This window comes from Phodopus roborovskii, unplaced genomic scaffold, assembly GCF_943737965.1.
Source record: "Phodopus roborovskii unplaced genomic scaffold, PHOROB, whole genome shotgun sequence".
Classification (NCBI taxonomy): Eukaryota; Metazoa; Chordata; class Mammalia; order Rodentia; family Cricetidae; genus Phodopus; species Phodopus roborovskii.
In genome coordinates, this window is record NW_026125059.1 from 19,370,997 (window position 1) to 19,499,258 (window position 128,262).

A 128,262-nucleotide genomic window follows, 5' to 3' on the forward strand; every position below is an offset into this window, starting at 1 on the left:
AGGCTCAGGAAACTTCACATAAGAGAGGGTGGGGAGATTATAAGAAGCAGAGTACCAGGACATTGCCCCAAGACTGTCTTCTACATATGACAAGGAAGCTACACCTATGAAATCTCAACAATACAGCTGCCCAAAATGACATCACCAGTTGACATGTCAGTGTGGATAGGGAAAATCTCACAAGGTCTCACTGCTAGATGAAAAGTTACAGGTGATTTATGACTGCTGACAGAGGAAGGGTCGGTCTTCCTTAGGAATGAGCTCCCCAGTTGGTTGTCCAATCCCTGCCTTGAAGACATACACATATGAGCAACACCAACTAGAATAAGCCAGTTGTATTTCTATATTTATATTTATGTATTTGCTTTGAGGGGTTGTGATACTCACTGGTTATGGGGGAGGTATATTTCCTGGAGGTCTGGCTGCTGACCATGATGGCTATACTTGGTATCAACTTGACTATATCTAGGATGAACTATAATCCAGAAACAGAGAGCACATCTTTGAGCTGGGACTTGAGGCCGAAAGACAAAATGCCTTGGATCTGGATCTTGAGGCAGGAATGACACATACGTTTAGTTCAGATCTTGAGGTAAGAAGACACATGCCATTAACACAGACCTTGAGGTTGTAAGGCATACCTTTAATCTGGCCACACCGTCTGCTGGAAGCTTATATAAGGGCAATGGGAGAAGGAAGAGTTTGTTCTTTGCCTGCTTGCCCTCACATTGTCAGGACATCCATCCCCTCACTGGAACACACCCCTTTGGGATTCCAGCATAGACAGAAGAGCAACCGAGATACCCAGCCTTGTGAAACTAAGCAAATACTAGATCCTTGGACTTTCCATTCACAGCTAGTCATTGTTGGATTAGTTGGACTGCAACCTGTAAGTCATTTCAATAGCTTCCCTTTCTATAGAGATAGAGACAGAGATGTATCCCATTAGTTCTGTGACTTTAGAGACCCCTAACTAAAACACTGACACAAAACACTTCATCTACAGCTTCAGAGATGTGTCTAAAGCACACACCTAAAGTTCCAAATCTGAAGGACAGAGAAATGCTAAAGATGGTTGATGCTAGGTGGGTTCCCCACACTAGGCCCCCCCAGAAGTGAGTTCTGAGGGAAAAATTAGAATCCATGTTGTTAACTTGGGAGAGGATCCCAGGAATCAGCAGTTAGAGTGGAAAGTGGGCAGAGAAAGAGAAGGTGCTGGTGTGGAATTGTTGAATGGGCTGCTAAGCCCATGATACTGGCTCCTGGGGTTTTTAACATGCCATCACTATCTTGAAACAGAACAGTGCTGACTGCCCACATGAGGCTCTCTGAGAACCTATTAACAGCAAGGGGCTCACAAGCCCCTCCTCCACCAGTTACATAAAAAAGGTAAATGGTTGGCTGGGACTCCGTAAAGCAGCTGCTTATGAGTCACTTATGATTGTGTAAAAAATCATGAAAAACCATTGGTTTATAAAGATGGACATGGATAGAATCCTTTTTTGGGGTGTGGCAACCTTTCTACCTAAGGTGATGTCTCCCCAGGAAAAGTCACACATCAGGGATGAACGGGGAAACCGGTAGTGTTTCTTCTGGAGTCGATTTTTAAATTGTACTCTAGCTACTTTTGACCTGGGCTGGACAAAGCTTCCTTCCAGAAAAGGACATTGCAGCCATGATTAAAGGATTTTCCCACACGAAGATCATCCTAAGTTATTCAGCTAGAACCTCAAGTTCCCTCTCACACATATCTTTGTCAGAAGAAATGTTGATATAAACAGAAGGAAGAAGGCATTGTGATCATGGAGGCAGGGATCAGAGAGACATAGCTTCAAGTCAAATAACACAGGCAGCCACAGGGCACTGAAAGAGACAACCCACAAGTAGCTCCATCGGGTCTCTGGGTGGAGCCCCGGTGATATTGACTTTGGACTTCCATCCTTCAGTACCATCTTAAGTCTGTAGCATTTTGTTATAGCAGCCACTGGATGCTGATACAGTCAGCAAGTGCTGGAGAGGGCCTCTCTCCGAGGTGTAAATCTGAAACAAGCAGCAGAAACTCTCTCTGGCAGAGTCTCACTGCGGGATGTCTGTTAGCTCCTTCCACATGACTGTCTATGGGTCATGGCATGCCAGAGGCAGCATCGGCCTCACTGGGTGTGGCCTTGCTTGGGCTCCATCACTGCACCAACCCCTGGGGCTGAAAGCAAGGCCTCTGGGTGCTTATCTGGGTGGCTCCGAGGTCAAGCCTTACTTTTCTTTACAAAGGAATGGCATAAGGTTCACAGAGAGTAGAAGATAGAGCCCAGGGGAGCCCAGTGTTGGAGCACCCTGGAGGTAACAAAGGAAGGAGACACCTGCACCCAGGAAATAGCCTTCCTAACTTGCCAGGCATGTACCCAGGAACCATAAGCTGTGGCCCTGAATTCAGGCTTTGAAGCAAATTCCAAGCTACTTCTATATCCTGACTCCCTGGTTATTAATAAGTGCTATGCCAAAATATGCTTTGCTCAAATAAATTTAGGTAAAAAGAAGGAAAGCAAATTTAAACTGATTTATTTCTCAAAATAAAGATGATTATACAACTTTCTCAGTTCTTTAATTTTAGGCTGTTTGATTTATTTATTTTTTTTCATCTCTCAGGATTTGTTTCTCAAAAACATGCCTGGTAGAGATGATCAGGTCAGACACAGTAGGTCCCCCCAGGAAGGAGGATCTACCCAAAGGCCACAGGCCAGGGTAGGAGGTGTTTACAACTGTGGTAACCTGGCCTGGGTACTGTTAGCTCATCATCCACACCCCATAAAGAAGTCATTATAATCAGTCCTGTTTTGGGTGACTGGGACTGGGCAGGGACTCTAGAAAACAGGTCACTAGGAACATTTGAGGATAACCAGGGAGGAAGGTAGGCGGGGCTCAGTCAACCAGCCTGGCTCTGGGCTTCCCAAGGCGGACTCGTGCCTAGGAACCAAACACAAGCATAAGTCTGACATGGTAAGAAAGGGCAGACAGCCAGGGCTTGGGTCCCGGGTACATGTGTTCCTTCATCCCGAGATAGTGAGTCCACAGTTAGAGGGGGAATGTCCAGACTGGGGAACTCCCTGCCCTGGTTTCTGCTGGACTGGTCTAACCTCTGCTACATCATTCAGTGAGAGTGAAGAGAGCCACTGGGTACCATACAGAAAGGCTCACACTGACAAATGCCATTTGGCCTTCCAAGTTCCAGCTCTATAGAGAATCCCAAACTATGGAGCGCCTGCAGAAGACACTTTATTGAACCCCAGACTTTGGCAGCCTACCTAAGGTCTACAGACATTTTGATGACCCTGAACTTGTTGTTCCTCCACCAGGCCGTGCACTTAAGCATCTTCCTACCCCAACAGTGGGCTTTGTTAAAGATGTGGTGGCTAGGTAAAAGGTAGCTTTTGAAGCAGTCAGTGAAGGCACAAACTCTCCAAGCCTGGTCTGAAAAGCATGAGCAAGCATGCTGTGTTGGACCGAGGGAGCTGGGAATAATCAAATCTGTATGCTGTCATTAGCTGGACTGGTAGGAAAGCATCACCAGCAAGAGCTTCACACAAGAGCCCCAGAGGAGGGTTTGTAACTGCAGCTGTGGCAGCTGCCCCAGCTTCTACTGTACTAAGCATACTCCCTGGACCATGCACTTCACCCGGGGACTTGTTGCCTGCTGCTGATGAATACAGCTCTTCCAGAACCTACTGACAGAGAATTCTGCATCCTAGCAAGATCCCCCAGGACACCTGGGCATGCCCTCAAGTTTAAGATGCTCAATGTGAAATTCTCTTTCACAGGATATGGGGACAAAAGGGGTGACAGGAAGGAATTAGCTCCCTGTGCTCACAGACTTCTAAAGCTGACAGATAATCACCAACCCTTCCTCCAACCCTTCCTCCAGAGAAGCCACTGCTCAGGCCACGGAGGAAGGAGTCCCTTTTACCATCAAACTGCAGGAGGGTCCCTGCCTAAGACAGTGTGGGTGGGAAAAGGCAGTCACTCATGACCAGCTCTGATCTGTACCAGCCCCATCAGGCTGGGGGCTTCTCAGCCCCCTGCCTCTGTCTGGCATGAGCATGGGGGTAATCCCTCCACCCCCAAACTTTTGTGTCTTTGTAGAATGTTTAGTGAAAAACTGCCGACTATGTAAATCAGAGATCATTAGAGGTTGGGTTTTTCCTCAAAGAATGGATTCAGCAAAACGCTGTTTTCTCCCCGGCTCTGGGTCTCTATTTAGGGGATTGGAGCTCTGTTTGTTTATTTATTTATTTATTCATTAGCTGGGCCCACAGTCAAGGAGAAGGGAGCAGGGCCATTAATCTTTCCTGTCATCCGTTCACAGATGTGGAGCTCACACGGCAGCAAGTGTGAAGTCAGCAGTACACAACCACAAGGTGGAAATTTCAAGAGAAATAAGCTTAGAGGAATGAGGAAAGAAAATAAAGAAAAATAAAAGGGCAGTGGGGGTGGGGTGGGGAAGAAAGAGACGCAAGGATGGGGCACATCTAAAATATAGTCTGTCCCTCTCTGGGTGCGTTGTGTGCTCAGATGAATCTTGTTCTCAGCATGAAGAAGCCATTGATATGTTAATAATAATGTTCTTTTCTCTTCATCCCAAAGAAAAGAAGTTTACAAACTGATCCCAATGAAGTGGGGGGGGTGTGTGTGAGTGTGTGCTGTTTGTAGAGTGACTACGGCATGCACACACACACAACACACACACACACACACACACACACACTCATTCTCTATTTATGGCATCTATTTAGTAAGTTCTAGAAATCTGCATGGAAGGGCAAGCTCTCTCAGGCATGAGGTATCCCTTTTGGGAATAGTGTGACTGCTGCCTTTGCGTAGAGATAACTCTCTGGCTGGGCTGAAGGACTAAGCTGTTTTCCAAGAGAACAAACCTGCCACATGAAGTAACACCCATGCCTAGTCCTGACCGGGGACCTGGCTAGCACCAGTTGGTGTGAGGTAGCTCAGAAAACTCAGCCACAGCTGGTGTCTTTTCAAAGCCTAGTGAATCCCAGAAGTCCTAATTTATCCATACCACCTTACTAGAGTCAGGTACTACTGCCTCAGTTTCCCTCTTTGCTTTGAGGACTGAGGCTCTGAGAGTTTAACTCTTTGCCAGACAGATTTTTTTCCTCAACTATTTCTAGAGACCATTGGTGATCAGAGTCCCAAAATTCACTGCCCTATCTGAACACTCCAGAGACTCACTCGCAGCACCCAGAGTGGGTGGCAGACACACCCCAAAGCATGCTTGTGAAACCTGTGTTCTCATAGTTCTGTCCTAAAATTACGAGGCTCTATAACAGACCAGCAACCCTCTTCAGTAAAGAACCAATCGTAAACAGTTTAGGCATCACAGGTTTCGTGGAACAGAGCTGAGCTGTTCTAGTTTTCTCAGTTACTGTGATAAAAAAAAAAAAAAAAAAAAAAAAACACTCTAACCAAAGGCAACACAGGTGAGGGGAGGTCACAGTCACAGTCCATCCCCGAGGGCAGGAATTTAAGCAGGAGCTTGAAACGGAAAGTACGGAGGAGGATGCTTGCTGCTTCACTCTCTGGATTATGCTCAGCTAGCTTTCCTATACAACCCAGTTGCCTAGAGATGGTGATGCCCAAAATGGGCTGGGTTCCCCTACATCAATTAACGATCAAGACAACCCCCCAAGGACATGTTCCCAGGCCAATTTGATCTGGGAAAACTACCAACTGAGACTCCCTTCTAAGCTTTGTCAAGTTGACAGTTAAAGCTGGCAAAAGCATGGACCTAGTTCATTTCCTGGAGTCAGGCATGGCCCAGCCAAGGTCAGCTGAGCCTCTAGCCACCCCTAGACACAGAAGGAAAGAAACATGATGTCTAGCCATTGACCATGGCTTTGTAGTGCTTTGCTGTGTAGTATATTTTAACTATAATCAAAATAAACTTTCTCTAAACCTCCAAGCTGAGCGGCCGGGAGCTGACTTACCATCTCAGAAGGCTGCTTGCATGCCTACCTCCCATGCTCCTCCAACAGCAGCTCTGTCTGTTTGGATCTCTGTCTACGCAGATGGAAGAGCTCTCAGCTGTGGACATCTTTAATTTGAAGTTGGCTTTAACTTTCTGAGCAGTTGTACAGACTGTGGAACTCAGTGGAGGCTCCTTGGCCATTATGGTTTTGAGGAAGAATCAGGCCAGGTCAAGACTGGACTCTTAAAAGTGACAGAAAAACCAAATGCATGATGGCTCCTAGTAACAGTACAGGGCTCTATGAGCAGAGCTAGCCTTGAGTCTTCTGTGTATGGCAAAGGGATAGGAACTTGAAGCCTGGTCCTCTAAGGCCCTTGTGTATAAGAATCATTTCTTTGAAGATATTCATGAATTTCTTGGGGGGGGGTGGATTTTCCAATGTGAAGTCGCTATGCTGAAGGCCTTGATTCTATAATCCTCAGAATAGCAGGTGTGAACCAGCACCTCTGAAACTCACAAATCAGGTGATCCCATCAGAGCAAATTCTAGATGAAGTTCATAAGGCTGTCTTTGAAAACTTGTTTGCAAAGTAACAATGATGATGATGACGATGGTGATGATGGTAAGTTGTAGTAGCTGTTGTTGTTGTTGTTGTTGTTGTTGTTTACCATGCCATATTCACTCCTTTGCAGACTTGCCCATGCCATGGTGAGATTTCCCCCACTTTCTCTGAGTCTGAGTTGTCCTCCAGGTACACTTTGACCAACAAAATCTGGAGGAAGTTGTGATGTTCCACTTCTGAGCAAGCATCAGCTCATTCTTCAGGAACCCTGCCCAGCATTCCTGTGAAAAAAACTGGGAAAGCCTATGGGAAGAGAGGTGACAGAAAATACCAATGAGCTATCCCCACTGGAGGAATCCCAGATAAGCCAACCCACAGCCAGCCTTAGACACCCGGAGTCTGGCCAAGGCCAGAACCACCCAGCTGATGATAAGCTAAGCAGATGGTAATTGTTTTGACCCAGAGCTTTTAGAATAGCTTTTATGTGGCAAAACTGATATTGTCTTTATTTAAAATTCATCAAGATCACCTCACATTCATGGATACTATCAAAAACTAAATAAATGTTGGCAGGGACATTTGTACAGCCCATGGAAAACAGGTTCTTCGAAAAATTAAAAATAGAATCATTATGTGATCCAGCAACTCTACTTCTAGGCATGCGTCCAACAGAATGGAAAGCAGGGTCTCAAAGATTCACCCACATTTGCTGCATCATTATTCCCAATAGCCAAAATACAGAAGCAATCTAAATGCCCATCAACAGACAAATGAATGGGCAAACCATGATATGTGCATGCCATGGAATATTACACAGCTTGTAAAGGAAACATCTTGCCTGCAAGATGTAGGACTCTCAGCTCTGGCACCCCATTTACCTGCATGCTGCCATGCTCCCCCCATCATGATCACAATGGACTGAACCTCTAAAACTGTAAGTGGTTTCAACAATGTAAGTGGTCTCAAATAATGTTTTTCTTTATAAGAGTTGTCATGGTCATGGTGTCTCTTCACAGCAATAGTAAGCCCTAACTAAGACATTGAGCCTTCAGAACATTGTGCTGCAGTTTAACACTATATGATTCCTCTTATGAGAGATGCTTACAGAGGTCAAGTCCACAGGCACAGGAAATAAAACAATGGTTGTGATAAGATGAAAGGTTCTGGAGAAGGGTGATGTGAATGGGCATCACTGAATCTCCTGAAAAGATGCATTCATATCCAAAGCATGGCCAGTTGTCACAGCTTAGGGTAGGACAGGGTGAGGCCAGTGAGAGCCCATCGCTCTCCAGCTCCCACAGGTACTGGTCCAGCTCTGAGAGCAAACTGATAGGGTTAGTAAGAAATACCCACACATGTGAATGTGCTGAACACTTGGTCCCTCGCTGATGGGCTGTGCTTGTCTCTTAGGACCCAAGACCTAATTGAAAGAAGCATGTGGCCCATAGTTGAACCACTTTGCTCTTTCTCTATTTCATGTTTATCATGAGCTAAGCAGCTTTCTCCAGAGCACACCCTTGCCACCATGATGTTCTGCAAAAGTACATGGGGCCAAGCAGCCTTGGACAGACACTTCTGAAACCATGAGTGAAGAAAAAAACCTTTATTTCTTTGGGTTGTTTGTACCATCATGACACAGCAACACCCAAGTAACCAGTGCAGAGCACTTCCTTACATGTCAGTCCTTGAACCTCTCATCAACCTAACCTTACCCTGGCTTGCCTACAGAATTCTTGGGTGAAATTCAGACTAGTGGAACCTGAATATCCACAAGTGAGTCTGGGATTTTTGAGGCAATCCTATTCCCAATACCTGCTCCGGGCTATCTGGGGACTGCCTTTTGAGGGTGGGGTTGGCTAGACACTAACATGGTAGGTTTCAGAGTACGAATGTGTGTTCATGTACCACATGATTCCTGCAGAGATAACCCCTGGGGCTTCCACATGGCTAGACAAGGGTCAAGTGAGATGCACAGTGCCTTCGCCACCACATACTTCAACTGTGTTTAAAATTTGTCCATGCTGGTTCATGAATGAAGACGCCACTTGATAGAAAGGTCTTCTTACTCATCTCATAAAAACCAGCCACACGAGAAGAGATTTGTGTCAGGGAATGTTTCGGCCAGTAAATGACACACCTGACCTCACCCCTCACTTCTCCACCCTTCCACACTCACACCTTTCTTTTTCCTCTCTGCCCCTGAAGAAGCCATGGTCTGGATCAGAGGGCTACCCCTACTTCACTAACTGATGAGTGGAAGGAACCAGATCCTAGCTTGGCCCTCTGTGTTATCTTCATCCTGTGTGTGATCCCTGGAGGGCGATTCAACCCAGCATCCTACAGCTAGTCTCCTCTGCTTCTCTTCAGGCTGGCCTGGGGGGGGGGAGAGTAATTTGCTTCACCTCTGCTTCCTCCCCCCAACCCCTGGCCAAAATACCTGATCTCCCCATTCCCAGGAGGGGTCTTGTTCCCACCACCCTGGTATATGCAGGAGGAGGAGGGGTCTAGAGACAGGATGCTCCCTTCACAGTCAGATGGGGCCCAACTCAGGCAACATCACCCTGCTGGTCTTTCTCCTCTGCCATTAAAGGCAGACCCATGGCTCAGAGGTCTAAGCTTGCCTTGCATAAACAAGGCATTAGGTTTGACCCTCCTGTGCTTCAAAGAAAAGACACCAAAAGCCAGGAAGCTCATTAAACATTTTGCCATATACACATATTGTAAAAATCATGTGCCTGATAAACAATGTACAATTTTTAAAAGACAAAAAAAATTGTAGGGGTTCCTCATAAGTTTGTAATAATTTCATAAATTCTCATAATGAATATTTGTGTTTGCTTTCTCAAAATTAGTATTCTCTAAACTTTCTTTCAAGTCATTGTTTTAAGATACAAGAATTTCAGGTGTTCAGCTCAGTGCTTAGCTATGAATCTCTGCTTCTGCTTCCACCAGCTACTGGATGAAGGCTCTAGGATGGCATTTAAGGTAGACATCAATCTCATTATAAGGGGAGGGCATTTAAGGTAGCCTCTCCACTATTGCTTAGATTCCTAGTTGGGGTCATCCTTGTGGATCTCTCCTGGAATCCAGTTATAAAGAGGGAGGAGTGATGTGCAAAGGGGTCAAGATCATGCTAAGAAAACTCACAGAAACAGCTGACCTGAGCAAGTGGGAACTCATGGACACCAGTCTGACAGCTGAGGAGACAGCATAGGACCAAACCAGGCCCCCTGATCGTGGGTGTCAGCTAGGAGGCCTGGACAGTCTGAGGGGCCTGTGGCAAAGGAACCAATATGTATCCACAGTGCACAAAAGGACTTTGAAAGCCTGTTCCCCATGGAGAGGTACTCTCTTAGTCTAGAAACACTGGAAAGGGCCTTGGCCCTGACCCAAATGACTTGACAGATTTTGATGATCCCTTATGGAAGCCTTCACCCTCCCTGGAGAGTGGATGGTGGATGGGATGGGGGGATCAATGGGGGACATGGGAGAATGGGAGGGAGAGCGAACTGGGATTGATATGTAAAATAAGATTGTTTCTAATTAAAATATTTTAAAAAAATAAGAAATAGGAAAAAAACAAGTTACAAGAATTTTGTCAATACCATTCCCAGTTGTGATAGGAAAAGACACCATTCCCAATTTCAATGCTACTGATTTTAGAGTTTAGATTCATTTCTGCAACTCAGTTCAACAACGTTGGAGACAAACATCCAAGGGTTCTGTAATGAGTGCTAGAATTAATGTTGTTTTATTTTTAAGAAATTAGCTTAGAGCTGGAGAGATGGTTCCATGGATAAAGTGTTTGTCCTGTCCTACAAGTGTGAGGACCTGAGTTCGGATCCTTAGAACCCACATTTAAAAAAAAAAAAAAAAAACCAGACAGGTGTGGCATCCCTGAGAAGGCAGAAACAGGATCTCTGGGGCAAGCTGCATAGTTCAAGAAGATACCAGTTATCCACTTCAGACCTACCCACACAGGCAAACATGCAGTCACATATGTATGCATGTACACTACACAGAAAGAAAGAGGAAGACATGGGTGGAGGGGAGAAAAGTAGGCAGGAAGGAGGAAAAATAATTTTAAACCAAAGTGACAATGGCAAAGTAGCCAACTCCTCCCCACAAACGACCACCATTGAGCAAATTCACCGCCATGCTGTTCCAGGCTGCAGTCAAGAAGTAGCAATCAATTGGGAAGAGCAGGAAGACAGACATCCTTCCAGCCAGTCTGAGCCCCTAACACTTGGATGGAATCTTATTGAATATTAAAACAAAAATAGATTATATCTCAGAAACATGAAAATGATTTGACACTGTGTATATAACTTAATTCAAAGCACAGACCCCCTAATCGACATTTAATTGACGCAATGATGTTTTCATGATGGTAAATAAACAAAATATATAAACAGAAACATCTTCCTTGATATTTAATGACTACTTAGCAGCTATTGGGGTCAGAGATACCACACTCTAATAAACAAATGCTTAATAATCAATTGGAAGTCATTTCCCTGGTTATTGCTTCATTAAATCAGGATCCGACGTCAGCTGCAGGACAATCCTTCCAACAGGAAAACAATGGTGAGAAATGGAATAGGCTGCAACAACGGCCCCAGAGTAGCCAGCCCATTAAGTTAACTGGAAAGGTTTTTCTCTCCAACTCTAAAATCAAATGTGCCTAGCTAGCTTGTGTGCTGGGCTTTGTTGCCTTTAAATACAGCCTGTCTCCAATCCTGGCTTGGTTTACACTGTAACACCCCCCCCCCACCTTCTCTATGAGGTAATCAAAGCAAGGTACAGAAGCTGAAGGTGCCCAGCACAGTGACTAGTTGGGTAAGGTGTTCCTCTTGCTATCTGCCACAACTGTTCTAATCCCAACTGGACACTGTTATTCTCTGAGCACTCCTGGAATTCACTCTGGTGACCTCACCCAGTCAGTGCCACCTTGAGCCATTCCCTCCTGGCCTGGCTGATGATCCCATGATCTTCTAAACCATGTTCATGAAAGTGGCACCACAGGCCATGCTAGTCAGTGGTCAGCGTCATGTCTGCCTAGAGCTCGTCAGGTCTGCCTGGAGCTCTGAGCTCTTGTTCCTTTTCAGGTGCCTGGAGGAAGCTAAGGCAACTTTTTCCTGTGCCAACTCTAGCCCTTGAGCTTCCAGAAGGAAAGATCTATAGGGGCCCTCATGTAGAAAATTGGGGTCCATCTGCTCGGGCAGATCAAGTGATACATCAGCTGCCCAGGTACATTAAGGAGTGGGAGAGCAGAGATGCGGAGGGAGGGGAAGGAGGAAAGGATAAAAATAGGGAAGCTCTCTAACTCCTTCCCCCAAGTCCCTCTGGGGTGTGGGGTGTAGGGGTGGTGTGTGTAACATGCTGTGTAGTACGTATGTATGTGTAATTGTATGTGTGTGATCTGTATGATAGATTATACATGTGGCTATATATCTGTATAGTCTATATGATTGTGTGATGCATATTTTGTAGCTATATGTGTGTGGTCTGTGTATGTATAGTCTGAAGTGTGTAGTCTGTGTGTGGTATATGAATACGTGGTTGCACCTGTATGTTCTGTATGTGGTGAGTGTATGTGTGTACATGTGGTTATGTATGTGTGGTGTGAACTTGTGGATGGTAATTAGGAGGGTGACAGTAACCAAACAAAGCAGAGAACTTTTGGTACCAAAGGATCATTTACGGTACAGAAATGCCACCAGGCTAAGCAGAGGCACCTTGGAGAGGCTGGCCATTGCTTGATGGTCCCATTGCGCCATCGTGTGGCCCGCTTACATGATGACCAAAGGCACCATCTCCACTATTACATAATTCTGGGCTCCTGGGGTCCTTGGTCCTTATTCAGGGAATAGAGTTGTGCCCAGGTGCCATCTAGAGCACAGTTCACCATCTTAAAGAAACAGGAATTGAGGCAAAGTGGAATGAAAGAAAGAAGAGAGAAGGAGCCTGCAGATTCTCCCAGAGCTCCTAGAACAAAGTACTTTAAGAAGTCAGTCCCCAGTGCGGAGAAAAAGACACAAAGAAGGAAGGCCAGGTGGCCTTGTGTAGAGCAGAGCCCCAATGCCTGGTGCTGGGGGCGCTGGGGTAAGGAGTCGGTGTCCAGATTTGGGGGGATGCACTTAGAGAATTTCCCTACCCCCTCAGTCCTGCCCCCCTCTGCTTCCCCCACCCCCCACCACCTATCTTCCTTCTTCTTTCTCCCTCCCCCTCTTCCCCCTCCTGTCTCTGCCTTTCTCCTCTTCCCTTCTTCTTCCCCTCTGTTCTTCTCCCTCCTCTTCTAGCTCCTCCCTCTGTACCTCCTCCCCCTTCTTCACTCCTCTGCCCTCCCTTAACCAGACAGTCTAGGGGGGTTCCCATATGGCTACCACCTCTATGAAGACTTCTCCCCTGCACTGAACCCCATGAGTGTGTGTCCAAATTTGCACAACCCGAGTTTTTCAGGGGGAAGTGCCAGCACTTCTGTTGCCCCAAGGTCACATGAGGATTTGAGAACAGCTGCAATGGGACTCTCAGACTGCCTATGCCTGAGGCCTGTGGACTCACTCTGCCCTTGGGAGAGTTGCTCAGCATCTCCACATGGCCCTTCCCAAATCACATCCCAGAGCTATATACGTCACAGTTCTGTTCCCAAAACTGGTACCCCAAGCACCATCATCTCTGAGGGCCAGAAATGCTGGATGGCTACAAGACTTCTGACACAGCAAGGGACAGAGACAAGGCCCCAGGTTCGTCCCTTCCCCATAGGACCAAGAGATCACAGAAGGCCAGCATCTCAGGCTGCCTTTGTCCTCCACTGAACTCCCTGTGACTGGCATGTCAGGGTGTTGTGTGACTTTTCCTGAGGGGACATTCATTCCCCATACAGTACCCTTGACAGACCATAGGAACAGTTCCAGCCTAGCTCAGTGAACCACTGGATTTAGGCTGCTTACAGGAGGGACATAAGTGCCTCTCAGGCAGCAACCTCATGGAAAAGCCCACCCCACATGAGTGACAGCTCAGCATCCCTCGTCCTCCTTCCACAACTTGCCTAAGGCCCACCCCTGTCTTCTCCGCCCACAAGTGCTTACCCCTGAGAGGAGCCCTGTGGACCTCATGATTTCCTGAGCTTCCTAAGCCTTGGAAATATCACCCCTTGGAGCCTTAGGAACTCCTCCTCTATTCTGGGAGGGCTGAATTCAGAGGAAGTAGCTACCACCACACTAGAGCTTAATGAGTATCTGTTGATTGATAAATCAGGTCAATGAGGAGTTCCCAAATACACCATGCCTGCAGGGCAAGGGCTGGGTGAGTGAATCCCAAAGCTTCTCTCTCTCTCTCTCTCTCTCTCTCTCTCTCTCTCTCTCTCTCTCTCTCTCTCTCTCTCTCTCTCTCCCTCCCTCCCTCCCTCCCTCCCTCCCTCCCTCCCTCAAAGCTTCTGTTAGGCCACTAAGTACTTTCCTGTCTTTTTACCTCTGTACTAGCTGGTTCTCTCCACCTTGGTCCTGGCAGGTTTCCTCTGCTCTTCCAGGGTTTTCTGCCCACTGTAGAAATAGCCAGGTTCCCAGTGAGACCCCACCCAGACAGAGGAATTACCTGGCAGAGTTGTCACAGTCCATCCACCTGGCTCCTACTAGATGTACAGCTGTCAGACAGCAGGGTCTTGCCTGTACCCCTGCAGCTTCCTCCAGCAGGGGTGAGGCTGCAGAGCCTGCAAGTCCTTCATGACAGTGAGAAGGGGGAAAGGAAAGAGAAGGAGAGATGAGGAGAAGCAGGGATGTGGGGGGGGATGGGAAGAGGGAAGCAAGGCCCTGCCTCTCAGTGACTTTAGGCCCCCCCCCCCCAGCATGGAGGCAGCCCTCCTGGCTCCAGCAAGCCTGACACCCTCACGCCTCCCACTGGCCTTCTCCCAACACTCCCTGTGCTTACCTAACTCTTGACTCTCTCTGTGTAGACACTTTCTTCCTAGAGCTGTGTGTGGCAGGCACAGTGCTGTCGTCTCGGGAGTTAACACACCTGCCACTCAGTGCTGACACACAGAAACAAAAAGAAACGAGACAGGAAAAGGAGCTTAAATGATGCTGGGGGTGGGGTGGAGGGAGGGAGGAGGGATGTAGTCCCCCAAGTGTTGATGGTGGCTTCAAGGGCCTCCACAGAAGACAGGAGAGTTATTGACCACTGGCCATCACCCACCCACACGCCACCTGCAGCCAAGATGGAATGCCTCCCGTGGGCATGGGTATTGGCTGGGCAAAGGTGCCCAGGAGAGGAGCCCTTCTCCTGTGTCAAGCCAGAAGGTCAGAGCAACCCTGCTTCCCCTCAGCTGTCCGGAGCGCCCCCCCCCAAACACTGCCAAGGAGACTATAAGCCAATCCCCAGCAGTTCCCAGCACTCTGACAAATAAAGCACCCCTTTGAGTAGCATTCATTTAGCCTGCTGGCCACTCAGCCCATGGTTTGTATGGGGTTTGACTACTATAAGAAAGTCAGGAGACCTGCACTCCCAGAATAGTTGAGGGAGAGCTGAATTGCAACCTGGGAGGGAGTCTCCCTTCAGCACCTGCAAAACCTAGCCCCACAGCCTGGCACAACTCAGAAGCCAGCAGCAGTTAGAGTACCACGTGAAGCATCCTCCCTTGGGGAGTGGCTGGACACCCCAGCCCCCCTGAGAACAGGGCTTTGCATTAGGCTGTTGCTGTCACTGTGATAAGCACCATGACTGAAAGCAACTTGGGGAGAAAAGGGGTTGTCAGCTTATAGCTTAGGGTCCATCACGATGGGCAGGCAGAATAGAAACTTGAGGTAGGAACAGCGGGGAAGTGCTGATCACAGGCCTGTTTCCCATGGCTTGTTCAGTCTCTTTTCATATTCAGTTCCAGACCACTAGCCCAAGGATGATGCCACGGCAGTGGACTAAGCCTTCCCTTTAATGCCAGCACTCGAAAAGCAGAAGCCAGCCTGGTCTACAGAGTGAGTTCCAAGACAACCAGGACTGTTTCAACCCAGTTGAAAGAAAGAAAGTGGGGGAAGAGGAAGGAAATAAGAAAGGAAGGAAGGAAGGAAGGAAGGGAGGGAGGGAGGGAGGAAGGAAGGAAGGAAGGAAGGAAGGAAGGAAGGAAGGAAGGAAGGAAGGAAGGAAATGCTTCACAGACTGGCCCAGAGACCAATCTGATGTAGGCCTTCCTCTTCCTTGGTGATTCCAGCTTGTGCCAAGTTTAAAAAAAAAAAAAAAAAAAAAAAACCAGCACAGGCCCCATCACCAATCTTCCCCCATCCTCCCTGTATAAAGGATGATTCAAGGAAGTCTGTGACCTGCCCAAGCTCACACTGAGGAAGGGTTGACTCAAGATGGAACCCCAAGCCTTGCCTTGCCCTGGTTGGGAATGATCCCTGCCCCCCACCGCCCTTGCTCTGGGAAATAGGCATTCAGTGGGAATGGCCAAAGGGTAAGGGGCTTGGCAGTAATTAGGAAGACTGTGGCAGACGCAGCTGCAAAAGGAAACGGGCTAATTCCACAGTAGGATAATCAAGGTCTGCTTTGCCTGTAAGTGATCCCTCTCCTTGCAGCCCGGCAGCCCCAAGATTCTCTGCCACTCTAGCCTGGTTGAAAACAATAGGTGGGTTCATTTGCCGAGAGAATAAACCCTTAAAGACAAAAAAGAGCCCTGAGTGGGGGGTGGGGGTTGATCCTGGTGACACCAGGGAAAGGGCAGCGCTCAGTGGAACCCATCTTAGCCACCCTTTAGCATGGATCAAGATTCACCAGACTAGGCTCAATATAGCTTACTATAATTTTATTCGGGGAGAAGGCACTTACACAAGGAACAGATGACTTCCTCAAGTTCTTGCTCCCAGGACCCACCCGGGCTGCTCTCAGCAACCGGACCTGACCCAGAACCAAGAGAGGCAGCATGGTCCAGATCCCAGACCTAATCCTACTCCACACCTGTGCTGGGGGGAAGGGGGCAGTGAATATCTCACTGCACTTTTGTGGCCCTCCCAAGAGTCAATAGCCACACCCTTCTCCCAAGATTTCAGCATCCTCTTGAGTGTCAGCAAGTACCAGCAGCCCCCAGAATGGACACTCCTCCATCCCTAGGGCACAACATGCCCACGGGCTGTGGATGAAGACAGCAATAATCCCATTTAAGTTGCATTCCCGTTGACCCTGTAACAGAAGTACATTTCACACGTCACCTCTGACTTCTGTGCTGACTGCTTGAAACGGGATAAAAAGGACCCAAGGAGCTGCTTCTGGGGCCTACTAGAATTTTTCCAGGGATGTGTTAGTGATGCTTACCAAAGAGGGGCCCAGGAGCTCCAAGTGTGCATGCTCCATTCACCATCTGACCAGAGGGGCCCACAGTGTGCAAGGATGAAGAGGAAGAGCATGAAGCAGTCTACCACTGTGGCTGCAGAGTCCTTCAGAGCCTGCATCTTCATGTCACCAACTTATCCAGTAGTTCCTTAATAAATCCCTTGGCTGCTCATATTAGTCAGAATCCATTTTTCCAGCCAAAAGCTAAATGAGAACACTAGGAACACTAATCTACACACTTCTTCTTTCTCCACACCTTCAAGTGACCATCAGTACAAAGCTCTTGTATTTAAGAGTCTTCTTAAAGCTTTATGGGAAGAACAATCATAGCACAGATAACAACCTCTCATGTCAGACTGGAAATGGTGTTTCCTGAGAGTGTGTTTGGCTGTCTTACCCTGGGGAATTTCTCATTATTCACACTGCCATGGGTCATGACTGCTTAGCAAAGTCTCTCCCTCTCCCCCCTTCTTCCTCTCACTCCCTCTATCTCTGCCTCTCCCTCTTCCTTTTCCTCTCCCCTTCTCTCTTCCTTGCCTCCTTCTTCCTCTCCTCCCTCTCCATCTCCCTTCCTGTATCTCTGTCTCTCCCTCTCTCCCTCCCTCCTCTTCTTTTCCTCAGTCTCTCTCTCCTCCCTCCTTCCACCCTCCTCTCCCTCCCATCTTTCTGCTCTTCAATATGGTATACCTGCATTCTCTCACAGTTTCCTGGGATTCTCATAATTCCACTCAAGTTGAGGAAAGGAACCATCAGCTTTTCCCACCCTCCCCAGTCCAGACTAAACCAGGGAGACCTTCACCTTCTCAACTATGAGGAGCCATTAGGTTGTTCTCTGCAGCCAAGGAGCCCCCTCCATTTTCTGTGGATGCAAAAGCAGAGCCAAACATCTTACTTCTAAGTAGCCTGTCACCTGTCATGATGACCCTGGAGCCCATAGAAGAGTGGCCTTGCTGGAACCACAGACCAGGAAGCTTCTCTCTGCACAGGAGTGGTGCCTGGTTTCATAGAGCTGCATGCTGGAATGTCCTGGACACTTGCACTGTACCCAGGGATGATGGTTTCATCAGTCAGGAAAGGGACCTGGCAGCTGTGATGCCCCATGCTATTGTTGGGCCCAAAGGAAGAGGCTCATAGCAAGAGCAGCATGTTTAGCAGACTCTACTACTGAGTGAAGAGAACCAGAGTGACTGCATTTCCCAGTCTACTTTGCAACTGGATGTAACCAGTAAGTGGGTCCTATAGAAAGGAATATGAGTGGAACTAACGTGGAAGACTGGCATAGCAAACATCTTACAGGAAACTCTCTACTCCACACTGTTTGTTCCATGAAAAGGAAGAACATCATGATCATAAGGGATGCTGGTGCTACAAGAGGGAAAGCACCTGGTCCATGCATCATGGTGTGGAGAGCTCCAGCCAGTACTGAAGATCAAGGCTTCTATGACATAAAGGACTGAGACTGGACAGTCCATCAATACTGGTGCTACAGTGTCCTCAACACTGATTTTCCTTCCTGGAATATGGCCTTGAAGTACTGGACTAGCACCTCTCTGGCTTGATGGGGGATATTAGGTAATCCTAGGGAAGTGTTCTGTAATTCCATACAAGTGTTAGCCATAATACTCTCCTAGGCTTCCCCTAGCTCTGCTGACCCCAAGTTCCTACCACTCTGCCCCCGTGGGAAGGACTCAATTAGAGACCTGTAGCCACCTGGAAAGAGGTTCCTCCAGGTGCTTCCTGAAGCTTTCTGAGCCTCAAATCACAGTAACTGTCCTGTAGTTCCTTGAACTCGAAATTCTTTCCTGCCCCGGAGCCTTTGCACTCACCACCCCTCCAGAACCCAGAATCATCTCGGTCTACATCTCTTGATGCCATTCAGATCAGCTGCCCTGGAAAGGGTGCCTCCTGAGGCCATGAAGGGACAGCCTATGTAACTACTATATGTGGCCACCCTTGTCAGGGCTAAATGGCTCAGACACATGAAACAAATGGATACTCCCAGACAAATCACCATGATGTTAAGTGGAAACTGCCCAGCCTTTCCCCAAGACAAATTCATGAATGCCAATACACAAAGGTGGTGATGCATCCCTCAAAGCAGGACTCAGCAAAACCTGCCCCAGGGGCTTCAGAGTCTCTAAGAATGAGAAAGGCAGGGCAGTCACACCCATGGGCAGAGTGGACTATGCAGCGTGGACACCTGCACACCACGGCAAGGAGGGGCTGTCAATACCACATGTCCTTACAGTGCTTTGGGTCTCTGCAGAGGTGGATGGCTCAGACATCATGAGGTGGCCTCACCTGCCCTGGGCACAAGACAGGAACCTAGACCACCACCAAACATTCCGCACCCAGCCCCCTCTTTCCCTCATCAGCCTGTGTCCACAGCTCCACAGGGCAAATGCCTGGATGCCATCAGCGTATCCAAGTTCACTCTACACGCCTTTCCCCCATGGGCCCTTGAAGAGACAGGTGAGACGTCATGGGAAGCTACCATGAATAAAGAGCGATGTCCCACAGGACCACAGAATATTAAATCCAATATTCTTTACTAAAACTCTCTCCCTCCTTACCTCTACTTCAGTGCTGAAATGGGTGAGGTTACACAAAGGACACTGACATGTAAACCCAGAGTCCGTGTACTTCTTCACACATCACGGGTCCTCCCTTGTCAACAGTTTCGAGCACTGGGTGACTTTTCTTCAGCCTGTCTTCCTGACTTTCATCACTTCCCCAATATACTTTTCCTTCTGTCCATTTCTTACAAGGTCACAGACTACCTAACTCTCTCAGTCCTCCAACCACGGGTCTGTCTTTTCTCATCTGTGGGTTTCCAGAACTCCCGCTTGCTCTTCCTGTGACCAGCATCAACCAAGCAGCGCTACCTGCTTCCAAAACCAAACTTTGTCCCAGAGAACATTGTGTGACCTTGAAGCATGCCCCACCCTCTGCGCACAGATGGGAGGATGGGAGACCTGTACCCTGTCCCTTCCTTGCCATGTCTGCATAGGAATAAAGTCCCCGTTGTCTGGGGTAATTTGAATTCTTGCTTTGCCATCTGCTCACCGAACAACTTCAGACAGGTTTTACGATTCTCTCAGAGATCCAAATATAATTGAATGAACAGATATGCCCATGCCCAAAGTCCTAGAACCCAGTTACTATATAGAGGAACAAGGGACTAACCCTATAACATGAGTGCTGAGGCAGAGGGAGGTTAGATACACTACTTAAAACTATACTCAACAAGAGGAAGAGCCAGGATTTGAACCCAGACCCAGAGAGTTTCACTATAAAACTGTATATCTCATACTAGCCAAGGAAGTTCCACACCTGGAGCCTTATAAGTGTGTCCATACTCACCTCCACACAGTCAGTAATAGCCTGAGCCCTGGGTGTTGTGGAAGTATAGGAAATATGTCTCTGCATTTGTCAGAGTTCTGCTTCAACAATGCTGTGCAACGAGCATCCCCCAAAAGCCCAGCAGTGTTCAGTCAACAGGGCTTCCCCTACTGTGGAATACAGGCTACTTTCTTCTGTTTCCTGTGGTTCATACTCTGGCACCAGAGACTACTAAAAGAATCCGGTTTCCATGGTAAGTGGAAGATGCACCAGAGAGTTGGCAAAAAAAATACATTTCCACAATCCATCCCAGCACCGTGTCTAGTCACCAAGGCTTCTCCCTCCTCTTGACCTCCCAAATTCCTCCTAAATGGGTTCAGTAAAGAGTTCTATGCCCAGATGGCTCCATCCTCTAATTCTTGAACTGAAACCTGATCTCAGGTGGCCTGGGAAGACACTGCCACAGGCTCTGCTCTGTGAACCTTCAGGTGACCGACGTGCAAAGAGTTTTCTCATTCCCAGAGCACTAGGGGACTTCTCAAACATAACCAAGCTGTAACAGAGAAGCAGCCCCACCCACACACCCTGGTCCTAGCTCCAAAAAGCCAGTGTGTCTCAGAACGAGCCTCAAGACTGCAGGGAGGAAGCCAAGAGCTGAAGAGCAACACTTGGGAATACATCAGGCTGAAGAGGTCTGGATTTGGGTATACCCGGGGAGGGCAGGGAGAGGCCAGGACCTACCCGTTTCTGTGCTCTTAATTTGAGGCTCCAAAGGGAGAAAATAATAACAATAACCATCCCCGCTGCCGCAGCAACATTTCCCACCCTCAAAGGCGTCCAGAAAATGCTGACAGGGACGGCTGACAAGCCGTGCGCATTGTAATTCACACCATAACAGCATCTTTGGACTCATGGATTTCTCATTGAAAAATTATGTGATGTCTTTTTGGAAACCCAATACTGAGTTATTGATATCGCGAAGCATGGGCGCCACTTCCAGCTTATTAGCTTCAGACTTTCTGAAGCCTTTTTCCCCTCCAATTTTCAGCTTGGTTTTTCCTTTTCTGTTTAAATTGGATCATGGTGCTTGATTGAATGTCTGGGAGTATGGAGCTGGGGGGAGGCATTCCATATACCTGGGGATGCCTTAGGTGTGTGTCCTCTGCTGTGGGGGTGTAAATACCCACCTGAATATGTAGTCATCACCATGTTTAATTGGGACAGAGGGAGGGAATGCTCAACTCTGCCTCCTTGTGTGCAAGTCTGTGTGCAAACCTGTGCATGTGTTCATCTGTGCATACTGTTCTGTCTAAACAGGCGTTTGTTGAAGTATCTGTGTGGTTACTCTGGCATGTGTGGAGGTGAGGGGTACAAAGGGGTATGGAGGCAAGTGGGAGGGTTTGGAAATGAATGGAGAGGTGTGTAGAGATGAGTAGGTAGGTCATGGGAGTGAGTAGGGTTGTGGAAATAAGTGGGGGTGTGGAGGTGAGTATAAAGATGGGTGTGGAGGTGAGTAAGGTACATGTGGATCTACACATACACCTGTATATGTGTATCAAGTATATGCATGGCTGTGAAAGCATGTGAACATGTGTAGATGTATTTATGTCAGAGGAGCCCTGTGTATGCTGTATGTGTGACACATATTTACTTCTATGCATGTGCCTCTGATTTTAGGTGTGTGCGCATGTGTACATCCAACTATCTCTATCTTCATGACGTGGGTCTTTATATATATATGCTCATAGAGGCAGAGGGGTCATGGTGTTGAACCTGAGGAAGCACTATCAGTTTTGGTTTCCTCCTGTGTAGGGAGCGACCCTGAGTGGTTTGTGGGACCTCTCTGGCCTGTGCAGAGTGAGGATGGGTGTAGTCTTGCTGAACGGAGCTGCTGAACGGGTGCAGTGGGCTCAAGCACGCAAACCTTCAGCATGGTGCCCACTGTGGGAGTTCCCCGGTATGTGTGTCTGAGGTTGTAGCCCAGCCCTGAAAAGAGAAAACTTTTGATTCTAGTTGGTGTCAGCTTGAGCCACAGGTGTGGTTTAAATTGTGCCTGGCGCCTCCTTGCAAGGCCTCTGCAACTTCCTCTGTGGAACTAATGCCCTCAATTCACTCTGAGCCACGGCGATAGGTGCTAGACTCCCACCCATCCTATGGTGGAGGGGCAGAGCTGACCAAACAAAACTCGGGATTATAAACCAAGAAAGGCAACAAAGAAATGCAGTTGGCATCACATGCTCTTCACCTTTTAACCCAACTCTAGATCCCCAGCTGGGCATCAGGGGCAGAAATGAACTCCACTGAGATCCTTGGGCCCAGGAGGAAAGGGGGGTTGTCTGACCCCTCAAAGTCCCCTCTATGACTTGGAGATGGGTAGGCTCAAGTGAGATTCATATTTCAGATGCCCATCAGCCATGGGAAGCTGGTGCCTAGTGTACAGGAGAGAGGCCTGTTTTCTAAGCAGCACCAAAATGCCAAATCTGAATATCTGAGGGTGAGGACCATGCAGGGACAGACACCTAAAGGATGGCATTCCTTTTAAGAAGGAGAAAAAAAAAACTACAGAGTGAGACCTGGGCTTGGATCAATGCAGACCTGCAGGGATGGGGTGGGAGGGCAGTAGAGGTGGAGGCAGAGAGCTACAGCCTGTACCAACCAGCAACAAGCTACCTGCAGAAATGATGTTTGAGGGAGAGGTGAAAGCCCCAGGGGCACCAGGCTCTGTTTAAGGTGCTCTTTCGAGGAGCATCCTATTTTACCTTTCCAGCATCCCGATATATCCACTGCTTCTAGCTGACGAAGGGTGTGCATACATCTATTGCCTCCAGCTAGGGAAGGGTGTATCGGAGCACCTGGGGACCTCACTGTGAGTGGAAGACACCAAGGAGTGGGAGTGGAGAAGTACCTGCCAGGCTAAGGAATGGATTGTTCTACTCACACCACCAGCGGTGCACCTGTTAAGACACAACTGAGGACCGGTCTCACATCACAGGTGGGAAATAGGCTCCATGCAGTACATGGAAGATGCTTAAATGAAAGAATGAAGGTAAGGCTGAGCCCCTGGGACAACTCTGCACTCATCCCGCTCCACCTCTCCAGAATCCTAGCATCCAGAGGGTAACTGGGTCTGTGTGTTGATTGGCCTCCTCTACCCTGATGGTCCTCATTTATCCCCAGCCCACAACCACAGCTGAACCTTCTTCCACAACTTTCTATTGAGGAGATGGGGACAGGGCAGTAAAGAAATTCTCAACATGAAATCAGAAAATCTGGGTTCAGGTCTTGACTCTTTGTTGGGTAACCCTAAAAAGGGTCATCCCTCCTGCCAGTCATGTTTCCATTCTTCCGTCAACCTATTCATTTTTCATTAATCCATCCATTTATTCCTTTAGTCATTCATTCTTCCACCCATCGAATATGCTGATATGGTTAAGAGCAAGTACTCAGAGGTGAGACAGGTGCCTGTTCTTCTCTGCATCGATGGACCTAAGCCAGCAAGCCCTCCTATGTAACAGAGTGATGGTAACGATAACTAGCTCCTCGCTGAACTGGGGCAAGGTTGAGATCAACGCTCAAGCAATGTGTTAGTCCAGAGCATATCAAGTCTACCAGTCAAATATGTTGCTGGGCTGCAACTCAGGGCAAGAGATTTGCCTGGTATGTACAGCCTGGGGTTCTATCCCCAGGATTGCAATAATGTAATTTTTAATTAGCTAGTGATTTTTAATTAGCCACACATTGTATGGCTGGAAGGACACCATGAAGACAGAATGTACCCCATCTCGGGAGCTTAGCTTCTGGTGCCACCAGCACAAACAACAAGCATCCCCCGTAGTCTGTCCCACACCAGGGTTGGGTTAGGGTCTGCCTACCTAGCCCTGCTTCTCAGTGTCTTCCTTCCCTGCTTCTCTGCCTGGGCCCTGCCTAGCCATAAGCTACCAATGAGAACAACAGCATATGGAAGTTAGGCACTTTGACATAAATATGAAAAGTGTTTGGAACCAGGAGGCCAATTGGGGTCCTGACCCCAGCAAGTATGGCTCCCTCCTTCAAATCAATACCAGACATGCCCTGCCAGACACTAACACTCCCACCCCCTCGCCCCACACCACCTGCCACCAAAGCCCAGGAGGGACCCACCCACATAGACCTCGAAGCCCAATTCTGATTCCCACCTCCAGGGTCTCATAACCCCACTCAGCAGGCTGGTATTGTCAACACTCTGGAATATTCCAGAAGCAGCTGCTGCTCCTGTACAGTGACATCAATATGGAGATTGGGATGTCCTTTTTATTAGAGTCCTGCTGATATGCCTGAAGAGAACCCACACAGTACACACACACACACACACACACACACACACACACACACACACACATGCACAAACTATTTTTCTGTTTTGTCTAACAGAGAAAAGCCCCAAGCACTCCATTCCAACCTCTATGCACAGACAAGGTGTTCCGCGCTGTGCCCCAGAAGGTCTCTGTGACTGAGTGCAAATGTGTTCTTTTTATTATTATTATTAGATGAATTGCATCATTAAATTACATTATAAAAGCCAAAAATGCACCATTAATTTTCAAAAAACAATAGTAAATACATCTCATTTCTAATACATGATTCTGCATTTAATTTTTGCCTGGGGCCCTTACAGTTTTTGTTTTTTTTTCCCCCTCAGCCTTACTGTCTCCCTTTATGCAGACTATATAAATGGATTTAAATTGCCAAAGAAATTTTTGCCAAATGTCTATAATGTGAAAATAAATGAATTTCTAATTGGCTGTTTCAAAAAGAAAAATTACTTTTTGATCTCAGCTCAGCCAAGCAAAAATCTACCTAGACTGAGTAATAAGATGGAGACTCGTGGCAGCCAATGTACAGAGAGACAAAGGCCCTAGAAAGTGAAGCTCCAGAATGAAATCCATCCTGTCCCCTGCAGCCTTCCACCCTGCCACAGAAGGTGACCTAAGCAAACTCAGAGGAGAAGCCATGCAGGGTAAGACCTCCATGAGAGTCAGCTCTCTGCCTTTGCAAAGACTAAGGATCTGACAGGAGCCTGGTCAGTAACCTAGAGGCCAAGGCTGTCTGTTCCTAGCCAGATCCACCAGCCCTAGTTTGACCTCTGCAGCCTTCCACGCTTCACCTGTAGGATGGCAGTCCTTCCTGACCTTTGTAGGGCTCTCAGGAAGGGTTAGAGGCTGACTCACACCCCAAAATTCCTGTGCTGAATCCCTAACCCTGGCCATCGCCACATATGACCTTATTTGGTTACAGAATCTTTACAGGGGTGTTATAATTAAAGAAAGTGGTTAGTCTGCACTTTCATCCACGATAGTCTACATCTTTATGGGAGAAGGACATGTGGACACAGATGTTCACACTGAGAGACTGAATTCCTGTTGCTGCTGTGAGAGCAACTCTGGCCAACAAAGAGCCCAAGTCTGAGGACCATGGCAGGCAGATATTAGCAATAGTATTATCTGCTGCCCCCATCTGTCATCACCCTAGCAGTGGCCAGGAACTGCCCTACAAGGAGTTAGAGCTTTAACCCAAACATCTTGCTTTGTCTTGTCCCAAGGATCACACTCTGCAAGACCAAAATGGCTCTCTTGGGACCTTCTGTTTTTCCCTTTTCCTTGCATTGGTTATATTCCTGGGTTAAGACCTCACCAGTAAGGTGTCAAAGGTCAGAGACACCCCTACTTTGCTTTCTTCTTGTCCCCAGGCAAATACATAGAGACCATCTCATGCCCACTGGAGCCAGGCAAAGAGAAAACAGGTGGCAGGGTACCAGCATCTCCTTCCTGTCACAGAACAGGAAACCAAGAGCAAGAGAGGCAAAGGATTTGGCCAGACCCACATGGATAGGATGAAGCAAGCTGAGCTCTAACCCGGGTCATTCTGGTCCACAGCCCAAGCTCCTGATCATATGACCACTGCTTTTCAAGGTGTGATGAGAGAGATCTTGTTGGGACAGAGTGCTTTCCTACTGCACAGGGCAATGGGGGCTAGAGACTTGGTTTGCCCAGGGCCTGCCTGCAGGATGAGAGAGGGAGACCAGGCAGGGCCAAAGGGCAGCTTATGTCGCTCCAAATTCCTTCCAGGGGGCTTCTACCTGAGTATGGCTTAGAGCGGAGGCTCTAGGCTGTGTCCCCAGGGAAGAGTAATGATCCTGGAGGCATAAGATGAACCCCCTGGATGGAATCTCTGAAGATTGAGCCAAAGTCTCATGCTGCTGTGCTGGAACTAGGGAAAGGGGCAGGCCATCCACACACAGGGGCAAAATGGTTGGCAGGGATGCCAAGGCACAAAGGGGTGGGCCATTTCCTGAATGCCTGCAGACCTCCTCTACTTAGGATGAGCTTGAGTGTGTGTCTAAAAAGGCTGAGCCCTTCCAGGACATCTCAGGAGAATTGTCCCTGCCTCCATCCCTTAATGGGGGTAAAACAGGGTGAGTGAGTTTACCCTTTGACCTCCTATTTAGGAGAATGTCAACTTCCTGTGGAGAGTGGAAAGGATGTGAGGATGGACGGGATGGGGGAGGGGAGGACAGTGGGGGGGAAGGGGAGGACAGCGAGGAGGATGAAGGGGTAGAGGGGAGGTGGCAGTGGCCAGGGGCTCCTGCCCTGAGGGCCTGGCCCATCCTGAGCCACAGGGCTCAGGCTCTCCCCTCAGTACTCACAGCCGTCTAGCTGCTGTCTCACATTTGTCACTTGTCACCAGTGACATCTGTCTAGCAGGCCATACCTGCAATTCACGAGTGCCCTGTTCACCCCTGGCCCTTACCCAGGCTCATCACTGTTCCAAGGGAATCATCCTCCCTGCAACTGCAACCTCCCACTCTAGACACTTCCAACCAGCTCCCGCCTCTGGGTCCTGACTCTGGCTGACCACTGACCTGACACCACAGACTGACTCCAAGACGAGTCAGGCAGTTCGTAAAAGCCACCTCCTTTCTCCCTTTCCTCTGTAGTTGTGCATTAACGACCCAGGAACAGGTGCACATACCAGGCCCTTTTTATTAGTATCTTTTGAGCCTCTGATGGCAGGTGCTGGGGATAAATCCTAGCCACGGGGGGGGGGGGGATTTACAACCCCAAATTTACACGGGCCTTGCTTAATCACAGCACTTTTGCCTCAGACAGACTTTCTGGAGAACAATTTGGCTCGAGATTTGTCAGCCAGGAAAATGGCCTCATATAAACGGTCTGAGGAAATAAATGTTAATCCAGAAATGGTCCTCCTCCTCCCCCTAATTGCCCAGGGAATTTAAAGGAGACAAACTTATTTACTCACAGCAGGAAGTAAGCTGTAATAAACCATCACCACTGTGGGCAGAAATGGGCCCCCGGTGACAAGCAGGGGGAGCGAGTGAGACAGGAATTATAGAGTAGCAAGGGCACTGGGTCCTCCCCTGCCCAGCCCAGGCACTCCTGCATTTTAAATCTGAGACCTCTTTGAGGCAAGTTACAAATGCCAGACTAATGTGTCTGCCCCTCCCATGCATCCCCCCCCCCCATGCTGCACAGGCAGCAGGAAGGATTCTAGGGAAGGAGGCAATTTAGGTCACCAAAACGACCCCAGAAGATAGGGGATGGGGGGCAGCTAAAAGCCAATTGGCAAATCTGGCTTTAAGAGGTTACTCATATCCTGAGCTACAGTCTAGGCCTTGCAGCCAGAATCCTTAGGCAAAGTGCCACCCCGCCCACATGTAGGTCTCAAGAACAGTGAGGCCTTGTCTACATTAGGTTAGCCTGTGGGTTATGTCTATGGGGCTTTTTCTTGATGTGGGAAGACTTAGCCCACTGTGGGTGGCACCAATCCCCAGGCATAAAGCCCTGAGTGGAATGAGAGTAGAGAAAGCTAGCTGAGCACTAAGCATGCATGCACTCACTTCTCTCTACTCTTGAATGTGGGTATGGTATGAGTGGCTGCTTCAAGCCTGGTCTGCCTCCACTTCCTGGAAAGAATGGTCTATGACCTGGAACTGTGTGCTAAACAAATGCTTTCTCCCTTAAGTTGCTTTTTATCGAGGTATTAAAGGGTAATTAAGCTAGGACATGGCCCTGGCCTCTGCTGTACTCTCTATGTCCTGTCAATCATGATGTGAACAGCTTTCCTATAGCACATCCCCACAGCCATGGTGTTCTGCCAAGCACACAGATCCAAGCTATTGCCTGAGCACCTCTGAGGCCATGAGCCAAAATCATCCTTTAAGTTGCTTGTGTTGGGTATTTTATCACAGTAACATAAAAATGACTGAATAGTCAACCAGGACTAAGTAACAAAATAGCTCAAACTAGTGACTCAGGAGACTATGTAAAGTCTAGAACAGGGTGTTCAAGCAACTTTGTGAAGTCCACATGTTAGGGTTCACTGACCGCAGCCTTCCTGACCTACTGATGGTTCATTTTCACTGTTCCCTAGCCATGACCTACCCTTCACTAGGAGTATACAAGAAGCACAGGGACATATGTCTGCACTGGAAACAGTTACAAATGAGTTCATAGTGAACATCACTTTCTACCCCCTTGCCCAACATGTAGGGATGGGAAAGACACAGCATCCCCTCAGGAGACACCTGTCCTGTCCAGAGGGCAGACATGAGCAGCACTAACCATCCCTACTTCTCAGCAACTCTGAAACAGCAGGCTCGGTGCTTGCCCTGTCTCTTCTCCCAGAGCAGAGAATGGGTACCCAGAGTGACTCCCCAGAGTTCCCCACAGTGAATTCGCTCATCAGATCTTGATTCTCCAGAGTGACTCCCCAGGGTTCCCCACAGCGACTTCTTTCCTCAGACCTTAATTCTCCCCTCCTAATCTTGTTCCTTTTCCTGCTGATGTCCATGGCTACATTGTTTCCCAACAGGAAGACCCAGAAGCCTGTCTTTAAGCTAAACAGATACAGGCAGTTTTAGTGCAAGCTTATAGACTTTTCATAGACACCGAGACTTCAACATTCCATGGGTCTCCTATGCATATGAGTGAGGGACATGCATTCCAATTAAAGCCCCCCCCTTCTTTCTGCTTACTCTGCCTCTGAGACTTATAATTCTTCAAAATCATTATTGTCTTGGAAGGGTGCTATTCCCATTCTAAATTTCTCAGAGTTGTTTTATTTTTAATTTTTATTTCATTTAATTAGTGTGTGTGTGTGTGTTATGTATATGAAAGTCAGAGGACAACTTGCCAAAGATCTTTCTGTCCATCTACCATGCAGTCCCAGGAATCAAACTCAGGTACTAGGGCTTGGCAGCTCACCTTTAAGAGCTTTAAGAAAGCCTTAGGGCAACACTTTTCATCTCATCTTTAACCCCAGCTCAACTTTCTTGATGGATAACTTCAATAAAAGACAGTTTTATATCCCAACCACAAGCCCCAGGCTTTCTCTGTCTCTCCAGAACTCAGCTGCTGGAGCCCTGTGCTCGTACACAAGCAGTGGAAAGCTCTCACAGGAGCTCTGGGAAGAACTGTCCTTTCTTCCTATGAGCAAAGATTCTTAGGCTGTGGGTATGATCTGATGCTATGATCCAAGACACATCAGAGCTAGAACTTGAATATGTTCATTACACACACAGCAAGTATTGAGGTCCCATAGCTAGTCTTACCTGGGAATGTGTCACAGATGGAAGAGTCAGTTCCCAAAGTCGTCACATCACTTTGTCTACAGTCTTGTTTAGCTAGTAAACAAGTGACACGAGAGATGGCAGCGTCTACAACAGGAAAGTGAGGACAGACTGTAGGAGACAGAGACAGGGAGGAGCAGGTGGACATGTGACACTGAGGAGCAGGTCCATGCAGATGCCCTGGCATTCCCAGTGGACCACGTGGTTGCAGCAAAGGCCCGAAGGGGCTGGAGGGAAAATAAGCCAAGCTAGAGCTGCTGAACAGCAGTAGAGCAGAGGTAAGGTCAGAGACACCATGGAGGAGCTAAGACCAATGGAAGAAGAGTTGGGGAAATCTTGCCAAGACTTATCAACACTCTGAATGAGAGTGAGGATGGGATATGGTCTGGGTTTCATTTCCTCTGCACAGCTGCTGAGAGCCTACCCGACCTTCACACCTTCTGGTCCAGGTCTGAGAGCTCCAACTCAGTCATGAATACGTCTTCTTGTCCATCCCCAGCTGGGACACTTCACCCTCACCTCTCCAGCCCTGCTGTGCTTTGCTGCTCCCCCTCCACCCTCCAGCTATCCATGCCCTCCCTTCTCCCACTCTTGAAGTCACTCACTTCCCAAGACAAACGGCATCTCCTTCCTGCCCATCCATCATAGCTTCCCAGCCCATCCATTAGCCAACGCTCCCCCGTCCTGCCCTGGCCCCATGTCCTTGCCGCGGGACGGGGTTCATTGATCAGAGACCCATCTGCCGCTTGTCACATCCTGGCGGCCCTGACAGCAGGAGACAGAGCTGTTGCTGGCCCAGGCCAAAGGAGAGAGGAAGAGCTTCCCCCACTTGACACTCCAAGGCTAGTCAAAGCAGTCTGAGAGAGGGGGTCTGCTGGGATTCCTCCAGGTCCCACAGGACAGACCCACAAAGGTTTCCAAGGGCCCTCCACACCCACCAGTTTAACCTGGGCAGGAAAGGATTGCAGGAGAAAGGAAGAGAACTCCATCAAACTGTAGAAGATCCACCGCCCTCCCCAGACTCTACTGGCCTCACATCACCGAGACCCACGCAGGCTCTGCAGGGCTCCCCCAACCTGGCTGGTCCAGGTTCTCACCTTGGCCAGTGACCCCTCCAGACCCACTCACCATCCTTCTACCCAGATAAGGGACCAAGGACGTTGTCCATAGGGACTGAAGCCCTGCTTTACTATCTAGATTCAGCCCATGGAAGGCACCCGAAAACCTAAAAGAAGGAAGGTGTCCAGTGCTCCACATTGGGAACTAAGGGAAATGGTAGGTCAGCTGCTTCCTCTACCCTAACACTTCACCTGCTAGGTGAAGCCACCTTCAGTAGCCAGCTCAGCCACTGGGCCATTTGTGGTGCCCTCACCCTACCTCTACATGCGCAAATGGTGCTTTCAGTAAAGTGCCCTCAACAGCCCCATTAAAAGGTGTGCCTGTGACTGCAACCCGAGTCCCAGGTTAGAGGCAAAATTATGTGGACAGAGACCCCAGACCTCAACTCTTCTACCGCTGTCCCTTTGAACCTTGATTAACACAGACTCAAAAATTAAAAATTATTGGGGATTTCAAGACAAAAATCTCAGGGAACTCCTGAGCAAATAGCCTATGCGACAGGACAAGTAACCACTATGAAGCCAGCTCTGCAATGGCCCTCTGTCTTCAGTTTGATCTCTAGTTCCCTAGATGCTCCCATTCTCCCGCTAGGCCACCCACCCATCACCCTGCTACCAAGGGTCTTACTTCTTCAATCCCAGTGACCTCCACTCCCTCCCGTGGCCATATCCCAACTAACCTGGCCAGGAATGCTGCTCATCAGATATCAGCTAATATCCAATCAACCTTGCGAAACCCTCTACTTATTCTTAGCCAAGCTCTCTGGGGATCCCCTAGAGGGGTTTGACTCTCTCAGACAGTAGCCCCTGTGGACTGTATCAGCTATTTTTCTATTGCTGTGATAAAATACTATGGCCAAAAGCAACTTACAGAAGAGTTTATTGGGACTTGTGGTTCCAGAGGGATAGTGTCTGTCATGGCGGGGAGACATGGAAGGAAGCCGCAGACCTGGCAGCAGGAGCAGGAAATGGAGAAATCACATCTTCAGCCACAAACACAAAGCGAAGGGAGTGGAATGAGACTAAGAACCCTCAAGCCCCCACCCCTTCCCCATATTCTTCCCTATCACGGCTGCACCAGCTTCGCACACAGCACCGCCAATCAGGAACCAAGCATTGAAATGACTGAGCCGGTGGGGGACATTCTTATTCAAACCATCACACGGGCCAGAGCAGGTCTGGCACTGCGGAGACACAGGCTGAAAAATGAACTCTTTAACATAGATGATGAGGGATGCCCTGGATGCTGGAAAAGGCAAGGCACAGGTTCTTCCTTAGCACCTCTAGCAGGAATAAGGTCCCACCCACATCTTGGATTCAGCCATGAAACCCATTTAGACTCTGGCTTCAAAGCTGTAGAGGACAGCCGACCATGGCAGGGCACACACCTTTAATCCCAGCACTTGGGAGACAGACACAGGCAGAGCTCTGTGAGTTTGAGGCCAACATCCATACTGTAGTGACAGTGCCTTGGGCAATTTTGAACTTTCAGGCAGATACATAGACTTACGTGGTTTTTGGTTCTTTGCATTTTGTTTCTTTTGTTTTAAACAGGGTCTCGCTCTGTAGCCCAGACTGGCCTGAAACTCACTACATAGCCCAGGCTAGCCCCAGACTCACAACTGTTGGGATTAAGGGTGTGAACCACCACACCCAGCTAAACTTGGAAATTTTTAGAGTCCCAAATGGTGTAAAGGCAGGTGAGCTACAGAACTATTGGTCCCTTAGTGTCTTTTAAAATGAATTTCAGGGCTGAAAGGTTGGCTCAATGGTTGGGAATGCTGGCTGCTCTTCCAAAGGGCTTAGGTTCAAGTCCCAGCACCCACATGGCAGCTCACAACTGTCTGTAACTCCTGTTCCAGGGGATCTGATACCCTCATGCAGATATACATGCAGGCAGGGCACCAATGTACATAAAATCCAAATTATAAAAAAAAATAAATTTTATTTTTCCCATGCAATTCACTATACAAAGGGAAGGACAGGAACAGGTGCCTTCCTTCACACTGGGCACCATAAACTCAGCACTGTTCCCACACCCCTTTTCTCCATGGGGAGGGCAGGAGGTGGCCTCTCATCTACTTGGTCCTCAAAGAAGAGTTTGCCCTTCTTCTACACCACTGTGACCCAGGCAAGTTTGTGGCAGAACTTTCTTCTGCAGTAAAAATGCAGTGTCCTTCCTAAAAGGGACACCAGTAGTCCCAATTATGTATAAAGCAAGATGCTGTGCCATCAGGGGTCCTCTGGGTGTGTGTGTGTGTGTGTGTGTGTGTGTGTGTGTGTGTGTGTGTGTGTGCTTGTGCATGTGTGTGCCTGATTCCCAGTAGTGTCAGCATCCCAGAGACCTGAGAACACCTAATCCCAGGGGGCCCTAACTTGGCAGCAGCTTCGGAATTTGCATCTTAGCAAGATCCCCAGGTGATCCCAGTAGATACTGGCACTCAAAAGCATCACCTAAGAACCAAAATAGTCTCTGCAGCCCCTCACCCCCCCCCCCAGATACCCAGCTACTGCTGATCCCTACCAGATTAAGCTTCCCACCTGCTGTCCTGCTTCATGGCCTCTACTAGAAACACCATGTCAGAGGAACCGAAGGGGTGGGGGCTTTTCACACACTGCAGCATTTTGCAATGATTTACCCCTGGAATGCCTTCTCACTCAGTTCTCAGTCACACTACAATGTGCTCTCAGAGGTGTGCTAGGGGCGAGGCAGACACCATGTACAGGGCAGGTGTGCCCTCCCAGAGCTTAGATGCTAATGGACAAGACACAGTAAGCAATCAGATCAGCATGTTAGAAATTGTAAATCGGGGTGGATAGTAGAAATGACACCAACAAAAGGTGGGACACACACAGCCTCCTTAGGGCAGTGTCCACCATGGAAGAAGCCAACGTCACACGGATGAAGCACCATGGCGGGGGCCACATTGCTATGGTGTGTGGTTTGTCCCAAAGGCTCACGCACTAGAAGCTGAGTCCCCTTTGTAATGAGTCTGAGAGGTGGTCCCTAGCAGGAGGTAATCAGATCATGAGACACTGATCACAGGGGTCTGGGTTGCTCTCTTCCAGTCTTTTTCAAGTGTGTCCTCGTTTGCACTCCCTACTCCCTACACTTACACATGATCCTGCCACATGATGCCATCTTGTTATGGTACAAATGTTTGACTGCCCTGAGCTTGGACTTGCCAGCCTCCAAAACTGCAATCCAAAAATAAACCAATTTCCTTTTTAAACTCCCTGGCTTCCAGCATTTTGTTATAGTGACAGGAAACAAACTAAGACACGTGGCTGGAGCAAAATTCCTAGCATTGAGCCAAAGCCTGACTATTCCAGAAATATAAATGAGGCCAATGTGGCTGAACCAAAGTGACACGTGAAGAGTGGAGGGACAGACGGAGCCAGACCAGGCCTGGCATGGCATCAGAAGCTTGCTTTCTGTGTAAACACAAGAACATGTGAAGGGTTCTAAGCCATGGGCAGTGATGAGGCTTCAATATCACAATGTTCCTTCTGGCAGCTGGGTAGGGAACAGGCCAGAAACAACCATGTCTGTGGCACAAATGTCAGATCTTGACACCAGGTGACCTGGGCTCAGACGGTCGGTCCTGTCCCTTCCTTATGTAACAGGTGTTGTGATTTGCATATTAACCGTAAGGTGAGGTAAGAGAGCAAGCAGTGTTGCTCAGGTTGGCAAGATGTGAACTGGATAGCATCACATGCTCCACTCACGATATTAAATCAAAAGCAGAAAGCCTGAGTCTCTAGAGCTGGATTTCCCTGCCTGAGGCAGCCAGCCAGGATCTAGCTGAGCCTGTGTCCTTTACCTTCCAACTGTGGGGCATGAAAGCTAGACAGCCCTCTTCCCTTCCCTCTCTGGGGAGTCATCTGCACCCTGTTTTCAGTCACATGCTCTTGAAATTACTGCAGAAGGGCTGCAGGCCCTGAGGATACTCATCAGGAGGCAGTGTTGTCCATCTAGGGCTACATGTATGCAAAGCTTTGTGAATGGCGCCCCCAGAAGGGTGGACAGAGGCAGAGTCACTTGACTGGATATGGAATAACCTAGGAGACACACGTCTAGGTTTGTCTGTGAGAGAGTTTCCAGAGAAGTTGAACTGATGAGGCTCAGCAACCCACCTGGAATGTGGTCAGAGTAAACTTCCTGACTGCTGTCTGTCCATCCTGCCTCCGTAGCTAGAGTTGCCCTCGTCATTGTGGCGTGATTGTACTCTGCCATCAGTTGTGAGGCAAAAAATAAGCCCTCCCTTCTTCAAAGGGCTTTAGTGGGGTATTTTGTCACAGCAATGAAAAAAACAACTACAATAACCACCCAAGCCAGGAGTGGGAGTCAGTGAGCAAAGGCTGGCAGGGAAACCAAATGCTAGCCAGGTGGGGAAAGACATATCTTGAAGGCACTGCTGTGAGAGGGACAAGAGAAGCTGGTGTTTGAGAGAGTTGTGGGAACAAGGAGTTTGTTCAAGTTAGGAAGGACTGTCAGCATGTTGGGGGTGGGTTCAAATATCAAGAGGTGTTCGGAAGAGAGCCATATCACAGGATTGGAGTGTGTCATTCTTTGATGACTCTTGCATTGGTCAGAGTCCCTGGATACACACACACACACACACACACACACACACACACACCGGGGAGGGGGGGGTCACCAAGCCCTAAGATCTGCAGTCAGCAAGCTATAGACCAAGGAGGTCAGATCCACTTTGATGCCAGAAGGCTCAAAACTCAGGAAGCAACTGGTTCTGTTAAGTTCACATCTAAAAGTAGGACAGAACCAAATGACATCCCATCCAGAGGAGTGCCCCTCTCTCATAGGAAACTCCTGCACATTTGGTCTAGTCATCTCTTCTACCCACTGGGTGAGGCCCACCCACACTGAGGCCATGTGTTTTGCTCACTTCACACACTCAGATGTTAGTCTCTCCCAGAAAACCCCTCCCACACTAAGACAATGTTGTTGATCACAACACATGTTGAGCACCTGCACACTGACACATAAAATTAACCATCGCAGCAAGGATGGTTGGAGATGGAGATGTTTGCAGTTATTGTGTTAGAGTTTTTCTGAGCCTGAGAGATGGCTCAGCAATTTAGAGCTCTGGCTGCTCTTCCAGAGGTCCCAGGTTCAATTCTCAGCACCCACATGCTCATAACCAGGATCAGGAAACACAATACCTTTTTCTTGCTTCTACAGGCACCAGGCATGCACATAGTGTACATACATAATACAAGCAAAAATATTTACTCATAAACATAAACTATTTTTTAAATAAAGGTTTGCCCTTTGCCTGTTCTAACAGCACTAATGATAGTCTTAATCAGCTACTAGAATACTTTTTGCTGTCACATGTATTTAAAAGAACTGTCCCTGTGATTTGGAGTCTTTCCTTAGAGAACTGAGATCAAGTATTATCTCCATATCTTTTACATTTATTTATTTATTCTGTGATTATGCAAGTGCATGTGCAGGCCATGATGCCCACAAGAAGGTGAGAGGAAAACCTGTGGAGTTGGCAGAACCTGCAGGTCCAACACAGGCGAGCAAGCTTAGCAGCAAGCGCTTTTATCCACCAAAGTGTCCTGAAGTGTCGATAGTTTTTAAGAGACCAAATCTATCTTTTAACTTAGCAGTCTATCCAAGGCTGTAGAGAAAAGCCCTCTTTATCCAGAGAGCAAATACTTCTCTTTTTATATTTTCTTCTAGCCTTTTATTAGTTTATCTTTTACTCCCACCTGTGTAGTTTTTAGTTTTTTAGACTCTAGACTAAAATAAAGATCTGAATTAACTTTTCCAAATAACCAGGTTTACAGATGGCATTTACTGGATAATCCATCCCTCTTCCACTGATGTGTGAGTCTGCACCTTCCATGGCCTGAGTTCTCATTCAGGATGATCTATCTCATTCCATTGATTTGTCCATCCAGCCTTATGCCTCAAACATACTGGTTTTATTATTGTAGCTTTATCACTCTTTTCAAGAAAGGCTCGGTGAGGCAAGCCTTTCTCTGAATCCACTCAGCTATCCTCATCTTAGGCTGGTTTTGTTGTTGTTGTTGTTTTAGCATGCATTTTAGACTCTCTGTGCTATCTTTTGACACTTTTTACCTCAAGTATGCGTTTTGTGGTGACATCCTGGGGATGCTGGGTTTCCATGGGACAGCCCTGACTCTGTCAGCCAGGTAGCTGGTGCTATAGGACACCTGGGTAAAACAGGCACAGTGGCCAAGGCAGAAAGCAAGAACTCTGCATTCTGCCCCCAGCTGCTGTAGTGTTTCTGCTAAATAAAAGTTCACTTTTACTCTTATAGGAGCTGAGCAGGGAGATGTTTTACACGAGGGTCTTCACCCATGGTGATCTATGTCCCTTTTACAAACTTATCTCTGGGTTTTGCTCAGTTTATAAGCTCGGGGCAATCTTTCTTCCCTAACGCTTCCTTCCACCCGAGTCTGAAGGAACCTTGAGATTTCCTGTGGATGATTTAAGGGGCTATAACACTCGCAGGCTAGATTTGTTTTAGTGTCCATAAAACTCAAAAATTTCATAAAACAATTGGTGAAAATAAAATTACCAAAAAATGATCTAATGCCAGCAGACTGCATAATAGTTAGGGGAGAAATGGAGACCATGATTCACTGGGGGATAAAAACGACAATGTATTTATTGCAGTGCGCTGGCAAGAAGCTAATCTGTCCCTTTTACTTTTGAGACAGGGCAAGAATTCTGATTTTTATCTTCTCGCTCTCACTCTGACAGGAGAACACAGAAGCAAAATGATGCTCATGCATGCACATATGCATGTGTGTGTGTGTATGTGTGTGGGGGGGGTGGGTTTATGTTTTTACATGCATGTGCATATGTGTCTGTATATGTATGCATGTGTGAGCGTATATGTGAATATGTTTGTGTGTGTGTGTTTGTGTGTGTGTGTGTGCATGTGTGTGTTGAATCTGGTCACTACCAGCAATGCTTAAAGGACCTAGATGGTAGAAAAATTAATGTTTTATTTGGGTGTTGACAGGGACACGATTTTAAAAAGTGCAACTTAAACAGATAAACTGAATCAGTGGTCACTAATTGTCGGGGGTGGGGGGGGAGGGAAGGGCCTGGCTAATGAGTGAAGGGAAACCTGAATGACATTCCTGGATCTGTATCTCATTGGGAGGGTATGACACACAAGCACACATTTGCCCTAAGTCATTATCCCATTAACCTAAAACGTATGAGCTTTATTTAACATAAATTATAATGCAGTAAAAGATTTGGGCTTTTTATCCCCTTAAAATCCTTAAGCTGAAGGCAAGAGGAGGCACAGAATGTGCCTTCTGACCTGAATTCTAGTGGCCAGACCCAGATTCTAAAACAATGTGCAGCCAGAGGGTGTGTCTTGAATGAATGAATGAATGAATGAATGAATGAATGAATGAATGAATGAGAAATCAAGTGAGTAAATCTTATTGTGAGGCAGAAGAAAACTGCATACAGTAGCCTCAGAGAAGACATCATTAGACCCACCTCTCAGGGGAGGCAGAGAAACCTCACCTTGCCTCACTGGCTCAGCTAATGCCCAAACTTTTCTAATGAAGGGGTAGGTTGGCACAGGGTCACCCCCTGGGCTGAGTGAGGCCCCTAGCATGCAGGCTGTGCAGCACTCCACACAGAGTCTCCGACGTTGCTCTGAAAACCACAACATGGATCCTGCAGGAAGTTGCTCTCAGCCTGACGCACTGTGGTTCTGAAGAGCCAGATCTCAGGGACCGGGGTGTGGCAGGACTGAGGACAGCAGCAGAATGAGGGGCACCCGGTGGGTGATTTGCACCAGTGAGAGCCTTGTGTTCTGCTGGGAGGGGTGGGGTGAGGAAGGGGCGTTGACACTGGAGTGAGACTGGAAGCCAGGGATGGGGACAGCCTACAGAGGAGTGGCCCCACTAGTTGCCCTCAGCACTCCCTTCACCCCAGTCCTCTGACCTGGCCTTCCAGAAGGTCGCAGATGACCTAGCTGGGGCCTGTGATAATCATTTTAAGATGTATCTATTTGGCCCAGCATAGTGGCATGGGCTTATAATTCTAGCACTCAGGAGGCAGAAGTAGGTAGACATGCTGGGTAGTCTTATGTCAACTTGACACAATAAAATACCTCTATGAGATCAGGCTGCAGGCAAGCCTGTACAGAATTTTCTTAATCAGAGATTGGTGGGAGGTACCCAGTACATTGTGGGTGGTGCTATCCCTGGGCTGGTAGTCAGGCTGAGCAAGCCAAGAGGAACAAGCCCGTTAGAAGCACCGCCCCCATGGCCTCTGCATCAGCTCCTGCCTCCAGGTTCCTGCCCTGTTAGAGTTGATGCCTTGACTTCCCTCTGTGAACTATGACTTGGGATATGTAAGCCAAATAAACCCTTCCCTCCCCAAGTTGTCTTGGTCATGGTGTTTCATCATAGCAATAGAAACCCTAACTAAGGCAATAGATCTCTATAAGTCCAAGGCCAGTCTAGTCTACAATAGTAAATTTCAGGACAACCAAGGCTACATAGTGTGAGTCTCTGTCTCACAAAAATTATGTTTTTATTTTGTGTGTATGTGTGTGTCCCTGGATACGTGTGTGTGTGTGTGTGTGTGTGTGTGTGTGTGTGTGTGTGCCATCAGTTCTCTATCTCTACTGGAAAACAGGACTCCAATCTTGGCCTGAGTTTACCCTGGGCAGTTCCGAGAGCAGCTCTCAGCGAGGAAGCTGAGCAAGCTCCCATGGGCAGCAAGTCACGCTGCAATGACTAGAGTCCCTGCAGCCCCATGGTCTCCACTCAATTACTAGAAGGTGTCAACATGAGCCTGGTCTGTGGGAGATGTCACACAGACTGAAATTGACCCTTACTCCAGCTTGTCTGCCCAACACATGCACACACACACACACACACACACACACACATACACAAACACACAAACACACATGCACACACATTCACATGCAGATGTGTACACACACCATACCTCTATAGGTTTTCAATCACTTCTATAATGCACAGAGCCCCAAGTCACTGTCACAGGACTCCAGGCTTGGACAAAAGAAAGACTTGAAATTTTGGCCAGGGAGAAGAAAAGAAATAGCTGGATGTTTTCCAACAAGGGAAGGGCCTATTCTTGAGAGAATCAGAACCAGAATGGGGGTACATCTCCCCAGCTCTAGTACCTAGGAGGGGCTCTTGGGACCTACCCCTCCATGGATCTTAGAGAGCTCAGTATCTAGTCCATGCTAAGTGGAATCTCCTCTCTGGGAAGCCAGATGTGTCAGCCAATCTTGGCTGTGAACTTGGCATGCCTGGGAAGAGGGAACTTCAATTGATATGGGCTGGCACAGCCCACTGTAGGCAGTGCCACTCCTAGGCAGCTGGGCATAAGAAAGGGCAGCAAGCCAGTAAGCAGCATATGTCTGTGGCCTCTCTTCCTGCCTCCAGGTTCCTGCCTTGGCTTCCTTCAGTGATGGGCTGTAACATGGAAAGACCAGTCAATGCTTTCCTCCCCAAGTTGCTTTTGGTAAATGTGTAATCAAAGCAACAGAAAGCACACTAGGACATCTAGAGTTCCTCCTCCTGCCCTTCCTCCTCAAGCTTCAGGGTTTGCTACCAGAACCTTAGTAGAGAAGCCAGGATAAAGGGCTCTGTGTACAGCATCAGTAAGAACCTCCTGCTTAGGCAAAGGAGACTTGGCTCCAGCATCAGGACCCAGAGAACAGAGCCCCTGGGTCTTCAGAGCCTTCAAGAACCTACTCTCTCACACCCATGTCTTCAAGCCAGGGTTTTCTAATGCAGTGGTTCTCAAACTTCCTAATTTCATGACCCTCTAATACAGTTCTTCATGTTATGGTGACCTACAACCATAAAATTATTTTCATTGCTACTTCATAACTGTAATTTTCTACTGTTATGAATTTCAATGTAAATATTTTATATGCAGATGATCACAGGCAACCCCTGTGAAAGGAGCACTTGACTCCCCACCCCCCCAAGGGGTCACGACCCATAGGTTGAGAACTACTGCTCTAAAGGAACAGAACTGATAAGATAAATATATGCAAATACATTATAAATGAATAATTCTTATATGTAAGATTTATTAGAGTGGCTCACAGGCTATGATTCAGGTAGTCCCACAATGGCTGTGTCCTGAGAGAGAAAGGTCAAGAGTCTCATAAATGTTCAGTCCATGAAGCTGGATATCTCAGTTGTGCCAATCTGGTGCTGAAGTCCAGAAGGGTCCCTAGAGAGGAGCTAGCCTTCAGTCTATGTCAGAATCTCAAAGAAATGGGTTCTAACCAGCAAAGGGATACTTCATCAATAGTATGGGTGAGGGTGAGAGCAAGAAAAGCCTTCTTCTTCCATGCCATCAGGAGCTGTGGCTCAGACTTAGGGTGTGTCTTCACATCTCAAATGATCCAATAACGAAAACCCCTCACCAAGTGTGGCCAACCGCCCGGTTTTTAGCTTGTTCCAGATGAGGTCAAGTTGTTGACCATGACTGGCAGTCACAGCCATGAGCAAAGCTGATCTTATACAGTCAGCCCCTTTGAGGAAGAGTACATGTGTGTTTTTATGCATGTGTGTACATATCTGTGTCTGTGTGTGTATGAGTAAGTGTGTGTATGTACCTGCACATATGTGTGTGTGTGTGTGTGTGTGTGTGTGTGTGTGTGTGTGTGTGTTAGGTGGCCTCTGAGACAGCCTTACTCCCGCAGATTCATACCTGGTGTACTCTCGTCCAAGTGTGGGCTGAATTAGTTTCTAGGTTTAGTCATTGTCCACCATGAATTATCATGATGATGCCACATGAAAATCAGTCTAGTGGGATAGGAGTCAGCTCAGCCAGAAAAGTACTGGCCACACAAGCCAAAGAACCCAAGTTTGACCACAGTACCTACATAAAAAGTGAGGCAGATGTGGTGGTACACACATGCTTTTAATCTCCACACTCGGGAGGAAGAAGCAGGTAGATCTCTGTGAGTTCAAGGACAGCCTGGTCTACCTGGTAATTCCTTGGTTAAGTAGAGGTACATAGTAAAACACTGTCTCTAAATAAGCAAACAAACAATTAAGATGGATATGGTAGCATGTATTTGTAACCCCAGTGCTAGGGAGGTAGACATAGGCAGAACCCTTGTAGTCACTGGCCAACCAGACTGTTGAATCTGCAAGTCCATATCCCAGGGGGAGACCTGTCTTAACAGACAAGGTGCACAGCTCCTGAGAAACAACCTGAGGAACAACACATACATATACAGAGAGAGAACACACACACACATACAACACACAGAAACACGCACAAATACACATACATACACACAGAAACATACATAGACATACACATATGCATACACACATTCACACACAGAATCATACACACATGCACACACACACACATACACACACACACATGCCCGCAAGCCAGTACTCAGAGATTCAGCAATAGTTACTCTTCACAGACTATGAGGCACTGACTGGCTCCTCCATGTGTCTGGTGAACTATTGGTCAGGTAGGGATGCTCACTGCTCTTGACTGCACTCTTGTGATGAGGCAGAAGTAGACCCACCTTCCATCAGGATAAAAGGCAAAGCCATGTTCAAAGGGCATGGATTCTGTAGGAACAAAGAGGGGAGAATATCTTTACAGGCTACCCAGCTACTAAGTCATGTGATGTACAAACTTTCAAGATGTCATCTGCTCTCTGTGTCTTCAACCCAGTGGTCTCTAGCTTAGGACATCACTCCAGTTTTAGGATCCATATTACAGTAACATACCAATGTGTTCAGAGGTCAGTTACAAACATGCACAGGTCCCCAGGCTTACAAGAACAAGCCAAGTGTCAGGACTTTGAGCAGAGACATATTGTAAGGAGTATGGGTTTTTCTGCCTGCCGCCTGGTCTTGTCCCGCCGCCGAGCCAGCCCCAAATAACACACAGAGACTCTGTATTTGATATTATACTGTTGGCCAGTTACTACTTTCTTATCAGCTAGCTCTGTCTTAAGAATTAACCCATTTGTGTTAATCTATGTATTTCCACGTGGTCTTCTTACCCGGAGACTGCTTACGCGTACTGCTCTCTCCAGACTCTCCATCTTTACTCTCCTTACTACTTCCTATTTCCTCCTTGTCTCCTAGCCCCTCCTATCTTGCTTTCCTATTGGCCAACAGTGCTTTATTCATTAACCAGTATGAGAAACATATACAGAATGACATCTCCCATCAACATATTATCTCACAAAGACAGACACACTGTCATTGCCATGTAGCCATCCTAAACACACACTCAGGGTTCCCTTGCATATACCATATCACAAGGCATGCAAGCAGACACACCTAGGCTAGAAATCTTTCATACAGAGATGTGTGGTAGGAACCACATGCAATGAGTACATATGACCACAGGTACTCACTCTGCATGTACTGTGTGTGCATACATTCTTGCTCCCTGTGTCCCACATGAACACACATTCCAGGTCAACACACTTCAGATCAGTGTGAGCATGCAAACAGATCCTTGTGGCAACTGCCAAATTTGTCTTCATTGAGGTTCTTGGGCTTCTAGAAAGATGAATGTCGTCCTTTCAAAGATGAGCTGCCCACCCCACAAATCAACACTCCTCATCCCTGCACCCTCCCACCCCCTGACCCTCCCCCATTACTCATCTGAAAGGAAATGCAAAGAGTAATAATAATTAGACAAGGACAAATCGCTGGGCTGGGTTAGGGATGGCTCCACTCAATAAAGAACTGTTTCCTAGGCAACCAGGGCAGGTGCTGGGGCCAGGGGAACTTGAAGGACCACAACAGAGGCTTGTCTCTCCACTAGGCCCAACAGGAATTTAAGAGACTGGGGCCATTCAGTCCCAGCCCCAGGCTACTTACTACCTGTGCCTCAGACACATGTGTAATGAATGAGTGGGAGACAAGTGAGCACCTATCATATCTTGTATTCTACATTAAGTGTTGCAAAGCTTAACATCCCCCCATAAAATTTATGATTTTCTTCCAAAGGGGTGGCATTTCTCAGACACCTGGGGAATTTAATTTCTAAATACAAGTGCTTGTTTGCACCTTTTGCAATGATGCAAAAAGATATAAATTGAAATGTGCAAGTCTTTCCTGTACACCTAAATTTACTCCCTTACAATAGTAGTACTGCTAGCTATTTCTAGAACTTTCCATAATGCATGCAAATATTGGCACACTGCTAGGTAAGGGTATACTTGACTCTCACATAGAACTCTGTGTCGGACACTGCTCTAAACACATATCCATTGCTTCATTTAAACTTGTGATGGTTTTAATACAAGATGTTACCCATAACTTAGTCTATTGTGGGTTGGCTTTCAGCTGATGGGTTTCAGTAAAGTGATCAAATCTTAAGGTCTGTGGCTTTATCAATGGATTAACACCTTGGTGGATCCTTAATTTGGTAGCATTTTGGGGAGGCAGTAAAAAGTGGAGGTGGGGATCTGTTGGCAGAAGTAAGTCATTGGGGACAAGTCCTGGCCCCTTTCTGTTTCCCTCCTTTTCCTGTCTTCCACAAGGTGGGGACTACCTTCCACACACCTTCCACACACAATCCCAAAGCTATCGTGTTCTGCCAAAGCTCACAGTACCAGTCAACCACTCACTGAACCTTCTGCAACCATGGTGAAAGTCACTGTCTTACATTGTTTCTATGGAGCAGTTTGTCACAACAATGAACCCCTAATTAATACATTCAATACACAATAGTGCTATGGGTTACATACTATCTGCCCAAGTTTTAGTTAATGTCCCACTAAAGGCCTGTGTGCTAAAGTCCCCAAGGGGGCAAGGCTTGGAGATGGTGAGACTTTAGAAGGTAGGGTCTAGTGGATGTCCCTGGGTCATGGGGAGCATGTCTGTTGTCCTAGTTAGTTTTCTATTGCTGTGGTCACTGCCTCTTAAGAGGTAGGGTTTACTTTAGTTTATAGGTCATAGTCTATTGTCTAGGGAAGCCAAGGAGGCAGCTCAATGCAGGAACCTAGAGGCAGGAACTGTAATAGGAACCATGGAGAAATGCTACTTCCTGGCCTATTCTTCCTGGCTTGCTCAGCTCACTTTTATATACAGCCCAGACACACTGGCTGAGGATGGTGTTGCCCAAAGTGGGCTAGGCCCTCCCATATCAGTCATCAATCAAAAAACAATTCTTCACAGACATGCTCACGGGCCAACTGATGAAGGCAGTTCTTCGGATGAGGTTTTCTCTTTCCAGGCAGCTCTAACTACTGTCAAGTTAATAAAAAAACAACCTGACAAAATATTCAAACCACAACAGGAATCAAAACACAGAATACATTCTAAGACCAGGGGAAGAGAAGGGATTAGAAGAAAGTGAGGAACTGACCAGACTCTCCCCGTAAGTGCCAGCTTGCCCAGGTATCGCACTAAATTTGGAATGGAGAAGTAGTATCTCAGATAATTTGGGGTATCAAAAAGTAAGGGTGACCTGAGTCTCCTTTCCTATCTGCAGTCCTGATGGAGATGACAGGGAGAGAGGGACAGCCTGAGGCAGCCCCAGAGTAACACTGAGAAGGAGTTGGATGGATCTATACACCAGAGAACGAGCTGAGAAATGGCATAGGACAGGGCCTCATTGAGAAAGCACCCAGACAAATTCAGTGCTGACCCACAGCCACCCTCACCAGCACCGTTATGCCACTGGGGGGTCATGAACAAGAAAAGACTTCCTACTTAGACACCTAACACTCTCAACTACAGCACCCACATCAAGAAGATAAAGGAGAGAGGAGATTTTACTTGACTGAGGACCCCCTCAGGGGCCAAGTCGATCTTGGGTTAGGTAGTTTCTGTTTTTCTTTTCTTTCTTTTTCTTTCTTACTTATTTATTTATTTGTTTATTTATTTATTTATTTATTGCCTTTCTGGTAGAAGCTGAGTGTGTCTTTGAGTGAGGAAAGAGATACTGAGACACAAATCAAACTCAATTACAGAAAAACAAAACCTTCAATGCCTTGTCCACCTGAGTTGTAAAAACCCTAAATGACCACACACATTGTGTATCTTGTGTAGATTCCAAATTGCTCTCCTTGAGGGTTATACCAATTTCTGCTTCCTTAATAAATACATAAGTGTGCCATTCCCCATACCCATACCAAGATTCATTGCCAATATGAAAGATATAGTTGGGGAGAACAAGTAAGTTCACTTTGTTCCAACCAGATAATCATTTACGGTCACCACACAGTTGTGTGATGGATTCAGTCCACACCAGCTCTTGGCACAGAAACTGGAAGCAAATATGAAACTGATTTGAACAAATTGGACCAGTGGGTTCTTGGCTGGGGGAACACTGTGGTTTACTGAGGGATGTTGTACCTTGGTGGGTGGTGAGCATCACGTCCAAGATAAAACAATGGAAAAGGCTCTATCAGAAGAATGCAGGAAGAGGATGCTGTGGGGTGGTCTTCAAAGTTCATCCAAGACAGAAATTCCAATGCTGTGGTCCCCACAGCCCAGGAGATGCCTGTGTTCCTCTGTCAGAGATAATTTCTCTCCTCCAGAGCCACTTCCTGCCGATAACTGACACTTTCTATCAGACTCTAGATAGCACCTCAGGTAATAACCCTAGGTCCTTGTCTTTCCAAACCTTTGTGCCGTTTATTTTACATTATTTGTATATGCGCACACATGTCCATGTGTAAGAGTGTTCTCAGAAGCCAGAAGAGAGTATCATATCCTCTGAAGCTGGAACTACAGGTACCTGGGAGTCATCTGTTATGGGTGCTTGGAGCCAAACATGGGTGTTCTGGAAGAGCAGCAAATGCTTTTAACTGCTGAGCCATCTCTCCTGCCCCTTCCAACTCTTCTTTGCACCCATGCCCAGATTTTTCAGAGCTGAAAGAAGGTTCACAAAGGTCTAAAGTTCAAGTACAGATGCTCACGGGGCTGCCTGGGAGCTGAGGTACCCTGAGGCAGTAACCAAGTCCAAACTTTAAAGTGCAGCTTCTGCTGCCTCTGTACAAAGTTGCACCATCTGAATTTGGATCCTGCTAGTCTAAAGGTCATTCATGTATAAACACTCCTATGGCCATAGCAGCGATGGTTGCTTGTTCCTTCCCATACAGCCCAGCCCACTCCCAATGCCCTGTTGGAGACTGTATTTCCTGTGCCCTACACTGCCCCAGGAAAGCTGGAGGAGTGAGCTCCCCTTGCATAACAACTCTTATTGTTTCAGGGACAGGCTCCTCCTCACCCACCCAATTTTGTTTTCCAGGGCTGCTATAATGAATTGCCACAAACGTGGTAGCTAAAAATAACACATCTTCCCATACAACCCAGTCCTAAATTAAGGTGCTAGCAGGAGGGAGTTCTTCTGAATCACCTAAGGAGCGACCAACTCTGCCCTCTCTCTGGTCCTCATGGTGCTGAGGCTTGTCACTGCATCACTCTGTTCTGTATCCATCTTTGCATCACCCCCTCCTCTGCATCTCCCCCACTCCCTGTGTCTTCATCGTTCTTCCAACAGATGCTCCACTGGATTTAGAGTCACTCTGATCACCACACAGCTCAGCCCGCACTCCTCAGTCTAACAACATTGCAAAGACCCGTTCTCCTAGTAAGGGTCATGGCCACAAGTTCTGCTGTGTGTGTGTGTGTGTGTGTGTGTGTGTGTACGTGTATGCATAAGTTCATGTATGTCCAAGTACAGGAATGTGCTGAAGTATGTAGAGATTAGAGGTTGACTTCATATGTCCTGTGGAACTGCCCACCTACTTTTGGAGAGACAGGAGTTCCCCTTGGCCTGGAACTCACCAAGTAGACTAGATTGGCTAGCCAATAAGTCACAGGGATCTACTAGTCTCTGACTACCCAGTGCTGGGATTGCAAACACATGTCCCCACATTTCCTTGGCACCATGCCCTACATGTTTTTAATATGGGTTCTGGGACTCAAAGTTCAGGGTTTCACACTTTCAAAGGAAGCACTTTATCAACTAAGCCATTTCCACGGTCCCACGATCACATGTTCTAAGTGGACTCATCTTTGGGGACACTGTCATTCAAGTCAACCCCCCCCCCCCCCCGTGTTTATGTTCTGGTAACAGAATAGCCTCAGGCCTCCATCCATTCTGTTCCCACAGTGCTGACCATGGCCTGCCTGATTGCTCCACACCAGTGGGCACTGCTCCAGCTTTTCTACAAAAATGGCATTTGGACACTTGCCAAATGCCAGCTGTAGATGTAAAGCACTCTTCCTTGAATCTTCCTGAGCTCCCAGCGCGGGACCTTGACAGAGACATGCTCAGAGTAGAGTTAAGCCCTCTCTGCTCTACCTTTGAATACAGGGAGGTTTTGAGCCATTCTGAGTACCCAGTTTCCTTGTCTTCAATGAGGATAACTGGCCAACTCGAACATGTTATAAGCTCTACCCAGTCTCTTCTCTTGGGCGGAGTCTTGCATACAGACTTCCTATTTCTTCCCCCACCCAATGCCTCTGCCCTTTTCAGGTCTTTTACTCTTTTCTGGGCCATAGCTGCTTTCATGCTTTAACTAAGCTGTTACCAATTGGGGGGAACAGATCCAAACAAGCTCACTCATAAACAGAGAAGCAGGTGTTAAAGCCAGCTAAAAAAGCACAGGGGCCACATAGTCCCAGCAACCACACCTGTGCCTCCCTGTCCTCTTCATAGTTGGTGTCCACAGAATGATAATGTCCCTAAGGCTCACTGGCTAAACAAACGGAGCTGTTCTCATTTGAAGGCTTCCCCCCTGGGCTGCCACTGTGCCAAGCCCACCGCCTTTTCAAGAGCAGAAGAGAGCCTCATCCCAGGACTTCTGGAGCCCATTTACAGTCCACTTTCTATACAAATGTCCTCTAGCTGCTGACCTCTGGGTCTGTTATTTAGTCCTCCAGAGTGGGGAAATGATTGGTCACGGGCCGCACAATAAGCTGACCAAACTCAGATCTGGTTGTCCCCCTCCTAAATGGATGCTCTCCAAACTGGCCCAGAGTGAGAATGGACCAAGGGAAATGTGGCTTCAGTGTGAATCTTCTGGCCCTCCTTGGTGCCTGATGTCTAAGGAGCCCCAAATGCACACTCTGGCAGAGCTGCTGGTTAACCAGCTGCATCTCAGAGGGCTGGTTGGACACCCCATGACAGTTTCACTGGTTCTCAAGGTAGAGAGAGATGTGGGGAGGGTCTGCCACATCCATGGGTGCATGACTTTTTGTTTTCACATCATATGCTACACTTAGGCACTGGTGGCAACCCTCAGCATGCATGTAGAAGGCACTGAACAATGTATAGCAGTGAACAAAACAGGCAAGCCTTGCACCCATAGATATGCTCTGCTAAGGGCCAAAAGGAACAAACAAAAACACACTGAAATGCATGGATTGTGTGGTCTGAGCATGGGTTATATTGTAATATTGTATATCATATTCATTTATCAAATATAATATGTAATCCAATAATATATATCTTTACTTGCATGCCTCTAGTTAGTAGCCAAGGATAACCTTGAACTTCTGATTCTCTCATCTCTATCTTCCAAATGCTGGGATCACAGAGAGCTACCTACCATCATGCCATTTTATGTAAGAAATAGAGCTCTTAATATAAATAACTATTATTCAATCTAAACAAATTCAATGTACCTGCAGTCCAGCACCAAAGTATAGTGGCACATTGGACAAAACCCAGACCAGCTAGCAGGAAATTCCCAGAAGTGATTCTGTCATGTACTGGATCCTTCCAAAGATGCCAAGTTCATTGCCCATAACACTTCTTAATCTCAGTACCCTACAGCTACCTATGCCTCTCCACCCTTCCTTCTCTATTTCCTCTCTCTTTGTTCTTTGCCCAAAGTGCACTCTTCTATCTCTCTCTCTCTCCCTCCCTCCCTTCCTCCTCTCCTCCCTGCGTGCGTGCGTGCGTGTGTGTGTGTGTGTGTGTGAGTGTGGCATGTGCATGTGCACACGCAAAAGCATTCTTTCACCCTATCACACAGGCCCCTCACTTCCTGTCCTCTCTCCTTCCCAATTCACATCATTTCTCTCTATAGAACAGCTTGGCCTTTCAGATATAGTTTCCAGGTCCCCACTTCTCCGTCCATCCTCCCAAGGCAGAACTATCTAAACTCTCAAATACATGTTGCATCCCTGGGACCATGGGGGGAAGTAGGGAGATCAGCTTGAAATCATGAAGAAACACCACCACCATCATCCCCAACCCTGGGCCAGAAACCAATGCTTCTTCCTCAAATGCAAATATGTGTGGGCACGTGACCAAAAGCACAGATACTGGGCACATTTGTACACTTGAGTGTGCTACAGCACATGAACAAATACCATCTTTACACACTCATAGTACCATGCGTTTGTACATGAAAGCACACATGCCATGTGTAAGTTCACATGCTTTATTCCTATGCCATTTGTGCTCCACGCCTTCCTTTCCGAGTCTGTGCCATACTGAGAGATGGAAGGCAAGCAGTGGCCAAACATACCCCTTTCCCCACCCCCACCAGCCCTCCCTCCCAATTGCCTCTAGAAACAAAGACAGTTTAGCAAGGAACTCCCCAGCTAAGCGGTTTTTTTTAAGACCTTCAGCCAGCAGCCGCTGGGCTGAACTAAATGTCTCACTTTATTAGTGAGTTTGGCCTTGGGTGTCTGGCTGTTTGATCAATCCTGCTGGGGGTCAGTGATATTTCCTCCCAGACCCCTCCTGCCCTGCCCTGCCTCCCCTCCGCACCTGATGAACAGCGTGCCCCTGGACCGCTGATCACCTATTGATTTTCCAGCCAGAGGCTGCCTCCACAGCCAGCTGCCATCTCCAGTCCTGTCACAGGGATCACTTGGTGACTAAGTGATTCCTGGGTCCCTCCTAAGTCCCCCACCCCTCACTACAGGCCCAGATTCCACAGCATTGCCCAGGCTTAGGCTTCTGTCTGAGTACTATTCTGCCCTCGCCAGGGCTCTGGACTGGGTTGTGGGAACCAATCAAGGCCTTTCCCAGTGACTATTCCCATTCTGACTTGGATGCCCAGCTTCATGACCTTGGACAAGTTACTTTAACTACTACTTTAGTTCCTCACATGTAAACCTGGGGCAATGTAAGAATTCACCCATCTTGGGCCAGTAAAATGACTCTTAGGGCAAAGGTACTCTCTTCCAAGCCTAATGACCTGAGTTCAATCCCCAGAATCCCCATGGTGGAACTTCAGAACCACTTACCGTTAACCTCCAAATGCACAGTTTTGCACATATCACCCCCCCCACCCCCAAAACAAATAAAAACATTGTAAAATCCAGGCATGGTAGCACACACCTTTAATTGAAACAGAGGCAAGGGGATCTCTGTGAGTTCCAGGCCAGCCTCGGCTACATGTTTAGAAAACACAACAAAACAAAAGGTACTGAAAAGATATTAAATAAAAGAATCTACCCAGCTTCTACATAAGGCAGAAACTCCTGAAACCTGCTCTGGGTGATTCTGGGGGTCCAGAGACCTTTCCAGACTCTCTTTCTCTCTCTTTCTCTCTCTCTCTCTCCCTCTCCCTCTCTCTCCTCCCTCCTTCTCCTCCTTCCCTCTCTCTCCCCCTCCTCTGTCTCTGAAAACAAAATGTTTGAACTCTCTGTGGGCTATCTCAGGAGCTTGTGAAAGCACCTAACTTCCGTTGCAGAAGCAGACATGAAAGCCCTGCTGTCTTCTGCATCCCTGTGATGCAGCCACACTTCCTCCTGCATTTGTGTGTCAGAAAATATAGGTGCATCATAAAAAATGTTATTTGTGCTCATGTACATTTATTATTGCTTTTAAATATATTAAAAATTAGAAGCATTAAACTTTCTGTCTTAATTCCTAAAATGGTAGCGAGAAAGAGAGAGAGAGAGAGAGAGAGAGAGAGAGAGAGAGAGAGAGAGAGCCTGCACTCAACAGAAGCCATTTGAGGTCCTGAGTAACCTCGGGGGATGTGGGGACACATGCAAACACACGTGTGAGCAGATGTCTGAGCTCACGGATGCATTCCAGTGTGGACGCCAGGGACCAAACTTGACTGTCATTCCACAGGAGCCATCTACCATGGCTTTTTAGACTGAGTCTCCTCTTAGGACCTAGGACTTGTCAACTGAGCTAGGCTGTCTGGTCAGGGAGTTCTCGGGATCTGTTTGTCCCTGCAGGGCTGGGATTACGAGCTGGCCCCACCATTCCCAGCTTTTTGTATAGGCGGTGGGACCCAAACACAGGTCATGCTCCGGTCTCAGGCAGAGTCTCTACTGCTATGAAAAATACCATGACCAAAGCAACTTGGAAAGGAAAGGGCTCTTTTAGCTTACAGCTTCACATGACAGTCCATCTCTGAAGGAAGCCTGGGTAGGAATTTAGAAGGAGGGGCTGGTGCAGAGGCCTTGGAGGAGTGGTACTTACCGAATCACACCCCATGACTTACTCAGCCTGTTTTCATATAACATCCATGAGCACCAGCCCAGGTGAACAGTGAACGCTCCCCTCCCACTTCAATCCTCAATCAAGAAAATGTACCACAGGCTTGCCCACAGGCCAATGTGATGGGAGCATTTTTTTTTTCAATCAAAGTTCCCTCTTCCCAAATGACTCTAGCATATGACAAGTTGACATAAAACTAGCCAGCACACCAACTAAGCTATTTCCTTGGCCCCCAGTGATGTCTATTCTCGGTCACCTACTTGACTACGTCTGGAATTAACTTAAATCCAAGCAGCTGTGTACACCTGCAAGGCTCTTTTTTCTTAAATAATTTGAAGTGAGAAGATACACCTTTAATCTGGGCCGCACCTTCTGCTGGTAGCCTGAGGAAGAAGGGAACTTGTTCTCTTTGCCTGCCTGCTCTTGCTCTCAATGGCAATCCCATTCCCTCACTGGCATTAGAGCCCACTTCTTCGTGACTCTGGTGTGTAGTGAAGACCGGCTGAGACATTCAGCCTCATGGACTGAAGAGGTCCTGGATTCTTGGACCTGCTGTTGGCAGATAGCCTGTAAGCCATTCTAATAAATCCCGTATGTATGTATGTATGTACATATGTATGTGTGTAGGTATGTACGATAGAATAAAGGATATATATCCTATCAGTTCTGTTCCTCTAGAGAACAGTGACTAATACACTTCCTCAATAATTTTAAGAGCATAAAAGAAGTTGAGAATTCTGCACAGGGCCCAACTCACAACAGTATAGTGGTAGACCCAGTTGTAACCACTCATGGGCATTGCCACCACTTGAACTAAGGGATTGTCAGAGGTTTGGAAGAAGTCCCAGATCAAAACCTATTCCCCGCAGGCAAAGGGCACAGAGACAGGGGTCCCCTTTCTTGGTTCTGAGCATCATTCCTGTGCCACTGCTGGCTATCCTCCACCTCTGGCTCTCCTCAGCTTGAGGTCAGGACTTTTCCCAGGGGAATGGTGGCACACCTGCTGCATACGGGCTGGGAGGAGCAACTGGGATCTCAGCTCCTCTTTGTTTAGCATGTACCACCCTCGGACACTGTGAAAAGCCCTTGGGTTTGAACACTTCATCACAGCAATCAATACAAAACACTGTTCAAATCAGTGTGGTGGCACATGTCTTTAATCCAAGCACTTGGGAGGCAGAGGCAGGTAGATCCTGTGAGTTCAAGGCCAGCCTGATCTACAGAGTGAGTTCCAGGATAGCCAAGGCTACACAGAGAAACCCTGTGGGGGAGGGGGGAGGAAGGAAGGAAGGAAGTTAGTTTTAAAAAATGCACAACGATGTTGTAACAAATAGGACAAGGCAACAGGTATGTTGACAGTTGGAGGGGGGGGGGAAAAAAAGAATGAGTGCCCTAAGATGTGGCTGTGACCTCATGGCCTCTGCACAGAGGGGAGGCCTGGGATCAGGCTGTAACTCTAATCTTACAGCTCTTTTTCTGCTGTTTTTTTAAATTGTGTGTAAGTATGTGCACATGAGTGCAGATACCCACAGAGGCCCCAGTCTAGAGCTAGAGTTACAGGCAGTTGGGACCACTTGATGTGGATACTAGGAATTTAAGTAGGGTCCTCTAGAAAAGCAATACACACTCTTAATCACTGATCCATCTCTCCAGTCTCCAATCACAGCTTTAATTAAGCAGGTTCCCCTGTCTCCTGTTACTCAGGCCACTCCCCAAATTCCCTGCTCCTCAAGGCTACAGGAATGTCTGTGGCAGACAGAAACACTAGCTAGACCTGGAACGGTCTCAGCATCCCATTGACCCTCAGATTTCCATATCCTACCTTGTACTGTGGCAGGCCCAGCTACTAACTTTGTAAATGCCTGCTGGAAGTCTTAGATTCCTGCCGCAATTACCACAAAACGGGGTGTAAAATGAAGGGAAGTATGCATTCCTCTTAGAGGTGCTGAAGATTAGGGACCAAAGTTCGTGGGCAATGAGATGTGCTAGGATTCCTCATTAGTGGAGGCATCTGGACCAGAGCAGGCATTAACTCTCGAGCAGTAAACCAAGTCTGGCTTCTAGGCTGTGCTGTTCCAGATGCACAAACACAGAGCGCCAGTGACCCCTGCTGGCCCCTTGGTGAAGCGCGTGCCCCGAGCATCTAGCTGCAAAGGCTTCTTGGGTCACTATTGCTGCTTCACACTGTACTGAAAAACTTGGAGGCACAAAACATTTTATCATAGTCATAGCTGGCCAGGAACTTAGACTTTGCTTCTGCCTGCTGAGGGTCAATCAAGCTGGATTTAGAAGGACTGGGATGGCAGAACCTACTTCCATAACGGCATTCTAGCTCCTAGGCAGGAAAGCATGGCTAAGGTTGGGATCTTCTAGGACTTATGCCCAGACCAGTCCATAGTCTTATTAACATTCTGGTATTCTACTACTGGCCTGCTCAGAGGCAGCTCAGTATCCCAGCAATGACTTTTTGTAGCCCAGCTGCAAGACAGCATCACTTCACATTCCTCCATGAATCAAAACAGACACAAGCCTGCATGACCTAAAGAAGGGTGATGGGCTGACTTCCTCTTCCAGGGAAGAGCCCTGGGGAGTCTGTAGCTGTTCTTCAAAACACAGCATGTACCTGGGTGGCCCTGGACACACCTTTAATCCCAGCACTTTGGAGGCAGGTGGATCTTGGAGTTTGAAGCCAGCCTGGTCTACAGAGTGAGTTCCAAGACAGACAGGACTACACAGAGAAACCCTGCCTCAAAAAACGAAAACAAATACAAAACAGCCAGCCCATCCCTCCATTCAGGACTTGTGGCCTGAAAAAGATGGCTCCTGAAACTTGTGCCCAGTTCCCACCTCCAAGCCCTGGTGCCCCATCCCAGAGCTCAGAATTAGTCTCTGTGTTTGGGGTGGGGGACAGTGTGACTGAGAAGAAACGCCCTGGCCAGATGTGACGGCGGAGAGCTGTGAATGTGGTGCAGCAGGGAGATGGGAGATAACTTCCCTAGGCCCCAGCTTCTTGCGTGTACGCCCACGTGTGGGTAAGTACACATGGAGGTCAGAGGGCAACCGTACGTGTTTTCCTCAGAAACCCACCTCTGCTGTGGAATAATAGTTCAAGATGTGTTGCATTCGTATATGCTGTGGAACATTTGCTTAAATGATGCAAAGATGTGTTGCATTCTTTTATGCTGCACTTGTTTAACTCTGTGAAGCTGTTACTTTGCCTGTGTAAAATACCTAATTTGTCTAATAAAGGGCTGAATGGCCAATAGGAAGGCAGGAGAGAGGAGAGGCAGGGCTGGCAGGCAGAGAGGATAAATAGGAGGGGAAAAAGCAAAGAAGGAAGAGGGAGAAGAGGAAGAGGGGCCAGCCAGCCACTCGGCAACACAGCCAGACACGGAATAAGAAGGAAAGGAAAATTATACAGAAAGAGAGAAAGACAAAATCCCAGAGGCAAAAGGTAGATAGGATAACTTATGTTTAAAGAAAAAAAAAAGCTGGCTAGAAATAAGCCAAGCTAAGGCTGGCCATTCATAAGTAAGAATAAGTCTCCATGTATTCATTTTGGAGGTGGGAGCAGGCCCCCAAAGAGTAAAGGATAAAAAACAAAAAAAAAAAACAACTACTCGCCTCCTTTGAGACAGTCAGTCCCTCATGAACCTGGAGCTAACCAATCAATTAAGCTAAATTGGCTGTCATTAGTGTTTCCCGGTATCTGGGATTTCAAGCCATGTGCCAGCACACCTAGAATTTTCACACAGGTTCTGGGAATGGACTCAGGTTCTCATGCTTATAAAGCCCCACTTTTAAATCCAAGTACTTACAGGCAAGAGAGGGTTGTCAAAGGCGTGAATGGAATATAGGGGGAAAGGTTCCATATCTGTTCTGCCAGAGTGCCAGAAAGTGACCAAAACATGTCAGCAGAAACATGGTGACTCTTATTGGTCAGCAGAGGGCAGCACAGTGCCATTCTGCAGCACCAGAAGCTGAGCCAGTGGACAGGACTGGATGGAAGTTGGAGTGTATCAGAACTTCCTCATCCCAGGTAAAATCAAGCCTAATCCAGCACGAATGCCATGGGGGCTGGGCTGTATCTCGTGTGTGTGTGTGTGTGTGTGTGTGTGTGTGTGTGTGTGTGCGTGCGCACGCGCACACGCGCACAAGGCACTTGGTGCACTAAATATCCACATGTCTGATCAGATAGGGTTTGAAGGCATCTATATGCCAGACTTGTTCCTGGGGTCTTAGAGTACTATGCATCTGTGAGAGGATCTGTTCTGAAGAGACCACTTGCCTGAGATGGCCATCAGCGCCATCACTTAGATGTGTCCCTCACAAAAAAATCTGGTGTCTTAATTGCCAGGACCAGAGGGTCCCATTCTGGACCCGAGACTCCCTCCAAACATAACCCCTCTCAGCCCTGGCTAGCTCTAGCTTCTGCCCATTTAGACGACCTATCATTGCATCTAATCCTTTCCTGGATGTCTTATCTCCATTGTTTTAAGTCCTTCTTGGAGGAAACCTATAGATCCTGGCACCAGGGAATCCTCGTTAAGTGATGGAGAAGGGGCATCGGCAGTTTTCGAGGACATAGTTGGACTCAGAGATGGCAGGAGTCTTGCCTACTGAACCACTTCAGGGCCAGGGTTTCTGAAACTCAATCCAGCATCAGTGAAAACAAAGAGGGAAGTTTATTCCAAGTCGTCATCCTTGCTTGACAAAGAAACTGTGGAGCCATGGTTCACAAAGTAACTGTCTGGGTGGGCCTTAAACCTTGAACTACTAAACATTGTCATTCTCCTTGTTGTGGTAAAATACCAAACAAAAGCAATGTAGGCAAAGGCTTGACTCACAGCCCATGGTGAAGGCATGCCAGTGGGAGCAACATGCATCCTGTCTGAAGTGGAGACAAACACTTGCACTTAGCATCCTTTCTCTTTATTCAGTCTGGAACCCCAGTCCATGGGATGGAGCCACCCTCATTCAGGGTGTGTCTTCCTTCCTCAGCTAAACTCTGCCTGAAATGCTCTTGCAGTCACACTAGGGCATGATGTCTCCTGTGACTCTCCATCTAGTCAAGCTGACCATGAAGATAACCAACCCAGGCATGGGACAGGGAATCTTAGGAAAAAATACAAATGCACAGGACCAAAAGCAGAAACAGGGCACCATGACCACAGAGGATTCCCAGGGAACATTTTAGGTGTCGATACTGTTAATCTGATTATGACCAGTAGCAGTGTATTTTGTCAAAACTCAGTGGCTACCCAATAAAGTGAGTGTTTACTATACGTAACTTATCCCTCATTAGAAGTTGGGGCTTGGAAGGGCTGGAGAGATGGCTCAGTGGTTAAGAGCACTGGCTGTTCTTCCAGAGGACCTGAGTTTAATTCCCAGCATCTACATGGCAGCTCACAACTTTCTAACTCCAGTCCCATGGAATTCAACACACAAAAAAAAATTTTTTAAAAAAAAAAAAAAAAAAAAAGCTGGGTGGTGGTGGTACACATCTTTAATCCCAGCACCTGGGAGGCAGAGGCAGGGGATCTCAGTGAGTTCGAAGCCAGTCTGGTCTATAAAGTGAGCTCCAGGACAGACAGGGCTCAGGACTGCCACACAGAGAAACCCTGTCTTGAAAACCCAGAAGGAAAAAGGCTGGAACTTGAAGCCAACAAGACAGAGGCTGTGTCTACACTGGGTGAACACATCACTTCTGTCTTGAAGACAGAGGCTGTGTGTCTACACTGGGTGAACACATCTTGAAGCTGCCTCCTATTTGGGGAATGCAGATGGAAAAGCCGGGTCTGCAGAAATTGCACAAGCTCCCACCAGGGTCAGCAATCTGCTTGCCATGAACATGGAAAGGATTTTTCTGTGAGCTCACTTCTACCTGGGGGAGGGGGGGGGTTAGTGCCAGCTGCTGTTGTTGGCTTTCCAATTGCAGTTGAAAATTAACTCCACCCTGGTAGTGCAGAGCAAGGAAATGAGGTACCCTATGCCTGGAAACACAGCCAGCTCTTCCATCCATGGAAGATGTGACTCCTGCCAATCCTATGATCCACAGGAGCCACCAATAAGCACATCTGAAAACTTGGATCAGAAGGACTGCGTGTCCCCAAAAGGCAATCAACTTCCAGATGAGCACAGGGGGGTGGAGGGCCCTTTTTGTCTGTACCTGTGTTTGTGGGTAAGTGTGTGTGTACGGGTGTGTGACCACATGTATAGCTGTATGCACACAGGCCACAGAAGGTAGCTCCACACAGCCAGTAAGTGCTAGCTATCCTCCTGTCTCCACGCCACACAGTACTGGGGTTAAGGCATATGCGCAGCCATGCCTAGCTTTTTATGTGGTGCTATGTTCTAAAGTCAGGTGCTTATCCAGTGAGCCAACTCTCCAGCCCCAAGAGACCCCTTCTTTCACACCCCTTCTTTGGTGTTAGCATTCCTATCATAGACTCGGTTCTCCCTGCTTTGTCCATGCTTCTACAACGTCAGTACCACCCTTGATGGGTGTGTGTTCTCCACTCTGTAAATGACAGTCACATCTGTTTCTCACTTTTTCCACTCTGCCGTTTCCAATGTCTGTTACTGTATGCGGTGTCAAAACGCTGCCCTCTGTAGCACACCTCGGTGGGTGTCATCCTCCACATTGCCCCTGCACACCCTCCCACAGCCACTCAACCTCCCTGGGGGAGCACCCTGCCACATACCTGCTGTGGACTTGGGGAAGATCCAGGAGGAAGGCATGAGAAGCAGAAATCTGGGCCGTGGATCACACACTTCTTGTGATGAGCTGATTGGCACTGGACTCCAGTGCAGTGGCCTCCACCCAGCCCACCTCCTACTACCCTCGGTCTGCGCATGGGCAACACAGAGGAACATGTAATTGACGTCCTAGCACGTTTCTCTGGTGGCAGCCTGACTCTCTTGGTTGGTTGGATGGGCCTCGGGTCTGTCTGTGTGGCCCTGACACCTAACCCTTGGCTGCTCTCACCCCACTGCAGATGCCATCTCCCAGCTCCCAGGCATACATTCAGGCTCCTGCCAACTCCCAAAGCAAATTCAGCTAGAGTAGAAGAGAAGAGAAACGGGAGGTGAACTGCTTGTTCAAACCCAACATATTAAATGAACAAAACATTTACAGAGCCATGAAAAAACTATAAAAACCCCTTTTTGTACTCCGGTGTTCAAATTTGAAGAAACAAATGAATATAGAAAAGACCTACAGACTAAAACAAATGTTAAAGGAAATATGTTAAAAGAGTATAAAATAAATAAAATAACCTGTGTTCTTTTATTAAGGACTTCATGCTATGGGGAAAAGACGCAGAAGCTGGGGTAGAAAGTAAAGGGACACAGCCCAGCACAAGGAGAAGAAACAGCAGCCAAGGGCAGAGCAAACACTACATGTACCAAGACTGCACCTTAAAAAAGAGTGATGAGGGCTGGGGAGATGGCTCAGCAGATAAAGCTGTTCGTCCTGCAAGTTCAAGGACTTGAGTTCAGATCCCTAGAGCCCACAGAAGGCTGGACAGGATAGCAGGCACCTGTAGTCCCAGCACTCCTAAGGTGACAGGAGAATTCCCGGAGGCCTGCAGGACAGCTAGCCTGGCATACACATCAGCAAGCGAGGTAAAGGCCAACACCTAAGTTACCCTCTGACCTTCACGTGTGCCCGGTGCACACACACAACACAGTAAAAATAAAGAATTAAATTAAAATGGGGTGATGAAGCAATCAAGAAAAAGACTAGAATATGCAGAAAAGGCTGGACTATTAAGTTCCTATCAGCCAATACTGCTCTCAAGGTCCCTGGTGTCCCAATGCAGGGGCCACATCGGTGGTGAGGCCACAGACAGGAGTCCTGGCTACCTTTGGGTGAAGTGCTGATTCGCCTACCAAGCTGAGACCAACAAAGACTAGGGACCTTTGTATTCAAAGCCAGTGACTGTGGCATTATCAACAGACAAGGCCTGAGAAGCCTGAAGCAGTAACCAGAACTGGGTCTTCACCTGCTGGATTAACCACTGTGCTACAGTCTCGCACATCCCTTCCCCCCCCCCCCCAATAGAGACCACAAGCAGCAAAGTGTATATGCAGAAGCAGAAGGCTCCCTGTTGCTCTGCGAGCCACTTAAGTAGGCAAGGAGAAAGCTGGCTTGAACATGTTCACAACCACCCAAGAGCATCAGGTATCTCCATGATTCACCCCACATTAGCCCTGCTCACTGGAGAAAGCAATGATTGAGGACCTGGGGTAAGTCCTCTCCAGGCCAAATTGGCTTCCTCCCAGTTCCCAGGACTTAAGGAACTTCAATGGAAAGCTAATCAGAGTTCCTTTATCTGATTCACCATGGGTCAGAACTGAGGGAAATCCAGTGATGGTACTGAAAAGTGCCCGCTGGAAGGACATGGTCCACGACCAGATAACACGAATTCCTCTAGCGAGGAACAGACAGACAGCCCCACACTGCTGGATACCCATTTGCTCAGCACTGGGACTACATTCCAGGAGTGTTGATGCTCAGTGCCCATGCCAGCTGGCCCACAGTCCACAGCCTACACCCAGCAGTTTCCAGGCTCTGGGATTTCACCGTGTTTTTGTTCGCATTTTGTATTGGTTTTTAATTGGCTGACATTATAAAATAATGATACAATAAACAAATCACCACCCAGAACCAGCATCATCCTACCTCCCTCCTTGTCTACTCTCCAGCCTTTTGCTGACAAGCATCTCCACTCTCATACCCACACGATGCACACAGACAGGGGCTCAGGCAACATGTGCTGACTGACCCACGAATCAGGCCACAGCGTGGGTTCCGATCCACAGCAGACTCATCTGTGGAACAGGACCATAGGCCTGCCCATGCAGGTCTCACATGGGAATGCATGAAGGATGCCCTGGCTGCAGATCTCCTGATGGTGAGGACCCACCTCTCCCTGGAAAGGCTGTAGCGCAGGGTAGTGTGGGATAGAGCTGGAAGGCAGTCCTCAGCTGTCTAGATGGTGAGGGTTAGAGATGACTGTGCACTGGGACCACACATGCAAAGAAGAGAAGCTGGCTTGCTGCCATATGCTCCACTCTGGAGTGCACGGCCTCCCACTTAGACCTGTGGCCTGGAATTTGAGGGTATGGTTCCTCTAGCCTTTTTCCCTTCTACTACAACATAACCTTAAAAAAAAAAAATAATCAGACTTTCAGAACACCTGCTGCTCTTGCAGAGGACCCAGTCCAGCTCCCAGCACTCATGGATCTGGTACCCTCTTCTGAACTCTGTTGTCATCAGCCATATACATGTATAGATACACATACAGACAAAACATATGAGATAAAAATAAAACTAAAAAGCCTTTAGAATAACAAATACCAGAAAGGAACTGGAGAGATGGACCTACTGACAAGTGCTCGCCACGACGGCCTGAGCTTGATTCCACAAAGCCGTGTAAACAGCTAGGTGTGGATGTATACACTTGTAATCCTAACCCCGAGGAGGCAGAGACAGGAGCCCTGGAGCTCACTGGCAGCCAGTCTAACAGAATGGGTGAGCCCCAGGCCCCAGTGAGAGACTCTGTCACAAAAAGAAGGTGGGCTGTATCTGGGAAATGACACCTGACGTTAGCTCTGGCTTCTGGATATGTCCACATGCACACTATGGTTTGCCTGCACGCACCAACAAAAACTACAATAAAACAGCAGGCGGAGCCTAGCTGACAAGAATGAGACCCTCTTCAGGTTGCTCTATAAGTAAGGTCTGAGTGTGCACTGTGGGGCTCTGTGTCGATGTGCACCCCAGACCCAGCTGCTGTGCATGGCAGCAGCAGATACCTTAGCCACTCTCAGGCTTCACGTGAAAGGACGAACTGAACCACCTTAAGACACAGACCCCCGAGATCCACAGATGGGAGAAACATGTTTCCTCGGGTAGAAAGATTTATTATGATTAACAACCTATCACTGCTATTTACACATTATAAAATGGAAATAAAAATGACATAGGTTTGGTGCCAAAAGTGGCACATCCAAACTAAAACCAGTACAAAAATAAACTTTTAAGCTACGCTTTTAAAGTAAACATCACTGAAACGGTAAGGGGAGGAGTCTGCCTTGCTGTGTGCTGAGGTGCCATCACTGTCGCAGCAAAGCAGCCCTCGTGCGGTGTGAACAGTGCCCGGGGGAGCTGTTCATGTTCTTGCAAGAATGCAAGCAAACGAACAAAGATAAATATACAAGAGTTATATTCCTGAGCTACACAAGTTTAGGGGATCTAAACTGTAGTGAACTCCTGCTAAAGAGGAGCCCCATGGGGTCAAGGTTGATGAACTTTGCCTGGCACTCAGACACTGGCACCAGAAAGTGTCATCGCGCTCTGAGAGAAAGCTAAGCCCACTTGCAAAGGAAGTGGCTAACAAAGACGGGGGGCTGTGATCCTGCATGGCTCACCATCATGGCACTAAGTCTCCTGCTGCAGGTAAGCAGGGGCATGGACAGAGGAAAGGAAGAAGCTGCTTGGTTTGGGGTCCTGTGCCTGACAGACCAGGGACCTCTGCAGTCAACAGCCGCGGGCCCAGCAGGCAAACTCAGGCAGCCCAGAGAGCCCTGTCTACACAGGCTTCAGCCTTCAGCGGCTCACTCTTCTCCATTGTGCTGCCGGAGCAGTGTGCTGGCTCCTGAGAGCGAGGACTGAGCTCAGAGTGCAGCTGAGCCCACTTCTGCTTGGCCTAGGTGCAGTGCAGCGGAACACTGGCCACGTTCAGACTCCTCCAGGGTCCCTGTGACGACGGCAGATGATGATGGGAGCAGGAAGAGGGGGCTAATCACAGGGTGCAGCCCACACCACAGTGACTGCCAATCCCACCTGAGCTGGTGCCGGAAACAAGAGGAAGGAAGGGTGCCAGACCGTCCCTGAAGCCACTTGCGGAGCTCTACTCACTGGTCCTGGACCTTGGTCCTTTTGGCTTTCAGGGACAGGTGCTGCAAGAGAAGAGGAATCATCAATGGTGATGGTGAGATTGAAAAAACAGACCGTGCCAAGGAGTGCTGGGCCCCTTGGAAAGCTGTCTGCAGGAGAAGAGGCCAGGAATAAACAACACGAGAAGCTTCCTGACATCGCCATGGGCATCATCTGACAGGACTGAGGGATTAAAACACATTTTATGGCAAACTCAAGTTACTACAAAGTCTCAAATATGGATTTGAGGCAGAATGTATGAGCATACACTTCTATCAGAGGCCTCTCTTCACCAACGGAGGGGTACCTGGCATCCCATCAGTAACATAAGTCAATAAGGCACAGACTCCTCAGCTAATCAAGCTAGCACTCAGGAGCTCTTCCCAAGAGGAGGCTGCAGCCCTAACTGCTAGTGCCCAAACCCCATGTCCTACCTAGCACATCCAACATGACCTCCCAACACCCCTGAGAACTGCCAGCCCTGAAAGAAAGCAGAACACTACTACTGACGCCATGAGCTGACAGACCAGCAGGCCCCAGGTCTAACAAAATGGCCGGATTCCAGGCTTTCTACACACTGTGCCTGAGAGAGGAGCGTGTGGTTCTCGAACAGTGAGGCCAGATGCTCTCCTAGATTACAAGGGTCTCTCTGAGGCAAGTCTCTGTGGGCTTGCTGCTTCTCTGAATTCTTTCCTCTCTGTTCTTCACCAGACCTGACCCTAAACTAATTCTGGACATGTGTGGCCTTATGCACGAACAGATGACGACACCACCTGCCTGCAAGCCATTTCTGGTGCACTTTACTGGAAAGAATGCCGAGTATAAACAAAGCTGACTTTGAGCATCTCAGGCCTCTACCGACAGAAAGCAACTCGGATAAACAAGCGATGGAAAGTCACCGGAGGCGCCAGAAGGAGCATGCTGACAACCTGTAGTCTGTGCACGGTCTAGAGGCTCTGCACCATGTCCAAGGCAGCAGACCTGCCCTGCATGGGTAGCCCCTGGGAACCTGCAGAGTCCCTGAAGACACAGCTCCACCTTTGGACTTAACCTTGTGGATCTGACCTAAGAAGACTAACTTTGAGCTGGAGGAAAAGTAACTCAATCAATTCTTTTCTCCAGGGGCTTCACGAAAGCCAGAAGTGTGAGACTGTCTCCCTTAGTGCAGCCTCCTGCTACTGTAACGAACAGGCCCTCTGTGCCTGCTCTCCACTCCCAGACTGCATTCCTAACCATTTCCTTGGCCTACTGAAGGCTGCTGTTTCCAGCCGAGATTTAGCTGGAAGAGATGTTCTTCTAGTCTAGGTAACTTCTCTTTAACCCAACAGAGCTAAGATACACTGCGTACCCAGCAGTCCATCTAATCTCTAGCTGAAATAGCCATGTTAGGACATGTGAAGAACCGTAATGGTTAGAACTACTCTTTGTTCTTTGATGTAAGAATTAAATACTACAAGGGTTCAGAGAGAACTTCCTTAACTTCACGGAGAAGACATTGTTCTCCAAGAATGAAGCAAGTGAACAAACACACGGAATGGGTCTGTGGCACCTCAAAAGTGTCGCCTAGAGCAGCAGCCATGCTCAACCCCTGCTGACTGCAACCACAAAGGGTGAAACAAGAAACACTGCATACACATGACGGCCTGAAGATGGCTGCTGGCCTCTCAGAGACACTGCACACCGGACGGCAACAGAACAAACTCTTTAAAGGATTAAAATGAAAAACAACAAAATTCATTCATGGTAGAATTACACAGAGGAAAATTATCCTTCAAAAATAAAAACGAAACAGTACGCCTGCAAATAAACAAGGAAGGGTGTTCCACCACCAGACGGCGCTGAAGGCACACTAAAGCAGTTCCTCAGGCAGGGCAGGCCCCACAGTAACAGTGGGAAACAAAAACGCTCTGGTTTTTAATCTGTTGAAGAGACAACTGACTGTTTAAAAATAATAACAACATATCAACAAGTATAAACAGGTGCAGAAATAAAATACTGACCAACAGTAGCACAAGGGTGCTTGGTAACAAAGCAAGACCCTAGTGTAGGTTTCTTACATTATAGCTAAGCAGTGTGACATTAATTCAAGATCAACTATGAGGAGTCCAGACAACAAAGAAATGAAATACAATACTAAAACAATTATTAATTGAAAAGCATTAAAATAATTTTTTTAAAAAAGAGAAAAGACTAAAATGAACTAACAGAAAATAATTTCAAGGCAGCATGCACGAAAACAATCATTAATAATCATTAGGTTCAATTTCCAGCACGTGCGCACAAACACACAAAAACACAAACACAAACACACACACACACACACACACACAAATAATTACACTAGATAATCCACCACACAATTAAAGCACAATGCAGACTAAACAGTCTATAAGTCACATCCAGCCAGGAGACCTGTGGACGTAGTTTACCTTGCCAGTCTTCCAAACATGATTACCCATCTTTCAATTAAGTCGTGCTAGAAGGATGCATGGACTTGGGGGACAAAGATCGGACCATTTTTACAAAAATGAAGAAATCACAATCTGTTTTCCAAAGTGCAAGTGGCCTGCTGTAATAGCAGAGGCATGTAGTTGACTGCACAGAAAGGCCTTTTCTTACGGAGTTGCAGGATTTGTTTTTAACTGTACTTCCATAAGAAGGCAATGAAAGTGGTTTCACTAGGAAGTTCTGGGGATATGGTAATGGTCTCCCATGCATACTCTGTGTGTGAGGAGGGGTAGGGAGGTATGAAGGGGGTAATGATCTAGGGTACTGAGGTACAGAACACACACACAGACAACACTGTGAAGGGCTGCTCTTTGGCTAAGGCCAGGTTCCATCCAGTCCTACCGTTCCTTGCTGATAGAAGTGCGGAGCCAGCTCCAGCAGCCAAGCAGATTCTATGGCAGTCACGTCTCGCATGTAATACTTGGAGGTCTGTATAACTTCATTGTAGATAACCCTGAAACAAAGAATAAACATGCTGGCAAGGCGTCTCTGCTCTCACCATAGCTGGGGTATACTGTCTCTGTGTGGCTCTACACACAGACACTGTGGCAGCTCACTCAGCCTCCTGACCCAAGTGTAAGTCACTGTGTTTCACAGATACAACTCTACATCCTACATGACTTCCAAGGCTCTCCAGCTGTCCACAAAGGTCCTTGCCAGATCAAGGCCTGTGTTTGCAGAGCTCTGAATAGAACGTAAAGACTTAATTAAAAAGCAGAGAAACAGACTCAAAAGGAAGTGTAATTTTGCATGCACGCTACACACCTCTGTCAAAACCCATCTTTCACTGTCATATATTATGTCTTAAAAAGAAAAAGACTTATCTAGAGTCGAGGAAACACAACCAAAGAGCAAGGAACGTGTTTTCTAAGCCCTGGACTTCAGGAATTCATAGAGTAAACACTAGTTCCTGAAATATGGGAAGAATTAACTCAGGGCATCCTTAAGAGCTACAAATCTATAAATACAAAAGCCACATGGAGTTTGTCTCTCAAACACCAGTAAATCTCAGCTGATGGAAAGAAGGGGCAGGGTTGGGATGCTCACCATGCTCAAGGCTTGGAGGTCCACCCCCAACACAGGAAGGGAGGAAAGAGGAAAGGGGAGATCAGGAAGAGGGGAGGAAGAGAAGATGGGAGGGGACAGGAGGGAAAGAAGGGGATGAATGGAGAGAGGTAAGGGACGCACACTGAAGTCTGGGTTTCTCTTGCACTTCTATATACTCAGCAGGGAAACAGCTAGAAATCCAGCATTAGAATCCACTCCACTTAAGAAGCTTCTAGACCTGCACTGCTTACAGCATGGTCTCATTCCATGGTCAATTTAAATACTCATCAGAAACACCACCAAAGACTCTCTTAAACAGTGGGCCCCACCCTTGATTCTAATTCAGGAGGAGGGGGGAAGGACCTGCATTTCCAACATGGTTCCAAGTGATGCTGCTGCCAGGAGAAGAGGGTACAATGTGCCTGACACCAGTGTTCCCAGGCTCCAGCCCTACCGCTGCTACTTTTCAACTTCTCTTCACATGCTCCTGTCTTCCCTAAGGCTTAGCTCTTTCAATAGTAAAAGACCAAGTGTCTTTAAAATGTCTAGTCATTTGTCAATCCATACTTCTGCAGAATACAATATAAATCAGAAATAGGAAATAAATACAAAACACAATGCCCAAATTAGCACTGACCTGGGGAGATATAAACATGACTTGTAAAAGCACCATAAAAATATCTGTGTTGTTTCTCACTGCTGTACTTGCCTCTGCCTTCCCAGCCTGCACTGCAGACTGGAGCCACCTTTCGGTCACCGTGGTCAACTCATTGCTCATTCCCCAAAGACATGTGCTTCCTTCATGCTGCCACGGCGTTGCTGCTCTATTTCCTAGGTTAACTGTCTTTTGAGTCCTTTCCTGCCTAAAAATGCCAGTCACCAGGCCCAGAGCAAGGGTTAGCTTCTCCGAGAAGCCGCCTTCAGTGCCAACTGAGGCACTGTATACGGCCCTTTAGGAAGCCTTCTCCTACATGAGTTCAAGCTGTTTGCCTGCTACCAAAGCCCAGCTGGGGTCCGCTGACCCAAGAACAGTAAGCTTGAAGGGCTTGAAAGGACACCTGCTGGGAGATGAGTGAGAAGCTACAGTGTAGTTTGCTTAAGGAGGTTCTTATTTATTTATTTATTTATTTATTTATTTATTTATTTTTCAAGACAGGGTTTCTCTGTGTAGCTTTGTAGACTAAGATGGCCTCCAACTCACAGAAATCCGCCTGCCTCTGCCTCCCAGTGCTGGGATTGAAGGCATGCACCACCATGCCTTCAATAGGACTATTTTATTGAGTAAAGTACTATTGCGGTAAATAAGGATCAGGATAAACAAATAGGCCGAATAGATGTTTATTCAGGGAGAAATAACTTACAACCTAGACAGATGAACACCAGGAAATTCAACCCGATCCTCTCCTGTCCGAGTCACGCCAGAAAGAGAGAGCGCCTTCCTGGCCCCCTCCGACCTCCTTCCTCAGGTCCTCTCCGCCCATCGCTCCACCCCCCAGTGGGCGTGGTCAGTGCTACAGAAGGACTACCTCACTACAATTCCCCTTTTAGTCTAAAGAAAAGATTTAGGCTTAATACAAAACTATATACAAAACAGTGAATAACAAGTGTGCTCTAAGAAAAGGAAAATCGAGAACAAAATGACCTACATATCTAGTCCTAGGGTGAGGGCATAATGGAGTTTACAATAGAGTTGTCCTAAGCTGGAAAACGTAAGTCTAGTACCTAATATATCTAACTAGGAAGAGAGAATAATAGTTGTGATAGTTTAATCTTCAACCTCATCAAGACCTGAGAAGGAAAATAACAATACTAGAGTAGACAGGAAATGCGGATGGACAACTTCCAAAAGGTGCAGCAAGGACAGAAACAGCAAGCCACCTGAACAGTCACCCTAGGTCTCACAGCGACGTTGGTACACCCAGATTTGGCTAAGGCCAAGAGAACTTGACAGACCACAACAACAGCAGGGAAATAGAATGGCTGTCTTACCCTGACTTGGCAAGGTCAAGCAGTCTTCTATATTTGTCTCCTGCAAGCACATAGGACTGCATGTCCAAATCAGTGGTCAAGGTGGGGGCAATTCTATGCCCAACAGGCCATTAGCTGAGGCGAGATTGAACTCCAGCAGGAGCAACAACAGTGTCCAACATATTTTCGGGAAAGTGCACGGTGCTGTCAGGAGCAACAGTGTCTCATGTCAATGGAGTACTAATATTAAAACATTTAAATGCCATGTTCTGCATGTCTATGAAGTGATTGAAGATTAAGCATCTATATCTGACTAATCTCATAGGTACAGGAAATGTGAGTGAAGATAATCTGTAATACTCGGGAACTTAGCTAAAAAGACTGATTAAAACTTTCCTGAGTAAAGCAGGAACAAATACTTAAACAATATAACTATTTACATATACCTACATGTAAATCCCTAAAATAGAGGTAGAGTATAAGTGTCAAGACAAGAGGTAGAACTATAAAGGGCAGCAAGATAAATATCCCAAATTGTATCAATATACAAAATGTCTTGAATACAGGAAAAGTATACATACATAGAATATGGTAAAAAATAACTACAGTACTGTCTATGTTTAGGAGATTACTGATAGAGCAGAAATCCTGGCAACCAAAGTCCACATAGAAAACAGAGCACCTGGGGACCCAGACATGAGCAAGAAAGGGCAGGGCCAAGCTCAGCAGTGAGGGCTTACCAGCGGGGTGGCTTCTCTGCATACAGGACTGAGGCAGGGTGGATGTGCAGCTCGTGATCATCACGGATAGTCCTGTGAGACACAATACAATGCAGAGAAGCACACTGTATGCAAAAGGACTTGTAATACTTTACATACTCAAGTACTTTTCCACAAATGTGTTAATACATGTAGATTGAATTTCACACGGACCACGGACAAGACACTGCTCTCTCAACACACCTCCACCAACACTACCACCCGAGGAACCAAGAATAAATTGGGCAAGAGAAGGAAGAGGGCTGGGCGTGGTGGGGCACAGCTGAATCCCAGCTCCCCGGGATCCTGAGTCAGAAGGTCAGGGGCAACTTGGGCAACTTAGTAAGACCTCTTTCTAAAATGAGAAGGTATGAGGTTAGCTCAGCCGCACAGTGCTTGCCTAGCAAGTGCAAGGCCCTGGACTTAATCCCAGTATGGGGGTGGAGCAGCAACTGTGGACACACAGAACAAACCACACAGGAAGAGAATGTTCTACGCACATTTATGATCATGTCTACCTTCTACAGGTTCCCTTTCAAACAATCCCATCCCAACAGAAGCTGAGGTTCCCCAGACCACCTACTGCACAGTTAAACCCTGAGGACACCCTTCAGCAGGAGGCACTGTAACCAGCGAAGGAACAACCGAGGGTTCCACAGACACAAAATGCAGCCCCTGTGCCTGTCTGTGACTTACGGAACAGCCCATTAGGGAAAGCGGCTTCTCTAGAATACCCCACTGTTAATGGTTCCTCTGGAATGCAGGTATGTCACTATAAACCTAAACATGTGTCATGAGCACAGTGGGTATTAGGACTCTCCCAGACAGCAGAGAAAACCGCTGAAGGCTGGATAGCAGACCTCACTCAGTTTTGGAAGGAGGCCTGAAGTCAGGTAGAAGCTGCTCAATTTTGATCTCTGCCAAGCTCTCTGTCTCGTTACCTGTATGCCCCAGAGGAGTGAAACCGTGCTGCATTTGCGAAGAATCCTGACACGATGCACCTCAGCACAGGATCCGGATCACCTTCACAAGACAGTAACAGAAGGCTGGTGAGACCCAGCACCCTGGCCCCACATTCTGCACCCTGGGCTATGAAGCAGAATCCAGGCCCAGCCCCTCCCCAGCTGCCCCGGCCGCCTGAAACCATGTCTGAGCACACTGAACCCTGTGCTGCCATGTCTGACAACTGCCCAGTATCTAAGGCGGCATTCTCCCCCAGCGGCTGTAAAGAAAAGGTAAGCCTGCCCCCATAACTAGGCCTCTCCAAACAATCCCAGGCCAAAAAGGATCGAGACTGAACAGTGAGTTCGGAGCACTGTGGAAACTGCTTTGGAAACTGCTTTTTTTTTGTCCCCCTAATACACAAACTGCGAAAGCACCCTGCCCTGTCTCTGGCTGTCAGCTAGTTTGCAATTTTCCACCACTTCCAAACATTCTGTCCCTTCTTAACTGACATTTCTATTGCTACAGCAAACACATCTTTCATGAATAAAAAACATCTTCATTCACTAGCTCACAGCCATGAGACGAATTCTAAACTACCATGCAGGGGATAATCATGTTTTAATGGCTGAAAATATCCCATTTCAACAGTTCTAAGCCATTTTAACTCACTCAAGTCAAGACAAAATTACAGCGGCAGCCTTTCTTTTCTCAGTGGAACATAAAATAACTATGGATACATATCTTAGTTCTGATGAATTACAATACAGTACACGGGCAAACAGGTCCCTACAGGCAGTGGCCTTACAGGGCTCTCAAATATACATACACACACACACACACACACACACACACACACACACACACACACACACACACACACAAAATCATCTTACTGAATGTTTTGGCAAGGGGGGGCTACGCTATATCCTTCTCTTTTTAATAAATTAAATTTCTACCTGTGTTTTTTATTTCTTCTTTGTTTACCTATCCAACAGGCTCAGTAAAGTGATTCTATAGTAACTAAATTTTTAATTGCATAACTGCTATTAATATATTTCACTGCTCTCTAACCTCCCAGATGCACTGTAATTTACATGCAATTGCTTGTTCTGAGTGTCATTACTGTCCCCAGCAGAGATGCCAAACTTCAAGCCTGCCCTAGATTCTGCCCACCACCCATCCAGATGCAGCTGCTCTCTCCAGCTGGTCAGAATCCCCATATACAACAAGCTTTGTTCTCAGGGGTTATTTCATAAAGGGTAGAAATGCATGTAATAATGTTTTGTGACCCTCATAACTCAGCTTCATAAAATCATTCCTCAGCATTCCATTCCTCTTATTAGGAAGAATTTTAATTCAACATATCCCTCCCCCAGGCAGTGGGTGATAATGACAGGTGAAGACACAGAAGCAGAGGTGAGGCTGTCGTTTATCTGCCAGGCGACAGGACCCTGGTCAGATGCGCTCCAGCTGGCAGTCCTTGTAAGGGCCCTGCTACAGCAGGCACCGTGGGCAAGCTCATATGGATTTCTCCTTCCCTACACTTACTTCTGCCACTTGCCACTGTCATCCATGGTTAGGCCCTGTAGCCTAACACTAACAGGATACCTCTCTTTACTATGCTAGGCTCTCAGTGAACTACACGTTTGTCATTTTCAATCACTTGTTGCTAGTATAAAAGCCAAACATAACTTCCCAGGCCCTGACTCTAACAGGCTTCCCTTAGCCTACTAGGCTCACTCTTTTCCCTCTATACACGGGATAAAAGCAGCTCACATCCCCAGAGTGCAGACAGCATGATGTGAATTAACACTCAACATAGTCAGAGTGCTACCCCGCCTAGCAAACACTGTCAGGCTTCAAATGAACTCAGTGTGCTAAATGAACGCAGACTGCTAAATGAACTCAGTGTGTCACTCCCTACAAGCTGGATCCTGGGTCTTTGACTCTGCTGGCCACGAGCTATGTCATCCTGAAGGTCATGTGACTCCTCCCAGGACCTCCTGCTTCCTCTGTAAACTAAGGACACCATCAACTGCACCTCATACAGTGGGAGACAAAGAGAATGCAGAGACCCCAACATGGTGCAACCTACTGTGGACTCCACAAATGGCCACCACAACCACTGCTACGAGCTAGGACATCTGGTATAGCCATGTTCTGACCTACCTTTGGTGAATATCTAAGCTAAACACATGGTATCTATTTTAGTAACACTTGCATCTGAGGAAAAAAATGCAATTTTCATGCAATATCTATGAATTTCATCCACTTAACAGTAACATTTTGGGGATGTCGAGTTGGCTCAGCAGGAAAAGGCCATTACAGACAAGCCTTAGTACACCTGAGTTCAAAATAATACGGTAGAACAAACCCTCTGTGCCCACCCAACATACACACTTTCAGGGGCAGGAGGATCAGAAGTTCAAGGCCATCCTCAGCTATAGTATGTCTGAGGTCAGCATGTGCTACCTCTCAAAAAAATGTACATTTTTTCAACAACCATCATTATATTAATTATATGTACAATGACAAGCTTTAGAAATTTGGGAGAGAGGGTAACAACAGCCCATGGAATAAAAAACGGATCTACCCACAAAGACACCCAGCCATGTGATTCCACTGAATGGGTGTAGGCAGCTCAAAATGTGAAACTAGCTATAGGTACACAGCCTCCTATCAGCCCAGCATAAGAACTTGAGGAATTAAAATGTGCAAGCAGAGAGGGAAGCCACAGGCAGGGACAAGCCACACCCACCTTCGCTGGACATCTTGGGCACCTGAAACTTGACAAGGAGCTTTTTCAACTGTTCTCTCACAGTGGCAGCTCTGACAAGACCCTTGTAATTCAGGAAATGCTCCTGACACCACTGGGAGCTCTTATTGTGCTGCAGAAGAGAAGACATTCGCCAAGTCAGACGGTAATACCCAATGCCGTCAACAGGGTTACTTCCCTTCCCACTCGCTGCTTTGATGAGTCCTGCCCAACCCCATCTCCAGAGCAGATGGTAACAACCAAGCAAGTTGCCTGCTGGCCCACAGCCCCACTCTTCACACCAGCAAGCTAAGCAGGACTGAGGACAAGCACAGGTCAACCTGAATTCAGGACAAGAGGTCAGCCCGCCTCCCCTTGCTTCTGGGTAACTACTAACTCTCCCCCTCCAATGGGCTTCAGCTTATCTCTTTATTAACTATGGGAAGCAACATAATGTACAGAAGCCATTCTCAAATCCCTATCTGTCCTCAAAGTGGAACTTTTCCTACCAACAGTGTCTAATTGTCTATATCCTTGAGTACAAACTACTACATCACATGTTAAGTTTTTGCAGAGGTAATATACCTCTAGAATTTCATTTTAAGCAAGGGAGGAAAGTTTTCAAATAATTTTTTAACATAATAACATTTTAAAATGTAATCCACACAGGACTTTTTCAGAAGACAACCAGAGAATAATCCAATGCAGACCTATGGATGCATACTCCTGGGGAAGGGCTCATACACTGCCTGTATCTTGAATTTTAACTGATTTCATCTGTATCTCACTTACTGAGTAATCATCCTCAAATCTCTGTTAAAACAAAACTGTGGTGTTTCTCTTTTTAAAATAGGCTAAATTACTGAAATTATAAACTATTACTCTCTTTCCTTTATATTACTTTTAAAAGCTTATATTGCTGTTTAGCTTTAAGTGAGAAATTTAAATTCTATTAATGGCTCTCAGTCCCACAGAATACTCAAAAGGGAAATTAGCACTGCCCATGGCTAACCAGGAGGAGGATATGTGGATACACACAAGCCTCACTGAACATGCTCCCGTGGAAGCTGGAATGCCTTTCAAGATTCAACCCACAGAGTCGTGGTTCTCAGTCCAGTCTGGAAGAACTCCATTCAAATGGTGCCATTCTTTCCTCATACAGTACATATGGGACAGTGGAAGGTCGAGCTGTCAGACAGCCTCAAGCGTAGCAAATAACCAGACAAACAATGGGAAACATCCCTTAGCCTTTCTGGCAATCCTGGCCTCTCCAGCAGGAGGCTGGCAGTCTACCTAACCAGAGAGCAGAGGGGTCTGCCAGCCAGGAATGTATGGACTAACTTCTGATCTTGCTCTCAGGTCGTTAGAGTAGGTGTGTGTGGGGAGGGTCCCCCCAGTGTGGCCGTGCTTACTTTGATAAATGCTTCATACACATTGAGCATGGTGAGATGATCACCCTCCTCCACAGCAAATTTCCGGTGCACTCGAGTCTGTAAAGGATAAAGTTCCATTTAGAAGTTGACTTCCATGAGCCTCTTGTGCTGGGGGACATGGTATACTCAAAGAGGGCTGACAGCTTGATATCCCCATGTCCTCCGACCATGCACTGCTCACCGCCTTCTCTCAGGCTCCCTTTAGACTCACTCCATCCTTGAATTCCTCTTTCTGTGGCAAAGACACTGAATAACACCACTGATTCCCTGGGGTCGAGGGGCAGCAGATACAATACATATGGCAAGGACACAAGTCATTTACTTCAGAACTTTATCCTTGAACCAATGCCACATAATCAAACGCCTCCCTGCCTCCCTTGCCCACAACAGACTTTTATCCAATACCACTGTTGATCAAGCCCTGTTCTAAGCATCTGGATGCAGTAATGAATAAACGGTGGTGGAAGGAAGGCATTAAACTAAATAAAAAAGCAGAACTCACAATGTACAAGAGGTTAGAAGCAAGATCTGCAAAAGGGGGAACTGCCACATTAGACATGGAGTTTTACACTTTCACTCTTTTACAGAGTCGCCTTCATGAGACAGGATCTTAAAAGGTTAACCAAAGGGACAACAGACAAAACCACTTGGGCGCAGGTGACAGAATCTACCTTCACAGTGTACAGGAAGGTATCTAACCATGCTTGTGAAATCTTCCCACAATACATAGCACACTCACTCAACTGCAATCTAGGATCTTTGACACAACCGTCTGCAGCAGCTTCTAGGTGAGCTTTGACAGAAATGCGCAAAAGAGCAGTGAGGAGCTTGGGAAAAGCGGGACTTACTGCCTGAGCCTTCTGGTTTGAGGGAAACACAAAGACATTCTGGATCTGCATCATGGCAGCAATGCTCAGAACCTCCTGAGAACAGCCGAAGTTCCCTACAACACAAAGGGTGTGTCTGCAAATAGACAATGTAGCAGCAAGGATTGATGGGCATTTCCTAATGTTTTCCTTGTACTATGCTGTAAAATGTAAAATAAGTTCATATTTTATAACTCTTGTTCCAAGTCCCTAGCATATGAGTACTTACCAAGCCATGAATGGCCCCATGATGCCAGCCAGGGTAAGGTCACACTGGCCTGTCACCAAGGACAGGTCAGAGGCATGCCTGCTCCCTCCCTCTATGTGGACAGCTGGAGTCAGGTAAAAGCATAGAGGGGAAAGGGAAGGGTGTTTAGGGTGTCCCTCCTACTGTCTTTCCACTCCTGGCCCATCTGTGGGGTGGCCTGCCTCTCCCAAGTCCTCCTCTGCTCTGGGCACAAGCCTACAGCACCAGGTGACCAGGACAGCATCCTGCACTGCTGCTGATGTGCTGCTGCCTCCAGAGAACAGATTCTGCAGCAGCTCTTTAACCAGGACACTAGACAAAGCAAACTGCACTCCTGCCTGGCCCCCCACTGCTCCCTGCCTGAAGCATAATGGAGCCTGTTCTAGCTGCACTTAGAATCCATCCCTCAGGGAAGGTGAGCTTCTCAGAGCTAACTTTCCCCATGCTGCCTTTAAAGCATGCCTTCATAAACTGCCACTTGATATAACAGGAGCTTTCCCAGGGTGGGGGAGGCAGCTCCTATACTACCAAAATGCTTATAACTAAAGAAACAGGCCTTGTCCTAACTCAACATCCTCACAAAACTCGGCAGAGAAACAAACTAACTCTATGTGTTGCTTTAGAATGTAAAGTCATGCAGCCACTGCAGCATACGGTGTGATGATTTCTCAGACAGTTAAAGTTAGCACAGCCATTCTGGAAAATACATGGATGTTCCTCAGAAACCTAAACAGAACGGCCACATGATCCAGCAACTTTGCTTCTATGTACACCCAAAAGAACTGAAATTGGTATGTGGGAGGAAAGCCACACTGGTGTCCACTGCAGTGGACAGAAATGGAGAAGTAGCAGAGGAATGCTTACAGACAACATGACGCAAACAATGGGATACTTATTACACAATCTTTAAGAAAAGCAAATTCTGTCACTCAAGACTATGCAGATGGCAGTGCAATATGTTAGGCCCAGTAAGTATGCCACGCACAGGGCACACACTATACAATTTAGTTACACAGGGAAACAGAGTGGAAAGGACCAGGAAGGCAAGCAGTGATGAAGATTGGAGATGTTGCTTAAAGGACACAGTTTCAGGCTGGAGGGGTGAGTTTTAGTGATCTAACATTATGATCAAATTGCTAAGACAAGTCCATAATATAATGATGTAGTGATGGGCTAATTACCTGGACAGAAGCTTTCCACTATGTAAGTATCAAACATTACACCATGTCTTATAAATACACGTTTCATCGTCAGTCAAAAATAAATACTTTATTGCTGCTGTCACTTTTTAAAGCAAATTGGTCCCTCTTCCTTTGGCACACACAATTCAGGGAAATGAGTTCTTTGGAAACAAAACAAAGTCAAAAGGAGCTGTCAGGCTCCACCCACCTGATTCCAACAGCATCTTGGCAAACATGGGGTTCAAAGGGAACTCTGCGATTCTCATGCCAAGCGGCTCAGTTAGGCGACAGTCTTTGTCCAGGCCTGTCAGAAGAGTGGAAGAATCAGAAGGAATGTACCACTGTGTTGGAAGAGGAACAGTAGTTGTGAGAATAAAAGATGACTAAGCCCAGCCTGACACAAGCCAACACATTAAAAGAGAAGAGTCAAACTGAGCTCAATGTCCAATTTTAAAAGCTGCTGCTTCTAATGAACTCCATTCGAGGACTTCACTACTGAAAGCAGCCCTCACGTCCTCCTGCTCCCTCTCTCTCCATCCCGCAGGATGCTCCACAGAAACTACCCGCCCTCTGTGGGGACTGACATGGCCTCTGTCTACCCCCCAGCAGCGACTGATGCTGCTGCCCGCCGCCTCCTCACTACTCTCCCCCAGACCCTATGGCATGGGCCCCACTTTCTCACCTTCTGGATCTTACTCTATAGCTGAGACCTGACATGCCACAAATATGCCAAGACAGTGCCTCAAATCCTGCTCTGCTCACACCACATGAGCAATCACAAGGCTGCCACTCTGAATCTGAACCCTGGCCCTGTCCTCTCTGGACTGAACTAGACAAAGTTCTCCATTCTTCCACCACTATCCCTTCCCCATAGGCCTCTCTGCCAATCCCCAGTATCAGGCACAGGATCCCACGATACAGCTGACCATTTCACCCATCAAAATAACTGCTTCAAAATCTTCGAATGAGACAGAAAAGTTATGTTCTTTCTGTTCCAACGTACTGTCTGTTTTGAAACTAGAGCTTCCCCCAACACCTTCCAGAGTGTTTATATTGGTGAGGACAGAGTCTGCCCACTATTCTACTTTGAGAGCAACCCTTCCAGAGGACAAACGACACACAATGAGCAGGAAGGTTCTCAATACTGTAAGTCATCAGAGACATGAAAATCAAAACTATCAGATACCATTTCACATCCACAAGCTCAGCTGTGATTCAAAACGACAGACAATAACAACTGTTGGCAACACTGTAGAAAAAGTGGTGGAGGGACGTCCATCGAAAACTCACATGCTGATGATCACAGCAGCATTATTTACACTGACCAAAAAGACACAACTCACAACATCCACCAGCTAATGAATAGGAAAAAAAAAAAAATATATATATATATATATATATATATATCACTGCATGGTATGTCCATACACATTAAGCAGTAAAAACAAATGCTAAACTGAAACGTGCTACAAGTGATGCATAGGTAGTCTTGGAAAGAGCTAAGTAAAAGAAGCCAATCTCCAAAGTCAACCTAAGACTCCATTTCTAAGCAATGATGAAACTAGGTAAATCCATAGAGACTACAGGTTAGTGCTTGCCTGGAGCCAAGAAGGCAGGAATGGAGAGTGTACTCTAAAAGACACACATTTTCTTATGGAACGATGAAAATGTTCTAAAATTGGATTGTACTGAAGACAACACAACACTTTGACACCAAAAGCTCTTGAACACTATGATGTGAACTTTAATAAAACTATTTTTAAAAGACTCAAGACAAAATTCAGGGCAAAGGCTCCACTAAAACTTCCTAACAAACTCAATCCCCCACTCACAAAAGCTCCCCAGAGGACACCACTTACAGGCACGGTACATAGAAGAGACAGTACCTCCCAAGCTGCCACCATTTTCCCTGAGACACACACTGTGTTTTCAAACAAACCAACAGGGCTTCCTCCAAAGAACAGAGCACTCTTGCCCAAATAGTACCCCAGGCTGCTACCTGCCCAATTCCCATGGGGAACTCAGGGATGAAATGAAGGGGATTTTGGAATGGGGCTAGGAAAGAAAAAGGGGTCTACGAACAAGAACCGGTGTCTATGGAGATCTGCCAGTCTCTGGTGACTCTTCAAGAGTGGCCCAGGTGATGGCTGAAGGGACTCTAGCCAGTCCAAGCACAGCAAACATGGCTCTGGCAGGCCTTGCCCTTCTCCCCCACTCCCTCTGCCTTGCTAAAAACCATTAGATCACATCCCTGAAGCTAACCCACAAGGTCTGTCTCTTATTTGGCCACTTCCTCCTCCTGAGGCTGACTACCAAAGTCCAGCTATCAAGGTATTAAAGTCCAGCAATCAGAAGCCCCCTTTGGCTCACCTTATTAACTTGCCCAATTAAAACGAAACACATTTTAATTGGTTTCCTAATATTCCTTTTACTTTTATAGCTGCTACTCGCCTAAGGGCCACATATGTATCCCCTCTAAGCCAAATACGCCTTGACCCTCTCTCTTGTTCCTTTCCCTGTCTCCCTTGCCCTCTATCTCCTGTCTTTGTCTCTTAATCCCCACCTCTGGGGTAAATAAATCTCCTTTGTGTTGAGAACTTGGTCTTGGGGGTCCTGAGCCATCCACAATTTCTGCCGCACTTTATAAATCATCATATTATCCCTGAGTTACTTTTGTCTAATTTCTATTTCAAAAGAGTAACTGTCACTAAAGAATTTATACACATTGGGAGGAACAATCCCATTCCTAAAGACTCTAAGAAGTCTATGTGAATCCGGCTACCTATTACCATATAAGAGAACACATGAGAAATGGGCATACCGCCAAGAGCGTAGAGTAACTCCAAGGCTTGAACCATCGACTGTGCTGGCGGGGGCTGTAAAACACAAGAAAGTCCTCCTAAATTAGTTTCTTTGCCAAAGATCCGAAAACTGTAATCACTGTGCCTCACTCTCCCTCTATCACATCCCATCCTCCCAGTCTCCGTGCTGCTGGTACCTTAAAATGTGCCTGCCACCTTTGTAGCATCCTGGGCAATGCTTTCTTCATGACTTAACTGCTTTTCAAGCTGCTCTCCCTCATGCCCCCTCCATCAGCAAGGCAGCCCCCTACTTTAAACCACCCCTTCACTACCCTCAGCTTCCCTCAGCCTTCTCCTGTACTGGGAGCTACAAATCCTACAGCACAGGTAGAAGAGAACTAACTTCTACTGCCCAGGCCTTGCTAATGGCGAGCTAGTAACACGTCCAAACTGCTGAAAATGCAGAGGACACTGACACTGCAGAGCGCAACAAGGCTCACACTGTGCCCTTCAGTGGGTGCTGACACCTCTTTCCTGACCTCTAAAATCCTCACTGAGCACCTCTGGGTGCCAGGCTTCAGTGGTCCCTTCCAGGGACTCAGTTCCTAGTAAGCCAGACAACAAGATCAGTACCTTTCCAGACTGCACTGCCTCTCCTCTGAATCTGCAGAGCAACAACTGCACTCCAAACAGCCAAGTGATTTAACTCAATTTCACAGATGAGGAAAGTAATGATAAGAAAAGGACATTTGGGCAAGGCTTCGCAGCACTTGATGGCAGGTCAGAAGCTAAACTGTGGTCTTTTAGCCATTGTCTGCCAAAGAACAAAATCAAGCCTCTAAAAGATCTAGTGATGGACTATATTGTCTTTACGGTGTGGAACCTACATCTCATTGGCTACACAGAGGGGAGCCAAAATCACTGCATGCAAGTCACACAGCTGGTGAACCAAGCCCTCAAGTACCACTGCATTCTTTAGAGGCAATGTGCGCACTGGCTCAGCGGAGCTTATGCATGTGGAGAGCTACTGTGAGAAAGTAAAACACCATGTTAGTGCGTCCGGGTTCCTGTGGGTGGGCACAGTCTTGTCCTGTCTTCTCCTGCTCTGTCTCTTGCACTCACTCTGTCTCTTGCTCCAGGGATTACTTGGGATCACTACTCAATACCTCACTACTGTCACACTCTACAAAGAAGTCAATTCTTCTATAAGTGGGCAGATGACAAATACCCATGAGCCAGTCAGCCATGCATCAGAAGCTTACAGAAGGTCATTTCCACTCCCATAACTTGCCTCAGGAAATCATCAGAGATACCATGAGCCACAGGATCTTCCCAAAGCCTTGAGTACCCTCAGCATTGACACTCTACAGCCAGGCCCACTCATACCTTCTGGGTCTGGTGATAGCTCACATAGGAGGAATGGCCCTTCCTTTGTCTCTCTGAGCACTGGTCAAGCTGCCTTGTGATTACTCACTCATTTACTTTTCTCTGCCCCAGAAGAAAGGACAGGGAATACAGAGGTAGAGGAACTCTGGTCCTCTGGCTGCCAGTTTGGCCCACACCCTGCACAGGACCAAGTGGTATATGGTATTTTAGCTGAGAGGGGAAGAAAGAAGATGGCATGCCCAACCAGTGTCTGCACACACACCCCCATGAGCTCCTCAGCAAGAGGCAAGACTTACAGACATGAAGTGGAACCTGAGGACATTGTCAATCCCTAGGGCTTTTAGCTGCAGGATCACAGGGGCCAAATTGCTGCGCTGCATCTCAGGGACAGTGGACTGCGGTAACTGGTCAAAGGCATCCTCTAAGAACAGGAAATCAGAAATGGATCAAATGTGACAGTCATATGCACCCACATGCCAGCATATGTCTTCCTTCTCTGCCTTGAGCAAGAGTTTTGTGATTCTGGGACCAGATGCAACAACACCACGATACAAAGTTGTTTTACCATTATAATCAAAAGTATATTGAAAAACATATTTGAATATAAACCCTTTTACATATTTATACTATACTTCTATTTATATTTATACATTTATAGATGAAAACTACCCCTTTAAAAAGCATGTTACTTTACTTCAGAGTGGTGATACTTTTCAATTATCTTTTTTGTCAGTGACATAATCAACCAGAGCAGCAAGCATCCAGGTCCAGTTACTGTTAACTCTGCTTAGGGTAGAGTGTGTCAAGGAAGCAATAAGAGCGCAAAATAAGCAAAGAACAATGTAAAATAAATCACCAGAACTTCCACCAGAACCTGACAAACGCGCTAATTACAAAGAGCAGAAATTGTACAAACCTAGCTTTTAAATCAAGGAGCTGAATGCAGTGTCACACCCAGGATCCTGTACTTGCATGTCCCACGGGAACAAAAGGAGAACTCAAACAGGAGAAAGCACCCCAAGGCAGAGAGACGGGGGGAGGGGGGAGGACAGAGTCAGGGGAGGACTAGACCAAAGGGTGGGAGAAAGGACAGGAAGGCATGAAATTTTTTTTGTTTGTTTGTTTTTGTTTTTTTTGTGTATACTTAGAAAGCCTGTGGATTATACACCAAATCCTCCCACATAAGTCAACACTGTGCACACCCTTCTTAAACACTAGCATCATCAAGTCTCCATTTAGACCAGAAAGCTTAGTTAACTCAAGAGGAAAATAAATTACAGCAAAGTCTACTGGAGAAACACTATCTAAGAAAACAGACAACCAATATTCTAGACTGTGTGACATAAATTGGCAAATGCATGGGTCTAGCCAGAAGGTTCTAGATGGCAGAGAACAGCAGGAAAGAAAGTTCTTTAGTTTTAAGAACACTATATAGTACTGTTACCAGGATAACCACATTCCCCAAGAGCACCACTGGCCAAGGCAGAAACAATTCATAAAAGACAGGCTGGTCTTACTGAGAAGATGCTGAGGAAAGAAGGTGTTGATGCTCAGGGATGAAGATGTGATGGCACTCAGAAGCTACAGAGGCCCCAGCCACAGGCAACGCCCCCAGGGGTGAAGAGCAGAAAACAGACCCCACAAGGAGCAGATGCTCCTTCCATGGACCACTGGAGGCTCAGGAAAGAGGAGAACAGAGGCTGGGGAAAGCCTCTACAGAGGCTGCCATGAGTATCAGGAGGACCTGCTGGACAAAGACAGACAAGCCCAAGGCATCTAAGGTATGAGTGCCGGAAATGGGAAGCAGAGGGTGTGTCTAAGAACTGAGCTGAGGAAAAGTCTGGAAAACTAAATGATCTGAGTAAGGAACAGCTGTACACTCTGAAAAGTCAGCTCAGACTCTGAAGGCTGGGCACTAACACACTGGGCACTGCTCCTGGCCCTTCCCAACCACACACATGCTAAAGCGGCTAGGACTAAAAACTCAGTGACCTTTCACCCAAATCCACCTGCTGTGCTTTAATTCAAGTCCTATCACATGATTTCTCTGACACATCAGATGCAGGTACCCACTTCCACTTTAATTAATTTGAATTGGAGCTAGAGTGATGGCTTAGTGGTTAAGAGCACTGGCTGTATTTGCAGAGAACCCAGGTTCAGTTCCCCAGAACCTAAATGGCAGGTCAGAATCATCTGCAATTCCCATTGTAGAGACATGCAACACCCTCTTCCTACCCCCTCAGGTACCAGGCACAGGCGCATGTGCATGTGCACACACGCACATGCACACAGACACACACAGATACACACACACACACACACACACACACACACACACACACACACAGAAAGAGAGAGAGAAAGAGAGAGAGAGAGAGAGATGCAGGCAAAAGACCCAAAGTAAAATTACATAAAACTAAAAGTAATAACTTGAGTTGTTGGGAATGGTGGTGCACACCTTTAAATTCCAGTACTTGGAGGCAAAGGTAGGAGATCTCTGAGTCTGAGGCCAGCCGGGGCTGCAGAGACCCTGCCTCAAAAATAAACAAATAAAACTTGAGTTAACTTTTAAAAGTTAAACACACAATTACTAATACTTATAACTGCAATTCCTCAAGGAATTAAAGGTTTCTCTGCAGATGGCAAGTCCGCACACACACTTAAACCCAGCACCACCCCTGCAGCCTCAGAAAAACAGTGTAGATGATAAACAGCCTGTGTGTATGTACATAAAGGACTCTTCCTCAATAATCCTATTCCCTCTCCCTAGTGTTCCGAAACCCATCTCCAGCGCCCCACCCGCTCCACTTGGACAGAATGGGCTGCCGTGGAGACCAGGCTCAAACACTGCCTGGGCTTCAAGTACTCCCTGTCCTCAGCTCCCAGCAGGGGAGAATGCACCCTCTCTGCTTCAAAGGTCCCCTTTCCTCTAAAGCCACTCATCACACAGGGCATGGTGATCCTCTCCTGGGTCTGCCTCTACCACCATACCACCCACACTGTAGCCACAGTCTTACTGAGCCCTAGGTCCCCAGGCCCTGATGACACCCGTGCTGAAAAAGAGGAGGGCTAGGTGGGACGCTCAAGGCTAGTGAGGCCCTGAGTTCCATAGCCCACAGAGGAAAAGAGAGAAAGCGAGGCAGATGCACATCAAGGACTGTATAAGGATGATGGTAACAGGAAAAGAAAGAAAAATACATGGCAGGGCTGAGCCCTCAGATTCTTAAGCAACTGCAGGTAGATACCCGATAGATAGAGGAGGGAGTTAATGGCTTGGAAATTCCATCTGCACACTAGGAAGGTATGTACGGAGGCAAGGCATGGGGGTGGGGCCTCAGCACCACTCCCAAAGAAAGAGACACACAGAGAAACCACAGCTCTGGAACATCGAGGTACCTGTGCTTCCCAGTGTCAGCAGGCTGAGAAGCAAGCTCATTAAAGGCCTGGACTGTCTACCAGAATCTCACTCTGTGCCCTCAGAACCTAGTATGGCTCGTGATACACAGAGTGAGCCAATGATCTCTTGTCCGTCTGTGGTGAGTCTCAGAGCCAGCCTCGGCCAGTGGGGAGTCCTGGCAAAGAAGGCAAGAAGCGGCGGGGACCCTGGGAAGGAGGGCTGGATCCAAAGCCCAGGCTGCTGTAAGGAAATCCAAAGTTGCTGTGAAACACCACACATACCTGTATAAAGGCGATAACACTTTCCCGAGCGGTTGCGTCCGCCACGTCCTGCCCTCTGGTTGGCAGATGCCTGAGACACTGGTACCACCACCAAGCATTCAATAGCTGTCTTGGGGTTGTAGGCTCGAAGCTTCATAAAGCCACAGTCAATCACATACACAATGCCACTGATTGTGATGGAAGTTTCTGCCACATTGGTGGCCACAATCACCTACCAAAAAGAGAAAGAAAGCTAGTCGGTTCTTTAAAGATTTTTAAGCTTAAAAGTCCTAAGATATTTTGACATTTCAAACATTATGCTGCCAGGGAGGAGTTAAAGAGTCACGACACCAGGTAGAAATGTCCCAGTTCTACAACCATACACAGCTCCCTCAAGATCCTGAGCCTTCCTTCCTCACCTACATAGTGGGGCCACCGCCTTCCTAGGGTCGTCGAGGGAAGAAGATCCAAACAAAAAGAGATTAGAACCTAACACTGAGCACACGGTAAGTTCTTAAGGCCTGTTTTCTCTCTTGCACAACCAAACAGCCATCTTGTACAAACCCTCACAGCACACTACCTACTATGGAGTTTAGACCTACTGTATAGAAATAGCATCTACTTATTCACGTAACTATTTCTAGGCTCCGTCCACATTTGACCAAGTGCTGTTTAAGGTGCTAGGAATGTACACTGGAGGAGAAAAAGCCCTGCTCTCCAGAGTACAAGCTCTAGTACACTGGAACCACCTCCAACAGGCAGATAACTTCAGAGAATAGCGGGTACCAGGGAGAAATAACACTGTGCTATTATATGCTACATAGTACGGATTACACATTGTATAACAAAGTCTCCCCTTCGAATTGCTATCCAGAGAAAACACCCCAGAAAGATGAATGTGAGCTGAGACCAACTAACAGGAACTGGCCAGCCCTACAGAGACCAGAGAGAAGTGTCACAGGAAGGAGGTACTGCCAACACAGCCACTGTGCAAGGAGCTCAGGGACAGTGTGGGGCCCAGCTAGTGTGCAGCACTCTCTAGCCACTATGCATACCTGCCAGCTGTCCCTGCCAGGTTTGACGAAGCTGGGGCCAGGTATATAAAACACACATAACTTTTCTCAAGCACTTCACATTTTATAAAATCATTGCATGAAAATAGTCCTATTTTTATATAGTAGAAGGTTACAATTTTATACTATAAGGCCTTCTATCTAAGTTACTGCTGAGGCAGGTGAAATGGTGCAGTGGGTAAGGGTACCTGCTGTCAACCTCGAGGATCTGAGTTCAATCCCTGAGGCCCATAAGGTGGAAGAAAAGACCTGACCCCCGCAAGTACACTGACCTCCACATGCACGAATGGCACGTATGTGCCCTGTCCCCACCCCACATAAAAAAAATGTAATAAAAAATGTTTAATTACACACAGTTTACAGCTAGAAAATTTGAGACCTAAAGCTAAGTAACTTAGGGCAAGGCATATAGCAAGTTAAGGGTAAAACATAGCCTGTGGATTGTCCGACCGCAGTTCATGTGTGACTGGGCAAGTTCAGACCGTTCCATGCCAAATGGTCTGAAGCTGGGAGTGGGTCCAGAGACCCAGACCATCCCTCACCTGCGTGACTCTGAGCCACCGGCCCTGTACTCCACATCTAGGAAACGAGAACGGAAAAGGAGAGGCAGAAAGCAAGCTCCTGGTTCCTCCCATCCAATGCTTCTTCCCACCACACCCATCCTCAACTTAATTTCAAGACTGAATGTTTGACTAATTTAAACTTGGCTCTGAAGGCAAACTGGATTAGGAACCACGGCTAGTAACTTTATCTAGTTCTAACTGACCACAATCCACCATGACAATCTCTGAGGCTAAAGTAATAACGTGTTGAGAAAAATATTAGGCAGATCAAGAAAAGCTCCAAGACGTGAACTGCTCTTCTCTGGGCAGAGTTAGAAACCCTCACAACACACTATCTACTATAGAATTTTAGACCTACTATATAGAAACATGGACTCAGATTTGAAAGAAAAGTCCTACTTGGCAAAGTTCACAAAATTAAAAAATATGTGGGAGCTGGAGAGGTGGCTTAGGGGTTAAGAGCACTAACTGCTCTTCCAAAGGAACCAGGTTCAATTCCCAGCACCTACCAGGCAGCTCACAACTATCTGTAAGTCCACGATCTCATACCCTCACAAAGCCATACATGCAGGCAAAACACCAATGCACATAAAATAAAGATAAATTATAAAACTAAAACAGGGTCTGGGGAAATGGCTCACATGGTAAAGTACTGGCTGTGTGAGGCCTTAGTCTCCAGAACCCACACAAAGCCTGGTAGAGTAGCATGTGTCTATAATCCCAGAAATCATACAGTGAGAGGCAGCAGAGAGAGAAGAACCCCAGCATCTATGGGTCACCTCGCCTGGCAGACACAGCAGCAAGCAACAGAGATTCTGTCTCAATCAAGGTTTTCCTCTGATCTCAACATATGCACTGTGGTATATGTCCACATATGAATGCTCTCTCTCTCTCTCTCTCTCTCTCTCTCTCTCCCTCCCTCCCTCCCTCTCCCTCCCTCTCCCTCCTTCTCACTCCCCCTCTCTCTCTCTTTCTCACATATACACACACATTAATACATACATATACCAAAAACAACTTAGCAGTATACAACATATTACATATTAGCAGTATACAACATATTACAAATGGCTGCAAGCACCACCAGTCAGTAGAAGTTTCACCTTTCTGACGCTGTGTGACACCCTTTCAAACACCTTCATCTGCTCAAAGGAAGGCAGTCCTGCATACATGGGGAGCACCCGGAGGTGTTTCTTCATCCCAGTTCGAGCCAGCGCCCGCGCCTGCTCGATCAGCATAGACACAACAGTTTCTACTTCTTCCTAAATGTGGAACCAGAAACCAAAGAAGCTGGTTATGCTACCATACTAAAAGAACAAATGGTGGCACATGGGTCTTAATTCTGGTCCCTCTCAGCAACTGCTGTGCTTCCATGTCCCACTAAGGATGACATTAAGTCAAATGTACCAAATAACAGTATTAAAGGAGTGAAATTCTGTAACTGTACAATTAATTAGTCAAGCTAAACCTTTTGTAGTTAATAGACAAGCTCCCATAAGTAAAAACAACGAGGAACTAGAGAGACGACTCAATGGTAAAGCCCTTACTAGTCCAGCAGAAGACCAGAGTTCAGTTCCCATCACCCAAGTCAGGCAGCTTACTCTGCTGTGACTCCAGCTCCAGGGTATCCAATGCCCTCTTCAGACCTCCATACAGGCATCTGTACTCATTGCTCACAAATACACACATACACATAATTTTTAAATGACAATTTTTACACAACTTTTATGGGCAGAAGCAAACAGAGCATCCCATGTATATGGATATGCTGAGCATTCTGTGCATATGGACAAGCTGTGGCCTATGAAGTCATGGTAAGAATTCCTGAGATAGGATTGCTAATAATGGGAAATGCTTGGTAGTAGAAAAGGAAGGCTGCAGTTGGAAGTAGTTCTGAGTACAGCTACAGCCGGTAGAATGTTCCGGCTTATCCAGCTGTTTTCCACTATGTGGCCACTGGCTACCTGCTGAATGAGTTGGAAAGTTGTCCAAATTAAAGGAGCCACTCCTAAAGTCGGGCCATTTGTGAAATGGTGCCCCAACTTTTTGGCCATAAATTTGGATTATGACATACACAAAGCAAAATGTACCTAGTGCAACATCCATACTGACAAACAAAACAGCCCATTTGATAAAAATCCCAATGTATTCTGAAATCAGCTAATACATTTAAAATGTCACAGTGGAGAGATGGTTCAGAGGTTAAGAGTACTCACTGCTCTTTTAGAGGACTTGGGTTCAGTTCCCACCTCAGGCAGATCACAATCACCTGCAATTTCTATTCCAACAGATTTGACACCCTCTTATGTCCTTACATGGTGCATATACATACACAAAGCCTCACACACATACACATAAAATAAAATTGAATTAAAATTTAAAAAATTCAATTAACATTCTATGGACAGAATAGGGAGGAGCTATATGCACCCTGACAATCTAAAGGTAGACAATGACATTAAACCAACATTTTGTTAATGAAATTTAGCAACTATAAAATGTAACTAAACATGGCAGGAAGATGCTGGAGAGATGACTCAGTAACTAAAAGCACTGGCTGCTCTCCCAGAGGACCCAGGCTTAATTTCCAGCACCCACATGGCAGCTCACAACCATCTGTAACTCCAATTCTGGGGTACCTGACACCATTTTCTGACCTCCTCAGGCACCAAGCATGCAGTCAAAGTACCCATACACATTTAAAAAGGAAAAAGAAAAAGAAAGGAAACAAATGGCTAAGAACAGAGCTCTGTGTTAATTTTGGTATTGCCTTAACGTGCCCATGCAGAGAAACTGGTTGGAGTTACCTGGCCAGTAAGGAAAGCTAGTATATCTCCATCTCCCTCTGTCTGATGAATTTTTACCACAGTGTCCACAGTTGCTTTGATATAATCTGGAACAGGACTGGAAAAAAAACACAAGGAAAAAAGATCATCACTGGAATGAGCTCATTAATCACAGATCCAATTACACTAATAACCTGGCAGCCAAACCACATCAGGGTCAGTTTGGGCCAGCCCAGCAGGTAATTAGCATATGGACAAGTAAAATGAATGTGAGCTCCTTGTTTTTCAAGTACAGCAATCAAGAACTGAGGGTGTATCTCAATGGTACAGTACTTGCCTAACATCTGTCCCCAGCACAAGAAAAAAGACATTAAATGCAGCACTTCTATACATAATTACATGTAAACAATGGTTTTCAGCTTTATTGGCTAAAAAACAAAAAATATTCTGGAAGATAAAATGTTCTGGAAGCTGGACCAGCATCATTGCTAAATTTAGTCTTGACTCTCCTGTGCAAATTTATATGCACCTGTGGCCACTAGCTCAGCTGGAGATTAATGCAGTAAGAGGCTGGCGGGAAGGTGCGTGTAAATTATTTATCTTCAACTTGCAAAGATGCCAAGTCACAGAAAACCAAGGGCTTCTGCCTCCATGCAGAAGCCCAAATGTCAAGTTAGGGTTTCTATAGCTGTGATGAAACACATTGACAAAAATCAAGTTGGGGAGGAAAAGGTTTATTTGGCTTATACTTCCCTATCACTGTTGTAAGCACTTTGACAGCTCGGATGGGATGAACAGGGATTCTAGCACTCGAGAGCTAAAGAATACTGAGTGTTACAGCTCAGATAGAAAGATCTTCTGGCACTCAGGAGCCAAGGAATACCACAGGTCACAGTAAGCATAGCATCTTACAGCCCTGTTTCAGGGAAAGGCTTCCCCAGTGTATCAGCTCTGCTTCAGGAGGAGAAGGTTCCCCAGTTCCCCAGAGAGCAGAGTGTAACAACTTCGCTACGCCAAGGGAGGGTTTCCCCTGCATCTCTGCTCTGGCAAAAGAAGGTCTCACCCAAACCTCACTCAAGAAATTTATTGGGAGGGAAGAGTCCAGGACAATGGTTGTGCTCTGCCAGAGTGGCAGAGGACAGCAGGTCAGCCCAAACAGTCACAAGCTGAACACAGGGTTTCTTAGAGGGTGGAGTTTTTCCAAGGAGATTTCCAAGGTGGGGATTGGTTAGATTTCAATCCCTGAGCTCAGAATGGCTAGATCTCATTTTCCGGGATTAGTTGGTTTTCTGCACAGGTTTAGGGTCAGTTTGGCTCTGGTTTCAGGGCCAAAGTGTGTTTCTTTGGCTCGACTCAGAGAATGTTTCTTTAGTTGACCCTTTTCCCTTACAACTGTTCATCAAGAAGGAAGTCAGGACAGAAACTCAAACAGGACAGGAACCTGGAGGCAGGAGCCTATGCAGAGTCCATGAGGGGTGCTGCTTATTTACCTCAAGGCTTGCTCAGACTGCTTTTTTACAGAACCCAAGACCCGCAGTGGGCCTGGGCCCATCTTCTCCTGGCTGGAACTTATGGGCTGAGTGAATGGAAATGGCAGACATTCCCTCCAGCTGGAAGGACTCAAAAATGAAGTTTACAACTCTCTGGATTTATCAGGCACTGGGACACTGGCACAGCAATTAGGATGGCCCCTTTCTTACTAGGGACTTCTCCCAAAAGTGTAGGCCTTCTTGCTAAGGATGTAGACAACAAAACACAGGACTCAGCAATGCTTCCCTTACTGATGGAACCCTGGAAACCCCAGTTCAGAAAACTGCCTAACTCCCACCAGCCTGCTACTAGTTTACTCTCTCCAGCAGATGCATGCAAGTTTGCAAACAAGAGTGAAACTCTCAAATATCAGTGATGCTAGTCCAGCTTCCAGAGCATTCTACAGCCAACAGGCACAGCACCATACACCCTCCACACTGCAGGCTGATGGCACTGCCTATTATTCTGCATGACAGGCGAGGTCCCATATCACCAGAAATCAAGCATTACCAAACCTTTGTAGGTAAAAGATATCCACTGGAAATGTCCGCCCTTCCACGGTAAGGGTCACACAGGTGTCCCTGGCTGGGTCATTGGTTTCATTCTGGTTAAAGAAATCCCGAAATTTCTAAAAATAAATAAATATATAAATATTGTCCATATTTATCTCAAAAAAGAGGATGGTTTACAGTAATTCATAGAAATAAAACATAATATTGGCAGAGGTATGTGGGATAGTAGGAATTAGATACATACAATGAAGATTACATGTGGCAGAATAGTTTATTTTATTTTAGAGACAGGATCCCATATAGTTCGGCTAGTCTTAAACCTACTCCATAGCTGAGGCTGGCCTTGAACTCCTGATCCTCCTGCCTCCACTTCTTGATTATGATTATATCACATCACACAAAGCATTTTCTGAATTGATAATTGTCTTTCTTTTCTTACAGCTCCACCAGGCCATCTCCCAGAGGACTAGCTTTAGTTTATTGAGACAGGGTCTTGATACTTAGGTCAGACAAACCTGAAACTGTATGTAGCCCAGGCTGGACTCAAACTCAGGATCCTCCTCCTGCCCCTTCCTCCTGAATGCTAGGATCATGTTTTACCATATCCAGCTAATTTACAGTTCTCTTACTGAAACTGCAGGGGAAATTTCAGTGACAGATTCTAAAGCTGCCATGTAGCTATATTATTACTTTATTCCCACCCTCTGTGTTCTATTTAGCTGAAAATGAGGTGTGACTCAATTTGGTACAGGTTAAACCAGGCTGGTGGACACCTCTATTCTGGAGAGCACACATCTGATGGCACAAAAGTTTGTCAATTCATAAAGAGTTCCCTCTTGCACAGCAGGTGTGTCTCTGATACATCTTTACTGTAACTTCCCAATAGATTTCAGGCCATCTGATAACATGAACAGTGCCTTCTCCAATTGTGTGCACATGCATGCAGACACAGGACAGGACAGAAAAACTTCTTAATCAATGATGAAACTTCCTCAGCAATGGAGGGAGATCTTGGGCTTGAATTACTATGACTATGAGAAAGAGGCAGGACAGAACTGGACAGAACCAGCCAGGCCAGGTTTAAACATTCCAGATAGCTCAGAGACAACAAAGGTGGACACAAGCAACACAGTCAAGACTGTCACCAACACCCAATGTCAGCTGAGCCAGGGGCCATGGAAGGAATGGATTGCCTTGAGGAAAAAGAGTAGAGATTCAAGATCCCCAGGAGGAAGTGAGTGAGGAGTCAGGAAGAGTGGGGACAGCAGGGTCCGGAGCTGCAGGAGGAGGACTCTAAGAAGGGCTTGCTGGACAAAGATACACCAGGACGCACAGAACAGTGAGAGAGGAAAGGCATGCGTGGCAAGCTTCCTGGATGGCATGGATGGCTGGTTCCCAGCAGCTAGAAAAGACCAAGAGCTACTCTTTAAAGAACTCTTCCCATGCTCTGAGAGACACGGGTCTGGGTCCTTAAGATTTTTATCCAGTGTCTTCAACCAAACACTTGGCTAGAGAGATGGCTCAGTGAGTAAAAAGACTGGTTGCTCTTCCAGAGGACCCAGGGTCCATTCCCTGTACCTACATGGTGATCCACAACTGTCTATAACTCCAGTTATAGTGGAGTGGGTTTGATGCCCTTTCCTGGCCACCATGGCACTAAGCATGCAAATGGTACACATATACAGACAAAACATGCATATACAGTAATAATAATTTTTTTCTTAAAAGACCAATAACCTATTTCTCAAGAGTACATGGTTCCTGAGGCAGAATCAAGAGAACAGGAAGCAAGCCCCTCACCTGGAAAATTCTGAGTAGGGTTCAAGAGTTGGGGTCACAATGATAGAAAGACAGAGTAAGAAATGTCTATGAGACAAAGTGGAAATGATGTGGGCCTCTGCTAGGCCATCTGCCAGCTCACTCCAGCTTCCTATCCTGGGAAAGAGCTCCCAGCATCCACGTCCATGCCCTCCCTAAGCCCCACCCAAGCCAACAAAACTGGTCCAAGCAAACTGGTCCAATGTGGGAATCTGGCCTCAGAGGACTCATGATCCTTCACCAGGACTAATGGAAAAGAGAAATTAATCTCTCTAAAGTAATCAGGCCTCTGACAAAACAGTCTGCAAGCCTAGTTTGTGTCATGCGGACAGGCCCAAGTAGAAGAATGTAATACAAAGGAAAAGGACTTTGCAATCACACCTGCTGTGTGTGTAACTGATCACCTAATGGAACGGCTACAAACGAGCACTCCTGAGGATGGAGCACTCCTGAGGATGGAGCACTCCTGAGGATGGAACACCCCTGAGGATGGAGCACTCCTGAGGATGGAGCACCCCTGAGGATGGAACACCCCTGAGGATGGAGCAATCCTGAGGATGGAGCACCCCTGAAAATGGGGCAATGCTGGAAAAGGAGCACCTCTGTGGGGCCTGACAGGCAGAGTTCTGGCAGCTCCCAGAACTCACAGTTCCTTGTGGCTCCCATATGCCCATGAAGAAAGAGTCATGCTATCTCAAACACTGCTAAAATGCTGCCTTCTTGGTGACAAATTCTTGACACTGCCAGCTGGCTGGACTAAAGAGCAGCCTTCTAGGTTACCTTAACCCACTAACACCTACTTATGTGCCTCCTTCCCTGGACTCATGGGATGTATGGATCACCTGTCGTTAGCAGGAACCTTAGCATATCGACTATATATAAACATCAAATGGCCAAAAGAACGAGGTGAGTTGAACTGTGGCTTCTTTTTTTTTTTAAAAAAAAAAAAAATATATTAGTCATCAAAAGAGTAAATCAGCCATATTAAAAAAAAAAAAAAACAGGACCAAAGAGATGGCTCGATTGGTAAAGATGCCTACTGACAAGCCTGATAACCTTGATCCCGGGAACCAACATGGTAGAAGGGCAGAACTGATTCCTCTAAGCTGTTCCAACCTCTACCAGGGCATGTGTGCCCCCACCACACATACAAAAAAGAATTTTTTTTAATTAAAAAAAAAAAACTACTTAACATGAAAACTACTACATTACAGGAAAACTTCAATTTGTACCAAAAACATTAAAATAAGCATATAATTTTCATAAATACATTCAAGACATATAGCCTCACATTGAAAAGTAACTTTTAAAAAAACTGCTTGGCTGGACGGTGGTGGCAGACACCTTTAACCCCAGCACTCAGGAGGCAGAGGCAGAGGCAGAGGCAGATGGATCTCTGTGAGTCTGGTCTACAAGAGCTAGTTCCAGGACAGCCTCCAAAGCCACAGAGAAACCCTATCTCAAAAAACCTAAATAAAACAAAACAAAAAAAAAAGCTGCCTGACACAGGAGAAGGATGGCAGAGACAGGAGCAAGGCAAGTGGGTGATCAACAACTCCCTTGGTTAATTACAGGCTGATTTCTAGTCACAGTTGAGAAAGAGCATCGTGTGACATCCAGGGCACCAGATAGCCCCCCAAAAAGGCAGGTCACTCTTCCAAAGACATGCTTTGGCTGGAGGCTTGTTCCCAAGGACATGTGACAATTCCAATGTTTACACACGAGGGGGAAGAGGAAGATGCCCTTACCTCTGCATCCAGAGTGGCTGAGGCAACAATCAAGCGAAGATCCCCACGCTTTTTCTGGATCTGAAAAAGAAGGCACCAGGTAATAATGGTAACAATGGGGCAATGCACAATTCCTAGCCAGACATGGTGACTCAGGCCTGTAAAGTCCAGCAAGCAGGAGACTAAGACAGGAAGATCACAAGTTTAAGACCAGCCTGGGCTAGACAGCAAGATCCTGTCTCAAAACAAAGAGGAGGCCTACCAATGAGACAAGAATGCCACAAACAACCAGCTGCTGGTGTCACAAATTACTGTGAGGTACATCGTTCTTTCTGACTTAGAAAATGTACAGAATTTTCTAAATTATGACCCAATAAAATTTTTCACACAAAATATGAAGGGAATTTAAAACTTTAAGCCTAACCCACCCCACAGTCTAATTTGAACCCTAAATTTAAAGACTGAATTTGAAATTACTAAAAATAAACACTTTTCCTCACAAGTGGGACTTGGGGGCAGTGTAAATGTATGTATTCATAGTCAGAAGTATGAAAAGGTACATTAAAACCAAGAAATAACATGTGGTGATACCAAGATAGTAATATGGGCACTGATGTCTATTCAAAGAAATGTGGTCACCGGGCACAGCACATCTGCCACACTCAGGAGCAGCTGTGTGAGGCTCCTCAACCCTGGCAAAGCCTGGATAGACGTGTGCCCTCTATTACACTGTCGCTAGGTGGGGATGAACTAGTGAGAAAATTCCTCATGCCTATCCACAAGTCTGATCATCAGCCAAAAGATACAATAATGAAATAACAATGACAAGAGCAATTTATATATTCCTAGTCATGTGTCACTTCAGGGCACATTGGAGTCATACAGTGTGCAGGCTACACAAAGACACAAAGTTGAGGAGGTTGCAAGTGTCTGATCCTACCTTCCCCTCACCTTACCATGGACAGACACGGTCACCGAGAGGCATCCTTTTCTTATTTGTACAAATGTAAACATGTTATCAGCTTAAGATTGTATTGCCTAATTTAAGCCTTGTGACAAATTACAATGTCCAGCAGGTCTGCCTAGCAGACTTCCCCATGAAGCGGTTCCTAGTCTGCCCTCATCCAGGCAGTAGCCACTAGCCACAAGTGGCTACAAAGAACCTTTGAAATATACTAGCATGATGGAGAAATTACATTGTTATTTTATTCCTCCTTCAATAATTCAAATCTAAAGATCCATAGATGGCTAATAATGGCTATAGTTACAATGAAGGTTCATAACCACACAGACATAGAGACACTAGTTTAGAGGTGGGTACATTTTCCAGGCAGAGTTTTCAAGGCCAGGGTTCTTGGTCATCCCAATTTACTACTGCTTTCTAGACTTGTCATTGAGGGTTTGTGCAGAGAAAACAACAAATAAAAAAATAAAATAAATAATAATAATGTTAAGGATAGGAACAAGAGAGTGTACATAACAGCTAAAACTAGATAATGAATAAAAGGTTATTATAAATACCTCGACTCTAGGGCTGGAGAGAAGGCTCACAACCAAAAATATAAATACCTTGACTCTAACATGTATTTGAAATATTTTGAAAGTTAAAAAGAGAAAAGAAACAGAAATCCAACACATTTAATTTCAGGGTGCTCACTGCCACAAGACCATACACTTAGGATACACAAGCCTAACAGTACAGGAAGAATGTGGTATACACCAGTAGCGATTGTGTAGCCATTAAAACACTGTCTTTGGGGGCTTGGAGGTGGCTCAGTGGTTAAGAGCACTGGCTGTTCTTGGAAAGGTTCTGTTCCCAGCACTCACATCAGGCAGCTCACACAACCACCTGTTACTCCAGTTTTGGGGGATCTGATGCCCTCTTCTGACTGCAAGGCACCTGCACACATTGGTACACAGACATACATATAGGCACACACATCCTCATAAATACAAAAACCTTTAAGATAGTAATAATAATGTCATCAAAGACTATTTCACAGTGAAATGATCTTCATATAATATTGAATGTGCACAATACAAATTAGCACACATCATCTAATCCCACTGTGTCAAAAGATAGACACAGGCAGGCAGACACAGACAGAGAAGAAAAGCACAACAACATTTGGCTCATGTTTTTCTCTGAATGGATAGGATGATGGGATAATTTTTTCCCTTTGTATTTGTTGGATTTTACAAATTGCTATCATTACTTTCCTAACCAGACAATAATATAAAAAGAAAACACAGAAAGCAAATACTGGCAGTGGAGTCCTACCTTCTTCAGCAAGCCAATGGCAATATCCGTATATAAGGTCCTCTCGTGGGCTTCATCCAGCATGATGACACTAAGAATTAGAGAGAGACTCAGTGAACATTGGAACCCCATAAAAATCCCACCCCAGCCACCAAAGAGACCTCTGGGTACTTAGCAGTCATATAATATCAAATCAAGTGAAAACCCAAGTCATTCTTTGCCAATGAAGTCATTCCTAGACTAGAAACATGGTTTCAACAATCTTAGTTACAAACAATCTTATTTACAAACAGCTTCACCACCCACTTTGAACTCCCAACTGAAGAGGACATGGTCTCTCAAATACCAAAGCTACAGAGCAATACTAGTGCTCCCAGTGATGGCCAAAGATACACAAAGAGGAAGAAAAGGCTAGGCCCTCAGCTGGACTTCATGTACTGCACACAGCAGAGCACTGTCCAGAAGGCAGAAGAGGACACTTGCCTAACGTGTGTAGGTCCCAAGTTCCATCCCCAGCAACTGGCTAGTCGCTTCTCTACTGGGCTGTGGTTCTGTAGTTACTCCAATTGCTGGAGTAGGTCACAGGCAAGATAATCAGGGACAAGCCAGCAGACAGACTTGTTCATGTTTTTGCTTGTCTGCATTATGTACTCACTGTTGCTGCCTGTAAGAGGCACCACTATCAAAATTTTGAAAAACTACCAAGGGTAGAAAGAGCCACCATCAGGAAAGAGGACATTGAGGGCAGCTGAGCAGACCCAAATCAGTTGCTAACCCCACTGCTTTCCAGTGCACAAGTGAGCTTTGGAAATGTTAGGAAGTTATCACAGGAAACCACCTTTACCTATATTTTGTTAACAATGGATCAACCATCATCTCCCTGACCAGCATTCCATCTGTCAGGAACTAAAAAGTAAAAATACAAAGATAGAGAAATTTATTTACACTGATGATTCAAATTCAAATATACTCTCTGTTCGCATGCAAGAACAATCCAGGCAGCAAAGTAAGAACAACATCCCAGGAGCTTTATTCACAGCTTTATTCACCCATCAATAGAACTGTTTGCTTTCAGCACTATCTCTGTGTTATCTGGCCTAGTTGCTAATGTTAATTGGCACCAACAGCAATCCCTGTATAATCAACAGTGAGTCTCCCACTTACCATTATTTACTATGTGAATGCACTGAGTCTGGACTAACTCCTCAGCATGTTCTCAACCTCAGTCTCCACTAACAGCCGCAGTTAAGAGCATGGGCTCGGGAGCTACCCTGTTGAGGTTCAAAGCCAGGTTTTACTTCTACCTGCTGTAAATACCCAGGCCAAGTTCTTACCATCTCTGAGCCTCATTCCTCGCTTGTCAAATGAAGTAATATAACGATTTTACCTAGTTACAGTGAAAACTAAGTAGGATTAGTGAACACTAATAAAATGCTTCAGAAATGAGCAGTAACAAGTGGATGTCATTACTCTCAAGCCAAATCAAAGCCTGCAGTCTCATCTCACTTTAAGAGTGGGATGTGTTTCTAACAAGTTTGCTTGGTTCTGGTTCCAGCAGTCACCCCCACCCCACCCCATCCCACCCCACATACACAGAAGTGGAAAGTTCTACCAATGACAGTCTTAGCAGACAGAGCTTCACATGAACCCAAAAACAGTCACATGACTACAACACCCACCCACTGTTAACTGGTTTACACATAATTGAAATTTAAACATAAACACATTCCTTTTACCTAACAACAAAGTAATCAAGAATTTGGAAAACAAAGTCTGTGCTGGCTAGTTTTATGTCAGCCTGGCACACGCTAGAGTCATGTAAGAAGCGGAACCTCCACTGAGAAAATTCCCTCACCAGGCTGGTCACTAGGGAAGTCCATGGGCATTTTCTTGATTGAAGGTCGATGGGGAGGACTACCACCCCTGGACAGATCATCCTGGGTGTGTGAAAAAGCAGGCTGACATGCCAGGAGGAGTAAATGTTGTGAAATATTTGTGTAACTATGCAAAGATGTGCAGCATTTGTTTAAGTGTGTAAAGATGTGTTGTTGTTCTATTTTCCCTGCCTAAGGCAACTGACTGATCTAATAAAAAGCCAAATGATCAATAGCAAGGGATGAGGTATTGGTAGGACTTCTGGGCAGCGAGAGTAAAGAGGAGGAGGAAATTAGGGTGGGGAAAAAAGGAAAAGAGAGAGGGAGACACCAGGGCCCAGACACACAGAAGAGAGGAAGCAGAAAAGTAGAACATATAGAAAGAAAGGTAAAAAGTCCCAAGGCAAAAAGTAGATGAATAGCACAGGTTAAATTAAGTTATAAGACCTAGTGGGACAAGCCTAAGCTAAAGCCAAGCAATCATAATTAATATGTCTCCATGTCTTTACTTGAGAGCTGGTTGGTGGCCCAAAGAAAATTCCAATTGCAAGTAAGCAGCACTCCTCACGGCCTTTGCTTCAGTCCCTGCCTTGCTCTTACCCTGATTTCCCTGGATGGTGCACTAAAGCTGTAAACTGAAATAAACCCATTCCTCTCCTAGTTGCTTCTGGTTGTGGTGTGTTTTCACAGCAATAGAAACCCTAAAGAATCAAGATCCATTTTCTAACAAATGACTCATCTGAACAGTTGTTCAGGACCTAGCTTCATTTTGTCAGAGCTACTGGACTATACTACATTAGTTCTAGCACAGTGGTGAGCAGTTCTTGTTGGAATGATTATCACCAATTACCACTATGAGAATTACTTACAATTACTTTATTATTAGCTACTATGTCTTACCACTGAGATAGAATTCATTACATTAGATGGTTCTAGCTAGCCAAGCACTGTGAATTCTACACTATACCAGTTTGTGCCAGCTCAGACCAGCTTACCCTGGTCTGTACAGTTTTATTTCTCAGCATGAGAGTCAGTAGGAAAAGCCACCATGCTTAAGAAAGGGCACTCTGCATCCTGAGACTGTCACCAGCAGACACATAAGTGATGAGCCACTGACCTCCCAAACCTCAGCCTTGTCAGCTGTAGACCAGGGATAAATCTTACTTCTGTGTTCTTTTCTGGGCTAAGATTCAAGGATTCTTTCAAACTGCTCTGGTCTTCACAGAAGACCAATGTTCAAGGGACCTTGCTGCCCTGGCCACCACACGCTTTAATTCCCCATGTTACATTGTCCTCTCCCTCATTCACACTGGAAGTCACTGTAAGCACTTCACCTTAATTCTTGTCGCCAGTGGGTCGGTGCAGTCATCAAAGCGGATGCAGTAGCCCACCTCGTGGCCCAGCACTGCACCCCTTTCATCAGCTACTCTCCCTGCAACCTTTGAGAAGAAAGATCATGCTGAAAATAGAGACACAGTAATTACTGCACAGAGCACATACTACAGAAAATGTAAAGGTCATATTAAATAGCCTGTGAACAATGAGAAGAAAAGGGACAGGTCATTAGCGAGCAATGAATACTGACTGATCAACTGAAACAGCTCTCCATTCTGTCATGGTCTTGAGACAACTTAAAACAACATACAAGGACCGGGATGTGGTAGCCCAAGCATTTAATCCCAGCACTGGGAGGTGAAGGCAGGTGCACCTCTGTGAGTCTGCACCCAGCCTGATCTACACAGCAGTCTGAGGCCAGTCAGAGGTACAGAGTGAGACCCTGTTTCAAAACCAAAACAAGGCAGAAAGCATACAAAAGAAAAGAAAAAGCACATAATGACTTTTCATTTTGAGGAAACAGCTATGGGTGTAGTTCAGAGGTGGCGCGTTTACCTATCAGTGTGCAAGACCCCTGGGTTCAATGACCAGCACCAGAGCAAAAAGAAAAAGAAAACCAAAGAAACTACATGTAAAATTCAATGGATCTAAACCACAGATCCAAAGCTAAAGAGTTATTAGCTTGGCAGTGGCACACTTGTACAGAGTCTGAGATGGGGGAAGGGGAGCATGGCAGCAGGGGACCAAGATGACTGAACACAGAAAGGAGCCAAGTTCATCTTTGGAGGCAAGCATGTTCCAAAGGCCAGATGCCTAACACAATCTTCATCCACTTCAGCAACAATGAAGACAAGACCTCGGTTTTGAGAATGGACAAGCTACTGTCTGAAAAGACTAATGAAGGATCCACATGACCATAACAGAGTAAAGGAGAAAACAAAACAATGCAGTATGAGGACTACCCTGGATACGCCACAAACTAAAGGACAGTAAGGAAGGGCTACAGCATGTGTCGGTAACCCCAGCCTTTGGGAAACAGGCAAGAGAATAAAAAATTCAAAGTCAGCCTAGGAACAGCAAGACTATCTCAAAGGGGGCGGGGGAGGGGGAGGCTGAGGAGCTGGCCCAGTGCTTTCCTTGCAAGCATAAGGACCTGAGTTCAATCCCATCACCCACATACAGAGCCTGGAGTGAGTATTATGACTCCATCATGGGAGGCAGATGGATTCCTAAGGCTCAATGGCCAGCCAAGCTGACATCCAGTGAGCTCAAGGCCAAGGATAGACTCTGTCTCCAAAAGACAAGGTGGTACCTGAGGAATGGCACCTGGGGGTTGTCTTCTAGCCTCTACACTCACATAGACATACATGTGGGCCTATGCACAAATGAATACACACACACGTAGGGAAGTTAAAAAAAAAAAATCCATCTAGTCAGATCCCTAACTATCTCAAAAAGACCATTTTCAAACAGAGTTTCACATTTGCTATCTAAGCTACATGACTGAAAAGGACAAAGCTAAGCCATAGGTTCCAAAGCCTCACACACCCAGCCAGAGAAAGCAGGTGTGTGCCACCCTCCTTCCAGGTCTGGCAGTCCCAAACCTCATAGTCACTAGTCTGAGTATGGAATGTAGCTACTCTAAGAATGGTCCTTGAGGCAGCCTACACTCAGGAGTACAGAGACTCCCTGCACTCAGCTGTCCCTGCCACCAATGTGCAAAAGAAACTGACAAGATCAGAAACAGCCCCGCCCAGTGACTGGAAATTACAGATCTGACAAGATCCACTCAAAATCAATCATCAAGCAGCTGGTCCATACCACCTAATCTTTAAAACATCTTATGAAACCAGAGATGCACCCTGCTTGGCTCTGCCTCTGGAGGGTGCGTTTCCCAGGAGGCTTAGTTATCATGGTTGTTCTGAGCTAATTATCCACATCTCAGAAAAGGTACAGAGAAACTGTAGAGACGCTGGAAGCCTGCAGGGAAAACAGACTGGGAAGAACGAGAACAAATGAACCAACTTCTTCATAAAACAGTCATTTTGTGGGTTTAGAAGTAAAGTCAAACTCTTCTGTTCTTGCTATTTCACTATTTGTATAAATATACATTTTTAAAGGTGTGGCATGCATGTGTGCATGTGTGTTTGGGCTGGAGAGATGGCTCAGTGGTTAAGAGCATGTACTGTTCTTGCAGAGGACCCATGTGTAGTTCCCAACACCAATGTTCAGTGATTCACAACTGCCTCTAATTCTAGCTCTAAGGGAACAAAAGCCTCTGACCTCCTTGGGCACCAGCAGCCATACATGCACTCACAAATACACACAATAAAAAAATAACACATTTTTTCTTAATGTTTTAACTAAGTATAATGGCATACATCTATAATACCAACACCAGGAGGCTGACGCAGAAGGTGTGCCAGTTCTATGCAGACTGGGCTATGGGCACAAGTCCTCATCTTCAAATAAATACATAGATACATTAGCTATGTACATAAGATTTATTCTCAAACTTTTTTTATTTCACCATTTATAATCACACAGGGTTGTAGTCTATTAGCTTTATTTATTTGCAAGTTTGTTTTCTTATTTATCTATTATTTATACAGATGTGTGGGTGCCTGTGTGTGTGTGCCTGTGGGGGTCAGTGGATGACTTGTGGGAGACAGTTCTCAGCTTCCACCGTGTGGGAATCAAACTCCTTGGCAACAAGTGCCATGCTGCTGAGCCATCTCCACAACCCTCTATTGGAGTTTTAATAGATTATTTCCTCTACTGTTTTTACATTATGTTTTCCACAACTCCATCAAATTAAACAGATCCCAATCACTGAAGGACTGCTACATGGCAAGCTGGACCTGAGTTCTCATGCAGCACAGCAGGTAAAACACAGCAGGACACTCTCATGTCTGCAAACACACGGGGTTCCATGGCTGCGGTCTTGGGTGGAAGAGGGCCTGGTCTGGAGTTTAAACTTGGACTCTTGAGGCCAGTGACCCTCCTTACTAATTGCCTCTCCCAGAGATCCAGCACAACTTCTGCAGTCTGTTCTTGGGCTCAGTCTGTGCACACAGCACATCTCTGAGATGGGCCATTTTAAACATGGCAGTTTATCGTCACTCATGGTTAATTTAAGCGTTCTTTGTTCTATCAAGAGAGAGTTTGCAGTTGCATAGGATGTTATCTATAGCTACAAACATGGAACTAAAATGCAAACTGATTAAGAGCTGGAACTTCAAACCACACACAGAGAAAATTGCTCCAAGTTTTAGCTGAGTTATCTTTCAGTGTGACATAAAAAGTTACCTAATTGCAGATTCCAAACATTATATTCTCTTTCTTAAATTCTCTCTCTCCACTTTCATTCTCTCCTCCACCTTATAATCCCAGGACTTGGGAGGCAGAGGCAGGCAGACCATGAACATTAAGGCCAGCCCGAGTTACATAAAGACCCTGTCTCAAAAGATAACAAAGACTAAATGGCAAGTGTGGTCAGAGGACAGGGACACAGACAGCATTCAGCCACAGGAAGCTATTGTTAAGTAAAATCAAAAGGAAGTCATGGAGAAGGTACACAGGCAGAAACCAGACTTCAGAGGTGATCTAGACCCACCCCACAGTGGACATAGCAAAGATGAAAGGTTTCCCAAATTAATAGTGATCCCAGAAGTTTATGTCATGCTATTGATAACAAGCTACAAGCCAAAGAAATTTTCTAGCATCAAAAATAAGTGTAAACATAGTCAGTATGGCCCCAGGTATGGTGGCACACACCTTTAATCCCAGTACTCTGGTGGCAGAGACAGGCAGATCTTTATGAGTTTGAAGCCAGCCTGGTGTACAGAGTGAGTTCTAAGACAGTCAGGGCTACACACACACACACACACACACACACACACACACACACACACACACACACACACACTCTAAAGGTACATGTGGTCAGCATGCTATAAAGAAAAAAGACTCAGATGTGATTCTTTCTCCACAGGAAATAACAGAAAATCACTGTTGTGTGCATAGGCCTTCAGTGGAAGGCAGCCAAAATTCAGGGAGGAAACTGTATACAAATGTGTCTGACATGTAGATTAAACTAATAAAAACATGCTATTTCTCTGAATGTTTTTTATGTTTATGGTATTACCTGTTTTTAGTGTTTGTAACATAATGCATAATCTCACCTTCTAAACATTTGCATTTATACTAGAAAGACTCAAAAGATATAGGTACAGATGAAAAGGAATCAAATGGAATAAGCATGACTAAAATGGCAACAGACTGGGGTGGGAGCCTGATCCAATGCAGCACTAGCCCACAGCACCAGGCTCTGTGTTCAACCAGCAGCACTGAGACACAAACTACCAACACTGTAGGATTACAGGGAGTCCTTAGTAAGCACACGACTCTGGGGACACTGATCAATACTCCAAACAGACAAAGGAGACACTTACACAGTGTGCTTAGAATAGAAATAAAACAACTAGAACACAACAGTATACCATAATAGAACATAGAGAGCTGAGCGTTTATCCACACCTGGGGGAAAACAATCTATAAGGTGTTGAAAAGGAACCCATTCAAGTAGACAAAGTAGCCAAAAAAGTGGGGGAGGGCACCTTACTGGACCTCAGTACCAAAAGACAAAGGAGCAAAGTCTGCAATTTCCAGGAAACTAAAGAGTGAAACAAGAATTTCATACTGGGACTAGACATGTAGCTCAGTGATAGAGTACTTGCCTAGCAGGTCCTGGACCCTATCTCTAGGAGAGAAACGGAGGGGGCGAGGGGAGGAACATAGAACTTTACATTAAGACCACATTCAAATATTCCCAAACATGTTTCTTAGAAAATTGCTAAAAGTGGGGCTTTAAAGATGGCTCAATGGTCAAGAGAACTGGCTGCTCAGTCAGAGGACCTGGGTTCAATTCCCAGCACCCATGCCGTGGCTCACAAAGTCTAGTCCCGAGGAATCTGATGCTCTCTTCTAGACTTCATGAGCACTGTATGGACACAGGTAAACTAACAAATGTAAAAGCATCCATAAACATAAGACAATAGGAATAATTTTTAAAATATAAGTTTTACACATGCCTTTAATCTCAGCACACAAGAGGCAGAGGGAGGTGGATCTCTGTGATTCAAGGCCAGCCTGTCTATAGAGCTAGTTCCAGGACAGGCTCCAAAGCAAGTGAGAAACCCTGTCCCAAAAAACCAAACAAAAATAAGTCTTAAAATGAAAATCATGGTGCTGTGCATCAATGAAGGGAGGGAAGGGAAGGAGTCCATCCATCTCTTCATAAAAAACATTTGAAAAGTAGACCTTGTACAGCATTTCACACTTGCTTGTTTTGTTACAGGTTGGTTTTTTGTTTTTTGATATAAGGTGTCACTATGTATCCTTAGGTGGTCTGGAACTAGCAATATACACCAGGCTGACCCTAAACTCATAGAGATTCACCTCCTCTGTGTTCAAGATACTTAGGAAGAAGGATTGCTTAAAGTTCCAGGCTACTGTCAGCTTCAAGAGACCCTGCCTCAAAAGGAAAACATTATGAAGGTTTTTTGTCATTTTTTTTTTCTGTTTTCAAGCTTAATAAATTCTCTTGTGATGAAAAAAACGTTTATCTAGAGTTCAAAACTGCCCCATTTTACTATTTTAGTTTTCTCTTTTGTTATAGTTAATACATGTAAGCATGGTCATGACCCCACCCTTATAAAAGTGTTGCTATCCATCCTGCAGCTGCTTACCCAAGCACTTCTCATCTTGGGACAGAAACACGGAGTGACACTTGCAAGCTTTCCCAATGCTTCTGCTAGCTGATTTGGGCTTTAAACAAATACATTTATTTTTACTCTCTAAACACTTCATTACTAAACAGTTCATAACATACAGGTATCAATTCTGTGAAATTTCCAATCAAAAAGCTCTTCTGAAGCTAAATTCTTAAGGAGTAACTTCTACTCGTTTGTATTTTTTCAGGAAGAAAGTGATCAGGGAAACAGAAGGAGCAGGCATAGTCATAATACAAAGAGACACTCACTGTCACAGCGGCCACTCTTCGAGGCTGGGTCACTCCAACCACTCGCCCTTCGGCTGTCCAGCCAGCTTCTGCCAGGTACTGCAAGGAGAACCAAGGAGAACCAGATGGATTCATATCCGACACTGCTCTCCCAGACAACCCTCCCTCCAGGTGACCCTGCACTGTGCAAACTAATCAAGAAAGGTCACATTGCAATGTGACAGATGACAGAGCTCAGGCTTGTTTATATTAGGAATCCCATTCACACTAAAGCTGGACAGAGCTCAGACTTGTTAATGTTAGGAAATCCCATTCACACCCAAGCTAATGGAAGGACCAAGAGTCAGATTCAACATGAAGACTCCCTGGTCCTAGAGTGTCTATGCATTATATATAGCTTCGCCAAGGAAAAGAAACTATCCAGTCATGAGACCAGTGCTCAATCCACATGAAAGAGAATCTACAGTACACAAAAACAGCTAAACATCAAATATTAACCATACAGCACATCTTAGTCAAGCTAAATAAAAACAATTGTTCACAACTATACATAAATATATACCATTGGCATATATCAGTAAATACAACTTGATTAAATATATGTTTTCTGCATATGTATTTGATTTTAATCAATTAAAACTCAGCATGGACAACTGGTTATCAGACTTAATTTTCTTTTTATAAAAGAGTGGACATACTACTTCTGTAATAGAAAAGATTAAAATTGGAATTTCATGTTAGTTCTCATTGGTCTAAAAAAATAAAATAAAGATAATAGCCAGGTGTGGTGGTGCATGCTTTTAATCTCAGCACTCAGGAGTCAGAGACAGGCAGATCTGTGAGTCTGAGGCCAGCCTGGTCCATAGAGCAAGTTCTAGGACAGCCAGGACTACACAGAGATTCCTGTCTCAAGAAAAGAAACAAAAACCAAAAAGTTTAAAAGAAAAAAGAAAGATAATATAGAAATTAAAAAAAAAAAAAAAGACTGTAGGGGTTAGGTAGCAAAGAAATCAAAGGGGCAGTTGAAGAGGGGAGACAGGGATAAAGACGGTATAAGAGCTGACACAGAACCCGCTGTGTTCCATGCACTCTTCAAAACTCAACAGCCAGAACCAGTCAAGACCTGGAGGAAAAAAGGAAAAAAACACTAACAGATGACTCTCTGTACAAATGATAATGCAAAACCAGAAACACAGGTGGAGCATAGCTGGTACCCTCAATGACCAGGCTAAATGACAATGGAGAGTAGAACCCTCAATGACCAGGTCAAGTGATGATGAAGAATGTTACCCTTACTGAACAGACTGAGTGAGGATGCAGAGTGGTACCCTCAATGAACAGGCTGAGTGATGATGTAGAGTGGTTCCCTCACTGACCAAGCCAAGTAATGATGTAGAGTAAAACCCTTACTGGCCAGACTAAGTGATGATGGAGAGTGGTACCCTCGATGACCAAGCTGAGTGATGATAGAGTATAGTACTCTCAGAGGCTGAGTGATGATAGAGATGCCAAAAGGTTGAACAGAAACTACCCTCAGAAATGTGATTCAGTTGGTAAAATCCAGATGGAGAAAGGAGGTAGCAATTCTACAACTATGTTATATGTATACTGGAATCTAACGGACACATAAACAAGCCGCTGGTGATTGATCTTGACTCAGAGTGATACATACAGGGAGACAGGTGCTGCTTCTGGAGGGCTGCGGGAGAGTTCATATCCAAAGTCATCCTGCTGAGATGCAGCAACATCACCTCAGCAGCAATAAGCATAATAGCAGGGAGATCTTAACTTCTCCAGTAAAAGGAAACAAAGCTCATACAGAGACCACAGAAGATGAAGATAAGCCACATCTTGTGGATCCAGGAGGTTCAGTACTGGTCAAAAAAGAATGAAAACTTAGACGGAAGGTAGAAGCAAAAGAGCTTCTCACAGTCAGACAGCAACAATTTAAGCAGCAAAACAAACATGGTACTGGATGTCACACTGTGAAAACACAGCTATACATGAATCATACAACTACATGTAAGTAATCAAATATGTAAATAGGAGAGGGACGAACAGTGCTTCTCAAAGTAGATTCCCTCTAATAGAGGTAGAGAAAGAGGGACTTGTCAGGCTGCAGACAGGGCCTACAGGGGATATTAGAATCAGAAGGTCCAAGTTTAAAGAGAAGGAGCTTTGCCGCTAACATTCTTCTTCCCAAGATATTTATCAACTGAGAAGGGACAGAACATAGCTTTACAGGTGACTCCTGGCACCTTAACCGAGAACCACTGACAAGATAGATCACAAAGTTTTAGTGCGATGCACACCACCATTTATGTTGTATTCTTGCAAAACATGTACACGCTTCTTCTAACAGAAGAAGCCCACACTGAGAGCCATTCTAATACACAAATGAGAAATACTCTATGAAAGTGTGACGGACACAAGAGGGAAGTGAAGACCTACCACTAGCCAAGGACACAACACAAGAGATGAACAGCAGCTGAACACAGTGCCAGACCCTGAACAAGAAACCAGTGGGGAACAGATGGGGATTTAAACACAACCTACAGTTTAGCACCCGCTGGCCACTGCTAATGCCTGCTGCCTGTGACTGTGCTGCAAGTAACACGGGAGCAGAAGGAACTATGTTAGCTTTTATGACTTCACTCTGAGTCTAAAACTGGTTAAAAATCAAGCTTAAAAGTGACAGCGAGGAACAAAGTGGTGTACATAATGCAATCACTATAAAAAACTGCCATGTCTCATAGTAGTCACATAGCACAAAATATTGCCAACCACTCCAACCAACACAAATACAGGCAGAATTACAAGGGCACGGCTCAAGTTCCATGAGTGCCTTATGTATATCCCCACATGACTAACGGCAAGGAAGACAGCAGCAGCAGCAACAACATTCAGATAATGGAATAGAGGTCAAGAACTTGTCTGAGGAAACAGATAGAAACCCCAAGGACTGGAGCTCAAGCCCAGCAAATCAAAGCCCTGAACACAGTCTGAAACTCTACAATCCGAATGCATACAGACACTGTCTCTCCGCAGCCATGCTACCTGAGTTACACGTGGTTTTCATGAAACTCTACTATCCGAATACACTCAGACACACACAAGGTGCCTCTCAACAGCCATGCTACATGAATAACACGTGGTTTCCATGAAAATAACCTGTCCATGAAGCTATTATCTCAATATACCATGCAATTTAGATTTAATTTCAAGTGGAGGCAGAGGTAGAAATGTACAGGTTCTGTCCTGCCTAGTCCCTCAGCAGTTTAGTCCCAAATGAACACACAGAGGCTTATATTAAACTGTTTGGTTGATGGCTCAGGCTTCTTATTAGCGAGCTCTCTATTAACCCATTTCTATTAATCTATGTATCTCCAAGTAGTCTCGGCTTACCCATGATGCCCAGGCTCTTGCTTCCTCAGAAGCTACATGGTGTGTGCCTGAAGACTCATTCTGTGTTCCTCACCTCCCAATTCTCCTAGTCTGGTAGGCCGCCTATACTTCCTACCTGGCTACATCCTGCCTGTCCATTGGCCAAAACAACTTTATTCATAAACCAATAAGTGAAACATATATTCACAGCATACAGAAGGACATCCACCATCACAGAAAGATCTCTGTAATTTTAAAGCCAGCATGGTCTACATAGCTAGATCTTGGACAGCCAGGACTACAGAGACCCTGTCTCAAAAAAGCAAAAATGTGTACATATTTATAGTATTCGCTTACGTTTTTTATAGAATGTAATATGCTAAATACATTATAATAACATAATTAGTAATGAATGGTGATAAAAGCTGGAATGGAGTCACCCTTTAGCCTGTGTGTGAGTAGCAAGTATAAACTAAAGGGGCCACAGAAGGCTTCTGGAGTTCTGCTGTGTGTGTCTTGAACTGAGTGCTAGCAACAAAGATTACCCCTTGTGAAAATCAGGATACACTCACTTTCTAGTGTGTATTTTATACTTCAGTAAGGGGGAAGAAAAGCCTGCATAGACTCTTAGATCCTGGTCACTCAACTGTCATTCTGCTGTCATTCTTCACCTGTCAAGTCAAAGCCCTTTCTGACCTCACAGTAGACATTTTCCCAATAAGACAAGTTCCTTCCACAGTGACGTGTGATAATGGCCAAGTTTACTTACTACTATTGCAGTATTCAACTGTGATTCACCGAGGACAGAGCTACATAGTGCACATTTCTGAATGAGTCCCCACTGTTCCTTTCAGAGAAGGGCCACTCTTACAATTTTGGGACTTTACTATTTGTAACTTTACTATTAATAAAAAACCATAAGTTCAGTTTAACAAAAAAACATCTGAGAAGAGTGTTTCTTGGGAGGAGACCTTGATCGTGGAATGACAGGAAAGAGCATCCCCAAGTTACCACGTCCTCCCAGCTCAAATCTGCGTGGAAGAATATTAATGTGTACTCACCTGCGGAATCTGGGTGCTCTTCCCACATCCTGTTTCTCCAACAATCACCACGGTCTGATAGTTTTCCACCAAGTACAAAATGTGGTTCCTAAGCTGGGAGGAAAGTAAAAAGACACTGTAAGCAAACGTGCTCTGTCTCAGGAGACCCAAGCAAACATACTTAAGCTCTGTAAAATAAACTGTTTCCAGATAAAGGTGAATTTTCAAAAAGGACTATTTAAAATGTGGTTCCAACTCTCAAGGGCCACTGGTGTCAGCCTGAGCCAAGGTATGTACAAACCCTTGAAGAGTATGTTAACATTCTCAACTCTCCAATTAAAGACTGTCACCTCTAAGACGTAATATTGTAGGCATATTAACATGCACAATACTGCAAGCATATTATACACACACACACACACACACACACCAAGTATTAAAAAAAAAAAACAAGCATGGTTTTTCAATCCTATAATCCCAATACTTACAAAGTAGAGACAGGAGGATTAGGATTTTGAGGTCATTTTCAGCTACATCACAAGTTCAAAGCCAAGCGAGGCTACATGAGACCCTGTCTCAAAAACACACCAAAAAAGTATATAAACCATACTTATTCCAAAATTGTCTATTATAGCCAAAACTTCAACAGCCTAAATGTTCATCACAACAGGTGTGTGATTAAATCAGTTATGAAACACTCTCAATAATGGTTGTTTAGAAGAGCAAATGCCTACAAGATATACTAAGAAAGAAGGAACAGACTAGTGGGGATGGCATCCGAACTCAAGTCCTCATGCTTTTTCCCACTGAGTATCTCCTAGGACCCTAGTACTTACTAGTATTTTAAAGAAAGGAAATAACAGTGATGGTAAGGAGGGTAAAAGGGTAAGAAAAGGGATGTAAAGAACAACACTTAGCATTACCTTATTAAAAATTTGATCTTATTTATTAGCATGGAAAAATATTAAAACCAAAGTTCACAATAAAACATCCACAGGTAACTGAGCCTCCTGAGACCACTCAGTGGGGATGGGAGTGACCACTAAAAAGCCCCCAGAAAACCCTAGTGTCCTATTTGTTTAGTGTCAGAAGGCATTTCTGAACTCATGATTGATTTCAGAGGTTCTCTACTGTGCCTCGTTTGGAAGGATACCTGCCTAGGGCTCCCTCTCTGATCAGGCTTCAGCTCATCTGTTGCCACACTGCTGAGGTGTTTGGTGGGCAGAGAGGAGGGATGCTGACAGCTCTATCCAGCAACCAAGGTCCTGGTTATTCGGGGCATCTGAATTAGTTATACACAGATGTAGATATGCAGTCCTCAGGCCTTAATGGGAAAGTCTTCTGGGAACATTTCTTAAAACGGAAGACTCCTAGCTCTACCATGAAGGTTTCTAAACAGTAGAGCCAGGTAGAACCCAGGAACCTGCACACATGTGTACACACACAATAAATAAATAAACAAATAAATTGTAATTATTAAAAAAGAAGAAAGAAAAGAAAGCTCCATGTAGTGGCTGACACCTTTAATCCCAGTACTACGGAGGCAGAGGTTGGTAGATCTCTGAGTTTGAGGCCAGCTTGGTTTACAGAACAAGTTCCAGGACAGCCAAAGCTACAGAGAAACCACATCTGAAAAAAAAAAAAAATCAAAGAAAAGGGGGGGGGAGGAGGGAGGGAGGGTGGGAGGGAGGGAAGAAGGAAGGAAGGAAGGAAGGAAGGAAGGAAGGAAGGAAGGAAGGAAGAAGACAGAACCTAGGAAGACCCCATGCATCCAGGTGTGATGGCACACCTGTAATCCCAAAACTTGGGAGGCCATTGGCCCTGGATTGCAAAGCTAGAAACTGGACTCAGCCTAGAAGGCACAGGAGGGTGCTGCACTTGTAGAAAAAAATCAAACAGCAGCACACAGGATTATCCAGATAGGAAAAAAAGGCATTGACTCTAGCTTCATGTGTTTTAGCCTACCATAGACAGACAGTACAAGAAGATGGCTGGTATGGAGACAGGGAGAGCCAGGGAAGTACTGTTACCAGGCTTAGTAAACCTGGGAATGCCAATGAAGACAGCCATGAACTTCAAACAGGGAGCTGGCAGGCATAAGACATCTTTCACAGCAGTGCCCACACCTCAGAGAGAATGATGGCTATAGTGGGAAAGCAAGGGGAGGCTGCCGTGGAAATAGGCTGGGGAGATGACTGGTGGCTGCTTCAGTCAACTGTCCACTGTGGCTAGGGCAATGCTGGGATCATGGCCAGGATATCCCCACACTCGGCCTGTCTCCACCACGAACTTCATAAAGCTACTCTTACATTTGATCTGAATAGAAGCTGAGGGAGCAACACTGTCCTTCTCACCTTCTAGAGCTATCTTTAACATCTCACAAGAGTCCACAGCACTTAGGCTCTGCTTTGCTTTTTATCAGTAATGTATACTTAGTTCTACTATTTCTCAACAGATTCATCTTGTTTTTATTTAGGTTTCATTTCATTTATATGACAGAAATGATGAGCAGTCAAGAAAGGTCAACATTTAAATACTCAGTAAAAACCTACTTCCTTATACTTGGGTAGTTACTTTGGGTCAGGTACCTTATAAACACTGCACAGGTGACCTGGTCCAGGCCTTAGAGCAATCCTACAAGGCAGGTGCTATTAACACATAGCACAGATAAGGAAATGAAAGCATACAATGGTGAAGTAAGGTCACCCAGCACATGGTAAAATGGGGTAGGACCCTGATGTCTACTCCAAAACCTGGACTCTTTTTATATTTTTGGTTGTGAGCCTAGCCTTTAAGGCTGAGCCATCTCTCCAGCCCCAGAATCTGGACTTTTTATAGAGGTTCAAAAATGGTGCCCTTCAGTGGTGAGGAAGCAATGGTAAGCATGTCACCTCACGTCCTGAGAACCCCACCATATGCCCCAGTCACATACAACCAATAATGGCAGTCACCTGAGGGAAAGCTCAGACACTATCAGAGAGACTAAAATGTTTACTCTCACCTAAAATACCAACCAACAGGGGCAACTTAGCTAGATTAGGAAGGCTGCTGTTTCACACGTATGTGGAGGATGAACACACATATGTGGAGGATGAACGCATCAGCGGGAGGGAATTACCAGCAGTGTCTAAGTGAAAGGAACCCAAGTCTAAGAACACACTGTCTTAGTAGGGCTGGTGGCACACACCTGTCATCCCAGCAACTCAGGAGCCTGAGGCAAGAGGATCACAAGTTCAAAGCCAGCCTGGATTCCAGAGTGAGTTCAAGGCCAGCCTAGGCTATTTAGCAGGACCCTGTCTCAAAATAAAAAATAAAAGAGGTGGGGATACAACAAAGGTCAGGAGTTGGGACTTGCCCAACACATCTTAGATTAAATCCTCAGCATAAAAAAGAAACAAAACAAAACAAACAAACCAAAAATAAATAAGCCTTGCCATCTTCCACCCAGCTCTGTTAAGTAGAAAGACAGGAATCCATGCTGCTGACCATGACCACACAAGCCATTCCAGAGACACCACCTGAAGCAGGCAAAGTTCAAACCTCAGCATCCCCATCAGAGGCTGGAAGCAGTGTTCACCAACAACATGTGGCTCACCTCTGAGCCTACTTCCTGACTGCCAACAGAGCAATCAACAGTGTGCACGATGGGTCACCACAAACAAGGAGGTTTAAATGCACTCAAGTTGGCACTCTGGTCTCTTGTGAGCTGAGTATGTACCATGTCACGTATGCTCATAAAGCTCAGTGTGAGAGCCTCACCAGAATCCCAGCACTGTTTCCTTGAGGATTACATTACTAACTGACCTCTTCCAAAGGAAGACTCCCAAACTATCAAAAACTATACTAAATATGGCTTTTAAAAGAAAGCAAAACTTGGCCACATGTTAACATGTTGGCTCTAGATTCACAGAAGTTCACTGTGTCACTGCATCTAAAACTATTCAAAATTGAAAGCAATTTCCTATTTCCTAATATTCAAGATCTAAAAGAAAATCTTAAGGACTTCCCAGCCTTAATGGGTACGTGTTCTCTCCCCCTCACTCCCTCTCCCTCCCCTCAAACACAAACACATATGTGCACATGCACATACACACATACATACATACATACATACATACACACACACACACACAGACACACACTAGAATGGGATGGAGGATCCTCTGGCTCACTTTGACTCTTATAGAACCATTCAGTGACAGTCCCCTTCCTCCAGGAACAAGTTCATGAGATGGGACCAGAGACACAACATACCTTGAACACAGGCAGCTTCTGCCGCTGCTGCTCTATGGAAAGGGCAGCATAGGGATTGTAAATGATGGTTGTCCCAGAGTTCTCAGCGACACTTTGTCTCTCTTCGGAGATACTGACGCCTGGCCCTTCTGTACCTGTGGCACAAATGGTTTTTTTTTTTTTTTTTTTTTTTTTTTTCAGATTCTGATGTAGTAAACAAAAAAGGATAAAAGGCAGATATACAAAAGAAACAATACTTTTTATTTCAAACTACTAAGAAATATTAAACTTTGAAGTTCCAAAAAGAAAAACAAAAAACAAAACAAAAAAAAAAAAAAAAACCCTAGGGAGCTGTCTGTAAGAACACAAAACACAAAAGAACTGCCTGTGAATGCTTCAGTGCAGAGTCTAGAACAGGAAGAGAAGGCAGTCTTGGCTGGCTGTCCAAAACTGGCTCCTAAAAAATTCTGAACAGAAGTGAAAGAAATCTAGTGGGAATGTGTCAAGGCCAAGGACAAAGCGTAGTACTGACAGATAGGACAACTCAGAGACAGCAGGAACCAGGGGTTCAGGCTGCCACAGCTACCCCCCCCCCACCTCATCTCTTGACAAGTTCAGAACCTTCTAGCTGTGGGGTGGTTTCTCCACAGGCTGCCGGTGGTCCAGAGCTCAGTCCACAGCTAACCACCAGTTATCTAGGCACCCAAGAACAAGACAGACTGCAAAGGCTTCATGGTGGACACTGCTCTAAGCACAAGACACGGCCCTGGGCAGCACGGGTGCAGGCTGACCCTCAGGGACTCAGTTCAGTTCCCAGCACATACAAGGTGACTCACAACCAATTGCTCATTAACTCCAGTTCCAGAGGCCCTATCGCCCTCCATGAGAACTAGGCACATGCACAATGAGAAGCCAAAAGGCGCTGGACATGTGGATGGCACTACAGATACATGCAGGCAAACACTCAAACAGATAAAATAAAAATAAAACCTTTAAAGTGAATAAGATATGAATGAAATGACAGCAGAGTTCAGAATTCAGCTCAACATAAGGAAGGCAGTTCTAAAAGTCAGAGCTGTTCAGCCACAGAGTATGCTGCCTCATGAATTAGGAAAAGCCTCCTAAATCCTAAATCCAGACACCTGCACAGCCCCTACTGGGGCATCTCAGAGATAACCAACCAGCCGAAACAGCGACTTCCAAGTCTTCTGATCTCAGAACCCAAAAAGTCACTGTAATATGGTTGTTTTGTGGTGAGATTAAGCCAGGTGACTGACTCCATTTTATTTATGTTTACATCTTGGTTTAAGACAGGGTCTACTGACATAGCCCAGGCTAGCCTTGAACTGCCAATCCTATATCAGCACCAAGTTTTAGGAATAACAGGCATGTGGTAACACGCTCAGCTCAATTCTCCGCTTTTGAAGGGTTCCCTGACAGTTAGATGAAGACTGGAACTCCCCTCACAGTCCATCTGAACAGAAAGAAGCTCTGGGTCTACAGACTCCCAGAGTCATCTTCAGAACTCCAGCAGCTTCGTCTCCAGCCCTGCCCTAGGCTTTTCCAGGAACAGAGCCACCAAAGAGCATGTAAGTGGGGTACAGCTGCCTGCTTCTGCCAAAAAGCTATCCTTCCTTTCAGTGAGAGAAAAGATGGAGCTGGGACTGGACGGAAGCCCGGGCTGGAGAAGCAGGTTCTTGGTCCTCCTCTTAGCATTGCTATAACTTGACTTCTGAGCTCTTAAACAAGGAAACTATGGCAGAGAATGCTGTGTCCTCTTCTGCCCTGTTTTTGTTCAGAATGCCCCTCTTCTGAAAACATTTAAACCATGCCATTATGTCTGGAGTATCTGAACACTATTCAACCTCCCACACACTGGTTCACAGCCCCTGGGGGTGGTCCCTCTGGTCTCTAACCTAACCTACAGCTGTTAGGAACTTTTACAAGAACAGCTGCTGTCAATATCGTAGGGCCTTTTCTTCTCCTTACAAAAGACTTCATTCAGCCAAACAAGAACCCCAAGGCTACTTTCCATCTATACAAAGCCCACTGTTTATGGCTGTTTTTAAATTGGGAGTGTGTGCATGCTTCAGGGAGTAGCCTTTTTGCAATTTTCTCAAACCATTAACACTTTCATTTCCCCATCTGTAAAACAAGGCTGACAACAGCACCCAGCTCAGAATCCCTTCACCCTAGGAAGCCAGAAGAGGTTGTTGGATCCCCTAGAGCTAAAGTCATAGGCAGCTGTGAGCCACTCAGCATGCTGGGAACTAAACTTGAGTACTCTATGAGAACAGCGAAACCACTGAGCCATCTCTCCTGCCCTACAACACAATTCTTACCATGAATCAATTTAAAAAAAAAAAATCCTCAAAGCAGCTCAATAAAGTTTTTGCAAGGCACAAGGTCAGCAACCATTAAATACTTGCTGAGAGAGTAAAGGAAAATGAAGAGCCCTTCTGACCCATTCACGTGTGCCGGCAAATAAAGTGAACATTCTTTTCTGGAAAAACATCAGGCACGTCACACAAGGCTAGTATACCACTCTTCTAAGTTAGAGATCAAAAAATAGTAGTTTAAGGTCTCCATCACTGAAGCGTTTTAAATGGTTATTGTTGTTGCTGATTTGAGAGAAGATGTTTCTTGTCAGTTTCGTTTTGTTAGATGGGAGTCTTGCTGTATAGCTCAGGATAGCCTGAAACTCACCATGCAGCACAGGCTAGCTTTTGGTGTTCAATCCTCCTGCCTCAGCCTCCCAAGTGTTGGAATAGCAGGCATGTACTAATACACATAGGAAAATAATTCATTTAAAACATCAACCTTTTTTTCCCATTTGGGAACCAAGCTTAGCAAGGGTCTGTAACCCCAGGTACTCAGAAGGCAGCTGCATGAGGATCACAGGGTTATGGACTGCTCAGGCTAAGAGAGAATTCAATATAGCCTGGGCAACTGAGGAAGACCATGTCTTTTAAAAAACAAAACAAAACTGGCAACTCTGTGCCCATCTAACAATCATGGTACCACGTATGCAAGTTCCAGTGCACACATCTACACTGCTCACATCTCCCTGTACATGAGAGACCCTTTAATCCCATCACACATTATTCCATTACACACCTCCCCTTATGTAGTTTGTCTATTAAAAGTGCCTGTAGTTATCTGAGTCTGTGACTTTGGACCTACAGGGCATGCTCATGATTCCACAATCTAGCCTTATACTCAGCTTCAACCACCTCCCTGACCTGCCTTTCCCACAATCCATTTCGTATCTTGAACTAGAGTTTGTTCATCCGTAAGAATTATCAACTTATCAGAGAGATGTTACTAGTTGATAAGATGCTATAAGTTAAAGTGACTGGCTCAGGGCTCTGAACCCACCAAGCAACTCAAATGTCAGTGAATAAAAATAGTATACTTGGGCCAATGGGTCCCCAACTTTGATGCATGATAGAAGCCCCCCCCCCATGTGTTTAAAACATACTGCTTGCAAGTTCCTGATTTCTTAACAACAGTAAAAGGACACCAAAGGGTTTTTGTTTGTTTGTTTTTTGTTGTTGTCTTGTTTTGTATTTTTGTTTTCCAAGAGATTCAAATAATACAGCAAAATTTGAGAACTGCTTACTAGGCAGTCACCCCACCTAGATCCACTTACCCTAGGCCATCGCCCTATCCATAATGCAAGGAGGTTATTACTGTCTTCATGCTCTCTTCTCTTTACCTCTAAAGTGACTAATGGCCCCTCCTGCCAGCTCCCAGGTTAGAATTGAGGTTCAACATCCATCCTGGATTTCAGTATCAACCTCTCTGAGAGTGATGGTCTTCACTATAACACTGCCAGAGTAAACATTCCAAAGGAAACCTGGGAAATTCTCTGCTAAAAGCAATGAGCCCAATATTTTTTTTTTCTTTTTCTATCTTTCTTCCTTTATTTTGAGGAGTGTTTAGCACATGTGTGTATGTGTGTGTGTGTGTCTACACACATGTATTGGCATGCATGCCAAGGTTTGGCACATGCATGAAGGTCAAAGAACAAATGTGTACAGTCAATTCTCTCCATCCACCCTTGTATGAGTTATAGGGATCAAGTTGGTGTCATCAGACTCTCACAGCATGCACCTTTGCCTGCTGAGCCATCTCACTGGACCAGAAGCCCAAATTCTTTGACTTGCCAAAGACACTTCAAAATGAGATACCTTATACCTTTCCAGCATCATCTCCACAATTAACACCATCACAGTACTCCATTATTGGGGACTTAGGGACATCCTTAAGATACAAATCCTACCTTCAATGGCCTGGAGAACCACTCCCTACCTCACCATAAACAAACCATAACAAACTTTCTTCATCCTTCAGAGTTCACTCCAAAACCACCATTTCCATGACGCAGTCAATTCTTCACACTCAGTCTTCCCTTCTCCTATTCTTCTACACAATTATAATAGCTGTGTATCTAGTGTCAAGAGTTTTTTTCTCACAGTAATCCTCTTATGACAAATTACCAATAAGGTAACGTGACTCTGTAAGTCAGCAAGTTAATAAGTGGTAGGCTGGGAAGACACTGCAATCCCTCACCTGAACCTATCTTCTGTATCACACCCCTCTTCTGCCTTGCTTAGAATCTGTTCCAAAGGACACGTAACTTCACAATCAATTGTGAGAGCACATCTTGAGAGCAGGGCCCCAGGCGTGTGTACCTGCCTTCCTGACTACAGGACTAAACAATGGGACAGACTCTAAGAGTAATTCCAGGTTCTTTAACCAAAATGGTACCCTGGTACCACATGATAAACTCTTGAACAAGTAAATGGTAGCTCATTACTTAATGGGATGGACAATTGACTGATGCCTGGAAACACTGAACCATGAAAGTGTCACCAAGGGATTTTTTGAGACAGAATCTCTCTTTGTAGCTCTAGCTGTCCTGGAATGTATACCAGACTGGCCTCAAACACAGACATCCTCCTGCCTCTGCCTGCCAAGAGCTAAGATTAGTCATGGGCCAGCATGCCCAGTTCAGGTTTTGTTTTGTGTTTTGTTTTGTTTTTAAAGAATTAAGTGTGTCACTTGCTTGGTTTTATTTCTCTAACACTAGGCTCATGGTCGGAATTCTGGGGCCCACCCAAGCCTTTAAAAGCTGTGCCATTGCCTTTTCCGTCTCAAATCATTTTCATTACAATATAATGTACACATCCAGACCTTCTGTGGTGCAGGTGGAGGAGAAAAAGAAAAACATTTAAGAAAATGTAAGGGTGAGGACTGAAACCGGTGTTTGTTTGGTTTGTTTTATAAAAGGCATGGACAAAAGGAATTACCCTACATGAGCATAGCCTGATATGTATCACTCAATAAAAACCTGGCCAATAAGAAAATGTGAAAACAAATAATACTGTGATGGTAACTTACTAGCCTGCAAGACAAAAAGAGGTGATAGCCATTAGAGAAGAGGGCGTTCACTTTGTGGTAAACATTCAGAGTGGGCAAGCCCTTGGCTGAAACACTGGAACACAGTTTCCCTTTTATGAGCCATTAAGCCCGACTCCTGACTCCACGCCCACAGGACAGGTGTTTGTATCCGCCCACATCACAGGTGAGGGGACCAATGCTCACAGCGGCTGAATGCATCGCTCAACGTCCTCGATCTACTGCAGCAAGGCAGAGGCCGACTCCACCTGGACACTGACTCCACAACCCCAAGTTCCTAAGACCTTGAGCTGCACCGCCTGTCGAGCCCCACTGGGGCCCCAGGGCAGCAGCAAGACACACGTGGGCGCTTCGCGACTCCGTATCTCAAGACGTGCCAAGGAGGCTGAGGGACTCGAACAAGGTCACGCGGGACTGTCCGCCCAGGTTTGGAAGGCCTTGACTTCCTCCGGACCACCGTGGGCTGCAGCATCCCCGCGCGCGGACGGGTGATGCCCAGCCCTCCCCGGTCAGGCCCTTGGCAGGTTCCCAAGCCCAAAGTCACGTCGACGAATCGACCCAGGTTTCCTTCCGTGCCTTACCGGGTTTCCAGAACTTCACTGGTCCCAAGGGCGCAGCCATGCTGGGGTGAAAGGTCACGAAGAAGACTCCGCCCCACTAAACGCACGCGAGTCCCTCGGAGCTCAAGGGGCGTGGCCCGCGAGCAACCTCAGCCTGGGCGGCTGAGAGGTCAAGCCACGCCCCCGCATGGCGCCGCCCCTTGTGTGCCACGTGACCCGCGACTTCTTTTGGACGGTCTTTGGGCCCCTCCCCTTGGCCCACGTGATGCAGCTCGGCCATATTGGCGCTGGCGTTAGCTCCTATTCCCTGGATACTCCGGGCTCACACTAACCTCTAGGAATTCGCTACAGTGTTCCGGGGCTGCCACTCAGTAGCAGAGTATGCGCCGAGGCCGTGCCTCCCTGGTGAACTGAAAGATGCTCACGTTTACACCCTATTGCAGCTGCATCTTTTAGTCTCCGTAGTTTCATATGGAGAGATAATGGTATCTGCCTCCTGCATCTGATGACTCAGTTACTATTTCTGTGTTCCCAGGGACTGTAGTTTCTGTTTCCCAGGCGCGGGTAGAGCTGGGATGACCTGTAAGTGAATACACGCTAGATAAACAGTAGAATGATGCTTATTATCAGCAAGTAAGACTGAAATGATAGAGGCATCATCCGATCCTGAGAGAATTATCGGTAAATGGTAACCGGGGAGCTTATTGGGTTGGAAGATGATCCTAGAGATCAGATGAGTCAGGCCAGGGTATCCACCTAGTGTTCCTTCCCTTCAGGTCAACTGTTCGTGATTTATAATTGCCCACTCAATCCTCAGTCTACAGGGACATAACCTAACAACATGCGTTTTAGGATGCTTCCGAATTCCCAGGCCCAGCAGCAAGCTTGGGAAAGATTGTACATTTAAAACAAAAAATTGCTCATTATTGCTCAACTGAAAATAGTTTATAGGGGAGCCATAAATTAAGTGGCTTTAGAATCTATACGTTTTTTGGAGCTCTAAAGAAAATGCTATGCTTTGTTCCTTGAGGGAGATGGCAAACTATGAAAAGATTTGGAGAAAGCAAGTAGCCCTGATTGAGAACCCTTACCTTGGCCATCACGTGGCTCCTGGACGACATTTAATTTCAGTTGTAAAAAAGAAGTATTAAATGAGATGAGTACAGAGTACCTAACAATGCAAGGCATTGTAGACACTTATGACTTTCACAGAAATCTTCCTGTTTAAAAAGAACAGATTGGGAGTAGCCAAATTATTAGATCACAATCTTGAAGCCTAATCTTATAGAAAATTGAAGTTCACAGAGGTTAAAAAGACTTGGTCAAAATCAATGAGGGACTGGTAACTGTGTGTGTGTGTGTGTGTGTGTGTGTGTGAGAGAGAGAGAGAGAGAGAGAGAGAGAGAGAGAGAGAGAGAGAGAGAGAGACTGTGGATTTGTGAGACTGTGGGGTAGAGGACTAAGTCTCACTCTGAAGCCCTGGCTGGAACTCACTATATTGCCCAGGATGGTCTTGAACTAGCATTAATAAAATGGCAATCCTGCCTCAGCCTCCTTAGTCCTGGGATTACAGATGTGAACTTAATCACAGGTTTCCTAGTTCCTAGGCTATTCTTCAACCACAGAAGGGCCATTTAGAACCCTTAGAGCAAAGCTCACCTACATGTGAATTCACCTGCCTCAGAATGTTTTCAGGGTCCCACTGTCCCCCAGGTGGATTGTTTCGCTTCCACAGACTTCTCTTAAGTGATACTGTCCATTCTGATGCTGTGGTTTTGTTGTTACAAAATAAGAATAGTCTCAGTAATCTTTCTGGTTAATTTTTTTCAAGAATAATGTCCTAAAATAGCTACTCTAAAAGTTGAGCTTTTTTTTTTTTAAGACATGCTCTCATTATGTTCTCATTAAGACATGCTCTTCCTGGCCTGGCCCCAAAATCATAAGCCTCCTGCCTAAACTTCTCAAATGCATTTTCATAGCTGGCAGGAATGTCTGTTTCTTAAGAGAATGTCCAGAACTGATTTGGTTCATTGCCAACAATTTCAAGGAAAAAAATGATCATTTTGTCATCTAGAGGTATATTTTGCAACTTCCAAGAAGCAGATCTTTCCAAAAAGATGTTTCCTACACATGGCAATCTCTTCAGTAGATTCCTTGTTTCACAGAAAATGTCAACCTTTCTGACCAACTCTATATTAAAACCAATCTCTAACCCAAACTTTCATAAGGAAATGAAAGGACTGAATTTGAACACCAGAAAAAAATGTATTGATGTTTGGGCACAGGAAAGGCATGTGTCTGCGCCTAAAGTAATGTACTCTCTGCTCTGAAAACTTTTTGGATTACTGCTTGTGCATTGCCGGTGTTTGAGCAGCAAAGGGTTTAAGAGCTTGAAACTTAGTAGCAGTTAAGTATAGAAAACCAGTTCATGGCTTTTTGAAACCTATTCCCCATGCAGGGATGCCATGCCCAGCCTTGATGCAAGGGGAGAAGCTTGGTCCTATCTTAACGTGGTATGAAATGCTTTGTTGACTCCACAGGAAGCCTGCCCCTTTCTAAATGGAGGGGGAGTGTTGAGGGTGGCAGATATATGGGAGGTATGGAGAAGGAACAGGAAAAGAGGAGGGATAAGAAGCTGGTTGGCATGTAAAAAATGAAAAAGTTTAATTTAAAAAATGCAGCTTATCGTCACTTCAGCAAAAATGGTTCTTGCAGCTGGGCATGGTGGCTCACACCTGCAACCCTAGCACTTGGAAAGCTAAGGTAGGATTCCCAAGAGTTGAAGGCCAGGTTGGGATACAGAGTGAAATCCTGGTCAACCTGGGCTATAGAGTGAAACCACGTGTCAGAAAGAATAAATGAAAATACATAGTTCACAGATACTAAAAAGTCCAAGAGTGTCTGACTTTAAGACATGGGTGCATCAGGACACTTGTGGCATAGACAGAACTCTGTGTTCTGCTGGCTTCTCACTCTGTTTCAGTGTAGTGACAAGATGGTCATATCAATGTCCAAAACCCTTTTAAGCATTTTCAGAAGAAAATTCCCTAGTAAAAATATCTCTAGCTGGCTTGTGTATCCCTCCCTGAGTTTATCAGTGGGGCTAGGGAATACGATGGATAGATCACATGATCCATCCCTAGGGTTAAATTCAGCCAGCCTCACTAGAACCACAGAGTACTGGTGACAGAATGGTTTTTTAGAGAGAAATCTTGGCATGAGATTATCAAAGGATCAATGAGTAAAGACATATTATTTGTCTACCAAATCCATGTATGCTTGCACTATAGCTGCCAACTTCTCAAGAAGCCAGACCAGATGTCCCTTAGACTATGACAGGATTTCCTGTTGAGAGTCTAAAGTGGGTCTTCTTCTAAAAATATGGTACCTTATTCAAATGTGCCAGATTTGTTGGCTTTGCACACCAGTCATGATGTTCACATTGGTATTACTATAAGCAAAGTGTCCACCCATTTCAAGGATCCACCCATTTCAAGAGTTATAGAGAGATCCACAGAAAAGACACTCAGCAACCAATCACACGAGTCTGTGTTGTGCTGTGTGCTGGCTAGTCTTGTGTCAATATGACACAAGCTAGAGAGGGAACTTCAATAAGATCTGTCTGTAAACCATTTTCTTAATTTCTGATTGATAGGGAAGGGCCCAGCCCATTGTGGGTGAAGCCATCCCTGAGCTGATGGTCCTCGGTTTTGTGAAAAAGCAGGCCAAACAAGTCATAAGAAGTAAGTCAGTAAGTAGCACCTCTCCATGGCCTCTGCATCAGCTCCTGCTTCCAGGTTCCTGTCCTGTTTCAGTTCCTGCCCTGACTCACTTCAGCAATGAAAAGTGAGGCAGAAGTCTTCCCCAAGTTGCTTTGGTCATGGTGCCTCATGAAAGCCATAGAAACCCTGAGATGTGATGGCTTCAGGAGCCTGTGATTCTGGGAGTCGGATGGGTTGGGAAGGCCTCCTTAGACCTGCAAGATACTTTCTGGCTAGCCTCAAAACTGGGGCACTCCTAAGACTGAAAGGGAGTGTTAGAGAGATGGGATCTGGGGATAAGAGGCAAAACTGGCAGTGCCAGGCAAACTGGGGCATCTATATAGGTTTGTAGCCCAGTGAAACCAGGTTTATCTAAGTGCACTCAGTATAAAGTAAATTCAGACAGAACCCTTCTGAATACATTCACCGCAAAGCTTCAAAAATTAACCTTTCAGAGTTCAGAATTAACTTTTCTGTTTGATTTTGAGACAGGATCTCATGTAACCCAGGCTGGCCTCCAACTTACTATGTAGCCAAGAAAGATCTCAAGCTCACAGTTCTCCTTCCTCTTCCTCCCAGGTTCAGAGATGACAGGTATGCACCACCACACTGGGTTTGCAGTGTTGGGAACCAAACCCAGGTTTCCTTAGGCAAACACTCTACCAACTGAACACCCCCGGGCCTCGGGCCTCCAAAGCAATGTCTTAATCAGAAAATACTTGTAAGGAACTCATGTATCCCCTCAGGAGTGGAAATAATTGTTTTCTTCACCTTGTGGACATTGAGTAGTGTTTCTAAAGCAGGTTTCAATTTACATATTACCCTACATGAATCTTGCATGTCCTAACATGCATTCTTAGCTTCTTGCATGATTCTATTTTGTATCTGTAATCTTCTCTCATGAAACTTTTGATTTACACAAGCCTGCAGCTTAGGTTTTAATTTTTTTTTTAATTACATTTCTTTACTTACTGAAGGCAAGCACTTTTGTTCCATGGTGTACCAGTGGATGTTAGAGGACAAACTGTGGGAGTTGGTGGGCCCCAGGAATCAAACTCAGGTAGTCAGACTAGGTAGCAAGCACACTTATCCACTAAGCCATCTTGCCCAACTGGCTTTCAGTTTTCTTGTTAGCCACTTTCAGTCCCTTCAGTACAAAGCAACTCTCCAGCCACACTGTCCACAAAGGTGGGTTAGCCATATCTTTAAAAGATTTCATGTTTTATGAGAGGATATCAGTCCTACAGATTGGGATAAACAATATGGAGCACTAATGTAAACAAATCATCAGTGAGGAAAAGAAATAATGCTGTGTTTAGGCATTGAACATTTGATGATAGAGAAATTTATTAGTGTTGCTTAGGTGTAATAAGTGTATTATAATTATGTTGTTAAAGGATTTTAGATTTATTTCATTATGTATGAATGTTTTGGTGGCGTATGTCTGTGTACCATGTGGGTGCCTGTGGAGATCAAGAGACACTGGATTCCTTGGAACCAGAGTTAAGGATGGTTGTGAATCCCAATGTGGATGGTAAAAACCAAATCTGGGTCCTCAAAATGCAACACGTACTCTAACCTCTGAGCCACAGTAAGTTATCTTTTAGAGCTAAATGCTGGCAGAAAATGTAGCCCAGCATTAGACCATTTGCCTGGCATGTGTGGCCTCTGGTTTTGACCCTGAGGGAAATCGCCTGAATATTTACAGCTCAGTCTGTAGTGGCTGAGTATGACATCAGATGGTTAGAGAGAGAATTCTCACCCTGCTATTTACCCTCTTCTTTGGGACTGACACCAACAATCAACTATTGTGGAAGGGGAGTGCATGCCGGTTATTGAACCTAGGGTCTTGCATGTGCTCTATCACTGAACTACACACTCAAAACTGAGCAGGCCAGTAGACTGATGCAGATGGTTCAGGTCTCACTTGGAGAAGCAGCTCTACTGGGACTTTCCAGACTGAAGTTCCAGAAAAGCTTTGTTCATCCTAAGAATGGACTATTTTCTTAGGAGTCCATCTATTTTTTAATTTTTTTTTTTTTTTTTTTTTTTTTTTTGCAGGGGGTGGTGGTTGACATAGGGTTTCTCTGTGTAGTCCTGGCTGTCCCAGAACTCACTCTGTAGACCAGGCTGACTTTAAACTTATATCAGTCTGCATCTACCTCCTGAGTGCTGCCATTAAAGGCATGCACCACCATCATCAAGCTTCCAGCTGTCTTTTGTTCCTATTTCTAATTGTTGACAGCACTTTCAGAGAACAATGATTGACTCCTGCCCACAGAGAACCATGTGGTCAGGTGTGTGTGACAGGCCAAGTACTCACCCTTCACAGAGATTCACTGACACTTCCCATGGGTAGTCTCAATAAACTTTCCAATCCAGAATCTCTCAAAAAAAAAGTGTTGTTGTTGTGTGTGTGTGTGTCATGTATTTATATGTAGATGCATTTGTGTGCAAGTGTACACGTGTGTGGGAGCCAGAGAACAACTTTAACTGCTATCCCTCAGAAGTCATCCACTTTTGTTGTTGTTGTTGTTTTTAGACAGAATCACTGAGATTTATCAAGTAGGCTAGGCTGGCTGACCAGTAAGCCCTCAGGACCTACCTGTCTCTGCCTCCCCAGCAGTGGGATTTCATGAGCCCATCATGACATTTTTGTGGGTTCTGGGGATTGAAATTAGGTCTTAGTGGTTGCAAAGCAGGCACTTTACCAAGCTACAGCTTGTGTTTATATGGTGTATGTACATGTTCATGGGTGTGCCGCTCATTATTTTAAAAGTTTTATATTTTTGGCTTGTGCACACATGCCACATCACCTTTGTGGAAACCAGACACATTGCAATTGTCGATTGGAGTGCTTTGACCCGCTGAGCCTTCTTGACAGTTCCATTCACCTTATTTTACACTGGAGCAGCCATTGAATCTGACTAGGGTTAGACCAGCTGGTTACCAAGCCCCAGGGATCCATCCTCCTCCTGTCTTCACCTCCCCAGCACTGGGATTACAGGCGCATGCCACCATGCCTGACTTTTTTTTTTTTTTTTTTTTTTACACAAGTCTTCATGCTTATACAGCACTTTACCATATAAGCCATCTCCAAGCCTAGACTGTCTTAAGTGAAGGTCTATTATTAATCCTATAGAACATAAACTTAAATATCAATGGAATTAAAATCCATTAAATCACAATCAGAGCTTTGTGCCTACCTTAATGCAGCTGTTTCTGCATTAACTCCCACCACACAAGCAACAGGCTCCAAGGTCTTTATACTTCAAAGAAAAGTCACACAACAGAGGATCTGGACACCTGTCTTTAAGTTCTTACATCATCTTATACCAGCTATATGATATTGAGTAGGCTATTTCATTTCAGCCTGCTTTTCATTCTGAAAATGGGATGCCAGCTGTCTAACCTTAGTCACTAGATATCATGAGGATTTAAGGAAGCATATAAAGTGAT

At 45.9% G+C, this 128,262-nt stretch overlaps 1 protein-coding gene across 1 annotated transcript; it reads right to left on the reverse strand.

Moving 5' to 3' along the window:
• Nucleotides 1–62,300: 62,300 nt before the first annotated feature.
• Dhx35 (DEAH-box helicase 35) lies at nucleotides 62,301–121,187 on the reverse strand. The gene is made up of 22 exons (XM_051187387.1): nucleotides 121,064–121,187; nucleotides 115,080–115,213; nucleotides 110,847–110,939; nucleotides 106,423–106,500; nucleotides 100,379–100,483; nucleotides 98,015–98,076; nucleotides 97,192–97,261; nucleotides 94,932–94,991; nucleotides 91,369–91,481; nucleotides 89,345–89,441; nucleotides 87,641–87,799; nucleotides 84,923–85,133; nucleotides 81,541–81,665; nucleotides 79,879–79,933; nucleotides 77,266–77,361; nucleotides 75,612–75,706; nucleotides 74,743–74,820; nucleotides 73,334–73,463; nucleotides 70,572–70,653; nucleotides 69,613–69,684; nucleotides 66,200–66,311; nucleotides 62,301–63,372 (listed from the first exon to the last, which is right to left on the reverse strand). The coding sequence occupies exons 1-22, from the start codon at nucleotides 121,101–121,103 to the stop codon at nucleotides 63,328–63,330; spliced, it is 2,112 nt and encodes a 703-aa protein (XP_051043344.1). The 5' UTR covers nucleotides 121,104–121,187; the 3' UTR covers nucleotides 62,301–63,327.
• Nucleotides 121,188–128,262: the final 7,075 nt, after the last annotated feature.

Coding starts and splice junctions, on each gene's coding strand:
- Dhx35 (XM_051187387.1), bottom strand. CDS start 121,103: ATGGCTGCGCCCTTGGGACCAGTGAAGTTCTGGAAACCCG. Junction 94,992..97,191: donor CCATTGGCTTGCTGAAGAAG/GTAGGACTCCAC, acceptor CTTCTTTTTCAG/ATCCAGAAAAAGCGTGGGGA. Junction 69,685..70,571: donor CACTCCTCTGGGGCATACAG/GTAACGAGACAG, acceptor TGTGTCTCACAG/GACTATCCGTGATGATCACG.